The sequence below is a fragment of the Xiphophorus maculatus genome, chromosome 7 (assembly GCF_002775205.1).
Source record: "Xiphophorus maculatus strain JP 163 A chromosome 7, X_maculatus-5.0-male, whole genome shotgun sequence".
Taxonomy (NCBI): domain Eukaryota; kingdom Metazoa; phylum Chordata; class Actinopteri; order Cyprinodontiformes; family Poeciliidae; genus Xiphophorus; species Xiphophorus maculatus.
In genome coordinates, this window is record NC_036449.1 from 24,059,241 (window position 1) to 24,175,757 (window position 116,517).

The 116,517-nt window shown below is 37.4% G+C and overlaps 3 protein-coding genes, 1 long non-coding RNA gene and 1 pseudogene across 11 annotated transcripts; 4 read left to right on the plus strand and 1 right to left on the minus strand.

Moving 5' to 3' along the window:
• The first annotated feature begins 215 nt into the window (after positions 1-215).
• On the plus strand, positions 216-70,153 carry myo1b (myosin IB). 6 transcript variants are annotated; one of them, XM_023336390.1, is made up of 33 exons: positions 216-488; positions 11,662-11,808; positions 14,527-14,642; positions 28,739-28,833; positions 35,954-36,058; positions 37,686-37,732; positions 40,542-40,605; positions 43,786-43,884; positions 44,808-44,911; positions 47,381-47,528; positions 48,168-48,286; positions 49,027-49,113; positions 49,182-49,247; positions 49,738-49,743; positions 51,608-51,712; positions 53,255-53,317; positions 53,506-53,706; positions 53,836-54,062; positions 54,157-54,357; positions 56,219-56,312; positions 58,167-58,316; positions 58,401-58,469; positions 58,549-58,635; positions 59,002-59,088; positions 61,670-61,756; positions 62,408-62,494; positions 64,825-64,899; positions 64,996-65,130; positions 65,353-65,459; positions 65,590-65,722; positions 66,748-66,900; positions 67,025-67,155; positions 67,248-70,153. In XM_023336390.1, exons 2-33 carry the CDS (start codon positions 11,683-11,685, stop codon positions 67,378-67,380), a joined length of 3,507 nt encoding a protein of 1,168 aa, XP_023192158.1. In that variant the 5' UTR covers positions 216-488; positions 11,662-11,682; the 3' UTR covers positions 67,381-70,153. The 6 variants fall into 6 exon arrangements, with proteins under 6 accessions (XP_023192158.1, XP_023192159.1, XP_023192160.1 ...); XM_023336391.1 differs by lacking the exon at positions 49,738-49,743; XM_023336392.1 differs by lacking the exons at positions 59,002-59,088; positions 61,670-61,756.
• On the plus strand, positions 28,842-31,241 carry LOC111609219. Its single transcript, XR_002752989.1, has 3 exons — positions 28,842-29,773; positions 30,117-30,185; positions 31,223-31,241. It is a non-coding gene; the product is annotated as an uncharacterized LOC111609219 (long non-coding RNA).
• A 12,360-nt stretch (positions 70,154-82,513) lies between the features above and the next one.
• Positions 82,514-85,606, plus strand: LOC106700282 (motor neuron and pancreas homeobox protein 1-like). The gene is made up of 3 exons (XM_023337453.1): positions 82,514-83,121; positions 83,789-83,949; positions 84,784-85,606. The coding sequence occupies exons 1-3, from the start codon at positions 82,653-82,655 to the stop codon at positions 85,108-85,110; spliced, it is 957 nt and encodes a 318-aa protein (XP_023193221.1). The 5' UTR covers positions 82,514-82,652; the 3' UTR covers positions 85,111-85,606.
• Positions 85,607-86,366: 760 nt separating this feature from the next.
• cfap65 (cilia and flagella associated protein 65) lies at positions 86,367-99,956 on the plus strand. 3 transcript variants are annotated; one of them, XM_023336504.1, is made up of 35 exons: positions 86,367-86,458; positions 86,652-86,737; positions 87,145-87,323; positions 87,399-87,501; positions 87,644-87,810; positions 87,982-88,190; positions 88,749-88,885; positions 88,979-89,204; positions 89,335-89,600; positions 89,691-89,840; positions 89,971-90,188; positions 90,293-90,449; positions 90,585-90,722; positions 91,629-91,880; positions 91,956-92,095; positions 92,234-92,318; positions 93,436-93,573; positions 93,764-93,914; positions 94,039-94,167; positions 94,281-94,494; positions 94,651-94,776; positions 94,963-95,053; positions 95,296-95,381; positions 95,521-95,587; positions 96,484-96,594; positions 96,709-96,900; positions 97,052-97,210; positions 97,342-97,485; positions 97,596-97,709; positions 98,372-98,506; positions 98,579-98,629; positions 98,745-98,938; positions 99,105-99,236; positions 99,322-99,663; positions 99,748-99,956. In XM_023336504.1, exons 2-35 carry the CDS (start codon positions 86,654-86,656, stop codon positions 99,773-99,775), a joined length of 5,115 nt encoding a protein of 1,704 aa, XP_023192272.1. In that variant the 5' UTR covers positions 86,367-86,458; positions 86,652-86,653; the 3' UTR covers positions 99,776-99,956. The 3 variants fall into 3 exon arrangements, with proteins under 3 accessions (XP_023192272.1, XP_023192273.1, XP_023192274.1); XM_023336505.1 differs by having other exon boundaries at positions 99,751-99,956; XM_023336506.1 differs by lacking the exon at positions 86,367-86,458 and having other exon boundaries at positions 86,684-86,838.
• Positions 99,957-100,957: 1,001 nt separating this feature from the next.
• On the minus strand, positions 100,958-102,252 carry LOC106700423 (annotated as a pseudogene).
• Between the last annotated feature and the right edge of the window lie 14,265 nt (positions 102,253-116,517).

Below are 116,517 nucleotides of genomic sequence, written 5' to 3' on the forward strand. Positions count from 1 at the left end.
TGTTGTTTTAAATGTGTAATTTAACCAAATTTGCTAATTTAAATAAAAACTGATGAGGAAGTTGAATTAAGAAAACAACGCACCTTTCATATATATAAAAAAATATATATGAGCTATTTTGGCTAGTTGAAAACAGGTACACAGTGTTCCTACGGTACATGAATGCATCACAAATCCACCTCCTCCCTCCCGCACAGAAGGTGATTAAGGGACTCTGGACAAACCCAGAGACGCCGCTCCAGCCACTCCCTACGCCCGGCAGATTGTGAGCTCTCAAATCCATCCGGAGCTCCAGTCAAAGTGCTGAGATCCGGATGAGACAGCCGCTTTCAGCCTCATCTAGTACAGCAGACTCAAGTTCAACCGAAAACAGCCGGGATAGGCTTCGGGAGTCCACTCCAGAGTTGGAGAAGCACCCCGGGATCATAGTCTTGTCCGCGGACGGGATTCAGGACGAAGAGGAACAACTCCGTCAGAGCTAAAGAGAGGTGAGTTAGATAAACTCCGCTGCTTAGCTGAGTGAAATAGTTATGCTTTCAAATTGTAGTTTTGACGTGTACGCGCAACTCCTCAAAAGTTAACTTTGTACTGCCAATGGATTGCCTTCCTCCAGTCTCATTCATTTCTCCTCTTTTTGGAGTTGAGGAGGGGGGTTTGGGGGTTTCACTTATCTCTTTATTTACTTTTTCTTTGAGCTAAAACTACTTTAGCTAAAACAACGAGTATGAACGTTACGTTCAAACAGCTCGTTTGTACTTCAGAGTAAGAGTCTTGTAGCAGCAGTTTTGTTCACGGTCGCTAATTAGCAACATCTGTGAGCAGGAGCAATTTGAGGCGACGCCAACCGCTGCAGGACAGCGGCACAGTCAAGTCCTCTTTACAAGCGGTTGTCGCATAAGTTCACTTTGTAACTGCACAGAGCAACGCTAGCAGTCTGTTGAATATGCGGGGTTTGACAATACCAGAACAAATCTGAAAAGTTCAGTTATTTGCGTTATTTGTACAGCGGCGTGTGGGAGGGCGCTTTATCTGGAGCTAGTGGTGAAAATGATGAAACCATTAGTAGTGCGTTTGCAGATTTAAAAGTAGCTACTGGATGTTCTTTCTTTTTGTTCCCGAACACATCCAGACTGACACAAAAGCTGGGCAGGATACTGCAGTTAAAAAAAGGCACTAACGGGGAATCCTCCCCCAACTTTGTGCATTTAATCGATGACGTCACAACAGGCTCAGGAACTTAACTGATCACCTGGTATTGGTAAACAATATGGTAGCTGAGCAACTTTTAACACTCTTTGGCATATAAGTAAGCTTTTACTGGCCTTTTAATGTATGTTAACGCCTCAGTTTTTTCCTATTTCTGCATACCAGCATGTCCCTAATCATCACCCGTAACGCGGTATAATGCTTGGGTCATGCCTTTATTGAATGAAAATTGTAGTTTAGTGCTGATTGATCTGCCCATGCCCTTTTTTGAAGAGCTACTTCCAAGTGTTAATTTATTTTCTGAGATCCATCCAGTGTTGTTAAATACAGTCTTAGTTGTTGTGCTTAATAAAAGTAGGATTAGATGATGGAAGAATCTAATTTTAAAAGGATTAAAAAGGATATGCACAAAAAGCTGATTGGCTACCTTACATGTAATGTCACCAGAGCTGTGCGTGGAAGGCATAAAAATATGTGCTACATGAATTGTATGTGGTTTCCTTAAGCCCTTTTGTGATTTCCTCCAAAATCATAGGTTTGTGGAGATTGTTTTTGCAAGGTTTCATTTCAAATGAAGGTTTTACTAAGTTGCATAATTGACAAGTTAAATATGTAAAAATGAGTTTAATGTTGCATAATAGCCTGACAGGCAGCTTTAATAGCTCCTTTGGCTCTTTTTTGGAAGAAATTCCTGCTCAGAATGAATAAAAGTATTCTTCTGTTAGAGGGAAAACTTCCAAGGTTCACCCCTGCTGGCTGGACCTGGATTCTCCTGTGGGATCCAGACTTGTTAGTCACAGTAAAGGCTGATGCCCTATGAGAGTAAAAACTATTGCAGCTCTGGTGGGAAAATATAAAATGAATAATAATAATAAAAAAATTATTTGCATATTTGGCATTTCAATCATCCCCATTACACCCTGCTTAGGAAAACATCTGTACATTCAGCATTGGTTTTCCAAGCTTGGAGTTTCTCTTGTCTGGATTAGAGAAGACCTTTCTTTTTTTTTTTTTTTTTTTTTTTTTTACGAAATGAGTATGTCTTTCTCCCCTTTGTGGTTTTCCACAACCATGTCCCTCCTTTTCTGGCAAGCTTCCCTGTGGGGATCCAGATGGGAACTTTATTACGCTTGCTGATCAAACAAACATTGATGTAGTGTGACGGTGAAAGGTAGTGAGCTAACAGAGCTGTCGCGAGGAGAGGGGCAGGTAACAATCGTTTAGCTCAGCTGGAAGAAGGGCAGCGTGTGGGACTGGTAGCCAGTAGTTCCACTCTGTGGGAGCTTTTCAGGCAGCCTGCTGGGAGCTGCCACAGTATTTCTAAATGTGCCAAAAACCCCATCAGAAACACTGTGGGGTGATGTGGTCTGGAGCAGGGTGTATAGAGGATCAAAGTCCCTCCACCAATGCCATGGTGATGAATAGTGTTTGCACTTGTCAGTCTGTGTAGTGGGGCGTGTGGCTTGTAATAGGCCTGCGTCAACACGGTTGACGCAGAGAGAAAGCCACTCAGAAGCCAGGAAGAATCAGTAGTCCTCTCAGTGTTCCTAGTTCAGGAACTCATCCATATTATGGTACATTAGTATCCAACTTATTTTTCTTTTCTGATTGAAGTCAAACGATGTAAATTTTTTCTGAGTTAACAGTCTTGGAGAAATGTTCACTTTGCAGTGCAGCTCTGGATGTCTTCCACCAGTTCAGCTTAACTGCTTATATTTCACCTCCATTTATCTCCTGGGAACCACACTACGAATACTGTACATTCATTTTCCTCCTCTCTCTCTCTCCCTCTGCTTCGTCAGGTCCAGCACAGCTGCTTTTTCAATTCACTCCTATAAGGGTTAGCCAGACTAACTGTGCCTCTTATGCAGAGGGCACTTGACTGCACAAATGCACCCTTGTTCTTTTTTTCACATTTTGCTGCTTCAGAGTCAAAATTGTTTTTTAGTTTCACTCCAAAATAACAGCCAAATAAATGTCTTTAATGGAGTGAATTTTACTTCCTTGTATGTCACACCTGCCTATGAACAAACCTGAACCAGAGGAAATATTGTGAAACGACTTGCTATAATACGCATGTTGTGAACATTAAAGACTTGTGCTGTTTCTAACCTGACCAGATGTTGCATTTAATGGTCAACATGAAGAGTTTTCAACTGCTTTGACTGCCATAAAATAGACTCATACAAATTTGCCTGCACCCTTGGTAAAGATCGTAAAATTAAATTGGTTATTTAATTCCCTTTCAAAAAGGGATCCAGACATTGGCTTGTTTAAATTTAAATGGGGCACACGTTGTTTCTCCCACTCTCCTTTAGATCATTGTCATGTTAAAACTTTTATTCAGTTATCTGGCAGAGGCCACTAGATTGTTGTTCAAAATGTCAGTATTTGAGTTCATGAGGAGAAATGAGCCCACAGAATGATTGATCTTTTACTGTTTTTAATTGTGCAAATATGTGTCCTTGTCCAGTGTAATATTTAGTGGCTAAAAGAAATGCTTCACTGTCATGTTACATTTATACCCCAGAGAAACAGGAAGTAGTGGATTGCTAAGGAGAAGTTCCGAGAAACTCTGGTCAACTTAAAAATATATTAAAGACAGAAAAAATGTTTCATTTACATCAGTTGTATCTGTATTTTTGAAAGGCTGTGCTGCAAAGGGTTATTAAATCATTCATAGATTCATCCTGAGCTGATCTGCAGAACAAGTACTATGCGACTTGTTTTTGCTTATATTTTGCTAACATGTTTCCTTTTGCCACAATTACTGGAATGGTCATAATTAGATCTAAGAAGCTAAGTTTATGCTCATTTACCTTTATAAATTCTCATGGATTTGGTTATGGGAAATGACTTTGTATAATTTTGTGGAGTTTTTAGATTTATGTTCTTCACATTTTCCGAGTATGTTGTTGGACTCAAGGAAGCAGAGTTTACTGCACATAGAGTGATCTGTTCCATTCTGAGAGGCAGACTTGGGGCTAACTTTTAGCACCATATAAGACTATGACATCATCTTTCAGGCTGAAGTTATTTTCCATTCAGCTTTCACATGTGCCTGGTCCTAACCTTTTTGCAATAGAATGACTTCTTCAGATTTCCATGCTTAGCTGGTTCATTTCTCTTATCTTGATTGCCATCTGTGATCTGGTGTTTTGCAACTCTGTTGGTCTGTGCATGTTGAGCTGCTTTGCAAATAAAGAACTTTTTGTTTGGGTTACAGAGTCATGTTTAACCTGCCTGGATGGTTTTGTGGTATGAAAACATACTGACAAATGTGATGACCTATGTTTGCAATAATTTGGAATCAGTCCCAAGGTTAAAGTTTAGATATTTGGGAACAAAGATGTCTGAATTGATTTGTATGAACAACCAATGAAGTATACATATTTAGGTCTTTTCAAAATGAGCAGAAGGAAGTTTGGGCTTTTTTTAATATCCTCCTGCCCCACTATTTTTTTAGTCTTCTTTTGTCCTCCTCTTTACATTTTACATTTACCATACCTACACAAACAGATATTCAGAAAAAAATATATATCTGCACCTTTTAACATTCATCAAGGAAACACTTTTTAATGTGTGGATTTATACAGCGCTCTAACATTTTTGTATACAGATTTTTCTTTAGCATTGTAGATTTTTGATTACCAAACAAATTTTCATATGTGACCGTTTTAGTAAATACCAAATAACCCCCCCCCCCCCCCCCCCAATATTTACGAGGCATAAAATGATCCTAGTTCTATATGAAAAGGCCAACTGCCCACAAAATCTTATGGACACTCTTACTACCCTTGGTGATAACAGTTGCCATCAAGCTTTAGCAATAAATGACAATATGTTAATATATTTTACATTGCTATGGACTTATTGGTGGTCCACAGATCTTTGCAGTATTGTTTTCTATTTACATTGGAGGGTTGTCCAGCATGAATGGCCTGCTTAAGGTCACACTAAAGCCTGTTTGACACTTGTGTCAATTACAGCAAATTGTTCAAAAAGTTCCAAAAGTCTTGGGTTGTCAATACTTTTTTTCCTTATATTAAAAGGACCTTTATATTCTTTTAGACAGCAATGGCTTTGGCCTTAACACATTCTCATGGATGTCATATTTGTCTCGTTCCTTATAGTTGAATGATTAACACTGACTTTAACTGATGCAAGTTAGGCCTGCGTTGGTGACCTCCTGCTTGAGGACATTGAGATGGTGTTGGAACAATTTTGTCAGGGTGGACCCCCCATTGTAAATAATTGCTCTCTCTGTGGTTCACTGGAGTCCCAAAGTCTTAAATTGGCTTTGTAACCCTCTCCAGTCTCATAGATGTCTGACCTTGTGTTCTTTTGGTTTGGGCATGATGCTTTTTTGAGATCTTTAGACCTGCTTCATGTTGTGAGAACAATTCTATTTCAAGCGATTTCTCGATTTTTCTGGTCAGGCAGCAATGAGGACAGAATATGGTTGGTAAAATTGAATTCTGCTTGCCAAAAAGTGAGTCATTGTAGCCATTTCATGTGATGAGGGGACATTTATATCTTCTCAGTGGTTAGATTATTTTGGGTTGTCTTTTCCCAATTAAAGGAAATTATTACAGAAACTAGTCTGTAAGTTAGCGTTTGTGGCTATTTAAATTTCATAGATCTGAAACTTTACTCCTCTTTTTTGTACTTGAGTAATCACTTTTATGCTTGCCAAATAGTATGACTTTTTTATTTTACTTTCATTCAAGGACATTTTTAGAAGGTTGTTGAAAGCAAGTGGTAAAAAGTGCTTTCAGTTGCATCTGCGTGCACCTGAAAGTGGGTGTGCCTGTCATTTGGTGTCCCAACCTCGCCTCTCTGTTTCCTAAAACCTCTGCCCTGCCCTGCCCTTTGGCACAGCCACATGTGCTGTCGCTGCTTTGTTAGACGGGGCTTTAATCTCCAGCAAGGCAGCTGCTGGGATGTTATGACTGTTCTGCCATGTGACGAGGCCACACCGATCTGCCGTAAATGTCCAGAATAATACCCTCCCAATAATAGATTTTAATATCCCTCATTTCCTCACAGACTGCCAGATTCTCAAACGACCTCTGTCGAGGTAGTGTGACGGAAATCATCTCATTATGTCTCCCCTATGCTCCTTTAAACTGCTTTATTTCAGATTGCAGGTTTGATTTGTTGATCACACTGAATATACTAAGTCTTCACTTTTAGCTGCTTTTATTTTTGAGTACATGCATCTGATAAACCATAAGCTGCTCCACTGACTTTGTTTTTAGTTGTTTTTTGTTTTTTTAGTGGTGTTTTGCATGCCAGTAGTTGCATGGTTGTTGACCTTTTTGTTTTGAATTTTGTCGTTGCTAAAGGACAGAATTGACACGTGGCCAGATGCTAGACCCTGTTAATAATACATGTAGATTTAATGGTGTTTTTATTCATGTTTTCCCCTCGTAGCTTGAGCTGGCTTTGAAATCTAGGTCAGAAGCCTGTCTCTCAATATTACTGTGGCATGTATTGAAATCCCAGGTTTAGTCCAGCCATTATTATCAGCCTTCACATGATAAAATCCCACTTGTGCTTTTATTTTCATGCCCAGGAACTTAACTTCTCTAAAAATGGAGCTCTAATCTGTGGGAAGTATGGATTGGTTTATAAATTGGATCCTGTGCCATTGGCTCAGAAGCGACCTTCTCACGATATGTAGCATGACACTGTGGAGAAAAAATAGAGGAGCAGCAGGTATTGGCTGGATGAATAATATAGTTTCACCAGAAAAGTATAGGAGTTGTAATGATGAGCACAAAGAAGTAATGTATGTGTTTGAAATGTGTAATTTTTTTGGCAATTACATGTATCCATCACTTGTGTAATCCTTACAAAGTACAGCCCATTCTTTCATCAGCTAGTCGCCACAGTTCGACTATGTGAGAGAAGTTTCCTAACTAAACAGACTTTCTCTTTTTAAATGGATGAGGTCAGCGTTTAATGTGCCAAAATTAAATGATGTGTAAATTACAACCATCTGCTGCAACTGGGCATTGTGCCAAATGGGGGTTTGGAGAATGGAGTCAAATGTTGACATGAATGCTACAAGTCAAAAGGCCATTTGACCCCAAAGGCTTGCTGCACCAGTAGATCAGGAGACCTAAATTTGACATTGATGACAACTAAAGCCATGTGGATGCATGTGATTCTTCTGATTTTATTATGGAAAATGATGAAGAAATGGGAAGACTGGTCATAAGTTTACATATGCTGCTTATGAGCAAAAATGTTATCTTGGGCTTCCTTTTTCAGGGTGGAATAATTACATAAACAACTGCAATTTTCTTTTTTTACAAATGTGTGCACAATTTACAATTTATTGTAGTTTTTATTCCATAATGAGTCAATTCTACATAAAAATGACATTTGATTAAATGTCCTAAGCAGGTTTTGGGTGCATTGAACACTATGTTGGATTTCTGGCATGGTTCTGGCTCGATACTTGACAGTTTATGCAGTTTAGTAAAATTGTGTTTACTGGCACAGATTTGTCACTTGTGCATAGTCCACAAATATTTAGTATAGTTGAGGTCAATCATTGTTTACTATTCCAAAACAAATTGAGATTTTTTTTGGATCATTAACTTGTTTGAAAACCTAATTTCTAGCTGCTTTTGCGTGAAGTTGAAGAATTTAGTGATATCCCTTTATTTTTTATTTTCCAATTCACTCTACCTTAATAAACCAGTTCCACTGACAGCAAAACATGCCCGTAGCATGATTCTTCCACTACTGTACTAGAAGCTGGTCCAGTGTTCTTTTATTTCAATCTTATTTGATCTTTACTCCAGGGGATTTCTGCTCATCTATGTTGAGCACAAATTCACTGTTGTTGTAGTGACTTTTTGTTGAGCTCCTCTCAAGTCATGGCAGCATAAAACTTGTTTCACTGTGGACAGCTTCCAGTTCATGAGAGGCTTGAGTCTTGGCTGATCCTGGACTGCTCCTTATCATTCAGACCCGTTTAATTTTCTCTGAGGTTGGCTGTCGGCCTTAGATAGCTAATGCTTGGAAACAATTGGGTGTTCCAATGGGAGAATAATGCCAGGCACTGGTTGATTTCTCCCGTCTCCTCTCAGTCCCACAACAAAAAAACAAAACAAGAATGGATAAAGCATGTCACTGTTAAGTTTTTCAAAATCCCTGATCCCAACCTCATTGTAAATTTATTAGCAATGCCTGAAAGCTAGCCCTGACCCAAGAAAGTAGCCATATTAAATAAAATCTAAAATTTCTGCCAAAAAATTGCTTCAATATCTGTATGTCGGTAGCTTCGGAGGGTTACAAGAAGCATGGGATTAATGATTCAACTTGCTCAGGCACATTCAAACAGGTGTATTTATATTAATTAGACCCCATATGTATAATTATAGGCTGGTGTTAACTAGAAGTTGTTTGTATGATTATTACACCAGGGAAAGAATGGTGTTAAATAATTTAAGTCCAGAATTAAGAAGTGTTTAAAAAAAAAAAAAAAAAAAAATTCCTAGAAATATTACATTTAAAATAAAAACCTCAATCAAAAAATTGATGCCGCTGGTATTGACCTGTTGAGATTGTAGAAGTCGTTTTCCTCATCTGTCTGTATCTCAGCAATGGGATAATCCGGAGAATTAAATCATGGCTGCAAGGGTTTTCTCTCATTCTCACTCTTTGGATGCAGCCCAAGATTTAGCAGCAGGGAGTGACTTTTATTAATGGGATTGTGTCTATGGCTGCCCAGAGGCCTCTTCTGAATCTGGGCTAGTGGGTTATAGGCACAGGGGGATGAAAGGTTTCCAAGTTGCAGACAGATGTAGTGTGTTTTGGGTAAGAATGGACCAGGCACTTTGGAGACATTCACACATCTTGTTCTTCCCCCAGGTCAGTAAGTGACTTCAGCATCTGTTTTCACCAAGAGTGGGGAGTTGGCTGCGTCCCTTTTAACACCTGCAACTGGACACATTAATTGTCATGAACCTGTGCAGTACAGTGTCTGCAGTATTTGTACACTTTTTGAAACATTAAAAGCTTCAAAAATCACCTTGAGTTATTATAATTGGAAAATACAAAGTATTTGTCTATTTATTCTTCCAACCCATCGCTGCTGCAAACCCATCAAGTTGGCTTAGGTTGTTGAGGGGAAAAAAGCAACCAAAAAGCCCATAAAAACATCATGAGGGGATGCAGAGAGCCATAACTCAGCTGTTGACAGGATAATAAGTGGTCTGGTCACAAGGAATACAAATTTGACTTTTTATACAAGGGTGGCAAGAAGGTGCTCTTGTCAGATTGCACCAAATGGATGAGGTCAGCGTTTAATGTACTGACCTCATCCATTTCAGAGTCGAGTCAGATCTCGACTCTGAAGAATCCCACTCAGATTCTTCAGAGTCGAGATCAAGCGGTTGTTCTCTTGTCAGATTGCACCAATCTGACGAGAACATTTTGTTGTTGACTAGCAACCTTGACTCATCACCTCCCACCATGTAACATGGTGGTGGTAGGATAATGCTGTGGTGTTGATTTTCTTGACCAGCGATGTGTATAATGAAGCTAACAGCAGAGTAATTGCATGAAGGTGAACTACTTACTGGATTGCACGGGAATATATTTGCCATTTTCAGGGCAAAAGGGCATTGAATGCAAATGTATGTGTACCACTTTGAGCTAGACTTTGTTGGTCTAGCTCATAAAAATCTAATAAACATTGAAGTTTGATATTGCCACGTGACAAAATATGAAGCTTCAAGGAGTGTAAAAACTTGCTACTATTAAAAAAACATCAAGCCCTACTTGTTGATGCCAATGCATGTAAGAGCAGACATGGCCTGAAGTGCTGGAGACCATTAAACAAATAAGGATCAAGTAAATTTACATGTACTGCAACTGCACTGAAGATGCACTCCAAATGATTGAGAGATTTAAATACAACAGTCTCTTTATAGAAAACCTAAACAGATTTGTCTAGAACATTAGCAACATCATTATGAAGCTGCACGGAAAGACATGGTGACATCAGAGCAGCCGATTGCTGTTTTCACTCTCCTGAGACTCATTGACTTGAAAGAAGTTGGCTTGCCTTTAAAAGTGCAAAAGTGCAGAGCAGGCAACCAAAGCAGCTGGTGGACATGAGCATCTCTGGGAATGTTTTGGCACCATGCCATCATTCCGCTATATTGTTTGTGGGAACAAATGAGCCAATTTCTACAAACTGACAAGTAAGCAAATTTCAGCCCCTCCCACTCAGATTCTACAGTCGAGATCAAGCGGTTGGCATCAGTGAAGTCATTTAAAATGTCCTGCACGCAAATGAGTCCAAATAATTTGCACCATTCTTTCTCGACTTGCTCAGCCAGACTTTTTAAAGAGTGTTCCCTTCATGCTGAGTGAGCAAGCAGTTTTGGAAATTGACTGCTGAGAACTACTAAGAGCTGGACAACTTTTTTTTATGTGCTAATAACCCTGTACACAGCAGGAGGAGAGAAGACAGGGGGAGCAGTGAAGTAGAAATCTTCAGGGTATCTTTATTTTTTATTTTTGTCCCCCAGAGCATCAAGCTGTTTCTAAACTTCTACTGAAACTTGACAGGGGTGAAGTCGATCACAAGCTGAAAATATTAAACTGCAACAAAAAATGGCCTTACAGGCAAGCTAAATGCATGCAGTAGATTTTTCTTTCCATTTTCTGTTTAAAAAATTGAAACTCCAGGGCAAACATTTGAGTAATAAAACATCTCATTTTGTGTTATGATGAAATTAGGGTTATTCATAAGGAGGTTTTAATCAACCTCGAGTCAAAACTGAATTGTTTGCCATTACAGCTTTAGGGATTTATTGATTATGATTGGTGACAAAACGACTATGGAGTTAATATTTTAATTGCTCTTATTACCAGTTGGCACAGCTAGTGTTACTAAAATGACGATCTCCGTAATTACAAGGTTATGTAAAAACCTCTGAGGGTGATAACATTTCAATTTCCAATAGGTTCAATGACAGAGGTTATAGCGCTAAAGGAATAAAATGGAGCAACTGAGATATGCTTCACCTTCCTTTTATCTGCCAAAACCTTTGGTCTTTGTCAGCCTGAATGAACAGAAGACATGTAAATCATGGTTTTGGTTTAAATTACATGTAACGTCTGTGCATCTAGGTTTTATAAAGGACATTGTTGATATGAAAACCTTTTTGTTTTACTAACATTTTTCTCACCATAGACCTTGGACTCCTTAGAGTAGGCATGGTGTCTCTGTTCATCTGGAAAACATTATTTTTGACTTCCCAGGTTAAAAATTGTCATACGTTTGGGGGTGGGAGGCTGGGGGCATGGTGCAATATTGCAAGGATTGCCTTATTTCTCCTTGTAAGACAAAATTCTGCAGTATATAATTTATTTTTATAAATATTAGTGTAACATACTGTTTGCTTGCTTTGTGTTTTTCTTCAGGAGGGGACACCGGCAGCCAAGATGGAGGTGAAAACATCACTTCTAGACAACATGATTGGAGTTGGGGACATGGTCCTCCTGGAGCCCCTTACGGAAGACTCATTTCTGGAGAACTTGAAGAAGCGCTTTGACCACAATGAGATCTATGTAAGTAGGCGTCTTGGTGTTTAGTTTTTTTTGCTTTGTTTTTTGGAGGGTAATGTTAATTCTCTCTTGGTTCATTAACAGTGTGACTAAACTGGTCACACCCTGACTTCAGCCTTCCCTGTCAAAGAAGCAAAAAGACAACCTCAAAGAAAGATTACACACCCTTCTAATGTACTGTATGACGTTTCCCTTTTGTTGACCTTAAATAGACATGGCTAAATAAGTACTCCAGATACACAGACCACATTTGCTGGCTTAGCAATTAGCAAATCCATAGAATGGGAGGTATTGTGAGACATTCAGGCCTTGGTAGCGATATAATCTTATTTCAGCTCACTAGGAGGTGTTGGAGTGGTGTGAATCAGTCATTCTGACACTAAGGCATCGTATAAGGGTTGTGTTACCCTTGTGGCACCACAGCACCCTCGGAATCAGTCATTCGTAAACATTCTTTTTAATACAACCCTTTCTCAAGAGATTCTCTTTAAAAAATTCAAATATACCTCAGTTGGTTTGTATATCAGCATACATTAAGTTATTAAGTGAAAACCAAATAAAAGACATGGCAAAATTATAATGAAAGATGACTGCTGATCAGAAAAAGTTCAACAGCCTATATTTATCCAATAAATCTGCATTTTACAACTTTTTACTTTTTGAAAATTGATTTTCCCCCCTGCATCGTCATTCCTTACAAATGGCCCCCATCCTCCTCAAACTATCATGTGAAAACGTGGCTGCACAGGATAGGTTTACTTTAAACTAACTGTAATTGGTAATATAACAATCTTTGTAGTAACTCGAAAAGACAGTCAACTTGTTTCACCAGTAGATTGTATCTGGCCAAAAGTAACATCTCTCAAAGTGCCAAGTTTTGAGAGGTGTAACAGAGGTGCAAAAAGTCATCTTTGTTGCAAAGTTACTCTAGTTCCTTATTAAATTATCAGGAGATGAAGTGAACTCCATTAGAGATTCAATCAAAAAAGTCCTAGATCTTGACACTAATTGGTAAAAATCTGATTTATGGACCACCAACTGGTATCAGTTTCAGCCTAAAATGCCATGTGCTTGTTCAATTTTCTTTTTTTCATGCTATTCTAAGGTTGCTTAGAAACAAAATAACTCATTGATGCTAATAGCAAGTACGATAGCGTGGCAAAATAAATATAGAAATACTCTGCTCTTTGCATCCCCTTCCATTGCTCCTTTTTTTTTTTTTTTTTTAGAAAAAAAGGCAAAGCTTCAAATAGTTTTTGTTTTTAAGTGTTAAAAGACATAAAACGCCATCCTTGTTTCATGAATTGAACAGAAAAAAGTTTGATCTGCTGTGTGGGATGTAATCAAAGTTATCAGTGTCATTCAGTGGAATTTGTTGTTATAATGAGCCTCCCAAAGCTATAAGCAACTCAGATTTTCTGTTTTTCTATCCTGTCCCTTCTGTTTGTGGTCAAGAAAGCCTCTCATTAACATGTCATACTTTTATTGACATTGCACAGAGCCTTTTCCTCTTGTATGCATCCTCCGCACTTTTACAGACCTCACACTGCCTCTGGTGTGCTGTTCAACAAGAGGCTGTGGGAGGTTGTGGTGTTGCCACAGGGAAGGCCATGCTCCACTCATGTCAGAGTGGCTTATGCAACAGCCATTACCATGGAAAGCATAGAGAATGTTTCAGGTTGATGTTTGAAAGTGTCATCAGAGCACGGTTTTGTGTGTAGGAGGATGATGAAGATGATAGCTGGTTGCATTACCTTTCAGATGGAGCTGACAAGTGTTATTTGTTTTGTACCTGTTTGGATGTTACATAAAGATAGTCTGTTATATAAATTTAAACTAGAGAAAACATTTACTTAGGATTATAAAAAGCTGCCCACATGCTGGACATCATGAATTTAATTATGTTTTACTGCTTCTTAATGTTTGTGGGTGATAAGTGGGGCTTGAACATGAATAACCTGGAGGTTATTGGCCCTAGTTGGTGTGTAGGAGAACTTGCCCAAGATGCAGATTTCTGAATAAATATCTAGAGAGGCTTTAGTAACTCTAAAAATCACATTTTGTCTTTAATTCCATATAAAAAGCACAAGTAAAAATGTAAACATTTTTTATTTTTACAATGCAAATTCAGACACAACCTGAGATGCACTGATCAGAAAAAAAAAAAAAGGTTTTAGGCCAATATTTCCTCTTGGTTTTAGCTACATCCTTTTCCAGATTTTACACACAACATAACAGGGGTAAATAATTTCTCTACATTTCGGCATCCATGTTGAATACATGCAGAGGCGCCATGATTTATTGTTCAGTTGGGTTCTGTTGAGACCTTCCTCTAAAACATCTATTCCTACAATTTGAAACAAAGTGGTGAAAATGCATTAACTGGAATCAAACTGCACATAATTTGATGCCATGTATACTGTTTACATGCTGCTCCTCATATACTAGCCATTGCCTATAGCCAGCACCTCTTTCTGCCAAGTGGAGATTCCTCAAATTTTATGTTAAAGTGAAACAGATCTTCAGTTTTACTTTAGGCATTGGCTGCATGCCTCAACAATAGAATATGAACACTCAGCAGAGAAGGAGCAGACTCACTGCCTTCTCAATGCTTTTTTTTTTTCTCACATAGACCAGAAGCTCTTTGTTCAAAGTTGAAAATGTACCCTATACAGACAAAGTAACTACACTGTTTTTTTGTTTTGTTTTTCTCTCTTCTAGACATATATTGGCAGTGTGGTGATCTCCCTGAACCCTTACAGGTCCCTGCCCATCTACACGCCAGACAAAGTGGAGGAGTATCGCAACAGAAACTTCTATGAACTTAGTCCCCACATGTGAGTTGACTCTCTTATTTCTCTATAAAGTCACAAACTGTGGATAAGTTTGAAGTTGTACAACTGAGAGTTGAATTTGACAAGGATGTTTAAAGATTTGGAGCTCTGACAATGACTAGGAGCTGGACTAGGAGCTGTCATATTCACAAGAGATGAAATGTATTGTGGAGTTTTGTTGGGATCATCATTGTAACAAGCATGGTTGAGTTCTGGGGAATCTGGGATCAGAGGAACATAGCCTCCTATTTATGGAGTCACAAGGTGATTTTTTGCTGGCCATTCAGAGCTGTAGCATGCCATCTGTCCATTGGCAACATGAATTCAGAATTGTTGCTGGTCAGCCAAGACAAAACAAAGCCCAGCTTGTCAATTAGCCTGTCATAGCTCTAGGCAGCTGCAAAGACCCTCGGAGACATGGGCTGGAAGAGCAAATATACCTTTGTACCAACACAGAATCTGCCTCCAGACATAAACAAGCTGTTTGGCTTTACTTTAGTGATTCACTCTATATCAGTTCAGTTTAAAGCTTTCTTTTTGCTCATTTGTTTATACTGTTGGTGAGTTTTTCTCCCTTTGCAGAGGTGGATTTAAAAAAAAAATATAAAAAAATTCCAGCTTCAGTTTTCTTGAACCTTCCCCTTTACTTGAACCTTTGTGCGTAGAAGTTGCTGTTTGGTGGTTGATCATTTTTACCAGTGGTACATTCTGTTGTACATTTCCAGAAGATGACTTGGATGTCAAGCAAAGGTTAAATGGCAGAAAGCTTGAGATTCTGTTAAAGATCATGTTCATTCATAAAAGCTGAACATATCTTCATTTAAAAAGTAAGACATGAAAACCATCTTCAAGCTTGAATGAAACCAGGTTAGTGCAATGAAATGCTAGACTGACTAAAGGTCTATGGTGCATGTTGTTGTAGGGAAATGATCATTGCATGGTCATTTATTTGTGAAGTGTCACTGTGATGCTGTCTTAGCTGCTCTACCAGTGTTTTTTAAAACAAGAGCCCTGAAAAACTTTTTCAAAACTTCCATTTGTTTGCAGACTTGTGCCTCTTTAGAATACCACTCTTACATGGACAGGACTGAAGTAATTCAAGTATTCATATTCCAAGGTTAGACGTTTTTAGAGTATAGAAACTTCATTGTTGACTTGACATTTTGCTTTAGTTCAAAGCCTGAAATCAGACCAATATTTTTACTTAAAGGGCTCCAATTGATTGACAGGGCAAGAATGGCAAAATCAGAATTGTAAGTTTCCTATTGATTACGTGTGTTAAAACTAGGGACATACTGTACATCTGTACATAAATGAAGATGGTGTCGACAGCAGTAGGAGTTTGTCCTGCAATCGATGGGTTGCCGGTTCTATCCCTGTTCTGTCTGAAATGGGCTCAATTTCTGCATATTAATGGAATCAAAAATAATTTCAAACTTTTTTTTTTTTAGCCTTTTGATTAGTTTAGCATCAAAAGGCTAAACCACAATATTTATTGTGGTGTTAAAATTTGACTTCACCAGGTACAGTACAATCAGACTGTAATGTGTTGGCATTGTTGAAGTGTTTAAACATGCATGTAAACTCTCTGTACCCAATTTAGAACATTCATGCTGACCATTTGGTCTTGCTAAATCCATTAAGCAAATTGGCAGGAGGTAGTTGTGCAAGGGTTGGCTTTTCTTCAGTCAGCTGATTGAAAACGCATCAATCTAACTTTGAGCACATCATGTAATTGACTTTCTATAGGATTCAGGTTTGGCCATTTCAGTCATCCATAGATTAGCTAATGATCCATGTTGTTGTTTGACACAGTTTGATTTTGTTTTGTCACTCAATATTCAGATGGTTAAATGCAAGTGAATTGCTATGGTCTTGACAGAGACTAAATTTAATTTGAATATATTTTACTCGGTTGTATTCAAAGGAGATTGGGTAGTGTTTCATAAATGCAAATGTAAGTTTTAGTCACACAAGAATTCTGCAGGTCAGGGTAGAAATGGTTCTAACTTTAAAGGATTTGTTCAGAATTGGCCTGACCATACTGTTCTTGTTGCAGTTTTATATTTTTGTTTCTGCCAAGCATTGAATTTTTAGCTGGCTTCTATGATTGAAAAACCAACATGAGCATAAACATTAATGGACTTCTGCCACTGTCAGTTCAGTCCAGTATTCAGTCAGTCCTGAAATTGTGCATAATTCTTCCAAACCAAATAAGCTGCCGTTTTAAAAAAAATATATATATAATCCATTTTTTTGCATGGCTGAGCTTCAACTGACTCAGGGACATATTACCACAGAGACTGGCCAATGCTGAAGTGGATCAGTGTTGAGTTTTAATTAAAACAACTGCAGGGGCTGCTGGGTCTACTCCATATTTTTATGCCTTTGATTCTCATTAAAAAGTTGTTGCAGAATAAAATCAGAAGCTCCCAACATGTTGCTGCAGACAAAGTCAGTACTTCTAAGACAACCCCAAAGATTGTGGGCATGCACTGTATGTAAAGACCTGTTAACCTTCACAGAAGCAGGTGCGTGTTCAGATGGTGGGCACCAGCTTCCTCTAAACATAAGTTAGTCATTTCAAGAGATGGCTGGATTCTTGTCATTTCTGTTTTCTGCTTTTTGATGAAAAATTCAACACGGATGAGAAAAATGACTGGTTAAAATAAACCTGCAGGTTCTAACTTGAGGAAAACTAAGTCATTGGTTCAGGAAAGCTTAATTTGTGCATCTTTACGAAAACAAGTGTTTCTACATGTGCTTAATGGTCCAAGCCATCTGGGGTAAAAAATATACTGTATAAAATGCAGATGAGAAAGGCTTCTGATGAATTTAAAATTTGTCTCCGTTTGATGGCACTTTTCAGAGCGATAAGGAAAGATTTATTTTCTTACTGTTACTCCTAATAAAATCATACTGGATTCACAGCACTATTTGCAGCAGCTAGAACTGCAACAGAAATTCAGATCAGACTTTGTTTTTTTCTTTTATTTTTGTCTTTTTTTGGGGGTGGGGGGGGCTTCCTACTATATTAAATACTGATTAAAGTGTTTGTCAGTCTGATATGTGCCAAAGCTACAGTTGCATACTGTAATGCAAAAAAAGCAAAAGGAATATTTTACTTTAAAAACTAACTTGGGCCCATGTTTATCAGTTTGCTGGCCAGGGCTGTGCCTGCTAAGTCATCAGGTTGTGTAAACTGAAATATTGTTGCTTTATCTGGAGACTTGAAGGCTGGAATTGACAGGTGGGTCCTGCTGAGGGAGAGAATAACCTTTGAAACTCCATGCTGAGCAGCTCAGAGTAACTGCATATTTGCATTCCTTGACTATCTGAAACTTTTTGCTTTTGAAAATATTTGCCAATAAATCAGAAAGGTGAGCAGTTCATACTTAAAGGAATGTTAAATAATTAAAAATGTAGTCTATCAGCATTATTGGGTTTGATATTATCAGAAAAATGGGATGCAAATTAATCTCTTCAAAAACAATGATGCATTTCCATCCCTGAAAATAGAAGTGCATTAATGGTTTCATCCACTTCAGTGGTTATTTATCTACAAACAGCACTCTAATTTTCCTATTTTATACAGTGTTGATAAAAGCTGTAAAAAGGAGAGTTGCCTACCTGCTCACTTGAAGATTGCACTCAATTAGTTATTTTTGCATTATGTTATATTTATATTCAAAGACGAAACTTGGAGCTAAAAAATGTCAGTATTTATGTGAACAAATTGCCAAGTAATGCATAAAGTACAAGTTTGAATGTACAAGCTAGATCATCAGCCAATAACCTTGTAAAAGAAAGTTTGTTCTGAATTACGGACAAATTATTTTACCAAATGAAAAGGACCCTAAAGTTTAATGCCAGAGTAAAAGTAATCTTCAAAGTAATCGACCATCTGCTGTTTCATGCATCAGACTTTGATGTGAGTGTTGGAGCCAATTGAAATCTTGTGGATAATTGCACATAATGGTAGTGGTAGTTTGCAGACCTTTACAATTGTAGGTTCTCAAACTTAAAACATTAATAGAAACCAGGCTATTGTTTAAGATGAGAGCATTTAATGCTGCTTTACAATGTTTCAATATGTTAAATGACTTCAAGGTAAAGTGATTTTGTGTGCAGGCTCTCTGGTATTGTTTCTTTGGCACAGTTTTGCACCCAGCCATTAGTTTCTGTTTTGCACAAGTGTCTGTCTGCATAATCCAATTCAGCATGCAATTAATTGACAATCAGTACTTCAAAGAAAACACAAATTTTGAACTAGAATTTGTTTTAATGAAAAGGAATATATTGAAACTTCTGTGGTATTTCAATGTTTTCTACCAAATTACAACAGTATGCTAAACTTCACTAAGTGAAAGAAATTGAGCTGTCATTGTTGGCCTTTGTTTCCTTTTTTGACAAAAGAAATTAGATCTCAACTATTAAAGAAAACAGGCAAATATATTTCTGTATCCCTCACAATTTGTTCACCACTCTCTGTAATTTTAAGCATTTTACCCCCTGAAGTATTTCAGACTGCATCAAGAAGATACTGTCCATCCAACAATCACAAAAATAATTGCATGTAGACCATAAATCCGTGTCTCCTAAAATACAATCATCTTCTGAATATTGAGCATTAACATTCAATATTTAGTCACAAATTGATGCATTGTAAAACTTCTTAAAGTTGTGGCCTTTTGAAACTATTTCTTTGTCACTTCTATTGACAAAGAAATAGTCATTATTTTCTTCACCTTTTTATACAACAGTCACAGCTTCGACCAGTTCAGCAGCAGATCCTCTGGCCAGATGAGCCACCGCTATAATTAACTGGCAGGTGTTTTCCTCCTTTTCTAAATACATTGGGTTCATTACAGATGAACTAATCAGTGACCATCACAGATGGCTTTTAGTCATCTGTTGTATGTTGCTTGCCACCCAAAACAGGCACAGACTGAGAAGTGTGTGTCGGGGTGGACATGTGTGGAGTTTGTTCCTGCTCTCAGGGGGGAATCGTGTTATCCCGATGTTTAATGAGGTATTGAGACCCTGATGCTCTTCCCTGCTCAATACTTAGTGCCGCTAGAACATTGGCCGTAGAGAGGCATCAGGAGGAGCTAATGGAGCAAAGAGGCTCTTTTTGCAATGTATGTCAAGGCTTCCAGCTGTCAAGCAAGTGGATATGACAGATTATTGCAATAATTTCTCTGTGGGGGTTATGAGTGTTTGGAAGTCAATATTGTATTTCTCAAATATCTGAGCTAATTTCACTTTCGCCGTTGGACAGTTAAAATGGCCGTCCTCAAAATGTTTTCAATACAACTGTTTATTTTTGGATAAGTGACAAGTGCACGATAAACAAAGTCCCTCAATACAAGCATTTTCTTTAAGATTACGGACCACTAATCGTTTAAAATCAATCTTTGCGGCTTTTGCATATTTTAGAATGCAACCTATGGCCTCCATCTCTAAGGCAACATGGCTCAAAATTCAAATGGAGAAATCTTTTAGAGGAGCCTCATTTTGGATGGATTGTATAGTACCAGGGTAGAAGTAATGACCACTAGCTGGAGAAAGGTTTCTCTTTAAGAAAATTGTCTTTGCTAAATAGGTTTTTACCATTTTTAAAAAGGTGATTTTGTTTTTCTTCTTCTTCATGCAAGTCCTTTTTACCTGAAGAATATCCTGATTGCTATCAAAAGTGATACTGTACAGAGCCAATGGAAAAATATATTGTGCATACAGATGGATATATAAAAATATCTTTATTTCACTAACATTTGCACTGGAAAAAAAAACTTTACAGGCAGTTATATAGCACCATACTAACTGTCTAGTTATCTTTTGTCTCATCTCAGACATTGTATTTTGATGCGAGATGTTTAAGATGGTGCTGTATGCAATTGGAAGAATGAACTTTGGAATCATTTTCAGCATAACGACATTGATACTGTTCTGTTACTGTCAATTGTAAAACTCTGATCTATAAAGACAGATGTTTTGATAAGTGTTATGAATTCCTTTTGTATTGGACTGTATCCTGCTTTGGATGCAGATTATGGCTGTTTGACCAATAGAAACTGTTGCTGTTGATCTGTGTATAAAACTGACTGAAAATGGTTTAGAAAAGTTGCACAGAACCTGTATGTAGGTAGAATTGAGTAGGCACTTGTTGAAGTGGCCTTTTGACTGAAGTGGGCAGATTCAGCCCTCTGCAGCATGTGTGTTGGCGTTGGTAGCTTTAAACTAGAGGGAGAGAGAGATGATGGAAAAGCTTTTGCTCATTTTTCTACCCACCTTTGCAACCCAAGAAGAAAATGCAAAATGTACTTAATTAGCTTGTGCTATAATTTATAATCTAGTGATATTTGTTCATCTAGGCTGCACATGTTTATAGCTACGCCTTACCCACATGCATACAAACACATCCCTGGATTCCTCTAGTTACCAAGGTGTGGTTGGTGTTAAATCTGACAAAGTAGTTGACTGATATGTTCCTCTTCAAGGTTGTGTAGTTGATGTGGTTTTCTGCCTTTTGGCAAAATTGCATGCAACTTGTTCTGACTAGATTTGTTGGAACAGTTTTAGCAGAAATAACTTGTGGCCCAATTTTGTAGATTCCTTGATTGTCAGCTTGGATCAGGATCTTGCCAAACTGCATTTATGCGCGTGATGTGTTGGGATTGGTGGCTGTTGCAATAAGTGTCGTCGGTCTGCTTTGGGTCTGTGTGCTTTACTTTGGTTCATTGTGAAAAGACTCCAGTCTTTTATTTATATAAAAGATTAATTATGAGTCTTTTATATAAATACTTTGTAGGTAGAGCTGTTTATCTAAAGACAATGCACATGCTTCTCCATTATACACATTTTTAGATCTAATGATTTACTAATTTAATCACAATTAAATCACTCACTATTTGGTAGTTGTATCTTATACCCTCACAATGTTTGTAGTGTAAAATAGAAGGGTTATGCATTCCTCAAATATTTTCTAGGATGGTGCAGCTAACTCCTAACTTCTTTAACTTGACACTGATTAAACATTGTCGGCCTTATCATTTATTGCCGTTTGGGGCTTTCTTTATACGGTTTTCTCCAAGACCCATTGTAAACCCTCTCTATTCAGAATGAAAATAAGTACTGAGCTTTTATCTGAGTTCATAAATTGCACAATCTATGCCTCACATAAAATGTGAGGCATACTAAAAGGAACCATTGAGAAGAGGCGCTGTCTAGAATGTTGTTCCACTATGAAACCTCATCTATCCTATATTTGGTGTTTACTCCCATTAATTAAAGAGCACATAACATGAATCTTGCTTGTAGCTTGCTGTCATCTGTACCGCAAGTGTACTTTATTTACATTTCAAGCTGTGTACAAGTTTTGGTGTATCTGACCAGTATTAGAGCCTGAGGAAGGGCAACCAACAATTGGGTTAGCATAACACATAGCAAAATATGCATGAATAGTGTTGGTATCATTTATCGGTTTGCTTTTTTTTTTTTTTTTTTTTTAACAGTTTTGGGAACATGGTACCAGCCACCAAGCTACGTGACGGAACCAAAATGATCCTCTCTGTTTCAGAGGGTCACATGGACACCCTCTGGCTGCTTTGAGTTCATGCTTATTGATTCTGTGTTATAGTTGGCTTCAGTGCTTATTGCTATGCAGCACTTGTGTGTCTGTCCATGATGCTATGCAGTGTCCATGAAGAGAAGGATCACATTCAGCTATTCTCTTCTGTGGGCCATTTGCTACATCTCCACTGTAAACGTTTCCACTTCTTTTGTCCTTATTTAACTTTTATGCAACAGAATTTATCTCTTAAATGTTTCAGCCTAATGATTGTGTTCAGATTTTTAGCCAATGCCCCATATTGTCTAAATAATGCATGCCAGTTATTGATTGGAGCAATAAATGTAGTATTATATAAAGATCCATAAAGTCACTCTCGCTACAGACAGCAAGCTTCAATTTTTGTGAAGCCTTGACCTGCCTACACAGATTTCATTTTTTTGAAAGCAGATCATTTGTTTTTAAGAGCTACAGCTACCAGTATTAATAATGGTGAAATTTTCCCTCACCCAGCAATGTAGCACCAATACTTGATGCTACTTAAACTGACTCATCTGACTAAAAAAATTAAATAAAATTTGAGCTTTCTTTCTGCTGTTTTATCTTCCATGTGGAGGAGTGTTGTCTGTGTGTTCTAGTAGGAGTTCCAAATGGTGTGGTAACTTGACAGAAATATTACATTTTTGGTTTTCTGACTAGCCTTAGTAAACTGGCTGATTCTAGCCATCAACCAATTACTTGGTGCAAGTGTTGTTTGAGTAAAAATAGAATGGACTTATGGATCCATTGCAATTACAACTTCAGTATTCTTGTGGAGTTAAAAAGCTACAATTTTTAAATTCTGGAGCCCTAGGTCTCATGCCTATTATTTAATCAAGTAGGCCTTTCTTTTAAACGTTGGTTTTGACTATGAAATATAACCAATTAAATTGGCTTAAATTTATGCTGGAAAAGTATTTTATTTTTATTTTTTTCTTCCATGGGCTTTACTAGATCAACTAATTTGATCTAAAAGGCTCTGATTTAGATGAGATCTTTATAAAAGAGGCTAATACTGTCCAAGTAATGGCACAACTTGCTTGATGAGGCTCAGAGACCCTGTCAGGGAGCTGTTGGAGGATGTTTTGCTACCTTGCACTGCATGCTTATTTCCTGCTTTTGAGGATCACACAGTTGGTGGTGTCGGTGGATTCCCCCTCCTGTGGAACACTAAATTGGTGTGCACGAACATAAAATTAAAGCTCTGAACCCCTTCAGTTTGATGGGAGGTCTTTGAAAGCCTCTAGTGAATATTAGATTGATCAGACATCTCTAGCTGTGCAGCTTTTAATTTAGAGAGGATAAAGTCGTTTGGTGCACCTTGCACTCATCACTTTCTGATTCCTCTTGAATGTAAAGCTCATCTTTCAGCTCATTTGGGCCCCTATAAGGTGATCTTCTGCTTAACACCTTCTTTATAGCAAATCATTTTGCACAGACGGTCAACATCTGTCACAACCAAGATCCATTTCATGTGTGTGCACCCCATCCATTAGCTTGCTCCCTTCACCCACCCCACCCCACTACTCCATTAGGTTGGTCTTTAAGCTGTCTGGTGGCACCATATTTGTGTCTGTTTCTTGTAACAGCCACCCCCCTCTTCCACCTGGTCATCAGCATCAGGAAGTTGCTTCCTTGGCTGTTCCTTCAAAGCCAGGCGGATTTCCTGAGGGCTCTGGAGAAACTGGGTCATGCTGAGATCAGAGGCCACCGTTTAGCCCCCGAATGTGTATGGCCAAAAACAGACATATTTGCCAACAAATGATGTGCTTTGAAAATAATGGCTGTGCAACATTTAGAAGTGAGCGGACTGTGTCGGTATGATAAAGTGCCTCCGAGAAAGACATTAGGCTTTTTTTTTTCTTTTCTTTTTTTAAAGGGCTTTTCATCTTCAAGTAGTTGTGTAGGCATCAGACCAACCCATAGATTACCTCTTTAAAGCCATGATTTGTAAATGCTAATAAAGTGTGCTGATTCTGCCTTTCGGTCACTCCACCCTTCTTAAGATTCAGGTCACAATCGGCAGGCCCATCATCTTCTCCTGTTGCCCCACTTACCAGAGGCTGAAGGGGAAAAGAACTGACTAGACTATTTTCTGCTGCTTACCTCATGCCAGTGTGGCTTTGTGCTCACCCGCTGCCACGTGCAAGTCCAAATTACAGCCTGCAGGCAGATGTGAAGGGGAGGTGCCAAGCAGCATTTACAGTCCAAGGCCTTATCCCTGCCTAACCCCCACCTCCATGTATGCACACATGCACACCCTTAGCTACGCGCAGTGATCTGGGAGACCTCTGGGATTTTGGGCACCATACTCACCGCTTCCTCAGTCTTTGATGGGGACCTTGGTGCTTCATCATTTTTGTCTTCCATTTATATGCCAGTTGCTGCTCAGGCTGCCTTTAGGGCCCTAATGATAAAGTAATTCCATACTATAAATAATTTTTGCTACTCTAGTTGTCTACATGTGTCTATGCCTACAGACGTTTTTGTCGTAAACTTTTTCTCACTTTAAGACTTTAAATTAAATGCAGTTGTAGGTGTGGCTTGTTTCTTCTGACCCTTATTCATATTGTGATTAGTGATGGCTATTCATAAATCCTTCGATAGTGTGTGTTCTAGAGAAAGACCTCCCCCCTCTTTTGACACCACTGGGCCTCATGGGGCAGCCCACCCCCTCCAAACTCCTGCTGTCTGGGGGTGCAATAATTGCATGATGGCTTGCTCATTGTCAGGATCAGGTCAGGCACAAGGAGTGTTTTCACAAAGCAGACATCTGCTGTGCTGTCCTTTTTTTGGCAGTGACGTAATGTCCAATTGCAAGTCTCGACCACACAAACTGGTGTTCTGGCATAGAGGTGGAACAGGGGTTGGGTTGTGATCAGGAATTGTATGGGCGTGGAATAAATCAGGGTTTAGCTTGAATAAACAGAGAAAGCAATTCAGTTGTACAACTGGTAACAAATGTTGAAATAATGCTTAAAGATGGCCTATTTACACCGGTTAACGCCTAATTTTATGGTCCATTACTTAATACATGTTTGCATAATCCAGCCAATATGGCACTTAGTTTTTGTTGTATCCCTTTTTCTCTTTTTCCATAGTTTACCAATTGGCCTACTCATTGTGCTGTACAGTTGCTCAATTGCTCTGTTGAACTTTGTTGTAAATTGGCAATTGACAACATGATGTTCTTGCTGTATAACATCATGTTGGGAAGGTTAAAAGGTTTTATTTACACAAAATCAAAAATAAATGGAGAAATGTGATTGAATATTTGCAGCATTTGATCATATTAATAAAAACATGCATTATTGAAGCACATTTTATTTCTGTAGTGGAGAAATTCACGTGCAATAGAAGCAATGAAACATGGATTCACGGAAAAATAAAATGCATTTTATTATAAACTTGGTCAGAGTGATGTTGAGTCTTTATTTTTTTCATTTGCAGCAACAGAAATTTGAGGTTGGAATCTCAGACTTGTAAAGTTTTTTTTTTTAACTCAAATGTGGATGTGTTGGGAAGTAGTAATGGCTGCTTAGAGGTCATTTTCAAAAGCCACATATGAATAGATATTTAATTTATTTAATGTCTGTATTTTGGGAGATTTTAGTTCCATTTCTTTCTGCCCAAAACAGCAAAAAAAAATTGCTGTTTTGCTATATGAAGTTGCAGAACTTTGATAGCCAGACGTAAAAACCAGCATGTATTTGACTGTCTGCTTGCACCTTCACTGTTGAGCAACAAGTTTGGGAGAGGTTACTGCTTTTTTTTGTTTGTTTGTTCTAAGTCTTATGGAGCTGGAGCAAACAGTCTTTTTTTTTTTTTTATTCCTTTATTTAATCAGGTAAACCCCGTTGAGATCTAGATCTCATTTTCAAGAGGGACCTGAAACAAACTTCACTCCCCGTCGGGGAATCGAACCCTGGACATGACGGGTGGGGATACTCACCACTGTACTAACGAGGAGATATACTCTGGTTACTCTGATATTTTCTTGTGCCTTATGAAAAGTAATTTTTTTTCCCATAGAGACAGATTTAACTTTTGAAACTGTAACTTATGACAACAAAAGCTTGGTACAAAGTACGGTCCCGTGCTGTTTCAGGGACTCTTGTATACCTTAAGTACTACAAACAAGGCTTGTGCTCTTTAGATTCTCAAATAAATAAAATGGTTGAAAAATGGTTAGCTTCATTTTTAGAAATAAAGATCACACAGCCAAACAATTCAAAGCAGCTTCAGTGCCATTTCAAGCCTTTTGTCATAGTTAACCACTTTGTTGAGGAGGTGTAAATTTTGCTTTTTCACCGTTAAAGTGGATGCAAGGCCACATCATTGTCGCATTGACGGTTTTTGACTTCTGTTGTTGGAACAATCTTCTTGGATTTTTGACAATTTCTGCAAAGGTAACAGACATTTCCTAGTACAGAATGACAGCTATAGGCAGCCCTGCAAACATCCTCTATGCCTACTGTTTAATCAGAATATCTAGTCACCTGAATGTAAGCCTTTTAGTAGTAGAGCTGAGTTTTATCTGACTCAAAATAATATGTGACAGTGCAGAACCTTTAGTTTAATTAGCCAGCTTGTGCTCTAACTTGGTATTGAGGTCTGGATTGCATTCATCAGGCTGTTCATCTCTGGCACACTTTCTGGCAATGTTTCCAAGCAGCAATCAACCACTTTGCAAATCAAGGTTCATTGTTAGTTCAGCATGTAATTATACGCTAGAAGTTTTGGCCTCAGCAGCATAGACTGAACTAAACGTTTGCAAACGTATTCCAACCTTGCTAATTTGTCTACATTAATCTATTATATTTTGAGTGTCATGTATATTTGAAATTTGGATTGTTCATGACCCATTTGCCGTGTTTTTGAGGCTACTGAGTAGGATCAGGCTACAAAATCAGAAGCTTATATTTTTGATGCCTTTTACAACTGCATGGATCAAGACACGACATGCTTTATGACAGTTTATTTTGAGATTGATCAGTAGTGCTTAGTGTTTGTACATGTCATGAATTCCTTCCTGCAATCATGTCTTGCAGATTTTGTACTTTATAAATGTTTGATTAATGGCAATATTAAGACCTAGGAGATTAGAAGTTCTCCAACCCTCGAGACAAGCAAATGTAACTGGTTTCATGATGCAAGGCGTTTGAAACTGAAAGTGCCAAAGATTTGTTTTTCCTTTGAGCCAATGTTTAGTGTTGGGGACATGTATCTCAGATGCTGGTGCGGAGGATTTTAAAATTCAAATTAGAACCTACCGTGCAATACAATCTGAAATTCTAGGTCATATAACTAGGATTGGCCTTTCCAGAGCCAGGATCTGAAAAGTACTACAATGCCATTTTGTTAGAAAGTTGAGCTAAAGGTAGCCAACGGTAAAGAGATGCCTAGTACTGCCAATCAAGAAGTTTAAAGAAATGATCCTAAACAATGCAGTGAAGGAATTGCACAAACCAATGTTCAGTTTAATGTTCTGAACATGTTCAGTTTAAGTTGGCCATGTAAACTATTAAATATTGTCAAAATTGTACAAACTTTGTTTTTACCTTGTCTGAACAAGCTAGCAAATTATAAAGCCCACTACATTTAAGGCAGTTCTTCTGGTAATGTGTAAAATAATTGGTAGAATCTTGAGTTGCTGTATAATCTATAATCATTAGTGATGCATGTTAGTGGGTCTATTAAGTTTCAGATTTACAGACTTGATTTAAAAAAAACCCTGATGATTATGATGCGGTTCACATATTATTCACACCCACCTCTTCATTTCTCATAAGGTATTGTCCACATGAAGGGAACAAATGAAATGTTGTTGTATTCGGTGGGAGTGTTACTGTTTTAATGAGTCCCTCTTTCCCATTGTGTAAGTGTCCTGGAATGTGCAACAATAAGCTTTGTTGTATTAAAAGCCCTCCCCTTGCATCATTTTGCTTATCCATCAAGGTTTGTTTCCACTGTCATTTAATAATTACATTATGCAAACATCTGCTTCGGTATGAACAAAGAAAGAAGGGGGGGAGGAAAGAGGGGCATAAGTGTGGACAAAATCTAGTGAAAAGCGTACAGTTCTACTCTATGATAAATGAGGCCTTGTCCAAACTTCTTGCATTGCCCATCCCTAAATGATCCTTGTTCAAATAGCTGACTTGTTGTACTTTGGTAGTCATGTTTCAGAACAGCAGCAGGAAATGGACAACTGTGCTTCCAAATCCCAAATATGAACCAGGCAGTGTCGCTAAATAAAGCTGCAAACCGCTCCAGTATAGCGGATGCCCTGCAGATGCAACCTAATTTCCGATGAAGCCACATGCTTTTGATTAGAGCAGACGCCATGTGGCTTGGTGCAAAAGCCTTCCATTACTCTGAACTTATTTTTATAGTGCTGCTTCTAAATTTCTCCCTAAATTGGCAAATTTATTGTCTAGCTGAAAAGTTAAAATATGGAGATTTACAGATTTTTCTCTCTATCTTCCAGCTATGCTTTGGCAGATGAGGCCTACCGCTCACTGAGGGACCAGGACAAGGATCAGTGTATTCTCATCACTGGGGAGAGTGGAGCTGGGAAAACTGGTGAGAACAGTCATTTTCTGTATACCCCTATTTTGTATAGGTAAATGCTCTTAAAGTAGAACATTGGTGATTCTCATCAAGAAAAAATGGAAACATCTCACTTGGGCTAAGGAGAAAAATAGACTGTTGCTCTAAATGAATCATTTCAGTAGGACCTGAAGAAGAACAACATTCAGGTTTCTTGAGGTCTGAATTGATCTGACTTGATCCCTACAGAAAATCTATGGTGTTCTCAAGATGATGAGAAACACCAGAAACAAGTTGTAGGTCTCCAACAAAAGAAGTTGGGCTTCTTTAGCATATCACCTTAGTCACAGATGGATTGCCTATGTGACGTGTTGTATTGATGCAGTAACTGAAAGAGTATGGAGTAAAAATGGTCTCAAAATATTTGTGTGTGTGTGTGTAAAAGTATCTGTGCCTGTATAATACTGGATTTGTAACTTGTGTTAGCATCTTTGTGTGTAATTTTGGATAGTTGTCTGTGAAACATGAATTGTAAACCGTAAAAAGAAAATAAACTTTCTCCTACCCCTACAAATGTTGAAAAAGTACGCAAGGGTATACAGACACACAAAACTGTATTTACACACAGATCCGGTTACGAGTGCACAAGTATTTTTGAGACTCATTTCACGCTTCCGGAGCTCCCAGATTTGTGTGTAGATGGTGCGTTTACATGCTAGTAGAAAGCTGGGTCATCTCATTTTTGCTGCTTGTGTAGAAGTGGCAAATACGTTAGTTCGATGGAAAACGGTATATCTCAGTACTTCCTTATAATATTCCAAAATTATTTAGACATATTGTGCATTTTTGAGCGGTACAGGAGACTACGTGGTCTGAAAAACGACCACTGGGTGGCGGAATGGTTCGCTGGCCGGAAAAGTAGGCAGGCAAACCAAGAAGCAAGACGGAGCGTCCCGGTGGTCTGTCATCAGAAGTAAGTAGAAGTTAAACCTGCAGGCTTTGCTCTCCGATTATAATGAGACATTGAGTAATTATAAATAATTTCGGATTACGTTTTATATGTCTGGTACTCTGCCCTCATATGTTTCTGTTAGCGGGAGCTAATGTTTATGTGAGCTATTCTAATTTTGCTGCTCGAAGCTAAGTCCGTGTATTTTTAGTGTCACACTCAGCACAGTTTGAGAGTCCATCTTCAGTCTTAACTTTAACCCAGGTTGATCTAGTTTTATGATGCCGAAGTCAGCAAGCATCTTCAGGAGATTATGACAGTTATGGATGTTGGTCATTATCACTGAAACCGTATTTTGTTGCTCCAGCAGTATTGAAGGTGGACCTGTAGGAACATCATCTGCTGCTAGACTTTATTCACCAGAACGAACTGAAAGGTACTTCATTTATGTTGACTTATCAACATATTTAAGGATTTAGTCTAATGTTCACACATAGGCCTGTCACAATAATCAATAAATCAATTAATCGGATGAGTAATTAAACTCAATCATTTCCAATGGCCTGATTTTCTCTCTTTCTACCAAAACCTGGATGATAAAAGTCTTCAGTTTGGTACCTTGGTCTCAACTAGCCCTTATTTTGAAAGGCAATTTTGTTTACAAAGACTTTTGTAATTCATTTTATTCGTTTTAAATTTTTTGGGGGGGATATTAAAAATATCTTCCAGTTCCAGAGTTAAATATTCATTAGAATTTAAAGTTTAATGACATTTGGGATTGTGTTCTTGCATTATTATTTTGTCATTACCATTATATTACTTACAAAATGGTCTCAATAGAAGAATATTATCGTTTGTTGAGATAACTTCTGGAACAATTTATCATACAGTAAAATTTTTCATTGTGACAGACCTATTCACACATCCTCCAGAATATTCAGAGTAAACTGTGTTTGTGTCTGGATCTCTGAAATCCACAGAGACCCCATTTCATCGGCCCTTAAACAAATATATACCTCATCTGCAAACCAGGACAAACCTGCTGTTCCTGTTTGTCTTCATTTCAAGTTGATTAATGTAAATGGTAAAATGTATTCAGATGGTTTAGATTTTCACAAGAAGTAAATTTCTTTCTCAATTGATATTTTGACACAATTAACAGCTAATAAACACATACTTAAAAAAACTATATATATATATATATATATATATATATATATATATATATATATATAAAATGCATTTATTTAAAGCACTCCTGCAAAAATAGCCTTTGTAGCAAAACATTTAATGCATACATATTTGATTAACATAAAAAGAAAAATGTCCACATACATTGTGATGATTCAAGTAATTTTCAGGTTCAGCAATGTTCTGTCAAAGTCAGGTTTGTTGGTGCATCAGCTGTTCAGGAAAAAAAACATAATTTTTTCTAACACTAACTGTATATTTGTACTTTTTCTGCATCTTCAGACAATCTGCAGCAGCTGAGATTCTGGGAGGTTAAACACCAAAACCTCAAGCTTTAAATTGTGCTGTCGACTGGACCAAGATGCCTTCCAACCCACTGCAGTAGTTAATGTGCTCTGTTGGTAGACATTATGGTGTCTCCTTAATCTGTAGAGACTGTCCATGGTCGGCTTTGAATACACAGCTTTATGGCGTTTTCTTTTGTTAATTGATGATAGTAAATATTTATACATCCATGTAAGTTTTAAGACATTTAATTATTAACTTTAGGTAGCTGTGAAACCACCCATGTTAATCTGAACCTATTTTGTTGAAAATTCAACAGATTTGTTGCAATCTTAAGTATTTAATCTGTCTTTTGTGTGCAGTGAAATGAACATTAAAGTTAATTCAGAAAACACTTTTGTCATCTTCTTTCTACATTATAAATCGAATGATGCCTCTATTAAAATCATATTTGCGACATCAAACTTTTTTCTGTCATAAAGCAGTGGTCAAACTATGGTTAAATGTTTGTAATTTACTTTAAACGAATGGAAACCAAAACGGTTTTAAAGTAAAGACACTATGAATATTCCTCATCTAACTCACCACAGGTAAAGTTTCCACTGTATGCAAGTAATTCTGATTACAATGAAGTGAAAATTGTGCAGCAGGGCTTTAACTCCAGTTCAGGAGGGTCGGTGTCCTCCAACCTTTAGATGTCTCTTCTTTAACGCACCAGAATCAAATCATGAGGTCAGAGGTCATTAGCACGACTCTGGAGAACTTGACTGTCCTAAGCAGCCATTTAATTCAGGTGTGTTGGACCAGGACGTATCTAAATGTTGCAGGACACCAGACATCGATGCCTGGATCTGAGGATCAGTGTGTTCCTGCAGCAGTTCCATCGGCTCAGAGGGTAGATGAGATCTGAAAGGTTCTGATCGCCCAGAAAGTAAAATAACACCAGACCCAATCCATCAGTCAGCCGTTTTGTCCCTTGTAGAGATAAATATAAAATGTTATTTCTATAATTTATCAAATTATATAAATTTAATGAATTAAAATCGAAAGGCAATTTATTTCACTCAAATTATATTCACTTAGTGAATAAAGTAAAAGGCAAACTATAAATACAAATATCAGTCAGCAACATGACTTAGGAATTTGATTGGAACCTGTTGGGCAAAACGGATACTGTAATGACCACCCAGAGATAATTTTTATGGATTAAAGACTCAAACTGTGCTGAGTGTGACACTAAAAATACACGGACTTAGCTTCGAGCAGCTAAAGTAGAATAGCTCACATAAACATTAGCTCCCGCTAACAGAAACATATGAGGGCAGAGTACCAGACATATAAAACGTAATCTGAAATTATTTATAATTACTCAATGTCTCATTATAATCGGAGAGCAAAGCCTGCAGGTTTAACTTCTACTTACTTCTGATGACAGACCACCGGGACGCTCCGTCTTGCTTCTTGGTTTGCCTGCCTACTTTTCCGGCCAGCGAACCATTCCGCCACCCAGTGGTCGTTTTTCAGACCACGTAGTCTTGTACCGCTCAAAAATGCACAATGTCTATAAATAATTTTTGGAATATTATAAGGAAGTGCTGAGATATACCGTTTTCCACCGAAATAACGTATTTCCCACTTCGGCACTTAGTGAGAAACAGTTAGAGGATAAAAACACTAGACTCATAGCAACAATGAGATGACCCAGCTTTCTACTAGCATGTAAACGCACCATCTACACAAATCTGGGAGCTCCGGAAGCGTGAAATGAGTCTCAAAAATACTCGTAACCGTATCTGTGCATAAAAGCAGTTTTGTGTTTGTGTATCTGGCGACTTTTTCAATATTTGTAGGCGTAGGAGAAGGTTTATGTTTTTTACGGTTTACAAATCATGTTTAACAGACACAACTATCCAAAGATGCTTACACGAGTTACAAATCCAGTATTACATACGCACAGATATTTTTACACACGCACAGATATTTTGAGACTATTTTCACTCCATAAAAGAATCCCATCCAAATATTGTATTTAGGTCTTATAAGTTACAGGGGCATAGCTTTTAGTGATTTAACATTTTTTCATTAAAATAGTATTTTTTTGTTTTGTATTAATCTAGCGTTGGTCAGTCATATATTTTAACATACATGACTCACGTTTTTAACCTACAAAAATACATGTCTGATATTCTAATCTGCAGTGCAAGAAACCATCGGTGAGGAGTCAGTTTAACCGGATTTCTATAAAGTACATTACAGAGAGCAGACTGTAGACAAAAATTGTTAAATCTCTGTGGCTTTTACAGGCAAAGCTGGAAGGAACCGGTTATTGCTAGCTGTTTCACAAGTGTGCCCACCTACTTATTAACACCCACAGCATTTCCACAGCAACCTGTACGTCTGAACACAAATTTGATCCAACTGCTCTGAAATGACAATGCAGTCTGTGCTTAAGATTGAGCTGAAACAGAAATCAGATTTCTGCTACTGTCTGAGTGTAGCTTTAGGCTCCAGCATCCATCATCACTATGCTTTTTAGAGTCAGTAGGTATGCTCATACCAGGAAGCTGCCAGGAAAAATTGTTGCCTTATTGTTGCTGATAACGGTAACGCATCTGTTTTGAACGTTTGATAGACCGCTCTTCCCCTCTTATCTATGCTTGGGGTGTGGAAAGGGAAGGGCCTAATCATAAATTGTATCTTTACAAAAGTTTTTTGTGCTGTGGTTGCTTTCTAAAGAATATAATCTCTGTACTTCTTTGTTCAGAGTGTAGTCAAAATAATTTTCTGGAATACTGAAACATGTGGGTTGTTTTTATATAAAAAGTCCCATAGCAGATTTGAATGAGATAGTTTTGTTTTGATATCATGTTTGCACATGAAACATGATGATGATGATTCTGACTTTAAAGAGAGTGAATGTGGAATAATAAAGGTGGAGGAGTGAAAGAAGACCAGCATGCTCTGTACAAATGTTGTCATGCTACTTGGGTTTATACTAAGACCCAACATTAAGATTACACTAAAACCTATACGCTGACAGAAAACCTACACCTCAAATGGGCATTGAACCATAAATGGAGCCTCTTCAGATAAAAGCTTTTAACTCCAGATCATTTATGTTTTTTTTGTTTTTTTGTGCGCAAAACTTCTTTTTGTTGCACTTTCATAAAAGAATGGCATTTCCTGGTTGCTGAGTTTTTCTGCCTTGCAGGTAATTGCAATATCCAGTAGGCCGGGCACAGATGGTGGGAATGCAAATGGAATCCACTCAGTGCAGTTCCCAGTTATTTTGCCCTGCTGGTAATGTGGTGCAAAAAGCAAATAAATTCGTCTTTGCAGTTGGTTGCAGTCACCAACTTTCACTGAAAAAGCCAACCTTTACTTTTAGTACATATGAACATCACATTTTTGGGACATTAAAAAGAAAATCACTTCATCAGTAGTTCAAAGTTGGTTGAAACATTTTAAAATCCTTTTTTTTACAGTGTTTCTGAAATTTTCACTGAGATTATACTACTACACAAGATGCATTTAAGAGGCTTTTGCACATGTTTACATATTTACCATGTAAATATGGTGCTTGGATTTTTACAATAAAAACCTCCCTGCAGCTCAGGGAACATAGGGTACCTTTATTTGTTGCGACAAAAATATTTACACTACAAATAAATCATTACAATATGTTTGAAGTGCAATGATGCAACAATTGCCGAAGCCTAAATGAAGGCAGTATAAAGTCCAGTTTGATCGCTCATGTTTTTATTTATTTTTTCCCCAAAACCCTTCCTTTAAAGTCTCTTTCTCATGTTTATTAAACTCTGCTCCAAGGAGTCATCGCTGCAGTCAAGTCGGAGATAAATTTGGATTTCCGTCATCTCGGCTGCCCTGGAGCTTTAAAGTAATAAGGCCATTAAAAGCTACAGAATCGATATGGGCCATTTTCATTCACGTTTGTAAGGTTCCATTCCAGACCCCCCTTAACTTTCTTTTACATATTTTATGTAAAATCAAGCTGCTGTGACCAACATTATGAGATCTCTATTTTTCTATAGAAACACATTAAAGCCTTATTTTACGCAAGAAAAGCTCAGTTTATTTCGTAGCCATGAAAGTACAGACTATTTATAAGAAACTTCTCTTTGTTGCAAGGTCTCTCAACTCTTGCATTATATTTTTCTCTTTCTCAGTCTTAAATAAGCAAGCCTTTAGTTTTTGCCATCATCAGCTCAGAGCACAGAACTCTTTTTGGCAGGTCACACATCAATTTTGGGTCACTGTCAATCTCACTAGTAGCTCAGAAATGATCCTTATGCCAACTCTCCAATCATGAGGCATGTTTCCTACTGAGCCTCTGCTGCAGACAGAAAGTACATTTTTGGAGAGTACCTCCGTTGGAACGCCTATTCCCAAAACCAATTTCAATCACTGGGAACCGTGGGTGAACAATGATCATTGCACCCAGATTGGTTTTCTAGGGGTTTTCTTTGCTTCCCAATGAAGTATGTCCCATAATTTCATCACAAAATCATCAAACCACAGAGTCTAACTCAACAAAGGGAGCTTCTTAAATGGGGTCTCCGCCTTTAACTCTCATGGGTACTGAGGGGTGATGTAATGGGATTTTTTTTTATGGAGAACACCTCAATGAGCCGGCGTGGTGCACTTGCTCTTCTGTCATGTCTGAGAGGCTTTGACCTAATGCTTCTAATATCTGTGTGTATGTTTCAGAGGCCAGTAAGCTGGTGATGTCATATGTGGCAGCAGTGTGTGGGAAGGGCCAGGAGGTGAACAAGGTCAAGGAACAGCTGCTGCAGTCCAATCCTGTGCTGGAGGGTGAGTGACGGTGGCTCGAGCTGCGTCCCAGTTTGGAGGCTGGGCTCTCTGATGTTTGCATATTGATGAAATTGTTAACAATCTCCTCCAGTTCAAGAAATGTTTGACATAAAGCATCCAAAAATTGATGGAGAAATGTATATTTAATTCTGAAAAGTTGCTGTAGAATTTAAACTCCTTGATCTGAGATGAATATTTAGGCTAGGCTTAAACGTGTAAGAAAATTGTACATTACCATGACAAAACCATTTCTACTATTAAATATGTCAGTGTCAGCATCATGTTGGAGGGGATCAATATTTTTATGTATTGGAATTACACATTTTGAAGTCCATAAATGAACTGAATTAAAAGTCCCAACAGTTTTTGAAAAGCAAGGAACACACCTTTCTGGTCAGACGTTCAAAGATTGATGGACTGTTTTATGACCCAACTCTGCTTCAACTCTGAGTACTGTTCAATCCATTTTGGGGAAAAAAAATTAAAGTGTATGGCACAATGACAAACCTACAAGGAGATGCATCAATCATAAGCACTATATACATTAAGGTTTGTGGTAGAAACATGATGGAATATGAGTGAGCTCAATGTATGAAAACCTTTGCTGTTTTCATACGTTGACTTTTGTGTGCGGGTGGTTAAGAAAAAGTGATTCATAGCCTTTACACTGTCTTTTGTGAATCCCAGTGCTGGCAGAGAATTGCCTTTTTTTCTTTTTTTAATTGGGGGCAGTGGACAGGAAGTGCCCATGAAAAATGAAGCTGTAAGGTTGACTTGCAGTGGAAAACCCTGCACATCTGCAAGAGTTTAGCTCCTGCCGATCTAATTGCCCCAACACAGAGACGCACAAAAAGAGGAAAAAGGAGGGAACTGTTTATGCAGCCAAACAGAGGATTTATCATGCTTTCTCTCTGTGATGCTCTGCCTCACTTTCGTTATTGCTTTCATTCTTTGTTACCCTCCATTTTTCACTCCTTGCTCTGATTTCTCTTCAGCTCTTTATCTCAGCATCTCTTATTCTGTGTGTTCCTCGCCCTCTGGCTGTCGCTGTTCCAGACAAACAACCCACACATTCACACTATTCGAATACTTAAACACACATTATTCAGCTGCTATCAGCAATTAAGCTGTTATGCTAATAGCTCTCTGCTATGTGGTACATTTAATAGGATTTAAATGTGGATATGAAATAAAGGAAATGAAAACTGCAGAGAAACTTAGTCCTATTTGAAAATGTCCACTGGTGAACATTGTAGGTTGATATTGTGCTCCTTGGAGAGCATCTTGTTTTTGTTTGTTTGCAAGCAAGGCCACATATGGAACCACTTTGACTCGAATGTGGCGTGACATAAAGGTTTAGTCCCTCCTAAGCCTGGAAAGCGCTGGTGCTTTGCTTAATCCTCACAGAATTATGGGCCATCATCAGTACAAATGGCTTTGACATTCAGGTCTGTTATGATTGACAGGTGACTAGAGAAGGACAATGGCAAGGATCAATAATAAAGGCTTAAAAATATGAAACAGAACTTGGCTTAGCTCTTTACATTGCAGCTTTCAGACCAATTTTAGTCAAATGTTCTTGTTCATAATTTTAACTTTTTGACTGTTTGGGATTTTCTCTTTGCAGCATTTGGAAATGCAAAAACTGTTCGGAATGACAACTCTTCAAGATTTGTAAGTATCAACTTTTATTTTGTCTTGTCAAAGGAACAAATTCATTTGTCATTTTATGTATATACTGTATATACTGTATATATACACATTTTGAGCAATTTGTGTAAAATATGCTCACTTTGACTTCTAACTCTAAATGCACCTCAATAAGTTGGAACCTTAAATTTTAAAGTTAATTTTAGGAAGTAAAGTTAAAAGGGATGCAGAGTAATTCAACAGCTTAATATGACTTATTACATTCAAGTTATGTCTCTTGAATAAGATGGAAACTCGTTCCCAAATTCTTCAAAAGGCTTTGCTTCATGAGTCTCAAGGCTGTGATTACCTCTTTTTTAGCACCCCTTTTTCTTTTAATTTAACCACATTTTTTTCTTTTTTTCTTTTTTTCCATCCACCCAACTTTCCATTGATGTGCATTGGACAAAGCTACTGCCACCTTCTTTAGGAAAGACCTTTTGCGGTTTATGGCACGGTTTCATTATGGGTTCTTAATTTCTTGGAATATTTTATTTAGCTTGACTGTGTGCGTTCCCATGGTGTGTTCTGAAAGTCGTGCCATTTATATCAATCACATTCATGACTCAGAGTGGCTCCTCCTCTTACATGAGTCCTCAGACAATCTGGAAATGCAGATCTCCTTCAGATTGCAATTAAAAACTAAGATGAGACTAAACACAACTTTATTTTAAGATTGTTTTCTTGTAAATATGGTTTAAAAGCCACCCACAAAGTACTACTCCAAACTCTGAAAAGTGCAGGTTGACTGGATTCTAAATGAAGGGTGCAGATCCTGACTCCAGAAAACGGAAGAAATAAAAACTGTTAAGCTGAATTTCCTCTGGCTTCATAGTTAATCCATCCTTTATAGCCATTTACCTTTGTCCTTCTTTTGATTTGTCACTGTGTGTATACATATTCCCCTTAGAGATGCATGTTGGGGAGCAGTGGGGATTTAAACCACAAACTGGTAGTTTAGGCAAAGACTTTTCTATCATCACAGTGGCCTTGTACCTGTTTTTTCCCCTTTTTTTCTCTACCGTGTAATTGGGACACGTTTATTGCTTTGCACAGTAATACTGGCCCACACACAGCACTGTTTGTGCACTGAGTGTATTACATTTTTTACTTGAAATATTGTCCTGGTATTGGACTTCGGGGTGTAGAACAGTATTGTTGCAAAAATGCCATTTAACTGTGTGTGGGGTTCTTTTAGCCTTGTAAGGTGCAGGATTAAATCGAAAAGAGAAAAAAAATATTTTTAAAAGATGTTTATCATCCATCTCCCCATCTACTATGCATTCAGTCCAACCTTGTGTCCTTTAGTCCCTTTATTAATCAAGTTGTTCGTCCCTCCAATGTTTACATTCATGCATCAATTAATTCAACCAATTCATTTGTCCATCCAGCTCTGTCAATCTGTCTGTCCAAATGATGTCTAGTCAACCATTTCAACATTTGTCTAACAATCCATTTATTCTACTTATACATATTTTCCTCCATCAGCCATCAATTTCCTTTCTTCCAACTTTCTGTCACTCCATTTTAGCATCCCTCCAAGCACTCACTGTCCATTTATCAAATCATCTGTTTGTTGAGATCTTTGGTCTGTCCATCAAATCCTTTCATTTCTCCATCCCTCCAACAATAAATATTTGTTTCTGAAGGCTTGTCAGCTGGAGATAAATCTGCCATAAATTTATAATGAACTCTTTTTATATGCTATAAAAATTCTGGTCAAAAATCTGACATTTGCATATAATTCATCTCTATTTATTCAAATTTATTTCAGTTCTTTGTACTTATTGTACCAGTTGCTCAACATGAGTAAATAATGTGGTTATATTTTTTCACATAAATCACATCCTAGGGATAATGCAACAATGTTTCATTTGGTCCTTCTATAAATAGACCCAAATCCAGACTACACGTTTCCAGGTAATTGCATTATGACAGACATGGGTGTGTTGAGTATTTTTCCACACAAGACATTCCCGCACTATCTGCCTCAGATTTGTTACAGAGGTGAACAACAGTTTCACTTTCTTACAAAATATCCCATCAGTTTGGCTTCTGTTCATGTTAATATTTTTAACATAACTTATTTATATAAAATTGCAACCTCTTATCTTAACTTTTAGCACTTCCAGTAATTTTGCCTCCTCCCTTCCTGCCACACAGATGAAGTTAGAAACTGGTTATTCCAGCAAGCACCAGCTTGCTGCTCAACATGCCATTCACACGTTCTGCCCCACTTTTACTTTCCATACTGTTTGCAATTATTTACCATATGTTGTTGCCTCCAAACAAAAGTAAATTAGCATGCTGTTACGGTCACCTTAGTGGATTATACGTCTGATCCTGTTTAGCAGACCTTGGCTCGACAAAGACTTCAGGCCTCCTCACTAGTTACCGCTTCATCAGAAGTCCATCGTTTTATTATGAAATTATGAATGAATCCCTCACTTAATTTTGCTGAGTGCAGAGGGCTTATTGAGTTTGGTTGAGCCTGTTTTCCAGCCGTGCCTGGTTTGATCTGGCAACCGAGCTGCTATTAATACATCAGAAGAAGAGCAAAAACAAAATCCCATACAAGACTTTCTAGTCTAAACCCCAACATTAAGAGAGAATTACTTCAAAATGGCTTGAGTCACCTATTCACTTGAAAGGGAATATAGCTGAATAGTTGAACCAAAAAAAATTCTTAATGTGAACTTATCAGAACTCATTTTAAGCATTTTCAAAGAAAAGAGGAATATGAACATCTGAGTAAATAAGAGCTCGCAACTAACTGTTCCACTCTGACCCGCAGGGAAAATACATGGACATAGAGTTTGACTTCAAAGGAGATCCGCTGGGTGGAGTCATCAGCAACTGTGAGTACAAATGGAGAAAACGGATTTAAATCAAAGTAGAGGTTAATGGAAAATATTTTGAGAATTTACTCAATTTTTATTGCCTTCCAACAGTAACCATATTTCCATTTTTATTTATTTTACTAGATTTTGTGAAGGAGCAACATAAGTATAGAATTGTGAAATTGGAGGACAGAGATGTATTTTTTAATATTTTGAAAATCAGTTTAAGTTATACCCTTGAATGAATTTTATTTGTAAAGCCTTTAACAACTATTTCCTTTAGCTTCGCAATTTTGCACTTTGTATTAGTCTGACAATATATTTATTTTATATTTATATCTAATTTTATATTCGGTTGTGGATGTGATGTGTCTGAATGTTTAAGGGATGTGAATACTTCTTCAGAATTGTAATTGATGTGCTGGTATAGCCATGGAAACATTCATATTTTGATGGTCTGAAATAGCTTGTATAGCCTTCATTCTGTGTCTTGCAGTGACATCATATATAAACCATTTCCAAATGTTACCTTTTCGGATGGTGGAAGTCAGACCAAACAAAAGGGAGCATGGATCCCATTCCTGACATTCTCCCTGACAGCTTATCCTTGCCTGTTTTGATTTGATCTCGCTTCTGTTTCTGTGACCTCTGGCGGGGGAAGCCAGCACAGACAAAACATTGTGAACAAAGACGGAAACTAATGGCAGACACACAAGTGTGCTTCTGTCTCCCTGCTTGCCTGAGTCAGTTTAACGCTGGCAATAGTCTGTGGAGAAGAGCCTTAGTCATGTGACTTGTTTAGACTTGGCTGGATGGACGGCTTGACAGATGTGGTGTGAAAGCAGATGCAGGACTAGATGGATTGCTTTTATTAATTTATTTCTCTCTAAATCTTGGCCAATTTTCCCCTCAAACTACTTTCTTTTTTTTATGCTGTATTAATTTTGTTACATTTTGGTGCCCCTTTTATTGAAATACAGGGTTTTGTTCACACATCATGTTGACTTGTAAACATGTTAAATCACCAGTGGGAGCATGCTGTGAACTGGGCATGTAATAAATCTGGTTTATGGTGGTGTGCAACAGAAAATGTGGAACTCTGGCCTTAAAATGCAATTGCAAGATGACCAGATTTTTGCACTCTGCAGGTGTAACTCACTTTAGGACCCTGAGAATAACTAATAGTTTTTGTTCTTTCCTACCCTGTACTTTTCCGTAATGGTGTCAAAAGCCCTCAGCTGAATGTTAAGATAAAGAAAAATGAGCTAAAATATAAGAAGTGGCTTTTTGCTAGTCTTCTATCTCACTTTCTTCCTGCGTCTTTGATCACAGCTCCACATTGCTGCTGCAGACCTCTCAGTCATGGGTGTTCTATTATTGATGTGCCCACTCCTAAGTGCCACTTATGTGATTCATGACCTGTGGGTGTCGCAGTACATTTTACCCTGATCCTCAGCTGACCCTGACATCCCTAGCTCACTGTGGAAAGACCCGGTAATTCGTCCTTTGCAGAAAATCAGTGGATCAACTTCAAACTAGTACTTCTATCCTTTCTGCAACCATCCACCCACCAGTGTGTTGAGTTTATTCTAAACATTGAAAGTATGGAACTTTTTTTTTTCTTTTTTTCCCTCATGGATGGGAGTTTTTTGCCACCTGGTTATAATAGCAAAAAGTGTGAAATAAACTTCCAACTTTCCTACAATAAGGTGTTTCTTGAAAATAAATTCTGTCTAAAAAGTCTTCTGCACAGTTGGACGTGAAGTGAAGAGACTGTCAAGCAGTCTGCAGTATCTTTGAGCTCTGCAGGCGGTCCTTAGTTGAATCCCTGTTTGCCTGATGCAGTAAGCAGATGAAAGTGTTTGTTTAATCAGGTTCTGTTGCTCTTAGTCAACGGCTCAGCAGAAAGAGCTGATGTGTGAAATATTTCAGTGACTTCTTCCTACCCAGTGGATCCTAAATAACAAAAAATGACAACTGTCTCCTCTCAAAAATATTAACGTCTTAAGGTTTTTGCTAGTTTGGTAAATAAACACAAGCTACAATGCATCTTATTGAATTTGTGATGAAGCAACTCAAAGTGGTGTGTAGCTGACGTAAAAGGAAAACGATGCAGATTTTTTGCGAAACAGTGATATTGAAGGATCAATCATGAAAATTGAAGCAACAGTACAGTTTTGTCTTTCTAATTTGGCCATAAAATTAAAAACAAATGCTGCATTTTATATTACTTTTTTTTTTTTTTTTTTTACTAATTGGAATGTTGGAGCATGCATTTATATTAAACCTCACTTATTGTAAGTAGCCCAGAATAGAGAGGAAAGCCATCAGAAACCCAACTGGCTTCCAGTTTGCAACAAATCTGAAAGGTCCTGTAGCATGTAGCTCAAATTTTATAATTTAACCTACATGCAAAAGATTTGGGTATAGAAATAAGTCCACATCCCTTAGAACTCATCATTCCACTTGGGCCAGCTTTTCTATCCCTGCTGAAGAAGAGTTGAAAGGGAAGATGGAGTTAAATACAGATCCATCCTTAGGAGAAAAAAGCTAATGGACTGCAGACTTGAGACTAAGATGACAGTTCACCTCCAAACAGCATAGCAACCCTAGGAGGACAACCAGAGCAACAAGTGAATAATTTAAGACTGAATCATATTCATGTTCGAATGGTATAGTCAAAGTCCAGGCCTGAAACCAATTGGGAATCTGTGGATTTATTCCAATCTGATGGAGCTTGAGCCATTGTTAACAGAATGATCCCCCCCCCATTTCACTCTGAAAATCTTTTGGAGTCAAACATTATAACTTACAGATGTAATTGTAGTGGAAGAAGACTCTACAAAGCATTGCCTCAAGGGGCTGAAAACAAATGCATTCCAAACTTTCCAGATTTTTATGAGAGCAATATTTAAAGTCAGTGTATCATTTCCTACACCCGACTATTATAAAAAAATGCCAGTGAAATGCATTGAAGTTTGTGGTTGTAACATAACAAAGTCGAGGGGTATGAATACTTTTCTAAGGCATTACAAATGTATGATTTGACAAGGACCATCTTTTGAGTTTTGTATAAAATCCGGTATTACATTGGAACAGGTAGCCACATGGTCACTAATAGAGTTGAAGTAAAAAAAAAATACTTCCTGTAAAGGCGGCTTGTCCTGTGTGTCATAGTTTCCTTTTGTTTTCTTATAGATCTGCTGGAGAAGTCACGAGTGGTAAAACAGCCTAGAGGAGAGAGGAACTTCCACATCTTTTATCAGCTCCTGTCTGGAGCTTCAGACGACACACTGAGTAAGTTTTCTGAAAGGTTGTTGAAGCCAAATAAAAGCCATGCGAGTATTAATGTGAATGTTATGACTGGAAATTAAAATGAAATGGCACTGTAAAATACTGGGGGAAAAAAACCCAAACTACAATCAGTATTATGCCAAAGTAGCATATTACAGACTAATTAAATAATGTAGCAATTGTTTTATGAAAGAAGTTACAGATTCAAACGATGACACAAGAATTAATGAAGCAAACATCAGAACAGGATCTGCTGGAAAACCCAGACTGACAATTGCTTTGTCCTTTGCCTCACATTGATGTAATGTTGGATGGTGAACATAATTGGACATTTTGCTGTAACAATTGTCCAGTTGCTTCTGTGAAAATCTTGCGTTTAAAAACACCCTCCAGCAGGTCTGCAGCTGCAGGAACACATGGCTTACACATTAACGACCTGATCTTCCTGTCTAGCAAACACTGCGCTGAACAAAGCCAGGCAATGAAACCTGTTCCCTCTGTTTGCCTTTCTCTGCTCTGAAGGCATTGTTTTATGTCCTGAACAATATAATGGTCATCGACCCCTAGAGTACTCGCATCAGAGGGGCTGGGTTTCGCTGTAGTTAATGCAGCCACTAATGAAACCCGACACGTGCGCCCACAAGAGGAATAGATTTCTTTGTTTCTACATGGGGTGGGCTTTTATGTTTGCAATTCAAGCCCAGAGAACAGTGGTCACAGCAATAACTCATTTGTGGAAGCATTGTGCAAAAGTTCTTTTGAATGACTATTGTGTGTTTTTTGTTGTGGTGTTTGCCATGGCAATACCTCTTGGCTATGAATGCCCAGGTGTGCATTGTAAATCCAATGGAATTGAGGTTTTGATTGTTAATTAAACATACTGCAAGCAAATGCAGATTAAAGATCAACCGCATTGTTTGTCACAGAAAAGCTCAAGCTGGAGCGAGACTTCAGCAAGTACAACTACCTGAGCCTGGACTCTGCCACGGTCAGTGGGCTGGATGATGCAGCCAACTTCAGGACAGTAAGAGTAAGTTGCACAAATCTTTTACTACATTTTGTCCTTCTACTAAGCTTTCAGTTAATATGGTTGGATATAGTACTCTGAACACTCAGGGGTTTTTTTTATGCTTAGCAATGCCATGCTCCTCTTTATGGAGAGTAGTCTTCCCCCATGGTGTGAAAGTAATAAAACAGACTTTTTTGGTCCAATCTTTTTTTAAAAAAACTGGCACTTCAAGAAATATATTGATGTAAAAACCATTTGCATTTGAAAATGCAAATGTGTTTGAGTACACACAGAAAAGGATGCAAATTCACGCTGCAGTTTTCAGTCTCCGTCTTGTAAAAATGCTTGAATAATAGTTTGTTGGGCCATATGTATTGTCTTATTGAATGTTAAAGCCATATGTTTTATTTTTGTTGGACATTCTGTTACTCAATGAGTTGTTGAAATTCTTTAATTGCTCAGTACAATTTAAAATGACTACATATGTTTTGTAACTTGGAAAATGACCTCTGCTTTAAACATAGACAGCTTGAGTTAAAACAAATGCTAGCACACTCTAATCACAAGCAACTCCATGCTCTGCTGACTTTGAGTATCGACTTACCTTTTATCTGCGTCATGCTGTGTTAAATATGATTCATGTACAAAGGGCAGAGATTGGTCAGCTCTTATCTCCTGGACAGGACAAACAAAATCTATCAAACTCACTGTTCACTGGCAAAATGTTCACCTCTATCTCACTCCCATTTATTGCCATAACAGTTCCACTTGATTTCTACCTTGAATTTTTACTACAGCATAGAAAGTAAGTTATGATTTTGCATTTAACATTAAGGGGGGGAAAAAAACTATAACTATCCTGGGTGTTTTTGTTCTGTGATGTTTTTTCCTTTCCTCATCGACGGAAGGGGACATGGGGTTATTGTCTATCTACTGCAGTGCAGCATACAAGGTCCTGTTCCAGCAGGCTTCTTTTAAATCACTGCACAAGACTGGTCAGTCTGAATTGTAACGGTCAGCTGTCCTCGTTTTCCCACTTTTCACATCCTGCTTCCCATTAACTTAAAGCATTCCCGGCGCAGCTGCACCTCACCAGCCGGAAACACAAAAGGACATTCCCTCCAAACAATCGCCCCCGCCACTTTATATCCTCCTTTTGAGTTAGAGCAGACTTGGACAATTATTTGTGAAATATTTATTGTAATATTTGATGGTGTTTAGATTTCTGACTTGCTGGATTCTTTTATTAACTTTCAAACCGAAGTAGGTTTTTCGTCAGTTGTCAGCTTAAAACAATTTAGACATGATGAAAATAACATTTTGGAAGATCTAAAGCCTGTTGCAGTAAATGTTTAGTGTTATGATCACACCTCAAGAACAGGCTGCAGTTTTGTTTTTGGTCCTTCAGTAGTGGACTTCACAAGCTTTATCGCATGGTTCCAATTTGGTACCTTGCCTGTACTGCTGCACCAATCAGGCATCCACGGGCTGAGACGAGCTTCAGTTTTCTTTGAGGTGTGATCTTCCTTTTCTGATTTTGGCAGCTTCCAGTTATCTAATTCAGTGGCTGTAATGTCCATCAATCAATCAAGTTTATTTTTATAGAACATTTCAGCAGCAAGGCAGTTCAAAGTGCTTTATATCATAAAAATGCAAAGTCATCAATAATTGAAACATTACATTTTGCGAAGTGCTGTCATTAAGCATCAATGTTGGTTAGTGTTTCATTTATTATGGTTCAAAAGCAACTCTGAGCAGGGCGGTTTTAGTCTAGATTTAAAGGAACTACACTGCGTTCCATTTCACTGCTGAATTAAAAATTTAAGAAAAACCTAAAGACTGACCATAAAACTGGGGGAGAGAGAGTGTTCCATTCTGATGCATTTAATGAACAGGAAAAAGTTCATTGATGGATTGATTTATTTTGTCCTTTGGTTAATTTAACCAAGAGACAATTGACTACCGTATTTTGTATTACTGATTTAAAGCCTTTTCCAATGAACTATGCAGGACCAGTCATTTCCTGAATAGGAAAATACCGCAATATAATTTTCTATTAAAAATGAAAAACTATTTTTTTCTGCTAAAATGACATATTGAATATCAGCCTGTTAAATTTTGATATACAGTAATACACATTTAAACTTTTGTAGTTTTTATGCGTTTACTGGTCGGTGTTGTGCCTTTGTTTCACTCATCATAACAAAAGTATCAGCTGTTAAATTTGCCTAGCTATCTAACAGCATCACCACATTAAGTCACCTGTTTAGACAACATCCTGCTTTTAAAATGACATTGCAGTCAGAGTGGCTGGTAACAAAACGTGAAAAAAAAATCCAAACTTCTGAATTTATTTTGAAGGGCAAAGTAAAAGTGTAAGACCTTTAAGCCATTTTTATTGTAACATATAGGGGAGGCACAATATAGAGATGGACCAGATCATTGACTATCCCTGACTTAACCTTAATTTTCTTTTTTCTTCATCCTCAGAATGCCATGCAGATTGTTGGATTTATGGAAGATGAAATGCAGTCGGTGCTGGAGCTTGTAGCTGCTGTTCTAAAGCTTGGCAACATTGAATTCAAGCCAGAATCGCGTTGCAATGGGATGGATGAGAGTCGCATCAAAGACAAAAATGGTAGGTTCGATCCCGTCCTTTATTTGCTTCATTATTTTTTTTTTAAAAAAGAGACAAAACTCAAGTTGACCATGTTTCTACAATGTTGTATAGCAATTAGAGTTAGAATTATTTGCTTGTAGATTAGCTGAAAAATGTCCTCAATTTCTATGTTGAAAAGAATATTCCTAGTACGTGATATAGAGATAACCTTTTCTAAAGCTACTGTGCCCTTATTGGCTTCTTTAGTGTCCCCTGTTATTCTGCTAACCAAATATGTTTTTTGATTTCTGTCAGAAGACCTACCTGCATGTTATCATTCAAACAGTTGTTTCCGTAAGGCAAATATTTAATTTACATGTTTTCCACATGGCGTGATGATTCGTTGCTGCTGCTGCTCAGTTTGTCAAGTCTTGAGAGCACTCCAAACTAGACAGCACATCCTATAAACTGGCTTCCTGTAGTCCTTTGTTTCTGTCACTATTGTTCATATTAAGTATAATTACCCTTCTGATTTGTTGCACCATCTTTCTCTTCTAGTATTATTTTATATTTCAGGATGTCCGAAATCCTTTCTATAGGATATAAAGGATATAAAGAATATAAAGCTTCTCATCGTTGAAGTAATAAACTTGAAAAATTTATTTGTTTTCTTTGTAGATTTGAAGGAAATGTGTGAGCTGTTAGGAATCGAGCAGTCTGTACTGGAGAGGGCCTTCAGCTACCGAACAGTTGAGGCCAAGATGGAAAAAGTTTCCACCACTCTGAATGTTGCTCAGGTCTGAGTTTCTCTTAACTTAATTTTAAACCAGTTAAAAGCAATATTTTTTTTTTTTTGGTGTTCTCTCATTTCCTCACAGTCCGCAGAAAAATAAAGGGTAATTTCTTCCCCTTGACTTGCTTTCCCTTTGGCTGCCAACGCCAATCCATGTCAATGCCACATGAAAACGTTTACATAATAAATAAGCACTGTTCCTTCTGGGAATGAAAATCTAGGTCATGTTTCAGAGGTTAGGCTTTTGTCACATTACATGGGGACTGCTGGCATAGACATTTCAATTTAAGATGTGGAACAGATAAATAATTAACCAATAAGTCTGGGACATTAAAATTTAAAAATAATAAAAAATTGTATCCCTAGAAATTTGTTTAGTTTTTTTTGTTTGTATTAAAAAGCATAAAATTTGGTCAGGTGGCATTGAGCGAATTTTAATTTTAATTTCTTTTCTTTTCGATATGACTTTATAAACTAGGCAATCTGTATTTTATCCTTCCTACATGTTTTTGTTTTGCATTTTGCAAAAAGACTGTTTGCTGTACCTGGCACTTAAGGGGATAAGTATTGAAAAAAAAATCTAAGTCTGTATGGTAAGGACTCATTATGTGTCTTTCGAAAAAGAGTAATATAAACATAGGCATATAACATGCACAAATGTTGACGTTTAAAAGAACAAGAACAAGAAAACTGCAAATTATTTGAACAATATTCAATGTTACATCTATTACAATTTTGTCACAGGCCTACTATGCCAGAGATGCTCTGGCCAAAAATCTCTACAGCCGTCTGTTTAGCTGGCTGGTGACCAGAATTAATGAAAGCATAAAAGTAAGTAAAATATCTCTTTAACGAAGTTAAAGTTCCTTTGCTATACTGACGTTGTGGTGTCCTTTCAGGCACAAGCTAAAACTCGCCACAAGGTGATGGGTGTACTGGACATCTACGGCTTTGAAATATTTGAGGTAAGACATGTTCCAGATCAAACTGGTTGATTATTTCTTAAGCCCAGAATGACAGAATCAGACCACCTAAAAACAGAAAAGAATTTTCACTTCCAGCTATTTGCCTGCTTTGCTACCTGTGTGGAGCTTATCTGCAACAACTCGGTCCAGATATAAATGCACTTGGATTAGTTCAGCTTTGTTGCTCCCTTGGGTGAAATAATTTTTGTGGTAGATACACTGTTCTGTGCATTTGGAGGGGAAATTCTCATCGCTTAAATATATGTTACAGATGCATTTTTAAATGTATCATATGGCAAAGGGGTTCCACCTGTTCTGCATGTCAGTGCATGTAAAACATGAGGGGTTTTTTTGTGTGTGTGTTTTTTGCTAAATGTATTTTAGTCGCCTGTTCTTCATAAGTCATTTTGCTTTAATATCACTGCCTGTTCATTTCACTGACTCTCAAGTCCTCCCCCTCTTCTTAATGTTGTTTTGTCTGGGTCATCAGGATGGAGTAAGTAACACCCACACCAGCCTGCTTGATGTGCCAGAGTGCATGCTGTGATCCTTTAGACATAATTTAGCATCTTGTTTAATTCCTCATGGTGTGCAGTAGCCTGTAGTGTACCACACAGCTGAAACTATGCAAAAGAAATCTTTGCATCATTTGAAAATTTGTTCGCTAGTTTGTTAGCTTTAATTTGTCTCTCAAAAACTACATTAAAAGCTCCCTCTGGTATTTGTCATTTGTGTGCTTCAATGTCTGGTTTAGAATAAGATGTGCTAACATGTAGCTAATTGCTTAATTTGGCTAATACCTAATATTTAGCAGCTGTTCAACATAAAGAAAAAGTGTCATAAAATCTAGACTTGCATTTAGAAGCATTTGAATGGCTAGTTTTGTGTTAAAGAAAAGCTTTTTGTCACTTTTATAAGGGAGCCAAAATTTAACATTAGAGGCCAGTTAAATATTCTTAGCTGTATGTTAAATTATGCTAAGTGCTACCAAAATAACAAATATTTGTCACAAATTCAGTTGTTGTAGCAGACCAATATAGTATTTTGTTTTTCATATGTATCTAATACATTAAGCTGAGCTAAGCTACATTAAGCTAAGCTGAAAGAAAAGGCTTGTGTTTATTCTATAGCAATTCAACAAAAAAGTAGACTCTCAATCCTTCTTATAGCAATATAGAACTGATGTTCTCTGTTCTCTCTAGAATCTGATTGTTCAGAAAGGATAAAACTCACTTTGCCCAAAGCAAATGAGTAAATATTTTGCAATAATTAAATGAAATGCCTCCTTCTTCAAATGAGGCTACTTGTTCCAAAGTTACTTCCTCAAGACACTTGTCACAGCATTTTATAACACCTCAAAGTTGTCACTGCGCTTTTCTGAACAGGTTTCTTCTACATATTTCAGCCTGGGATCTGCTGCCACTACAGGAGACAATGTTTTCCTGTGTGCTTTTTTTTCAGGGGTGACAATGACCTTTGAGTTATTCAAGAGAATGTAATGAATCTTAAAAATTCAAAACTAACTACATGTTGCAATGTATCCCATTTCCTCTTCACTAATAAAACGTGTCCTTCACCTTGAGTTCTGTCTAAAACCTGCTCTAAAACTAACAGCATTTTAATGTTTAGAAAATATTAACCAGTGTTCAATAAGGTATCTTACAAGAAGCATGACTCATTTTTTTTAGTGGTCGCAATTGACCAGAGTTCTTTGGGTAATGGGGAACAGCTGTTCACTAATTACTGACAAGTCAATGTTTAAAAAAGTCTTCAAAGTCTGACTGGAATTTTCCATGATAAGGATTTATAATCATTGCTGAGATATTACTGGTAGATTAAATAGTTGCTTCGTCATAGGTTTTATGGTGATAAGATTGCAGTTATACATCCTGAAGCCTCAGGATTGTTGAAACCATTTTTTGAATTATGTACTGAGGTTTAAAGTCTGCAATAAGACATGTGCTACCTCACTGATCCAAACTAATTAGATGTGTAGTAGATGATATTACAATCTAAATTGTCAGCTTTAATTTTTCTGACCAGTGAGGTTTCCAAATTCCCCATACTTGCTGAATATTTTTTCAGGAGCTAGGAAAAGATGCTGAATTTGACACAACAAAAGGATGCTTCTAATGTAATATCTTACAAGGAAATAAAATGAGTAAAGCAGGGCAAATCACCCTATTTTATGGTTTCTGTTGTGCAATGCTCTGAACAGAGAGCTTAAAGAAGCTTCAGACAGTTCAAACTTCATTATAGAACATTCAAGCGCTTCAAATGGTGTTTAACCTACTTTTAGGTTCTAGTGTTAAAGTAACTTGAGGTTAAGTTTCTCATCCCTCATGTTTTCCTGCCTGCAGGACAACAGCTTTGAGCAGTTCATCATCAATTACTGCAACGAAAAGCTGCAGCAGATTTTCATAGAGCTGACTCTGCGTGAGGAGCAGGAGGAGTACATTAGAGAGGTAAGCTGTGAATTCTACTCGTTGAGAAGTTTTGCGTCAAGCTGTTGGATGCAAGGTTTAAAACCTCCAGGGAAATTTACCTCTCAACACCTGCCTTTATCAATTTTTTTTCTTTCACCTGCAGCTGTACATCTGCATCTCTTAACATGTCACCACTCAGTTTGTTGTGTTGACAGTCCATTATGGCGGGCCCCTGAAGTATTGCTTCTACCTGGTCATTTCACTCAACTGTTTAACCCCTCCTACTGCCCCACTTAAACTTGCATTCTTTTCCTTAAAGTGAACACATTTCTGCTGTTCTATCTTTTGTTTTCTGTCCCCATCTCTGACCCACCAACATTTTCATTCTGCACACTCACAGGGACGGAAATGATCCCTCACTCTGTTGAGAGTAAACACTCCCCGATGTGGACCTTTAGGCTTTGTTTGTTTTCAGAGCTCTGAGTTTGAGTGCAACAGCGGTGACCTCACAGCCCCCTTCCCTACTTGCACCACCACCAATGATATTCCACCACTGGCTTGTGTCCAGTGTATTGCATGGGAAAATACCACAGCACTAGGGAAAGATGGAAGAACTACCCATCATAAATGTAGCCATGCCTTCTTTGCATCCACCTTTTTAAAAATATCAATCATTCACATTGGTACAGTTCACTAATCCATAAATAAGTGTTAAGTTGAAAACAGAAAAATGTGTTTCATAGGTCAGCTGCCTTTTTTGGAAGGGGAAATTTGTAAAGTGCGCTTTTGTCTTTTTTTTCCTGAGTCTTTGACCTTTGTTTGTGTGGAAATAAGAGTTGTAGAGAAGACATTTAAGTACCAAGGACTGTTATAAATGAGACAGAGGATTTAAAAAACGTTCACTGTTTTTATTTTTTTTCCATAAATGCACTGAAGTTAATTAGGTATTTTGTTTTCATTTCATTTCATCAGGCCTTACAAATGCATACTGCTGCAGGCATATTGTGACCTTGCTATAAAGCGCATTAATGTGCAATTACAAAGTTTTGGATGAGGTTGTGGGAGATATAGAAGCATAAATACAAGGTCTGGTTGTTTTTGCAGTGTTTTAAAGACTAGAACATTTTGTCTTTTTATATCATTCCCCACTCACACTCAATTGTCATTCAGTCTAAACTAGTGCCCTGTGGTCTCGTAATTGCGCATCAGTTCTTTGTAATTTTGATGAATGAGGGTTGAAAAAAATATAAAATGTTCAAATGTCCCATTATTAAGTGCATTCACAGTGGTCTCATAGATGGTGGTTCTGATCGTTTTGAACCAGAATAAAAAACATTGTGATATTGTATATCAGCATTTGCTACAAGCACCATATTACTGGATACCTATGGATCAGATGTGAAAAGCATCGATGTAGGCAGCTACATTGATGATTGCAGTGCTCATAAGGTCCAAGTAAATGACAGCCTTTTCTCTTTTACGTACAAGTACCAAAGTCATAATCAGCTGAATATCTGTTTTATCAAGCTGATGATACAAAGAAATGAAAGACCTATTTTTGACTTGTGTGTTTTGTTACAGGGCATTGAATGGACAAACATCGAGTATTTCAACAATGCCGTTATCTGTGACCTCATTGAAAATGTAAGTTAACATCCTATTTGTTGATTTGAAATCTGGTACTAAAGAAAACGGCACTGAATAATTACAATCATAATAACTCCAACAGAACTCTGTTGCAGAGCTTGAGATTGTGGTTTCCAGTTCATAGACTTGAGTAAAATTCTGTAACAAATTCTAAGCTATGCTTTAATCTCTTCTTTTTGTGTCAGAACCAGAACGGCATTCTGGCCATGTTGGACGAGGAGTGTCTGAGGCCCGGGACTGTTACCGATGAGACCTTCTTGGACAAGCTGAACACAATCTGCGCTGATCACCAGCACTTTGAAAGCCGTCTGAGCAAGAATTCAAAATTTCTTAACGACCACAGCCTGCCACACAACTGCTTCCGCATCCAGCACTACGCCGGCAAGGTACTGATGACCCTTCCCCTCTTTTGGCCCAGTACACAAAGGAAGAAATGTTTTTAAAAATGTGTAACTCAGTCTTGCCACAATAATAAAAAGTAAATCTTCCCGTTTTCTTTTTTCTCTTAAATTAAGGTGTTGTATCGTGTTGAAGGTTTTGTTGACAAGAACAACGACTTGCTTTACCGGGACTTGTCTCAGGCCATGTACAAGGCCAATCACAGCCTCATCAAACAGCTCTTCCCTGAGGGAAATCCTGTAAAAGTCAACCTTAAACGACCACCAACTGCTGGATTCCAGTTCAAAGCATCTGTTGGCACACTAATGAGCAACCTGCAAACAAAGAACCCAAACTATATTCGGTACATTCAATCTTCTCAGTGACATAGGTGTATTCTGAAAAAAATAAAGTGACTTGTGAGAGGTTAAAGCTGAATATAAATGTCTAATTTACAGATGCATCAAGCCTAATGACAAAAAAGCATCCCACATCTTCAACGAATCCCTGGTCTGCCATCAGGCGCGCTATCTCGGCTTGATGGAGAATGTCCGTGTAAGGAGAGCGGGATATGCCTTCCGTCAGGCCTACGAGCCTTGCCTCGAGCGCTACAAGATGCTCTGCAAAAACACCTGGCCGCATTGGAAGGGGCCTGCCAGGTAATCTGGTGCAGATCATGAGGACAGAAAAGTGAAATGTTTTCAAAGCAAACCCTTCAGATGTGTTCTTGCAACTGGGAAATGTTCTCAGGTGTCTGAATGTGGGATGGCTCTCAGTGGGAATGTTTGTGGCCAACGCTGAGGTGTGTTTAGCTGCTCCCAGGTGGGAGGATTGCTGGGAAACGACTCGGATAAGGTTCAAAAGATGAAATGATTAGATGATCCTAACAGTTTGAAAAAACCTTTAGTTTGTTAAAGAAGGATTTTTGTTTAAAAATATTACCTATACACTAGTGTCATTTGATCGTTTGCGTTACTGAAATAAAATACTTGAAATTTTAATGATGGAATACATAAAAATGAACTTGGCATTACAGAAAGTAGCTGTAGTCACGTCACATACCAGATGTTCATTGTTCGGTATTCCCCCTCTGAGCCACAACGTGTCGAGACATTTCATCTTTATCCGTCTCCTCCATTCTACATCAGACTTCCCCATTTCATTCACTGTGCTGGCTAAATCACTGATTCATATCTGCAGTGCCATATACTCGAATCTTGTTTTTAAGTCACCTTTTGGCACTTACTATGGATTTAGTCATCATCTACAGGAGGGGTTGAGGGGACGGAGTTGGGGTGGGAGGAAGGTGTATGTCTTGCCATTTTTGGATGAATGTAGTCCAGCCAGATTTTTTTTTTTAAGTTTATATTTATTTACATCCTAACTGTAAATGTTTTATTCATTGCCTTTATTTTTTGAGAAAAGCAGTGGTGGCTATCATACTGTGTTTTCAATCTCCTGCGAAGCTCCAAATTCTGCTGCTGAAACTGGAATTTTGCAATTCATAAGCATCTCAATTTAAAATCAAAAAATCTAAAATCTTTTTACCAAGTCCTTTGCTTTGAGAAATTGTATATTTAAACATTTTAAGTCTGAAAACAGGTATATTAACATTTGATTAAAACCCATTGATCAATATTATATTGATTATACTTATTATATAAAATAGACCTTTATAAAGTTTAATTGTTCTAACAAACTTCAAAGGCATTTTGCATGGCACTCGTTACTCAGTAGCGTTCTGTTTTAAAGTAGTAACTTTTTTAATAGAAATACTTTTGGCTGAAATCCAGTAAACTTTGTTTTCAATATGCATTTAAATTGGGATGCTTGCGTTGTGCATTAATGCTGTAAATTGACTTGTTAGATATTTTGAGGTTGCCACAATGTGGGTTCCCCTTTTGTAAAGGTATCAAAGTTAAGACACCTTGAAATAGAAATGGAGCTTACAAGGTTGAGTTATGTGTTAATTACTAATTTGGTATGTTAAGTTAATGTCTCAAAGCCTAATATGGAGTCCACAAATTTACTGACAAATCCTGACTGTAAACAGAAAGGCAGAACATATTGCAGATAAAACCCACGTTAAATCTCCAAATTGAGAAGTGACCTGAGTAAAACATTGTGACACCTTTTTAAGTGTTCTATGAAACAACTAAGTGTAAAATGTTTATGTAATGACCAGCACCCATCAAAATCCTGGTCTTGATTAGAGACGCCTGAAGGAACAGCAGACGTGTCTGAAAAGTACAGTTTCTGCTGACATGACTTCCTTCAGCTTTAGTGCTTCCTTAGGCATCTAATAAACGCTGAGTCTTCTTCCAACAAAAACCACTTCTACGCAGAAGACATACAGTTGGTATAATGGCACCTATAATGTGTGCCCTGATCAGATTTTTTGAGGTTCTAGCCTGCTAATGACTGGTGAGGGAAGGTTCTAAGAATCCTTGTTGGTTGGCTTGACTGCCTGCTGTGCGCTTCTGGTGATATATTTTTTTATTTTTTTTCTGGTTTCTCTAGACAAGGAGTGGAGGTGCTGATGACTAACCTGCAGGTTCCAGCTGAAGAGTACTCTTACGGCCGTTCAAAGATCTTTATCAGAAACCCAAGAACGGTACAGAACATGCTTTTGCCTTACTGGTCGATTTTAATTCTTCTAGTGTTTTAGAGTCTTGATGTTGAATCCAGTATTCTCAACCTGTTTTCTCACAGTAACATGTTTGGAAAACAGGGTGGGCTGCACTCGGAGCACCCCACTTTAGCAATTAGCATGTAACCACCACTCTGAAAACATATGGTTTCACTTAACGATCTAACATGGGAAATAAGTTGCTCTGTGTTTCCAGGCCTCAATTGTTTAGGTCTGCGTCATGTGAATGGGTTTTCTCCACCGCTAGCAGAAAGCCCAGAGCTTGAAATAACATAATCTCTAATTGCTTGCTGCATTTGGTCTGATAAACTTATCCCCTCTAAACATCTGGAACTTTAAAGTCAAATATAAAATGAAGCAGATTTTGAACTCGGTTTCTGGATATTATTGGTATCGGACATGCTGAGAAATTTTAGAAGAAATTCACATTATGGAACAAAACAGGGCGCTTGCAGAATTGGAGGGTATACATAAAGATCTGCATTGCATTGACATTTTAATGCAATGGAGAGATGTACATCTTTACATTTTTAGCATAGATTCAGATGAGATAAATAATTCTTGCATTGAGAACTTACAAAATCTCTGGTCTTTCAGATAGTGGTACCACTGCTGTCACTACTTTTCAGGCCAGGTACTGAGATAGTTGCATTAGTGTCTATCACAGTCTTGTTGCATTTTGAATTATCTTTCTGAGAGACATAATGACCCATTTTCAGTCAAAATTGTCCAGAAATTCACAGGCCCTCCACCAAGCTTACAGTAATAGAGACGTTTTTCCACATATTCATTCTTCTTCCACTCAACACTTGGAGTGTTCTGTTTCCCAAAAGCTGTTTTGGGTTTACCGGACTAAAGCACATAGTTCCAAGCAACACTTTACATGTTGTCACTTGTTGCTTTTTTTTAAACCCTTCCTTACAATCCTGATTGATATTTGCCAACTCCATGGTTGGTTCCATAAGAAAAACAGTAAATGTGAATATTTAAAAGAGGTAAAAAAAGGTGTTGTAATTCATTCATAGTCTTATATTTATTATGATTATTACTGATACTTGTAACTGGTGAAGTGGAGTAGCCCATTTGGTAAAGTGTAGGTTTAATTTGAGGCTTGGACTGTTTTTTTTTTTTTTTAAGTCTTTATTGGCACTAGTGGCCTTTATTTATTAAAGGAAAGTGGGTAATGAGAGGAAGGGAAGACATGCGGCAAAGGTTGTCAGGCCAGGAATCGAACCTGCGGCAGCTGCGTCGACGACTAAGGCCTCCATATGTAGGTTGTGGGTAACCCTTGTGCCACCACAGCACACCTGGCTTTGACTGTTTAAAGTCACACCTATAGTACCAGAAACATTTTAAGTACTTATTTCCTGTTTTGTCAGTGCCTTTCATACAACGAAATATTTGAATATTTTAAATTCATATCACCATTCCCTTTTGTTGTGTTTGTAATTTAAGGAAGCAGAAAAGATGTCCCTGGAAAGTAAAAGATCAGGAATGTATAGACCTACAAACAAAAATTGTAAAAAAACAAACAAACTTTAAACCAATGTAATTTAAGCATTACCCAGATTTTGCTTCCACTAAATGCACCCAGCATCACATAGCTTTGTAAAAAGATTTTAAAGACACTTTAAATTCAAGTTCAGGTAGTCTTTTTTATCTGAACAAACTGGATTAGTTGAAACCCTGAAAAGAAAATTCATTTTGACACTTCATTTATGAAGAAAAAAAATTTCTTTGGGGGGAACGTTCTGCTTTTGTTGACAAACCTCATGGTGTGTGAAATTCAGCATGTTTTGTTTCCTTCTCTCCATGTAGCTCTTTTTCCTGGAGGAGAAGAGGAAGCAATGCCTGGAGGACCTTGCAACTCTCATTCAGAAGATCTACAGGGGCTGGAAATGTCGCAGCCACTTCCTGCTGCTGAAAAAGAGCCAGATCGTGGTGGCATCATGGTACCGCCGATACGCGGTGAGACTGCTTTCCAAACTGCTGCCATGGCTACCGATACCTGAAAGCTTTGTTACTCAAATTGTTGCCATTTCCATTCAACAGCAACAAAAGAAGTACCAGAAGATCAAGCATTCGACCACCGTGGTGCAGTCCTACACCAGAGGGTGGCAGGTATGAGGCTTCCTGTGAATTTTATTGTATCTGGAGTAATGAATAAATCATAAGGAAACATGAAATGTATTTCTTCCAGGCTCGGAAGCTCTTGAGAGAGCTGAAGTATCAGAAGAAATGTGAAGAAGCTGTGACCACCATTGCAGCCTTCTGGCATGGCACACAGGTATGGTAAAGGCTCTTAAGAACAGAGAAATAGAAAAGCGAATTTTAAAAACATATTTGCTCAAAAGATGTTTGCTCAGCACTTCAGGGTCTTTTTTTGTGTGTGTGTGTGTGTGTGTGTGTTTTTTTTCGTTTTTCTTTTTTTTTTTTTACATTTTCATTTCTCAATATTGACACCAGTCTTTCTAAGATTCCATTCTGTGAGCTTTCTTGGATTATGTTACTTCAGTTTTTCCTCTGCAATGCTATTTCTTTTGATCATTGCACATCTACTTTTTCCCCTCTGCTTCTTTCAACTTTCCCTTCTCGATTTATCCTTCTGCACAACTTCAACCATTCCTACCTAACGCCCACCGCATCCCACCAGGCTCGGATGGAGCTAAGGCGTCTAAAACAAGAAGTGCGGAATAAACACGCTGTGACAGTAATTTGGGCATACTGGCAGGGAACCAAGGTATTTCCACCTAGCTGTAGTGTTGCTGTCCCAGCTGTCTTGTCACTGTTTACAATGTTTCATCCCATTCTGACTATAAGAGCGCATAGTGGCATAGAACTATTGCTAAATGAATATAAAGTCGATTAGCTTTGCCTTTTATGTTGGTGCTTTTACAGGTGTCTTAGTTAAATTTATAGTAGAAAACTGAACTTTAAATCTTTAATTATTGCCTTCATGTTTTGCTTATGACTTTATTCTAATAAGCAATTCCACTCTATATCACTCAAATGCTATTCTGCTTTTTAAAGCTCAAAAAAAGAATGCATTTTATCCAGATAATCTATCTAAACATTTGGGTTTGAGGGATTTTTGGCACAGTGTCGCTTCATCACCTTACAAATCTCTGAGAATGTTGCCTTTTCTCAGCTACAGCAGTCGGTTTATTTAGTTCCTAGACACTCCCAATCATGTCTGATTAAGACACTCGGGAGTGTTGAGTCTTTGTTGTATTTTTCTTTTCATACAATGCTCAAATTCTTTAGAAGGTAAAAAATTGCAGGCCAATTCTGTAGAGAAACCACTGTGGTTCTGTGTGATATTAATTTACCTGCTTGTTCCCTTTTCTTAATATAGTAAAAGTTTCTAATGTTTTGGTAAAATAAAACACAAATTATTTTAGGCACTAGTTTCTAATATAAATAAACATTCAAGACTGAAAATGAATGCATATTCATTTATTTAGTGAGAATGGAGTGTAGAAACGGAACATATCCCATCAGACTATTATATTGGACAGCATCATTTGGGATCTACTTGCTGGTTGTTAGAGATGCATCAAGAAACTCAGTGATCACTGGAATTGCCAGATTCTTGGCGAGATTGGTCCAAATCAGTAATTGGTTGGTCAGAAGCATGAAAATTCAGTAATTTTTCTTAAAGTTCTCTTGCAACACCGGATTGCGTTAACGTTCTTTAGCGTTGATGCCGTTACTCAGGAAATGTCATTGTCACTTCCGCCATTGGAGGCACAGAAATATCTGAAGCCATTTGAATGAAAGCTTTATTTTCTGCAACATGTCAAGATGCATCTGCAGTTCATTCTGGCAGCTAGTGTGAAATACGTTTTTTCTGTTTTAGTCTTTTGGAGTTTCAACCTCCTGTTTATCTTGGAACATTCTGGATTTGAAAATATTGGAAGCCTTTTGGGAATCTGTGTCAAAGGAAAGATGTACTTTAAGGATATGGGTATGCTACCTGCACTAACTGGATATGTAAGATGTTAAGACAAATACTTATTGTTTTGAAATAGTTCATATAATCAGATGGCAGCTTTTGTGTCGAACTCTGAGAGAAACCGGAACAGGGTGAAATCTTATTGGCAAGTTGATGCCAGTATAAAAGCTTGAGATTGTAAATTGGTCACCGAATTCTGATTAAAGCATATCTAGTCATAACATTTTTTAAAATAACTTTCAAGCCATTTGAACAACATGGGTTCACATTTACCTTAGAAATATTCCGTCAGTCTAATTATGTGTACTTTTTTAAAATTTGCTAATAAAAACCCAAAACTCGTTCTGCAGTTCTTGTAACGCATTTAGAAAAAGAGAAAATTTCACCCGTATTGTAATGTCTCAGTTAAAAAAAATTGGATTACAAGCTTTACATACTGAAGCTTAACATTGAAGAGCTTCCGCATTTTTTCCCTTTAGTTGAGATTTATCCACACACATTTACCTTCTGTCCATTTCTGACTAAGCTTGGGTTGTTATGAGATAACATTGAGTAAAATACTACTATATCATTATATATATTAAGTGTAAAAAAAAAAATCATGATTTATTTTTATTTTGTCTGTTCGTACTGCTACCAAATACAGTATTTGAGCTTAAGTGTCTCACATTTTGATAGATGCACAGATGTAAGCAAAGAATTGAATAAAAGATCCACTAAATTAATTTTCAAGTCCTTATTGCAGAAAGTTTTCTCTGTTCTCCTTCTCAGAAGCAGTTTGAGAGAAAAACAAATTAAAATAGGCTATTAAATTGCATTTTATTACCCACTGTAAACTATCACTGACCTTTGCTTTTGAAGTTGCTTCAGATAAGTCTCGGTCTCTCAGTTTGTCAAGAATGAAGATTGAATGGTACAGACCAAAGCTGAGCACCATTTATTCACCTTCTACATTTATATTACATGCAACACAATAGATGAAACTTAAAATATTTAGGCAATATGAACCTAAATTTACCTAAGTTTAGGTAAAGTTAAAGGTTGGAATCACTGAACGAGATGTAAGCTCTGCTTTACAATGTGAACTTTGTTCATCAAGTACATGGGTAAATTACTGGAAAGAGTTTTGTCACAATATAGCTAATCTGTTATTCCACCTCAGCCCTTTCATTTATTTATTTTTTATTTCACTTTAACTCAATTGACCATAATCGCCACACATAAAGGTTTTCCTCTTGAGTGACTCATGTTGTCAGTGTTTTCTCATTGTTACCTGTCACAACCGCTCTCCTCGGACAGTTGCGGTTTTGCCTGTCACTGAATAAAGCAATAATGCTCATCTGCAACTGCCACCGCTTTTCATTAGGCCCGAAGAGAGCTACGTCAGCTGAAGGAGGAGGCGAGGAATAAACATGCCGTGTCGGTCATTTGGGCCGGCTGGCAGGGCACCAAGGTATTTGGGAATGTTGACTTGCCGTGACTTTTTGACTTATCGCCTCCATCAATCCCACTCCCATCTCTTTATTTAAAAAAAGAATCCTGAAGTAATTCTAAGCATTTTTCAGTGATGAAAAGCATTTTGTTATGCGTCTTATGGCTCAGTAGGTGCTGAGGTTGTAAATGACTCTTCCAAATATGACCAAGTCCTTTATGGGAGTCTGTTTAAAATATACGTCTACTTCATCCTTGATACATAGATTTAGTTCTGGTTTGTTGCATCGTCTTCATAGGTCCATCCTTGATAACTGCATGCTTCTTGCTCGTGCTGCATGACTTCCTCTTACTGTGTAGCTACTGCATGTTTAGTCTGTATCGAAATCTTTTGGATGGATTGCATCCCAGCCGAATTGACTCTCCTGCATCATCACCCTGCAGTGACTAAAAAACGCTTCTTTCACCTCACAGATGCTCTTCTAGATAACCACCCAAACACTTTATTATACATGTGTAGATGCTGGAGCATTATAGCAATAACGTTGCAGCCAGCGCTTGTGTGCAGTGTGTGTGCACGTCTTCAAAGCGGTCGACTCCAAGCAGAACGGTTTTGACCCCTCCATCCTCTCATCTTCCACTGCTCTTTCTTCCCCCGCCCACACCCAAACAGGCTCGCAGGGAGCTCAGGAGGCTGAAGGAGGAAGCCAGGCGCAAGCATGCCGTCGCTGTGATTTGGGCCTACTGGCAGGGACTGAAGGTACCCACCAGCCCCCACGGCGTAACAACCATCACCCTGTGTGCCATCTGCTCCCCATCACTGTCCCCCATCGCCCTTTTCATCACTTTTTGTCCTCAGAAAGACAGCCTCTGCTCTCTGTTGCAAATATCTTCTGTTTTCCTTTACGAAGTTCGGAAAGCGTATACGGCACCTTCCATTGTCATTGCCACCCCTGTTAAAGTTTAAAACTGCAGAAACATTACGTCACTATCCTACAATAATTGCCCAAGTAAATTTTTTCCAAGTGATTTTGGCAAAAATAAATTACTTCTGGCAAAAAAAATTACTTGGGAAAGTAACAATAATCTCATTCTAAAGAAAATTGAGAAATCCAACTGTTAATTTGAGTAAAGTTTTCATTTTTGTCGCTTGTAACCCTTTTTATGATCCCATTTTGCTAATAGGACAGCACTTTTTTTCTGAGTATAATATTAAGCAAGGTTAGAGCAGAAAGATGGAGATCTTTAACCAATCTTTAGTCCTTCTCGATTAGGGGTGTGCCACTTCAGCCTCCAAGAAATGGTGTATTGTATACTTTAACTGTATCCCTGTTCCACAGCTAAATTAATGGACATGTTGCCACGTCATTTAGTTGTCAGATTCTGCTTAGGCCTTGTAATAAACCACTGTCATCTAAAACATGCAGGACACTGGCGCTTTATGACTGCAGCTGGACATCCTTGCTGTAGATCACTTTGAATCTTCTATAATCATTGGCATGAGCCGATGAGATAACCAAAGTCCATGGATGAAGGTTTCTGCTAGAAGACTGAAATAAAGTGCCCATTTTCAGCTAACTAGCAGACTGTTGGATTTCAACTTAACATACCCAATTATTCTAAAGATTTCTTGTAATGCGCTCCAAAAGGTTTTCCAGGACCTATGGAAAAAAATGAGCCCTCAGCATCACAGATCATCGACTGTAAATAACTATCAATAAGGTGCTTTATTCTTCTTTTCCCATGTTTTCTTTTTCCTTTTATTCTGAAAACTCAGTCTTTTTCTCATCTGACCAAAGCATAAACAAAACTTATCAAATGTGACATGTTTACTTTTGTTATGAAAGGACAAACTATCTTTTCTTGGCACCCCAAAGTCCTCTTTGGCATTTAGGTGGTTTCTAATGAAAATGGAAACATGACTTCAGAAGGCTTCATTTTGCTGCAGTTCTCAGTGAGCTCTTGAGATCTGTTTTACTTTTTTTGCTTCAGTTACCATTCTGAATAATGTGGGTGGTGGCAAGATAAACTTGTTTTCCAGCCTAGTGGTCAGTGGCTAGAAGGCCTGAGTGCCATGTCAAAACTGCATGACACAGCAGGGGTCAGCACCTTCTTCAAATCATTAGTTTTTGCCTTCTGTCTAGCTGAAGACCCCCATCTTAGAAGTGGGAATTATGAATCAATTCTTTGTGATTTAGAAAGTTGTAGAAACTGATCAAACACATATTCCAAAATTGTTTTCAATCAGTTGCCGGTATTTGAGCCACCACTAAATGTTGAATTAAAGGTTGGATTTTTCCATATTTCTCAGTGTGAGATTATGTAATGGTTTAACTTCCAAGGTTGTGCAGATGCATAAAATCCGTAACTGAATTATCAGTTTGGTTTGAAACGACGGTTAGTTATGATCCCTCTTATCAACTTTAGGTGTTGTCCTTTAACGGAATGTAAGTAATTTACAACACCTGATGTAAAAGTTTAACCCCCACTTTAAATATTGGAGTCTCTGAATACCAAGTATAGAAAATTGTTCAGCCTCTTTTGTTTGTTTGTTTTTTTAAGCAACAATGTGCAAAAGTCTACCCATTTCATCTTAACTTTTCCCTGTCTTCCATTACTGACCCTTAAAGCAGCACTGTTTGTGACTCCCACACCGTTTGTTCTGCTTCTTTTTCACTGAAGGGGTGTCTGCTTTTGGGTTTTTGTCTGTGTGATGTTTACTTTTTGGAGTGAAACAATCCATGTTTACCATGTTCATGTTTTAAATGTTGTTTTTTTGTTTTTAATTGAGCACCAGGAGCCTGGATATGCACCTGTTATAATTCACTTTGTCCCATAAAGGAAAGCATGAAGTTTGTCATAACAATGATAGCCTTTTCACTCATTTGAAGAAATTGTATTTGGGATTATTTTCAACAGGCTGGGTTTTGTTTTGTTGTTGTTTGTAACTAACAAAATGTCCTTTTTTGTGTGCAGTTTTTGTTGTGCTGCTCCTCTTTCAGTGTGCTTCTTTCCTGTCCCACCATATAACGAGTCAACAGAGTAAGCTTGGAATTGATTCACACATTTTTTATGATTGTGCTCTCAAAGGTCCGCAGAGAATACAGAAAATTCTTCAGGGCAAACGCAGGCAAGAAGATCTATAACTTCACCATCCAGAGGATTGTAAGTCTGGCTTAAGACCTGTGATGTTTTGTGAATGGGTTCATGTTAACTTTAATGTTTAAACTGAAGACTTCTTGGATCTTTTTGGATTGCTAGATGCAAAAATACTTCCTCGGATTGAAGAGCAAACTGCCCTCCATGTCCCCGATAGACAAGACCTGGCCTGCCAGGCCTTACTCGTTCCTGGATGGAGTCCATGCTGAGCTTCGGAGGATTTTCCATCTCTGGAGGGTTTGTCTGTCACATTCAGTCAGGCTTGTTTTACACTGTCAGAGTGAATGCTGTCTACTGTAAAACTGCCAGACAAGTGTGTAGCAGAATAAATTCAGCATTTCTGAATTTTTTAGTTATGTTCTATAAGATGTAGGCAGCAGATCAAAGTACAATGATGATGCACACAAAAACTAGTGTTTCCTGGCAGTTATTCTTTATTTTGACTTGTGATGCAAACAGTGCAAGAAATACAGGAGCCAATTCACAGAGGAGAAAAAGGCAGTGTATGAGGAGAAGCTGGAGGCAAGCGAGCTTTTTAAAGATAAAAAGGCTCTCTACCCAAGCAGGTATCTTGCATTCACTACTCTCCAAAGCAATGCCCATGGTGTCAATCTTAATTTTATGCCAGATTGAGCCTTCATACATCTTATATTTCACATTATACAAATGTCTTTGACTCCATCTTTTTTTTCTCAGCGTGAGACAGCCTTTCAAAGGAGACTACCTGGAGATCAGCAAGAATCCAAAATATCAAAAACTCAGCAGCGCCGTAGACGAAAAGATTCTGCTGGCCGACGTGGTCAACAAGATAAACAGGGCCAATGGAAAGGTAGGAAAAAAGTGCTTTTGGAAAAGTATTTTTACAATATCCACAGTACAGCTGACATCATTATACTTGTTATATGTGACCAATCAACATAAAGTATTTTACAAATAAAAATCTGACATGTGGGGTGCATTTATATTCAGCATTAGATAACCAATACCAGAACCACATTTTGCTGAAACTACAGCTCTAGGTCTTCGGGACATTTCTACCAATTTTGAACATCTACCAACTCTTTTTTGCCCATTTTTCTTAGCAAAATAGTTTAGGTTCAGTCTGGAAAGTCTGAACAGCATTTTTCTTTTTTTGCTCACACCTCAGATTTTCAAATGGCTTTAGGTCTGAACCCTGACAAGAACATGAAAAATGTTTTTTTTTATCTTAAACATCACATTGTAGTATCTCTGACACTATGTTTAAGATCAATTCACTGTCTGCAAGAACAGATTCTGTGTCGTAGAGCTGCAAGAACAAAATAACATTTTGTTCTTTTGAGGTGTTTGAAAAATCTAGTGCAATTGGACAGAAATGTGAAGCGGGTAGGACTACTATACTGATAGAAGGTGCAGTGGGACAGACCTATGAGGACTTCCTCAGGGTTCAGCTCTTGTTTATCTGAAGGAACTTTTGTCTTCACATCAGATAAATGGGGACATTTCTGTTTCCTGGTAGAGTATGTACAGGTCACTTTTGTGGCGTTCAGAGTGAGGTGCGGTCTAAGTCGACATTTTGATCTCTGCAGAACACAGCACTTCCCAGTGTATGTTCTCTCTCCTGTAGCAATTTGCATTTCTTGATTTCCTAAATATTTCTTTTTAAACATCTTGCATAAAAAGCTAATGAAATGCATGTCGGGATGTGATTGTAGTGAGAGTTCAACAGGCATGAATACATTTGTAAAGCATTTCACCCAGTGTTTTCATTAAAACTTTTCTGCTTCCATTTAAAAATTTGCATCTTAAAGTCTGATATCTTGTATTTTATGTTGGACTGAATGCAGGATGACACCAGTGTTTCTGTGCTTGCAGGGGTCACCTCGACTCTTTCTGTTAACTAAGAAGAACGTTGTTCTGGCTGATCAGAAGACTGGGCAGCTGAAAGCCAACGTCCCTCTTACAGACCTTGCAAGTGTGTCAACGAGCTCACAAACTGATGGCTTCTTTGCTCTCAAACTCAAAGAGGTGAGGAGAACGTTGTTTTGATATGTAGCGATAGATGATAAACTTTTTCAGGTTGTGTGGCCACAAAATCTTTTTCAAAAAGATGAAGGAAAATTGTTTAAAAATTCAATGTTGCTCCCAACAGGGCTCAGCTTCTGCTATCAAAGGTGACTTCTTGCTCAGCAGTGATCACCTGATTGAAATGATAACCAAACTGCACCGCATCAGCTCCATGGCTGCAGACAGAGAAAAGCTCAACATTGACATCTTAGACGAGTATGCAGAGTCTTTGGCTTATATAGTGGCCAGGGGGTTGCCTCTTCCTTCTTGGTGATATAAGTTGTTGCTCTTCTTCTCTGGTGTTTCAGGTTTCTGGTGCAGTTCAAACAGGACAAAGTGTGCGTAAAATTCATCCAAGGTAGTCCCAAGAACGGCAACAGCGTATCATGCAAACGCAAAAACAACCGCCTGCTGGAGGTGTCCGTACCTGCGTCATCCTAAAGAGGAGAGGACCTGACGGCCAACTCAGACGTTCTGGACTTGACAATCACCACCCCTGTGCCAACCCTGAGCCCAAACACATGCTGTTATTTGGCTTCCTGTTGTGTTCTTTATCAGATTTTTTCCATGGCACCGCTATAGCTGAAATAATGGGCCACAATTTTTTTTTGGCAGAGAAAGCTCAAACTAAAGGGTTGCATGCCACAGAAATTTTGGTGTAAAGAGCTGATGCCAGAGCACAACCGACTTTTTGTATACCCATGGCAATGTCGTTGCCTCCATGGTAAATTAGTTTTCAGAGAAAATGTCAAAAGAACTTAAAGAAGAACTCCAGCCTCCAACAGTTCAGACTCATCTGCTTTTAAGCTGCTCTGACGCTGGCAAGAAAGATGGCTTAAAAATTTGAGATGAGCTATGACACAGGATTTGGGCATAAGTCTGTCGCATTTAGTTCTTTGACAAACCTGAATACTGCACTTGCTTTCCCCTTCGTAACAGAGGGTCTGACCTGAAAACTACATTGATTGTATGTTGTTTTCTTATTTTTCTTGGATTACAGCACAGTAGGCAGTTGTGTAAGACAGAATTTGCTAAATAATTGTAAAACACTTTGTATTCATTCTTACGTGCCATTAAACAGGTGTAAACACAGTACCATGCGAGTGATGATCCTATTTATATTGATGCCAAAAATGAAATTAAATAATTTCTTTTTGATTGCACTACACATGGTCACTTGGATTTCCTCGTTCTAGTACAGCTGATTAATCATTATTCCATCTACTCAGTAATTGTAAACTGCATTCTTGTTGAAGGTTGCTTGGAGTTGAGACATTAGATCAGTTTGAACCCAACTTTTTTCCCAAAACTACTTTTTCCACCTCAAATTCTGACCATTGAAACCAGTGCTAATGTTGTGTGCAATATTGTGTTTCTGGAAGCTGACTTTCCTGTGCCATAAGCTGTACATAGGCTTTATAGGCTGTAGCCATAACATGGACACACAGTTTAGATTCCTTATTTTCATATGTATTACTGGTGTGGATGTTTTAGCTTCTACAGCTTTATTGTAGTGTTTGAACCACTTTTCCCTTCACTTTACATTACAAGGGAACAGACCAAATGTTAATTTGAGAGGTTCTGTTAAGAGGCTATATGCAGTTAATGTTGTACCTATAGTAAATTCTTTGCATCTTTATTTAATAAAAGCCCAAATTTATTGGAACTGGAAGCTTAGTCGACTGGTTATCCTCGGAGGGACACAGACCAAAGCATACTTCTACAAATTAAAACCTTACAGTGGTCTATGCTAATGCCAACTTAGTTAAACCATTGTAACATTTCATTGCCTTATTTACCCAAAAACTGAGGATCACTTGCTCAGAACATGAGTCACGAAGGTGGTGAAGCAGCAATGAGATTCCTGTGTGAATGCATACTGAGAATGCAGCATGAAATGCTTCTGGTCTTGGTATGAACCTAAGTGTAAAAAGAAATGGATAGCATTTACCTATACCACTAATTTAGCTCTTCGCACTACTTTAATCTTGTAACTGACAAATACTGATCAGAACCTCTTTGTGCCATTCTCAGTCTGTTTCACATGTGAGGATAAATGGTGGCGTGCCACCTCCAACCTAGGTTTCCTGTGTGAATATACCAGCATGCTTCACAAAAACCGCTATGACCGCTTTTAGCTTTAACCACTGAGACAAGCTGTTGACTTCAGCCTCTGGGAGAGAGAAAATTTGATCCTGGATGCTGAAGCAAAGTCTGAAATGGGCCAAGACAGAAATAGACTTGTACCATCTTGGACTACAATCTTAAAAGAAAAAAAAAGTGCTAACCCCTCTTCCATGAACTTTAAAACTGTTAAATTTGCATTGAATGGCTTATCCAAAGCATAATGATTCTGTCACCAGTAATCTTCCTTTTTGAAACTCAGAACGAAACGCATGACGTTTCCTGGCAGATAAATTATGTAGTTAACAAGCAGAAAATTAAAGCAGTTTATGTGTAAGAAACTGCCTTTACTTTTCTATTACTCAACAGGAAGTGTTCAGGTTCTGTTTCTTGAACCCATTTGGCTGTCATACCTCATATCGCCATGTCTTGTTGAAACAATAATCAGCTTTACTGGCCATTGCAGACATAAGATTTTATAAAATTGTGTCTGCATTATTTTTGGGAGATGAAGGGTTAAGGAAGGCCTCTCCAAAGTCGAGCAGAAGTAATTCGTATTTAAAATGACTGCTCCAGGTCCAGGTTGGATAACTGCTCAGAAACCGTTAATGATTTTTTTTTTCCTTTTATTTGACTTGTATACAGATTACTGGTTTACTTGCATTAAGCAGACGCAAGTAAACAAAGTGGGGGGGGATGCAATCGGACTCCACTTTTCTGCATTTCAACTGAAATTTAGAAATGTTTATATTTGGGGCTCTTTCTTTTGAAAAAATATCCTTGTCATGTAAGTAAGTCACTTATGGTGATGGGAAATCAGATGTCACACATGAGGGATAAACTGATGGTTCTAATGGATTTACCTGGAGCCTTGTTTTGGTGTGGTTTCACTTGTAAAATCTTTCTTGCCCTCTTCTTCCCCTTGATTTGTATTTGAACAGTGGTTAGAGCTGCAAAATGATGTCTGCATTCTTGTGTGCCTGATGTTGAACTGTGTTCAGAGATGGAACAAGAAAAATATTTTAGTAGAACTCATTGTAACATTTGCAAGTATTCTTTTTAAATTAAATAAAGATCAAAGATAAATGTTCTTTGCTGCTGTTGTATTTTTTTTCCATTTAATTATTTGAAGTATAAATCCATAAATGTTGTCCACACAGATCATTATTCTTTGCATTTCAATTTTATAAGCCTTTTTGCTTTTTATGTACCTCACATCCCAGCACTAAATAACAGGCTTTGATTGCTGTTTATCTGCATCATCGGGGGACATGGTTTGGAGGCTTTTGGGGCTGTATGGCCAAGCCTAGCAGTCAAGCAACTTGCCAGATGTTTTCCATCACATCTGGGGGGGAGCTGTCCTGGGGTTAAATTCCGCAGCTTTGGGAGAGCTGCCGGCAACAGGTCTCAGGGGACCAGCCCTCTGATTGAACAGAGTGGTAAAAATAGCGGACCATTTTGGGCTGCCCAGTACCCGGTTCCCACCACTCCACAGGCTGGGAAAGGAAGGCGGAGTCCTAGCACTCCCTGTGGATATTATTCAACTCTCTGTGGGACTACAAAGGAACCAGACAATGCGCTCTCTGATCATGTGGAGCGTCTGCCGTTTGCACACTGCAGTGCAGATCTGCATCACACCGTTTTGATAAAATCAGTTTGGAGAGCAGATCATGAATATATCTTGTAAATCAGCACTCCAATCCAAATGTTGGGAGCTGTGCTTAAAATGGTTCTCAAACGGCAAGTAACACCTTTTAAACATTTAATGCTTTCTGTCTTTCAAAATGTCAACATAAAATGAAAGATTTCTGCGGTATACAAATTAACCAGCTAAAGATGAACACTTTCTTCCCCAGACTGGCATTAGAGTACTGTAGACCAGTTGAGGTTGCTTTCTTGAGTCTCTGGTGACATCTTCTGGACTCTTATCAGCCTTGCAATAGAAAACGGGAAGAGGAAGAATTGAAGAAAATTTGAATAAAACTGTTTGACAAGATGCAGCGTTTCAGGGGAGTTTTTTTTTTTTTTTTTTGCATTAGCCAAGTAATGTAATTTGTTTTGTTTTTTTCTGTTCCAAACAGATTTTCACAAAAATGAAGCTTAAAATGAAAATGTATTTCCATAAAGGGGTCCTTGTGAGTATGCTAAAATGTTAAACATACATTATGGTTTGTATGGGTGAAGTGCTGTGTGTGGAAGAAAACTTAACTGCACATCACCCTGAACACACTGTTCCTAGAGTGTTATTTGTGATGTGCAGTGGTGGAAGTATCATCCTGTAGGTTCCTTCAGTAGGGAAAGGGGAGTTGGTTGGATTTGATTGGAAGATGGATTAAGCTAAATTTAGTGCAATCCTGGATGAAAATATATTAGAGGCTTCAAACGAGTTAAAAACTTCTGTATCACTTGATATTTAAAACTTGTTGCTCTTGTAGAAGGTTTAGGGGGTGTTTTTGCAAGACTATATATGAAGTAAATCTGTCCTAAAACAAAAATCTATAGCAGCAAAACTAAAAAGTATCTAACATACAGCTGTCAAAGTTTCTAAAAGGACACAGATTCTTCTCAAAAGTCTTGCTCTGCAGTAATGACTTTCTTAGTGGAATATTTAATCCACAACTCACAAAAAGCTGTTAGGCTGCTGGCTGAAAAATGTTACTTTCATTTGCACTGACTCTGAAAGGAATACCAATTACATCAGTTTATTCTGCACAGTCACTAATTAGCCTAACATAACACTGAAGCATCTGCATTTCTCTGCATGTTTAGCCCTAATATACTGCTACTGGGAGTCAATAACATTTAGTTTGAAGTAATGAATTATCAGTCTCTCCATCTTTTCTTCTTTATCTTAGACTTCTTGTGTAATTAGCTTAACAATTTCCAGCAGAGATGAAACGTGGTGTTTGCCTTCAGTGTTGCAGTTTTTTCACTGTTTATTCTGAAGGGTAGTTAAAGTACCAAGTGCACTTAGAACAACCCTCAAAACTCCTTAAACATAATGCTTCCCCCATGTTTTAAACCATTTATATTTTCAGTTATCCCTGTTGGATATTGTTTAAGTATTTAATTACTTTGTAAGACCGCCTTTTACTCCAATTATAGTAAGAATGGCTTTCTACACTTTTTCTTTTTTTAACAGAAACTTAAATTCAGTCAGATTTGACGGAGAGTGTTAGTGAACAACACTAATTGCAACAGATTCCCAGGTGATTTAGGTCTGGACTTCAACTAGACAGTTCTAATGCATACGTGGGCCTATAAACTCCTTTATTTTAGCTCTAGTTATATGGTTAGGTATGCAACATCTATTCTCTGAAATTCTTTGCAGCTTTTCATATGTCTTCATCCAGAAATGCTCTGTATGTAGCTGGAAAACACTTGACCAACTTTCCATGCTAAACAAAAGTATTCCCACAGCATAATTTTGCCACCACCATGTATTGACTTGATTCCACATTCAGGTTGGTGTTCAGAATTTTCTTGTGCATTTTACATGTAGGCTAAAAAATAAAATTTTGGTCTCATCTGACCAAAACACCACCTTCCTTCTGCAACTTATAGCAAGTTAACTTTGACTTTTTACAACCCTCTTCAGACATTTTTTCATTTAGACATAATCTCTACACTATGTCTAAATGTGTATGTCTACAAAAATGACATAACATCCTCATAATTAATAATTTAACTTTATCATCAACTTAAGCAAGTTAAACACAAATAGGTGTCGCAAGATGAAAACGTTCCATCTTTGCAGCTTAACTCTGACCATTGAAATGTTTTTTCAAGCTGAGCCTCTTTGATCACCCTATCATATAACTAAAGAGCTGGTGGTAGATAATGTGGCATGAATATTTTTATGTTGGTTGCTCAGACATACGGTAGCCCAGTTTGAAGAGGAAATTTTCCTGGAAGGGAAAGCTGACTTATTGAAGATAAATTCCTTTTGACATTTCCAACATGGAACTTGTTTTGTCATAGCTTCATAAATTCCACAACCAGAGCAACAAATCATGGAATAAATAAATCCCACCATCTTCTGCTTCAAAGGGGAAAAAAAACATAGAAGAAGAGATAATGAGGGACCACTTCCCTAAACATTTATCATCTAGTACTGTACAGCTTGGCATATTTAAAGCCCAAATTAAGGCCTAAAATTAAAATGATTAGCCTGGGAAATAACGACTTGTTGTGAACAGGTTCTCTTGCCTCTGCTGTGAATGTCTGTAGTTCCTCGAGAGTTTCCAGGGGGCTCTTGGCTTCTTGATTGATTGTGACTCTCCTTATCAGTTCTGGCAGTTTAGATGTTGAGCCATGTTTTGGTAGGTTTGCTGTTGTGACACAGCTCTTTAATGTCTGTTATTTAACATTGCCCAGTCAGAGGCTTAATGCTTATCCTATTAATTTAACTCTACATTAAACCTCTACAACTTTATCCCTGACTTTAGAGTTTTGAAAAATAATGAAATGTAGCTTTCTCAATTATGACATATTTTGTGTTAGTATATTACATACAACCCCAATAAAAGAGACAAAGGTTTATGGTTGTAATGTGAAAAATTGTGAAAAATGCAAAGAAAAATAATATTTTTGCAAAGCACAGTAATACATATTTTCAGAAAAGCCTATAGCATTGATGTCAGATTCCTGCTTTTTAATTAAACCTTAAAGTATATGATTAAAAGCATATTTTCCATGTCTTTGATACTAAATACCGTATAAGTAAAGAATTTTACTGTCAATATTCTCTGCAAGCAACACATTGAATTAGACAAAAGTAAAGGCAAAAGGCATGAGCTATTCCCAGACTGAGAAAGATATAATGATAAATCTTTTGCTTGTGTCTGAGTCAGAAAAAAAACTAGCAAGAGGGATCAGAGGTAGGAAGAAATCTGAATAATGAGTTCTGCTGGGTGGTGGAGTGTTTGTGTTCCCCTCTTGCCCTCGTGTCACCAGCAAACTCAATGGCTTCATCAATTTGTAGCCATTATCACATCAATGGACAAGAATGGGGGGAGGAGGAGAGATACAGATCGAGAGTATAGAGCAAGCTTCTGCTACACCATCTGTGAATTCTTAACACAAATGAAGAAAGAACTAATCACTTTAAATAGCATCCCAATATGCAGATGCGTCTGACCACTAACTTACTCACAGTCTATGGAAATGCAAGAAACGTTGCTATATTTACTGGTAGCTAAAATGAAAACAATACAAAGGTCTACAAGATAAAGAGCTAATGCTAGTTTATATTTTTCTACAAGGTAGAGTATTTGAATTTCTTCAAAATCATTTCACTGTATTCCAAACTATGTATGTAAGCTATGTAAGCCTCAGGCTACTTCAGCAGCAACAATGTCTTCAAAGGTTTTCCTAAGAAGTCAGTCAGCTGCAGCTGATCCAGAACGCAGCTGTTCGCATTCTCACTAAAACTAGTAAAATAAAACACATTGCCCCAGATCCAAAGTCCTTACTTTGATCTCCTTGTAGCTCAAAGAACAGACTTTAAAATACTTTTTTGTTTAGTAAATCACTGAATCCCTTAGCACCAAAGTACATAAAATACCTGTTGTTGTTGTTGTTGTATCAATCTTCCAGACCACTGAGATCCTCTGGTTCAAGTTTACTCTGCATCCCCAGAATGGAGAAGCACCATTCACTTTTTTATTCCCCTCTATTGTGATACAAACTTTCAGAAAACTGCAGAACTGCTGAAACAGAGTTCCTTCAAATCAAGACTCTTTTTGAGGAAAGCCTGTAGAAAATCTTAAGTGCAAGGTCTAACAGAAAGAACATGAAGAAAAACAAGAAAGCATTTAAATGAATGAACACAAACATTTTAGATATCCACTCAGTAAATTTGAAGAGATTCATAACAATCTCTTGACCATAGATACTGGTGATAAAACAAGCTAACTCATTTTTGCTACACTATTATACTATTTTAACTACAGGCTATTTTCCCTGGTGTGGACACTAACACTTGCAACCCAAGTAAAATGATAAATAATCGCTATCTATGTCCTTATTGAACAAGCAAGTGCAAGTCAATGTGTAGTCCAATGAACGAAGGGGCTGTGTGAATAAAAGCAGCTGTGGAGCTGATACGGATAAGCAAATAGCTCCACACACATCATTAGGTGCTCATTTACAGACATTAAGCAAGAGGCCAGGTGCCTGTTGGGAACTGCCAGGCATGCGTGCCTCCATGCAGTATCACGTTTCACCTACACCTCTCTGTGTAACACCTGCAAATGAAGAGCTTGTTTTACCAGAAATGGGTTCATCCTGCCAATCGCTTCAGCAATAGTTTTCTCTCACTTCTATGTAAACATCATAATTTCATTATTGTATTTCACCAAGTTAGCACATGTCTGCTAGTCTGAATATTGTCTCATTCTGGAGTGAAAGTGGCGACATTTAAAGGCTTTGTTGTTCTGGTGTCTGTTATATAAAAGCAAAAATAAATCTAAAAAAACTAAAGAAATCAGCCCTTCTATGACTTAATTGCATTAGTGAGAGCTACGCACATAAACATTTGTCTATCATTGGTACACAGAAAGATGCTCTACAGAGGTTTAAATGCAAAAATAAGGAAAAAGGTATCACGGAAAGGGGAAATTAGGGACATAAATGGGATTATACAAATATGTGAACATGTGCATCACTTACAACAAGCAGTTGGAGTTTCCATTCTAACTGTTTTTTTCCCCCCAAGATTTCCCTCTGATCAGATCCATCCAACTTCCCCTTAACAAGCTTCACGATGCTGCCATCACCGTGTTTCACTGTGGAAATTATACATTTTGGGCGATGTCCAAATGTTAGTTTCTCAGCACACACAACACTTTGCACTGGCCAAAAACTTTTGTTTTTGCCTTTAGAGTACACTCTTTCACATATTTCCTGTGTATCCTTGGTGGTAGAAAGTCTTTTTTTAAAACCCCCCTTTCATCAAGATGATATTTGTGGAGTGCACAGCCAATAGTTGTCCTGGTGAAACATTCTCCTTTCTGAGGTGTAGATCTCTGCAGCTCTTTCAGACTTATAAATGATTTGGCTGTCTCTGAATAAAACTCTCTGTGTTTGGCCTGTCCATTTTAGTGGATGGTTTGGTCCTGGTAGGAATGCTTTTGTATTATACTCCTTTTACTTTCAGATGATGCCTTGAACAGTGCTCTGTCGGATGCTTACAGCTTAGCATATTGTTTTATAACATTACTCTGGTTTAAACTTCTCCACAACTTTATTCTTAATCTTTCTGCTGTCGTTCTTGGTCTTCATGATGCTATTTGATCAGTAATGGATTCTAACAAACCACTGAGATCTTCACACAGCTGAACACCTTGTTTAACATGTTCCCTTAAAGTAACAATACAGTTGCACTACATTTGTGTAACACCAACCCCAACGAAAAAGCAGAACTATAAAATGTATGTCTCCACCACAGAAAGAAAGGACGGGTGACCAGTATAAACTACTTTTATCCAAATTGCTTTTCAACATATATCGTGCATAGAATAGCAACACCCTAACGGACAGAAGACAGCTTAGCAATAATATCAAAACACTGCAATTCATTCTTAGAATTTACAAGCCTTTCCCTGCTGTTGTTTAATTTATTTTCTTCCCTGAACAGTCAGCGTACATTTCATCACTGAATCCGCTTCAGCTGAGCAATATTGAAAAAAAGCATAAAGGTGAGCTGATGGGATTGTGTCAGGCGAGGCAATGTTGAAGAATTATGTGGTTCTCTTTATCACCAAATCCTGCAGCTTTCACACACGCACGGGCACAAAGACACGAATGCGTGTGGACACACAGAGGTGGAGCCGAGCTGATTAAAGAACACAAACATGGATTGGTGGGAGGGTCCACACACCACAAGGCTAATTGAACTGTCTCCACACTGAAAAGATGGAACATTAGTCATAAACCTTGCATGTGATAAAAAGAAAGGAGGAGAAACAGACAAAATGAAAGAGGAGCAAAAGAAGCAAACCATAGAGAACTGGTTTCAGATATTTGTTGAAGATTTTCCTTAAACTATATAGCATTTTAATCTCACATTCTGTAGCCATTTTCAGTTCATCTAAAAGTTTGCAGTTTGAATAACTTAATGATGACTTTTGATCATACGTTGTGGTTGCCCTACATAGCTTTAGCTAAACTGCTTTGATTTTTCTCTTGTTTGTGTGATTTGCTATTGTGACTTTGAATTAAAGTCATGGTATTTAGTGTAGGCTTCTTAAAAATGAACAATAATTATCTCCTGTTACAAGCTGAGATTTTTTTTTAAATAACAGTGACACATGAATTCAGTGTGATGTTTGCCCATTATGCACTGCTACCCGACTCGGATGTTTTTCTTCAGAGAACAAGTCATCTAAATCTTGACAGAGAGAATAGTATAAAATATGCTAAACACCAAACTAGAATACAAATGTAAACTAAATGACAAATTAAATAAAATAAATAACTAAAATGGAACCAACTTCTGAACTGGAAACTTTATCATCTGAATTTTTAATTGTTTAGTAAAATTCTTAGGGAACCAGCTGTCAAACTTGAATTATGTCTCTACACCATCATATTACTCATGCTATGGAAATTCTGAGTATAATTTAAAACTCTACAGGGAGACTTAAATACCAAAATACATTCCCTTGTTTGGTGAATTGATATTTAATCTAAAAATCTCACAGTTATGTGACCTGATTTAGTACAACACTGATCTTTTACATTACTATTAATTGCAAATTATTATTTTTTTACCTCTGCTTTTTTTGGCTTTTCCCCTCAGGGTCACCACAGCAAATCATCTGTCTTCATTTAGTCCAATCCTCTGCATCCTCTACCCGCAAACCAGCTAACGTCATGTCCAGTCTCACCACATCCATAAATCAATTTTTGTGGTCTACAGAGATTGCCTAATATGAAGCTATTTGAGCACTCCATCCCACTGACCACTAGGCCATTTTATGGTTTTATGTTTACTATTGCTCTGCTATTATTTGCATAATTAATACATGACCGTGCCTCCACACAGAAGGAAAGCCTGAACCTTTAATGTGCAGTAGTGGGGCTCATTCATTAGGACGACAAGTCAATGTATAGGCAGGAAGTGAAAAAGCTAGATGACTGATCTAAAGACAAACTGTTACTCAATCCAAAAAAAAGCAGAAAATGATCACTATTTATAAGAAGCTTCAATAACCATTCATTAGAAACAGTGCAAAGCTTTAAAATAATTGGAGTACAGCTCTTTGAACATCTCACCCAGTCTTGGATCATAATTTCAGCCCAACAAAAACTGTAGCACTGCACAGATTTGTTCAAAAATGTTTTATATTAGACCATACATATGCCATTAATAGAGGTTTCATCTACAACATGCACATAAAAAGCAGCTCTGCTTTATTGTTTTATATTGTGACCAATGCAAGTATTTAAAGAATGGTTCCAAGTTTATAAATGCATCAGAATATCACTAAAAGTGTTTCACTCTATCCTACAACTAAAGGATACAGCATAATAACAGTCAATCTGTTGGCGATTCCAAACTGCAGGGAGGCATTATGTAAATTTAAGATAAAAGGAAGAGCCATGGTATGCTTAGATGTCTTTGGTCTGTATTGAATGGATCTTTTAGCTAATATTCTTTCTTCTGTTTCTATTCACCGTAAGCCACTGGTTTACCTTCTTTGTTTTTGACAAAAACACTTCTCTGTTCAGCAATAGATCAAATAAACGTTTAATTTTAAAATGACAGTTACGATTATTGATCATAACTTTTGAAAGATTTCTTCAATGTCTGACCCATCATAAGCAAAATTTAGAAAATACAGGTGGATTAAAGTTTTCCCTCTGTGTTTTTTATAAGATCATTTATAAAATCCAGACAAATTCTACTTTCTTGAAGGATCTCCTGCTGTTTGTTAAAGCCTTTATGTGTTTGTTTAAAGGAAGCCATTTGGGTAATGAGTGTTTTGGAAGCATAAGCCTTCAGAGGAGCCTTGGAGTTCCACAGAGCAACAGATGTTTAACTACTCCCTGCAGCCACTCCTCCGCTGCCCTGTCGCACCTCGTGTCTTTGTGTGTTAACCAGCTCTACGTGTGTCTGTCTCCTCCTCTCATTCACCAACTCCTGTTCAGAACTAATTAGTGCATCTTCTCTACTCCTGTCGCTTCTGCCCCGAATCCTTATCTAACTGTGCTGTCCTCCGAGCCTTTTACAGTGTTGAGTAATACTCCTCCAATCTCACCTCTCCTCCCACCCTCGGCCCTCCTCCTTTTCCCCATCTCCTCCTCTGTTCCTCCCTCTTGTCCTCCTCATTATCCCCCAGTCTCAGTTGTGATGGCTGCCATTAATCAACTCGTTTTAAACCAAAACAGAACCTTGAAACCTTAGACGACCACCCCGGCTCAAAAAGGAAGTTTTCTATTCCCCCGCGGTCCATTAGGCCAATCAGAACAAGACAGGGGTATGACAATAGAAACAATGGAAAACAAAAAGCAGATATTGGACAATATACCACAGGGGGGCACATGCAACAGGAGAACAACAGGCTTTATTGTGCTGGATATGTTGGGAATTTTAGAAGATTTTCCACTTGACCTAATATCTCCTGGGATACTTGGTTCTATTTTACTTTGTAAAACAGGGGTGTTTAAGGTGTTTTTTATATTGCCTATTTTTTTCTTAGCACAAATGAATATGTCCATAAAGTTTTTGTTTTGTATATCAAAGTTGTGTAAAAATAATGCAGAATTTGATTTTTTCTATACAGATTGCACTATTTTGCTTTTGAACATTTTAAAAATACTACATTTTGTTGTATTTTTTTTTCTTCACAATGTGTTTACCAATATCATTAATAGGATGATTTAAGTCAGTGATTTATTTCTATGGCTCTCCCTTCCACCAACAAGATGATCTTTTCCCGCTTAAGGTTCAAGAAAATGGCCCACTGTGTTAAGACTGCTTTCATTTGTGTTTGAAAAGAGGAAACATGAATGGAGAAGGGCCGAGTGACTTCCTAGCTTTGTGACTGTGACTTACTATGTTTTAAACTGATCAAATTGGTGGATGCTGAAGCCCACTTGAAGCACAGAAAAAGACAAAGGGTTTGTTGCCAAGAAAAGGACAGTTTAATTTTTATTTGAACTTTGTGTTGCAGTATGAGCTTTGAATTATATTTTCAGCTTTTGAATTTTTGTAGTAAAACTGTAATACAGCTTTAGAGTTTGTCACATAATCATATTATTAGATTTTACCCATTTATTTTAATACCCTAATTCTTTTTTAGGAAGTATAAGTAAATACTTATTTAGTTTCTATTTACCTTCATTCCTCAGCTGTATCCTTGAAAACCATTAATTGTTTTCCCATCTACTTGTTTTTCTTTTTAATAATTATACATTTATAAGACTAATAAATTTACAAAAAGTTGCATTTTGGTTCAACAGAAGGTACCACATTTGAAAAAAAAGTCCTTCAAGAGGCAGGGTCAGAGTATTTATGATTGCATTCTGTTTGTGAAAACATGCACATTTTATGTGTAGGAGTTGAATGAACAACCCCTTTTTTGTTAAAGATGAAAACATAAAAGTTTAATCATCATAAATCACACTGTCAGCTCACTATTTTAGTGAAAAAAGTTGACGTCCCTTTCAATCCACAGAATCTAAATTTATGTGATATCTGAGACTTTAGATTACAACGCATTGGGTTCACTATTTGGCATGTAGTTTTGTGTGTTCTCCCCTGGTCTCTCTCAGGGTACTCTGGCTTCCTCCCACAGCAGGTAATATAAGGGAGGTAAATAGGCACAGTCCCATAGTACCTCTTTCAAACACAATAGCTTTCCACATGCAAACACTGCTTTTAATTTTTTCAGCTTAGAGTTGTAGGTGCTACATGTAACAGTTAATTTAGATGAACTCCTACAATCTTGGCTTGTAAATAACACGTTTTCACCACAGATACGAAGAACTGCCATCTTAGATCTTGAAAAATTTCCAGACTCTCGTGTTCTACTTGATTTTTCCATTTTTGACTTCTCTGGCAGTCAGAATTTCCAAGTTCCAACTACAAACAGAATGCTGTATAAGTGGCAGATCTTTGAGGAGAGAAGAAAAACACATACACACATCAAGATGCACACAGCTCTTTGGATATGACACATGGATTCTTTTCAAGTCAGTGTATTCACTAAACAAGGTAAATTCCCACTTGTCATTAAACTGAACTAAGTTTTATGAATGTTAGTTAAAAAAAAGCGTATTGTCTGATTATAAAGTTGGCTGTAGCTGAATAATTTTTAGCATCTGCATGCCGGTACACGCACATACACACTTTTAAACTCACTGGCTGCTTTGTTCACTATTGAGTCCAGCAGGTGTTAGTGTGTTTGTCTTTGACATGAGAGAGTTTGTTTTCCCAGGTATATGACAGGCCTCTTATCAGCCCTGTAATACCCAGCAGGAAATCACCACTGATGACTGTGGCACAAGCGCACATCTAAACAGTTTGGACATTTTAATACAAATGTAATTACTCAGTCTGAAGCCCTTATTTAGGTATTTTTATGGAACAGATGTAGTTCGGGATGACGGGAAGCTGCACCTTGATTTATGTTTTTCTCCAAGTGTAGCATAGGCTGAGAGAATAAACACCAAACATCCGCTGCACGCCGGTTTTGCGTCACCTGTTCACACTTTATATTTGGCTCCCCTCTGCAAAGGGGAGAAAATAAGTTTGCTTTCTATCAGTTTACTGCCTTTTTATATGCTCTGTGGTGTGGTGATGACTGGTAATCATTGCTGTGGGTGTTGATAAGAGCGGCTCTGTTTCTGTCAACCTTAATAGGTAATAAAGTTTAATGAGGAATTAGCTGTAAAATTATTAATTTTGTCACAGAGATTGCAGCAATTACACCAATATAGTTTTCAAGACTGTTTGCAGGTGTCCAAAGATGCAGGCGCAATGCAATATGTGGCTGTAAAAGGTTTTGTGAGAAAACCACACATTAACGTCACATAAAGCTGGGCTCATATATGAGGTGATGGATAACACGGTGATAAGCTAAATGAGAATGTAAGAAAGTGACAGAATGAGAGCAGAACAGATGGGGACCATATAAACAAGTGGCAATCTTTTAATTTGGAAAAGAAATGTAAAAAAATTATTTTGAAAATCTATATTAAGGATAAGTGTGATGTGCTTTTTTTCTTTTAGTCAAACTGAACAGTTCAAGGGTGTGCTGAAAGAGGTGCTCAATAATCCAAGAGAGTCGAAGTGTCCTGACCATGTGCTGCAAGGCCCTGGCCAATCACAGGGGGAGGAGATTTTATGGCACTATTGTGTGCCAGTAATTTTTCCTTTCACTGCTGGGGTGGGCGAAGAAACGGGGGGGAGGATTACGCATATGATCAAAGTGGAATTGGTCAGAGAGAGGACAATTCTTCCACAAGAAGGAACGGCACCAACTGGCACCAACAAGTGACATTTAATTTTCTCAATTAGAAAAAAAGAATTCTACTTTTTTCCCCCTCAAACTTAAGTACCGCCTGCGTCTTGGGGGAGAATGACTATCGCCATGGAGAAGTCCAAAAACTTTCGCATTGACGCGCTGCTGGCGCATGATTCAGACAGGGGGACGGACAGGGACTGCGTGTCCCCGAGATTGTTTCACAACAGGAGCCCTGATATTAGTCCAGCGTCGACCCACGGCTCAGATTCGCCCTCTTCTCATCCAAAGTATCCAAGCACATCTCCAGCCCAGCTGTCTGCTGTGTCCAAGCCGCATCTCTTCAACCTGTCTCCGTCTGGATTCACCGCTCTGCAACAAGTAGGTCTTATTGGAATGCATCCGGGGTCCATGTATCCGCTGGCGGGCCTCGGAGGCCAGCACCCTGCCTTGATGTATCCAGCCTTTGCGCAGCTGGTTCAGCCTCATCCGGAGCACACGAAGGGAGGCAGCATGCCCACGATGCTGCCAGTGAATCCTTGGGTCAGAGGAGGAATGGTGATGCCAAGATTTGGAGAGTATGTAGGTGGGTTCATTGTGAAATATCATTCTGTTTTATAAAAGTTTTATAATTAACGGAACGCTTTAAGTAATAATAATAATAATAATAATAATAATAATAATAATAATAATAATAATAATAATAATAATAATAATAATAATAACAATAAATATTTTAAAATTAACACGTTAATAAATGTCTCCCAGACTTTTTCCTCTGAAGAGAAGCATTTGAAAATTTACTGCAAAAAAGCTTTTTTTTTTATTAGAGTGAAATTATGGGATGAGGAAAGTATAGCTACATTTAAAAACAAGTAATGTGCTTTTTTTTTCAAATAACTACTTAGTTGTTTTTTATGTATTGATTTCTTGATATTCTGAATGTGCAGCTGTGATTGACAGAAAAATAGGTTTGGCACAATAACGTTTTTTTTTTGTTTGTTTTTTTTTGCCAACAAGGTAAAACCTGCAAAGGATCTCCCATTAATCAGCTGTTTGTTCATGCAGGGTTTTCGTTAATGTGATGGACCTCTGTAGAGTTTATTACAACCTCCAAAATCAATCACTCATTGGAATAAATGTTAGGAAAAAGGGGACATTGTAACCTACAGGCAGACTGGCACCTTTAGTGCGAGACGTCAGTTTATTTTTTATCACTAATAATGAATACAATGTTTATGCTTCTGTCCTAGCACCAGGTCAGGCAGCCTTACTGGGGAAGTGTCGAAGGCCCAGGACGGCTTTCACCAGTCAGCAGCTGCTGGAACTAGAAAATCAGTTCAAGCTCAACAAGTATCTGTCCAGGCCCAAACGCTTCGAGGTGGCCACTTCGCTCATGCTGACGGAGACTCAGGTTAGATTGTGGGAAATGCCTTTCAATCAGAAACACAGGAAATATTTCTGCTTTGTAAAATGTTATTTAATGTCATTAGGGTACATGTCATAAGGTATTATACGATGAATGTCTTTAAACTGCTTGCAACATACAATAAAATCAGGCAGGTCTTGGTTGATATAATTATATTTTTCTATCTATATTTTAATGCATTTTTTAAAATATTGTATTTTTTATTTTGTCTTCAAATTGTGGCACGTCGTCTATAATGTACTACAGCTGGACAGTACCTACACAGTCAATAAATTAGAAGATTGTTGAAAAGAGCATATATTTTAGGAACTTTATCACACCCATTAAATTACTACACACTGAAGGATGTTTGAAACCTTTATTTCTGTTAATGATGATGATTTTTCACTTACAGCAAATTAAAACATGATATTTAAAAATTAGATTATTATATCAGACCAATAAAAAAAGTCTTTTTTTAAAAAGAAATGTGTTCTTAAAACCTGCTTAGTGGTCGTTATTTTAAAAGGTACCAATGATCTGACAAACGAGACTCATTTAGACGTGTATTCTAATTGACTGAATATGACTGCAATATATAGCATAGTGGATACAAGTATTGTGCATTATTGTAATTTCCTAAGTTATTTGTAAGCTATACTGTGATAATGTAGTATTATGTTTGGCATTATATACCACGCTACAGTATTTTTATAGTTTTTGTTCTGTTTCTATTAAGTGAAGTAAAACAGTGATATGTATTTCAGGACAAGATAAAAAATATATATTTCAAAGTGAAAAGAAGGTGATATCAAGCTTCAATCATCTTGTCTGTTTTAGGTGAAGATCTGGTTCCAGAACAGACGTATGAAGTGGAAGAGAAGTCGCAAAGCGAGGGATCAAGTCACTGCAACATCTGACAATACAATGGACATACAGAGTCTCAAACATCATCATATCTCCCTCAGCTCACGCCTGGAAGATGAAAGGGAGAGAGAGGTGGAGGATGAGTTTGGATTAGAAGAAATGAAACAGCTGAGCAAAGCATCTTTGAGCTCTGTCACCTTCACAAGATATAGAGGAGATGGGGCAGGGATCTACACTTCTTACTCTGAGGAAGAGATTGAGGAAGGTCTTCCAAGAGAAAGAAGTGGAACTTCTTCATAGGATGAATTTGTGGATCTGCACTTACTATATGTTTATTTTGTTTAATATTTATTATGATTTTTGTAACTACAGCAGAGTTCCTGGAAGAAAAGATTTTTTAGGCCAAACTACAGTTCCATGTTTCCAGCAGAAAAATGTTTCAGTAAATTGTTGTGCTCTTTAGCCTTTGCACAATGATTTTGAGTTGATCACTTTTCCCTTACAGTTTAAAGACATGCATGCAAGATTTTATGTTTATGTTTGTAAGAAGTGACCTGCACAGGCAATAAAGCAGATTACACTTGCAGATGCACTTAAACGAGATATACTTATTTTATTCTTGGTTACACTTTTGGGCAAAGAGTCAAAACAGATTTGTAGATGGAAACACGTGAACCATGTCCCTAAATATTCCCCTTTCTTTGTCTACTGCAAAGTATGTTGTATTTTAATGTTCTTAATATTTTATCTCTTGGAATAAAATATTCATGTGGTCAACACTTTTTAACTTCACACTTTTATGAGAAATGTTGATGTACAGGACTGTTTTTGTCATGTTAAATTGCTTGTTAATTTAATTAAAGTCACAGTCTCAAAATACTTTCCAGTGAACAATGTTTTAAAATGAGTTAACATAGAATTCTCCTGGTATTATTTTAAACAGATTTTTTTATTTTAACGTACAATCTAATATCATTTTTATCATATCATTTTATGATAACTCAGCTAGTCTGAGAAATAAAGGTGAATTCATGGCTGAACACTGAAGATTAAATAAATTGTTGGAAACTTATATTATTACGAGAGACAATATATAAAAGTACACTCTCCATAAAGTTTATATTTGTGTAATTATATCATAAATTTGTAGATTCAAATAATATCCGACATGTGTGCATATAATTTCTATATGAAAAACATGTTAGAGGAGATTCATGTCTGACGTTTTCTCGCTTCGGGTTCAATATCAAAAATTGTAGATATCTGAGAGGCTTAATACATGAATTTGATTCAAGCTGACCATAATTGTCATAATACCCACTAATACGTTTTATACGTTTTATAGATAGACTGCCAATATTTTGTCCACACATTTTTAAATATCACAATTAATTTTTTCCCTTTAATATAATGACAGTAAATTTATCCTTTAAGTTTCAGACGTAGACTATAATCTTCTATTTACTAGCGCTACACAAAGTTGAAATAAATTCAAGTTCAACGCAGCAACATGATCCTCACAGGATTCCGTAATTCTAATGTTTACTTGTTGTCATGGAAACGTCGCAACTAAGGAACTTCACCGTTTTCTCCGAGGTTTTTTATTATCTGAAATTCTACTCTTAGCTAGTTGTTAGAGCTATATAAGGTAAGACTGGCGTGTTATTGTCACAGTTTTCAAGTTGTCAAGGTTTTATAACAGCTGTGTGGAGTTCCCTCCATGTTCGAGTGTTTGTGAGTGTTTTTGTGGTTGTGTTTTACGTTACGGTACCGTTAAGTAAAACCCGCAAAAATGATATATCCATGCCTTCTTGTATGAATGCGCTGCTCTCTTTCCACAGCCATGTTAGCTGAATCCCGCTGTCCTGCCTGTTTGGCGTCTGCTTTTTGTCGATGGAAGCGCTCCAGCAGAGAGACTGACGTTAAAGTAAAGTTCAAAACACACGCTCAGACTCTCAGAGCTATTTCTCCACTGAAACTGAGAAAATGAATGCCGATTACAGAAGTTCAAAAGGTCACTGCTGTAATGTATGTAAACATTAGCATATACAGGTTGTAAACAGTTTGTTTGTAATATAAAAAAGATACACTTGTGGTGTGCATTTGTAATCATCCCCACGTAAGTATTTTGCAGAACCACCTTTTTTTCTTTAATCACATTCGGATGTGATTAACATATATCTCTTTTCCAAAATTCAGTTCAATTCAAAAATAATTTATTGATTCCGAAGTGCACTGTAAACTGTATTAAATGGAGCTGATTTTTCCTTTATTTTAGTCATTAATCCTTGAAGTTTTCCAAATTTCCATTCTATGCTTCATTCCTCTTCACAGGAACCCCAACTCCCTGATATAAAACAATGTCAAAGAAAATCCCATCCCCAAAGAAGCATCTTCTTAGGCCTAGAAACCACATTAGATCTGACATGGAAGGACTGGGTCATTGAACGAGAGTACACCAAGACACTTGTGATAAGCAACATCCGTAATAAGCTGCAGAAGCTGCACATTAGGTAATACAAACTCACAAACACAGCTCGAAGCCATAGATAAAGACGACAACAAAGCCTCCCCTTCTCTCAACACAGTGCTCCAGAGACCAAGTTTTTCTCAATTTTGAATCCTGAAGTAGTTATTCTCAGCCCAGGGACTTCATTCTCCATACCGGTCACTTTTAAACCTCTCCAAAAGGTAGGCTATTCTGCAATTAAAAACATCACCTGAACTTTATTAGAAACACAAAAGTAGTCAATGGCCAGCTGTATAGCTTTTGTTAACTATTTTGTTAATGTTGCTTATTTTGTTTTTGTTTCTGTCTGATTGCATGGGGCAGTGTGGGTATAAGGACTGCATTCAGTTTCAAGCTATTGAAGGAAGCTTTAAAGTATACCTGCATGCTGTGCTTTCAAGTCATACAATGAAGGTGCCTGAATCTGTGATGCTGCCCCTATGTGCTGTTGAGCACTACACACTAACCAGTTTCCCACTAAAAAATATCAGGTACCTTTGATTGTTCTTAGTATTTATTTTCATGCCCTTGCATACATAAAAAGTGTGATTTTCTTTAATAATCATCAAGGAACTCTTGTCAAGTATGTTCTATTTTCATCTGTCTCTCTTGAGTCATTGTTATCTCTTCAATTGTCTTGTGTTTTCTTTATGTCCCTCCAGTAAGGTTCAGATGTCATTTAAATGGAATAGTGCAGCTCCTTTCCAACTCAGTCCAGAACAAGGCCGGCTAAAGCCCGGTCAGCAGTGTGTCATCACGGTGGACTTTCAGCCACTAGAGGCTCAGGTGTACCAGAAGCAGGTGCACTGCACATATGGAGAAGATGGCAACAAAGCTAATAGCTGCTGCACTGTGCTTTTACAAGGGATAGGTACTGCTGAGACTAAACTTGCATTGGGATGTAGAAGGACAAATATGAATTGTTGTGTCTTTAGTGGATTTTTTTTCATCTTCGTCAATTACTTTTTGTGGTTTCACTGTGTTCTGGACATCTGTCCAGTCAGCTGTGTATCCTACTGACCCAGAGTGAGAGACCTTTTGGCGTCTCAGGAAACTTTTGCAGGTGTTTTTAGTAAATCAGCTGATTACGGTGCGACCCCATGAGTTCCAAATATTTTAACTTTTTCTAGATACTCATATTTTTTAATGCTCTGAATTGTAAGTTTTTATTATCTGTAAGCCATAATTATCAAAACTACAGCAAATAAAGACTTGAAATATTTCACTCTATCTATAATGAATTTAGATTACTTATGAGTATCAAGTCATAAAACAATGATATTCAATTTTTTTTGAGATGTACGTGTATGAGGCCGTATACAAAACTTCTGACCAGAACTGTACATTATATTAACTACAATTACATGTTTACCAAGCATTTCAACAATTAACATTATTTGTAAAATTAAATATAAATGTTTTTCTTCAGGAAAATATCCATTTCTTCAATTAAGAATTTCCAATGACAAAGAGGAAACCAGCCATGGTGATATTGAGTTGGACTTTGGGTCTGTGGCTGTTGGTCACAGTTTGAGTAAACAATTTGAAATCTTCAATCCTTCTCCTGTAAGTAGTAACTATGTGTTCATGCTAAACCTAAAAATCAGACTCTTGGTTTTGTCACATTTTCCTGTTGTTCCTTTCTGTTCTTTCTGTTAGGTTAGTGTGTGGTTTTCTCTCTCACAACTGCCTGGAGCGGTAGCCATCTTTGGACCACACTTCAGTTGGGATGTCACAAGTGAGAAAATAGTGCCTGGTGGTTCGGTCCAGGTTTTGGTTACTTATTCTCCAACTATGGTCGACATAGTCTCTGTGGAGTACTTGTCTTTGAATTATAGAGGGTCACTCAGTAAAAGTCAGGTCAAACTCATAGGAAAGTGTATGGGTAAGAGACATTCACTAAAATAAAAACAACTATACTTTATTTTTTCTTGAAAATAAAATGAACTGAGGATAGTATTTTTGGAACCAAAATTAAGGTATTCTAATTTCTGAAACAACATTCTTGCTTTCAGGTCCCGAACTCTGTTTGTCCTCCACTGTGGTCGACTTTGGGTGTGTTGAAGAAAAAGGATCAGCAGAACAAACAGTGGAACTGCTGAACTCTTCCCCTGTTCAGGCTACCTACCAATGGGACATAGACTGTGCAAACAGTGTTTTTAGAGTTTCACCAGCAAGTGGCACTGTGCTTCCATATGGTCAAATCAAAGTCAAGGTCTCCTACAAACCCACACACCCTATGCCACACCACAGAAGAGTGGCATGTCTTATACTCCTCGGGGTAAAATAGGAAAATGCAGACATACTGTACTTACAAAATTCGAACAGATGATTAAATCCTCCTGAATATTTTTTCTGATCATACTTTCAGGAGCCTCTGTTTCTGGACTTGATTGGTACATGCCACACAAATCTTCAGGAGCCAGTAGCATTAACATTTGAGCACTTGGTTGAGTACAAGTCTAAGTTGTGCTATATGTGTAACTCATCAGACACACTGCTGGGGGTGCCTTTAGAAGAGGTAAAAAATAAAAACAAACAAAGAAAAAAAACAACAGATTTTCCAGTTTAGCTTAGTCACATATAGAGGTAAGAATTCATAAAAATTACACAGTATTTGTTTTAACTCTTTAACATTTGTCATTAATCAGGAAGGAAATAGTGCTACTGCCATTCCTCCAGCACCTATGGAGAAATTGAATGAAATCAGGGAAGAACACGTGGATTCTCTCTTCTCACCATCATTTCCATTTGTATCTGTTGAACCAAGTGAACTGCTGTTTAATCACAAAACAAGATCCTTTATCGCTCCATCATTTGCTGTCTCACAGTGTGTTACCTTTAAAAATCACACCAAAGAGAAACTCAGGTATGTAAACATGTCAGGGAAGCTTTGTTGCCACAATGGAAGTCAATTATTATGTTTTTCCTGTGGAAATATACATATAAACACTTGCAATGATTCTGTTCAAGCCTCATGTGGACCGTTATCCAAGATTCCCCTTTCTGTGTTACTCCTTCGTCATTTGAGTTGGCCCCACTGAAATCTACCACTGCGCTTGTGACATATGAACCAAGACAGATCAATGCCCTGCATGGAGGAGAGCTTGAGTGCTTTGCATACTGTAAGGTAATATTGCATAACTCAAAGTCATATATTTTGCCATACAGTTTCAAATGTTTCAAATTGTGGTTTGTAGTTTTTTCTTGTTGTAAAAACTGAACAATGTCCTGATTTTCAGCTGTTTTAACTATGCTTCTCTAGATGCCACAGGAGGATCCTTCCTCAGAACAAGACCTTCCATGTCTGCCTTGTTGTGTGACTGTCAGAGTCATTAGCCACTCTTTTCAGCCAGGGAAAGATCACTTCACTCCTTCCTGTATTTTGAAGCCCCACCAAGTGGTAAGATGAAATAATTATCTATACACACAATTTACAGCTGTTGCTAGATCCCATGACAAAAACATAAAACTTAAAGGAGTGGTATTATGTATTTTCTAGACACCTTGAGCTATTTTGTAGCATGATAAAGTAACTATGCAACTTTCAGTCTTTCTAAAAGAACTTTAACTTTGCAATTAATGCCTTGAAATTGGCCTCTGTTTGTTTAAAAAGTTCCTGCTCTTTCCTACACCCCGGCTTTAGCATTCCATCTCCACATTTTTTGTCCATTTACCTCTTACTACGGGTCATAGTGGTGTTGGACTGAGAAGTAATGTAGTTTGGATGATAAGTTCAGTTCCACCAGGTGTTTGCTAAGTATTGCTGGCACTAGTCTGGAGCAATCTTGCGGAAGTCGGGAGGAGTGAAGCTATGTGAGGTGGAAGTTTAGTGAAAGAAAACGGTGCTTTGTGAGAGCAAGCGTTTATGCTCCCCTGAATGGCTGCCATGGGAGATTTGGGAGATTCAAAGATTCCTCAGAAATGCATGAAAGAATCAAGGCATCATCCAAGTTATGTTTTTGATGAGGGAATGACATTACAAAATGATATAAAGCTGAAAATTGTCAATGTTACATAACAACCCCCTTTAAAATGTATAAATCAGCAACAAAATGAGGATAATTTGCTGAACAAAATATATTGGTTTGGTAACATGGTATTTTTTTTATATGACATATACAGATTATCCACACATAATTTATATCCTTTATAGTATACGTCCTCAATTTTAATTGGAAGTGTTCAGAAAAACTGACTAAAAAGAGGAGTATCAGTTGAAATGTGTTTTATTGTGCCCGGGAAATTATTTCTAATACATCTCAGTAAAAGATTCATTTACTGATTATTATCACCTTGTGCATGTCAGGTTTTTCCACCTCTGAGTCTTATTTCCTATCGGACCGTGCTACTGCAGAACAATGGCGATCAGCCTCTCACCTTCTGCCTGAACTACAGAACAAACAGTGACTTGCCAAGGTCTGTGCATATGTCACCAGGCTGTGGTTTCATCCAGCCAGGACAACACCAAATCCTTACCATTGGAGCTGTCCCCACTCTGGATAGTCCCACAGAGGGGTTTAATTTACCATTGCAGCTTAATGCAGATGAATTCACGAAGGTACCACACTACACAGGAACATATGATGTGGTAAAACTTAATTACATTGTTCTGTTAAATCTTTGTCTTTCTTAGGAACTGACAGTTGTGAGCTCCTTAAAAAAGCCATGTGTGTCTTTTGAAAATAGCAACGAATTACATTTCACTGCTACAGCTGTCGGCTCAAAATCACAGCACAGCCATTCCATCAAGAATTTAAGCAGCGTGCCCATCACGTTAGTTGACTGATTTGTTATCTCCCTATTGTCATTCTGCCCCTGGTTCTCAAAAATTTTTCTGTGTTGTATTTTTACTTTGAAATTACCTCAACACCATTTTTACAGCTGGCCTTCTGTGATTGTTCTCTTTGACAGGTTTCAGTGGATCATTTCAGAGAGAGATCAGAATCTTATCTGCGTTGAACCAGATGCTGGTAAACTGCATCCCAATGAGAGCTTGGTGAGAGATTAACAAAGTTCCACATAATGTGTATTTAGATACAGTGTATTGTAAACATAATCATATTCCTTGAGCAGTTTTATATTTTGTAGAGGTAAAACTGTTCAGGTGGAGGTGAAATTTAAATGAAATTCTTTTTTATTTTTAATAAGACAACTGCAAGTTTTTTGAGGTGTGGCTCTAACAAGCAGCTGAATGTAGAGATTAAACTTTCACAAAAGTGCAGTGATTTCCAATTTATGCCACAGATCCCCAATTTGAATTAGGTCAGGACTTCTATTGCATCCTTTTAAAACCTGAAGAGATTTTGATCAACCATTCCATTGTAGCTCTAGCTGTTTGTTGCTCTGCCTCAAGTCTCGACAACAAACTGGTGTCTAAATTTTTGCCACATAGATCAAAATCATTAGGCAAGTGTATGCTGTTGACAAAATGTGATTTAAAAAAAATCGCACAATTTTGTGACTGATTTTGACTACTAAACAATAAACTAAACATTTAATGAAACTAACAAATCATTTTTGAGATATCTGCCTTTTTAGGTCCAAAACATAAAAAAGATGTTGTAACTTTACCTCAGGCGAACAGTTTCCAAATTTCTATATTTTGTCATTGTGGAGGAGGTGAGGTCGACTGATTTTTATTTCTTTTGTCTATTCTCAGCAACAACAGGATTTGAGTTGTTTTCTTTAAAACGTTAGCTATATTTTTACGAGTTAAATGTATTAGTTAAATGTGGATTCTTGTGAACCCAGATCTGTTTTGTGTAAATACTACTGGATACTTATGATCCTATTTATTATGAAATTAAAAAGAAAGCAAAAAGCATAATTCTTAAAAGATGACTACTTTGTGTTTGAACAACAAATGAAAAACTCCATCTGTAGCAACCACCTGTGCAGGGGGTGGTTGTATAAAGTAGTGCACAGCTATGCACTACTTGGTATTGGTCTAGCTTAAAATCCCAAACTGAAGTTATTAGTTGTTAAAATATAAAATGTGGACAAGTTCAAGGGGTATGAATACTTTAGCATATCACTGTAGATGAGTTTGGGACTTAAGACTTTGGTTGAGATATTTAAAGCAATCTTTAATGTGAAGTTTGCCCTTTTCACAGGTCCAGACATGGACATTTTCTCCTCTGACAGAGAAAGCATACACATTCAAACCCACTCTCAGCTTCCAGAGCGATGACTTTAACAAGTCGCAACTCATTTTCAGAGTGAATGGAACTGGTGCAGCTGGCACCATTGAGGTTTGTCTGTCATTGTGCTTTGTACATTAGATTAGATTAGATTTATTAGATACATTGTTGGATATGTCTTTATTCTATTGCAAACCAAATCTGATAAAAACCATATGTTGTAGTGCTAGATTAAAAATAAACATACAAAAATGAATTTGATCAAACACTTCCTGCATGTTTTTTTTTTTTTACTTCCCAGGCAGGGAAAGAACTCCTAGATATGGGAGAGAGCTTAGTTGGAAGCTGCCGGTCGTTTAATATTCCTATAGTGAACAACTGTAGCTGCCCCATCTCTTTTCATCTGTCTGTACAGCTAGAAGAAAATCCCCCTGATTCTGAAGATAACAGTGGTAATTTGTGGCCTCCTTTATTAGAGTTTTTCTTTGCATGTTTGAAGTTGTTTCTATTTTGCTATTTGGGTTGAAAGTAGTTTGCCTAATTTCAAAGTAATCACGTTTTTCCTGCTTCTTTAAGCTCTGCATCTGGACGTTGAAACGGGAACAATTGCTTCACATTCCACTGTGCTAATCGGTTCCACTCTTAGATTGGATGCACAAGGCTGGTACCGCTGGGCCATCAGCTACCAGATTACAGATGGCAATGGTAAACAGTTAATATCATCAGACAGTAGCGCATCATATTCTTAATAATTCACTCTACATATTTTTTAACTTGTGTGTGTCTGCCATCTGCCTGTTTTTTCTTTCTTTTTCCAGGCTTTGGTGTATGTCCTCCTGAGAAACTGTGTGAAGTGCGAGCTAAGGGGGTGTTCCCCACCTTACAGGTGGTTGATGCATGTAGCAGTGGCAGCGTGGACAGGCTCTGCAAGCAGTATTTGTGGAAACTCTTCTCATTAGACAGTTTTAATGAGCACCTGCTTTCCACCCCATGTCCTGCAGAAATTACTTTCAAAGCGCCCACCAAGCACAGGTTAGTTGGTGTTATTTTAGTCTCTGAAAAATACAACTTGAAGTTCATATTGACGAGTTAGTACCAAAGTTTACTGTCTTATTTAAGAAGAACTCTTCTCTTTGTAATGTCAGATTATGGTGTTTGCTTCATCTTGTGCTTTGCTTCCTTTGATAGACAGAACAGTGTCTCCAGCTTCCCTCAAGTCATATTGGATTTCAATTTTGGTGCTGGTCCTCTGCATTCAGATCCCTCAGATTTTATGTTGATGTTTTGGAACCCCGGTTCTATCTCTGTAAACTGGTATGTAAACAACAAACTGTAGAAAATACAGTTAAATAATGCAGCGAGAAAAAAGAGTTTCATTAATTTAGTGAAATTAGTGAAACATTCTAGTATTTTCTAGTAAAAGTAGCCAGTTAGGCTGTTTTTTTCCATGTATGGATCATTTTATTTACTATTATTTTTATGCTTCATTTTCAATATTAGGACATTCTTATTTCCAGAGGACCAAGAAATGAAGCTGGAGGACTGGGCTATGACAGGACAGTTTAGCAACAAAGAACTTCAGGAAATGAAGGTCATACTACATAGTTGTGCATATTAGTTATTATTCTTACCCTTGTTAGACTTAGAGTTAATGTTATGTCTTTTCAACCAAGAAGTTTATTTCTGTCAGGAGTCAACACATGCATTGCCAAAAAGGAGTATCATTACATTTCAACAATAAATTAAATACTTTAAAGATACTGATCATATAAAAAATTACAATTATATCATTATATCTTCACATTGATTTATATTCGTTTTGTTTATTTACAGGTACAAGACAATCAACTCTTCAGAGTTACCCCTCGTTCTGGTACTTTGCTTCCAGGCCAGAAATGTCCAGTACACTTCTGCTACAGGTCAGGGGTCATTTCACTATACAACTGGTTCTCATTCTTGTAAATAGAGCTTAGCTGTAAGCTTTTAAAACCCATTCTCTCAAATGTTTTTGCAATGTTAAAGTATCAGATTACACCTTTTAAATCTTTTCATTCACAGTCATGACTTTATTGGAATTGACCGACTTCCTGTTTTGTTCAAACTCAGTCTTGGCAGAGTTTTTTTGGTAAGGATTCCTACAGTTAGCTTTATTTTATTGAACTGTAAAGATCTGAACAATTTACCTCAAACGTAAAAGTTTGCATCTAGGCATGAAGTCACATTTGAGTTCAGTGTGTGCTTGTTGCAAAAGAGTTAGAATAGGGGGGAAGAAAGTAATAGCTTTTGCTACTTGTGTTTAGGGATTATAATATATTTCTCTTATTTTTTGTTTTCAAACCCTGATGGAATATTGCTGAAACCAGAAGATTACACATTTTTTCACACTATTTTTCAAATTTTTTCTCACTGTTTTAAGTTAAACTAGACCAAATTAATCATCCTGTATGTAAACATATGACTTTGGAGACATTTAAGAAACAGATTTTCTACAATCTCCTAGACACTCAGAGTGAGAGAACATAATCTATGTATATGGCTTGGGTTTTGGAGCTCCACTTTTTGTAGTTAAAAAAGATTATGTTCCAAAGAAAATAATGTTCAGGAACCCAAAAGGGAAATGTGCCTCAAAACACAGTTACATATCCTGTATAGTCCATCGCTCAATCCATAGTCTTGCAACATACATTCAGTTTTATTTTGGGTAGCTGAAGCTGAACTATGGGTTGGTCCTTGTTGATTTATCTTAACTGAAATTCTAACTTTTGTCTATAATAAATACATTGTTACTAGTATGTTTTGGTAAGAATTATGGGCATGATGACTGGCCACAAGAAGGAAGCCTCACTGCCTCTCCAACTTGCAACTAGAAAGGCTAGACATCTCTGTGACATTGTTCTTAAATCTGAGGCAAATCAAATGCAGTAAAAACAAACAGATCATAAATAATCACAACTGAAAAAAAGCCATAATCAAAGCTTTCTTTCAGGGATGTGTTGATTTTTGTGCCATTTCTGTATGCAGCTCAACTTTCAAGGAGTGACATTGAACCGAAATGAACCATATCTACACTTTGCTTCCAATCACCATGTATTCAAGCCTGTAGCTATTCGGGACTCCAGTCCTCCACGACAGGCATGTAATTTTTTAAATCAAAAATAAAAAAAGCTATTTTTTTTTACATTATAGCTTCACTCTGCATAAAGTTTCTGAGAAAAATCTTAACTTTTTCATTTAATAATTGTTTAGATATATGAGTTGTACAACGGTGGTGCGGTGACAGTACATTATGAAGTGGACCAAGTTGTATTGTCACAGCTTCAGATGGAGAACTATGATCACCCAGTCTTGAGCTGTCTCAGTCCACAAGGAGAAGTTCTCCCTGGGAATAAAGCCATGCTCGAATGGATCTTCTCTCCATTGGAGGCTAAGATGTACCATGTATAACTCAAACCATGTGTTGTTTACCTTGTTTTAAATTCATATTCCATGTCAATTTACCATTAGTCTTGTGGTTAATAGGTGGTCAGAGCTTATTACTGCAATTTTTTGTAAAATTTGTATTAAATTGTTTTATTTTTATTATGGACAGGTGGATGTTCCCATCCACATCCGGGAAAAGGATTCGGTAATTATAAACTTTGAGGGACGTGGGATGAATGCATTATCAACAAGCGCCAATATCTCCATTGAATACAGCGATGCTAAGACTCAAGAACACCGTGCCCAGAAGGGGCCATTCCCAGGACAGGCAAGTGCATTTATACACACACTTTGTGTTCAGTTATTTTTTTATTTTTTGTAAATAAAAGATCCAATCAGTGCTTATTAAAATATGTTAATTTCATTGAACATGTAATTACTGGAGTTTTCCAAATACAGGTGGCTTGGTTGTCCAAGGATAGTGTCTTTATTGGCGACATCCCTGTTTGCACAAAGTCTTCGAGAATCATGTTCATCACCAGTTTGTCTTGCACAGATACTGTGTACTTTGTCTGGGAGATTCCTACACAGAGCAACCAACAAGTTTGTCCAACCAGTGAAATCTTTTTAAACAAACAAAAAATAAATAAATAAATTGCGTTATAATTTTACCCCATCTAAACAACTTTTCTCTCACTCGTGTGTTATTGCAGGTGGTACAGATCCATCCAGAACGAGGCTGTCTTGGTCCAGGAGAGTGTGCTATGTGCATCCTGACCTTCGTTTCTGATTTCCCCACTGTTTATCAGCTAGATCTCATATGTCAGGTACCAAAGTGTAGCTCTCAATTTAAGGGTGATGTGCACCGCCCTGTCAAACTTTTGCACATTTGTCATGCTGCAGCCATAAACTTCAATATACTTTTGGGATTTTATGTACCAGTAATATATCATCATCAAAGTAATGAATAATTATGTAGTGGAAGTGACATTGCTTAAAAGGGACAAAGAACAACTTAAATGTCAATATCACTTTTTAGTGCACTTTACCAGATCAAGATATTAGCCATAATTCAGTAACATCATCAGGCTATAGCAAAACTCTTTGTTCAATCTGATGAATTATGGTTTTGTAAATTTGGTCAAACATTTTAGTCTCCTGATGTGAAAATCTGGTGGGACAAACCACAAAAGGCAAAAATTATTCTACAAAGTATTGATTAAAGGAGCTTTAATACAAAGTCATGCCACACTTTCCAGGTTTTTATTTAACAGGAAGCCAATTTCCCCCACTGCCTCTTCATCAGTGCCACAGCCTCCTCTTCTGTGGAGGCTGTGGCATTTGTATACAGTGGAAACCTGGAAAGAAAACATATTTTCCCTTCGCTACATAATTACACAAATTGTTTGTGATTTTAACTGGACAAAATGTGAAAGGGTTCAAGAAGTATGAATGCTTTTTGCATCATTTGTGTCACTTTCTTCTCCAGGTCACTCAGAACGCTGCACTCATCCATTATCACAAAGCCTTGCAATGCTGGGAGGAAGAAAAGAAACGACAGCAAAACGAATTCACAATCACAGACAAGATCCCTTCCCGCACTCAAAGAGTTCTAGTAGATGAAGTGTGTCTCAAAAGACTGTTAAACCATGACAACCATTTTCATTGTCTTGACAATATTTCCTTTTTGATACAGATACTTCTCGCACCTCCTGCAAGAAAAGGGGCGCCCCTCCCAAAATACAAGGTGATTAGGGTCTATCTTAGTAATGTAGCTGCTTTTTGAATATAATGTGAAAACATACTGCAGGTCTTTGGAAGAAAAACAGCAGTATAGTGTAATTTATCTGCTTCCGCTTCAGACTCTTCCTCCAATCTGTGGCAGCAAAGCCGTCATCAATTTATACGACAAAAATAAGAGAGCTCAAATACGACTACAGCGAGAATCAGCTAACATATGGAGAAGACCCCAAATGCCCCAACCTGCTCTGCTGCACCTGAGTGTCACTGCCCACACCTATGACGTTCCGGACTTCTACACACACTTTCCTGATCGGTAAAATAAGCATTATGGCTAATCTTTTTTTACACACTGAATACAGCTGAATCACTGCATTTTGATGAGAAATGTCTGTTACTACATAAAGTCTTATTTTAATTGTGAAGCTTTGACAATTGTGAAATAGTCTGTTATTACTTATTGATGCTGTTGTTTTGTGTAGATACCTTCAGTTGACCAGGATCAAACAAAGATTAATCAATTCTTCAAGCACACGCCGCCTTGCGAAGCTGTGTCCATCTACATGTGGCGCTGAGAGAGACATCGTTGTGGACATACTCACTCCTCTTTACAAGTAACATACAAGGAAAAGCAACTCTGCGTATGTTAGCTTCCTCTTTTAATTTTTTTTTTATTATTATTTTTCTTTGGCATTCCAGAGATCTCCTTGAAGATTCGGCTTTTGTAGAGTCTTTGATGGTTTTAGCCTCCAAGCCTCCAATCTACGAGGGTCAGACCTCTACATCTCCCTCCGTCACGTTTCCATCTTCACCTCAACATTCTGTTCAGTCGAACTGGACAGTGGATGGAGAAGAAACTGCAGTATGTTTAGGGAAAATTCCTCAAATCCAGGCCACAGCGGAGTCCAAGCATGTTCCTTCTGACTTGGCTGAGGCTGTTTTGTTAAAGACACTCCAGAATTTAATGATGGAAGCTGTGACTGGAGAACTGACCTTTTCAGCATATTCCCGGAGCAAAGTACTGACTTCGTTTTCAGTGAGGTAATTACAATGTGTTACTTGTTGCATTAGTGCTCAGTTAATAGTTGAAAAAATTACTTTATATGTTCTGTGTTCTGTTATTAGCAGGACGTCGTTTGCTGAAGGGAGCTAGCCGGGCCTCAACTATCATAATCTACACATCCTTCAACAAGCCAAAATCCCTCTACTGCTTTCTTTTAGATCCACCCCACGTAAAAATCTGGATTTCTTCTCTCCTTATATAGCCTCAAAATATCATTAAAATAATTTTTAAATTAATAAGTTGTTGGAGACAATCTCATTTTAAACTTTTTAATTTATATGGCAATTGAAAATATTTACAGTCGAGTCGAGCAAATCTCAATCTCGTAATATTGTTGATGACAATGACAAATAAATCTTATCTTATCTTTATCATTTATGCTTGAATTTATCAATAAACACACTGAAAAACAACAAAAAAGGACAATGTTTGTAACAATCCATGACGTTCAAGTGTCACTTGTACAGTAATAGAAGAAGATTGGAAATACTCCAACTGCAAGTCTTCCTTGAAAAAAAAATAGATATGAGATTAATAATATTTCAATACATTATTGGTGCTGAATGTAAGGCCAGTTGGTAGATACAGTTTAGGTTAAAAGCAAACCAACAAATAGCCTCTAAAAAAGTGCAAAACCTGTTTCTTTTTCTCTTCTTCGTTTGTTATTTACCACTATGAATGCCTCTTGTTTTCAATTGTCAGTCGTAATGCTCTCCGGTAAGTGTAGTTTAGTATGGTTTATGTAACAGGCACAGTATGCATACATTTGTTTTTAACTTGTAAGATGACTTAATCTGAATTTGGAGACAGCAGGAAAGATCTAATCATGAAGATATTGGACCTGTCCCTCCTCTGTTCTCTGATTCTCAAATTCAAAGTAAGGGATCTAGAAGAAAGAGGTGTACGGAGCCAGAAGTCCATTCAAATGCTGTCTACATCGTTTTAAACTGTGATTGTGAGCGTGAGTGGGAATAAAAATAGCAATAGGTATTTTGTTCCATATAACACAGTAGGAGTGTAACAGGTAAACCTTTTATGGATGCAAACTCGACTAAAAACCCACCTGTTTAGGATTGTATTTGAAATGTAATCAATTACAAATTTATTGATGGAACTTGACTTAATGTCATGTTTTGATTGTTGATTCTATGTTGCATTGTGTTTCTGTGTTTGATATGATGTAAAGCACATTGAAATGCCTTGCTGCTGAAATGTGCTATACAAATAAAATTTGATTGATTGATTGATTTGATTGATTGATTAATTGATTGATTGACAACACTGATTTTTCATTTTAAATCAAGGATCACAAGTTGTGTTTAGGACAATAGTTAATGATGCATCAAATTTACATGCGTAAATCTGACTTCTGTGAGAGTTCTAGTGGTTTCCTTCTGTATTTGTCCCTACCTGTTTCTGATTTAACTTCAGCAGACACTGCAGAATGTCACTGACTTGGCTGGATTTCAGCCTATGGATCTGCCTTTGAGTTTGTCTGTGCAGAACAGACAGCATCAGTGCTTGCTGCTGGCAGCTGGGCTCATATAACACTGTCAGCAGGGAGTAAACTGCTGCTGCCTCACTGGGAGAGACCATATCCTCTACAGCATAGCTGATGAAGTTCATGACCTCTGTCACCAGGCCTTTCCTAGTTGGCAGAGCTGTGCCACCCCGACATCCCTGCTGGGAAGCAGCTCCAGGCACTCTTTCACCAGGATCAGGACTGGAGGGCTCTGGGTCTCCAAGCCAAACTCAACACATGCTTGCAGTAAAGTGGCCAGTCCCTCTGCTCTGTCATTGATTGGAAAGTCTGCCAGTTTGGAGCACAACTCAGTGATGACATCCTCCTCAAACAGAGACTGGATGTTTACATGAGCAGCTGCGCCTCTCTGTGCTTTGGCATAGGGTGTGTATAAAGAGAGGTGTTGGGCTGCTCTCTCTGTAGGTCTGTGTGCCAAGTGCGCATCAGTGTGGCAGGGGGTCGCTTCATTGCGTCGGGTTGCAGTTGCTGGAACCTTGTAGAGCAGGGCAACGCCAGCTGCGGCGGTCCGCGTCCTTTCTCTTTGGAAACAGCGCGGATCAGTTATGTGTGGCTGTTCCGCAATAACAGTTTTACTGACAAATTCAGCGTCTGTGACTCTTTCTGAAGAGTTGCAGAGACTGAGGCCACGGTACAGAGGAAAACACACACGGCTTGCTGGCATGCCGTCCTGACTGACGCTGACATAAAGATGATGGACTTCATAGTGCTTAAAAATGCTCCTTCCTGTAGGTGAACAGCACAAGAGTCACTGTCAATCATGTACTATTTTGCTAAACATTGTAAAAACATTCAGAAAAGTCAAAGATTACGTTGGAAACATAGGCTTCCTCAGAAAAGTGCGGTTAAACTCAAGAACAGACAATTTAAATACACTGATCATACAGTTTAGGCTTAACCACTGAAACTGCACTAATGCCGACAATAATTAACAGCATCTTTCTCACAGATTGCATACGACTTACCTTCTGTGAGACACTGTGATCATGTAAGCTGAGACACAGAGCATGTTACATAGAGGTCGCATGCAGTGTTTTATAATGAAGTTGTGTAAAGAGGACGTTCACGTGTTTGCATGTGCTGCCACCCAGTGGCCAAAGTATTTATTGCACACGGGCTCCACGTTACATACCGATTTGGCATTACATTATAACCACCACTGTTAGAGTCAGTGAATATTTACTGTAGAATCGTCAGAGCCCCTGTTAGTGGGTGGGATATATTTGGCAAGGCTGCCTGAAACGTGCCTGTATAAAAATAAAAATCAATCAGTCGGTTGTCATGCTAAATGCAAAAAATGAAAGTGAGAATGTACTTATTTTATTATGATAGTAATAATGGTTTGAATTAATTTAAATGCAATTTCTTAAATAAAAAAAAGTGTAGTATTTTCTTTTGATCTTGCATTGCCATTTCTATTTTGGGATTTATAAAAATATTGTTAATTGAACTAAATTCAAATACATCAAGTTGTTTGTTTTGATGTAGCTTTATCAGATTTTTAAAAGATTCAACCATCTCTGATTATAATCCGTGTTTATTGGCTCCCTGCTTACGGAGGAATAATGTGAAATATGAAACAGATTAAACTTTCTGCACAGACATGTGTTCTGTCGTATGATTTATAGTTGTTAACTTGTGAGAAAATCTCAATAATGGAGGATGGAGTTATTTGGTGTCCTCTTATATAGGGTTTTAGATATGATATTGTACAGTGCTGCTGGAGGAACTGTAGCTGTACACTGATCCCTTCTTACTCTGCTGTGCTCACTTTCACTCATTAAAAAAAATGCTGTCATTAATGTTGCATTTTTTTTCTCAAAACAGATGCCTGAGCTGGCGATTCTGTCACATGCTTCATGTTTTAAAGAAGGGTTCCTTCTGACTATCACCTATATAAGTCCTGAAAGGTAAGTGAATTTTTAATGGATTTTTATTCTGTAATTTTTCTGTGAGATCCATTTTCGTTAGTTTTTTTTTATTATTTTGTTATTATTAATTTTAATGACATTCCAAAGTGTGATATTTTTTTTCTTTTGTTATGGTTTCAGTTTTAAAGGTATATTCCCACTATGGATTCCTGATGTTTTTTTCTCCTGAACTAAACAACCCAGAATTTGCTGCAGCCTGATTTTTGTATGTGTGACTACTCACTTCAAAACCTGTTTTCTATTTTTATTTTTATTTATTTATATATTTTGACTTACTCTAAGTGTCAAAATGCTCCTCCGTCAGTACTTCTGCTTCTCACTGAGGTTAAAGATCACAAAAATCTAAACACAACAGCTATTTATGACTTTATTGCTGCGATTGTTGAAGGTGTTATATCATAAATCTCCACAAGATGGAAGTAGAGACATAGAAACTGTGTTACCTTAAAGGTAATGTCGTTTCAACAGAGTTTAGCTTAATTCCATCCACATTTAGGAAAAGCAGAAGGTTGTAACCTGTTTAGTTATAATAAAAATGTTGGTCTTTATCTGCAACAGAATAGCAATACATTGCAAGTCACAAAAGAGCAATGCTTGTTTTACTTTTATATAAAGCAAAATGCAGACTAAATTCTGTCTTTGTCTTTTTATATCAACCTTTTCTGACACTTATGATTCAGTAAATGTGTTTCTTACTTTAAAGAACCTGTGTGTCCCCAGGCTGTTGTTTTAATGGTTGCCTGTTTGTGGCTGCCAGTGTTTAAAGGCTGATCCAAAAGTCATCTTAACCCACCATCTCCGAGAGAATCTGTGTAAGTATGTGTTAGTGTGTGTGTATATCACCCATCTGGCCGCTCCATCTCTTTCCAAACAAGCAGCAACACGGCAAGCCCTCTGGACACAAGTTGGACGAAGACGAAAGAGCAACAAGACCCGAAGTCTTTGGATGGGGAGCAGGGCAGACGAGATAAGATCTGTTATAATAAAGTTACTCTGCTCTGCCAGTAATGCTGATGAATCAAGCTGCCTCGTCATTCTGCCTCAGTGTGGCTTCTCTAAATAGGCAGAAGAATCAGTAAATGCCAAAAGCTGTTTCTGATGAAAATGTTTATCTTCTTTCTGTTTGAATTACCAGAAGGAGAAATTCTGGTAAATAAAACTCAGATTCTGAGTTATACAGAAGAATTTCTTTAGCAATTTTTAAATTGCAAACATAGTTGAGTGACATTTTAACTTATTTCAGTCATTTAAAAATATATTTTTATCCATATGAAATCAACAAAAATATGCATAATAATACAATGAACCTGACATTAAGGGTCATTATGTTATGACTCTTAATAATAAATGTAAGTGTCAGAATTAATTATGTCCTTTTAGTTTAACAGGACATTTTAGATGTGCAATTTTAGGTGGAGGCATGTTTCTGAATTCCCCCACATTCTCTGTTGTGGACAGCTCAGGACTACAGACAGCCCATTTCAGCAGCCATACCCTCTTCTACCTCAGGCATGGCTTTGTAATGTGAGCAGAATCTGCTTTTTCATTGTCCTGTTGAAAAATACAGACATGCTTGACAAGATTTTATCCTTGTGTCGGCGTATGTTATTCGGAAGTTGCAGTGTAACTTTGTGTGTTAAAACTGTCAAAATGTTCACAATTAGTTTTTATTTGTAATGCTTTTGTCTTCAGCTTGTTTCACAAGTTTTGATTAGAATTACAGTCTGTATATCAAGATTGCCATTAAAGAAGTTTTATTTGTGTCTGGTGAAGCATCTCTGATTTGATTTAGCTGTGTTGAATCATTATCCTACAGAAAGACACAATGGTAACCCATTTTCAGATTGCTTTGATTGAAGATTTCCTGGTGTTTTAAAAGAATTTGAATACTGACTAACAGGTTTCACAGACACTTTGGAGGAGAGACAAGTTAGCTTAATCACAGATCGACCATCATTCTTACCAGTGGACATGGGATTTTTGCACGTTTATCCCTTTTTTTTTTCCAGACCCCCTGGAGCGTTTTTTTACAGAGAAGCTCAAGTTTAATTTCAACTGGTCTTTGCATAAAGTTCCATGTAATCCCCAGTAAAGTCTAAATGTTTACATTTTTGATGCAAAAGAAGAATGCAAAAGGCTTTTTTTCTTATCATCCTATCACACAAACATAGGATGCAAACAATGATAGTAGATAGATACCATAAAGACTTGGTAACTTTCTGTTAGTCTGTTCTCTACCAGTTTGCTTCTTTTAGGCTCCCTTACTGTTCTGCTAACTGTGTTAGACAAGCATGGGCCATGCTTCATCCTGCTCACACCTTAATTGTACAACAAATAAGGATTTTGCTGTTTTTTGTCAGGTAAAGTTCTGAGACATATTTAACTTTCTGTACCATGCAGCTTGATTTTTTTTTCTTCTCCAAAATCAACTTTCCTGACTAGATTTAATATAATTTTATCAAAGCCATGTCTAAAGAGGCATGTTCCCTTTAACTTTATCTATTTAGTCATTTCAGTCTGATAAATCCAAGCATGGGTATTGGCTTAACTTTTATAAATTGACATTTGTTTATATATGTTTTGGAAGAATTATGCAAATCATTTGCATCTCTTTGATGAATGCTATTTTCTTTTTTTGCAGTACTGGCAAACATTCTGCGATAGGTTTTTATTTATTTTGTAAATGTCTGTTCCTGTTGTCTGTTGTAAATCCCTTTAGTTCATTTAAACAATGTGCTCCTGATGTTGTAACTTCAAAGACCTGATGACGAAAGCACAGATGACACAAAGCCTTGGTATATGTGTTGGCTTGTTTGTTTGCTCCTGGAAATTAAAGGATATCCAAGACGCCTACACACTTTGTACTAGTTACTGTTCTGTGCAAGACATGAACACAGTTTTCATTGTTGTCCTATCCTCTGTTTTAAAATGTAAATTTTCCTTGTTACCTGTCATCAGGTATCCTTTTATTCTCCGGTCTATACTGTCTTCTTTGTATTCATTATACAGGGCCATATCTGAAACTACTACCCAGTTATGACTAAAATTGACAGTAAAAATGCTTATGAAAACTGCAAGGCTTCAACTTTTTGATACCAATTAACATTTTATGTTATATTTTTATCCACAGTTTACTTATCTTGGTAGGTAAACATCAAAACGTCATTTTTACTTCATTTTGACCTGTCACAGAATTTAATTGTCTGCTTACAGAATATCTATAATATAGGAATACTAGTGACTGTGAAGGTGTAGAGTTCAAATTAATCTAAAAAAGTGTCCTGCCATCAAAATGATCTCACAAGAGAGTTACTTCTGACAATATCACACCTGAAATAACAAGTTTCTGAATCAAAAACTCCCAGATGAGAGGTTCAGTATCAGCAAGGAAAGCTTCACGACACATTGAAGCTTTTGTGAAGCTTCAATGTGTCCAGAGAGAAAAAGGATGACCTCTGACGACAATAAAATTGCATTGCCACCAGGGCAGAGCTTGTTTTCAGAATACGGAAAACAATGAGTACGTCTCAATGCGCAGTATGCTTTTTCACAACAGCTTTGTGACGCAAGGTGGAGCAAAAAGCATCTTCCATCCAAAAATATAATCAACAACAGACTAAAATTCTACCCTCAAGTGCAAGAAAAGCTAGCAGAAAACTAGTGCAAAAGTTATTTTCTCTGATGAAACCTCCATCTTAAAGAAGGGCAACAGTGAAGCATCCTGATAAAGTCCATGTGTGGGGTTGCTTCACATCCAAGGGTGTGGGTCTACACAGTTTCTCCTCAATTCTACTGCCATGGATAAAGAGCTGGATCAAAGCGTCCTCCAAGAGCAACTTCTTGGCCCAGTTTGGAGGTGATCCATGTATCTCCCAGCATGATGGAGCACAATGTCTTAGGGAAAATGTGGTGTTAAAGTGAACAGTGAAATTCTGAAACTGTGGCCAAGAAAACCCCTCAGATCTTAGCCCTCTTCAGAACCTGTTTAATTTTTAGAAAAGCAGGTGGGTAAACAGAAGCCAACAAACTGTGATAACCTCAGAGAACTAATAAGGCATGAATAAAACACCAGCAGTCATGATTTGGCTCAGAAATTGATTGATGACATCTAAAAGATCTACAAAAGTTCAGAAAAGAGAGGATAAACTCTGGAATTACTGACTCTTCACATACATTTGATGTTATATGTCAAATGAAAATCCTAAATTGATGTTATTGTTCTCTCATATGCCATAGAAACATATGAATAAATCTAAAAAATCTTAAAGCCAACATTTGTTTCATTGCCAACACTTCTGGGCATGACTGTACTGTTGTTCACTCTCTTCCTGACTGGCATCTTTCCAGAGTTTGGCTTAATAGGCTTCTGTATCTGCAGTAATGTGCTGAGGCCCTTACCAGTCAAAGGCCAGACGATGCTGCCAGCTGGCACTTTGTCTTTGCATGGTATTATTTGTGTGTGTTCTGATGTGTGTGGTTTTCCTGTTTGCTGGCACCAGCTCCTAAAAACTCTGGCAATTGAAATTATCATTAAACAATAGTAACTCAAATTAAATGAATAATCAATGGGCTGCTTGTCTATAATGAAATAATAGACAGTGCTGTCATGGAGATTTTATTTTGTGATTTCTGATTAAACATAATGTGTTAGCGTAGTTTTACTGGGAGTGTTAAAAGACAAGCTGTTAACATTTATGTGAAAATAGGATGCTTCATTAAATATTCAATTTCTTAGAAAGAGATATTGACATAATGATGCCAAATCATGTTTTTGTTTCTCTTTGGTATAAAAGGTAATTTAGTTACTTGTAAACGCCAAAAATTAACAAATCAAGTTTATTTAACACATTTCACCGACAAGGCAGTTCAAAGTGCTTGACATCATGAAAACATAAAAACGTCAAGGTAAGCATCATAAATACACAAAGAATCTTATTTATGTTGAATGTTTCCTGCAAATGTCTAAATGTGGTATAAACAGTTTTGGTGCCTCAGTCGTACATGTTTTCTTCTCAAAGTGCATTAAATTTGTGATAGATTGGAAGTTGGGTGTGCATTTCCAAAAATGTTTAATCTGCCTAAGAATAACTTTGCAGTCCCCATACAAAGCCATTATGGGTGATGGGAGTGTAGTGCATTCACACTTCAGTTTTATACACAATAATCCAACACAGTAAAACCATTCACATTGACATGGGTTAAGGTTTTTTTTATTCCTTTGGTACTTTGTAAGATGCAGTATTTGCAAAATATAGGATATCCTCAAAAAAACGGCGCTAAGTAAGTCCTCGCTAAAGCTAGACTGTGATCACACTCAAGGAACAAGTTGATGGTTTGATTACTACTTCATTGGCAGCAGTGAGAAATTAGAGAAACAAACTACCTGTTTAAATGACAGATTATGTCATTGATCTTGTTTTGGATCTGATAATATAGGCCAACAATGACAGGATCACACACTATGAGGCAGAGCAGAACTCACATATATACAACCAAATGACAGAGCTTTTGCTGACAGCCTGGATTTAAATTAGTTACTTGCTGAAACAAGACCACAATTTAGCTTCAGTTCTGTCCTTTCTGTAAAGAACCCTTCTGCTTCTAGACATGTAACATCATGTGGCAGCGGGAGGTATTAATAATTTAAATCTACAAACTCTCTCACACTCTCAGCGTGTGTGTGTGCCAGTTGTGCAGGAATTTCATGAACAAGCCTTTCTCCTGGGGATTCCAGGGATGGCTGTGGTTTATTTTAAAAAGGTTAGGGCCATCATGTGTTTCTTGTTTAGATCTAATTCAAGATGTCAAATAAAATATTAGTCCCTGTGGGATTTCTAATCATTTCTGATCATAATCGCCTGGGAATGTGTTTTGAGGACTCGGAGTATGGGCAAAGCATTTTCTATGGAAGCAAAACAGCACATCTGTGGCACAGAGAAAGACAGAAAATGGGAAGGAAAAATGGGGTGAAAGAGAATCACATCGAGAGATAGGTGGTGCATTCTGGCAAGCAGTAGGAATCTGTTTCACGCCCAGATGAAACCGATGTCAGAGGGGGAATGTGTGCGTAGCGTTAACATGATAGGTGTGGCAGGACAGGGGTTAGGTCTGTTAGCTTTTTCTAGGTGGAGAAGAGAGGGAGGGAACGCTTCATAATCCAAACCAATGCTCTGAAGATAAATTAACGACAAACCAAAGAGGACACCGCAAGTTCTTGCAAGTGAATGTTAAGTTTTTTTGTTTTTCTCCACAGGTAAGCCTGCTCAAGACTTTTTTTAGACGAAGGCAAAGTGATACAGTCTGCAGTACACTACAGGCTAATTGATTCCATGATTTCAGTGCGAATAGAAAAAAGTTACATTGAAGAACCATAAATTCAAAACAAAGATATTAAAATAGCTATGCCACACATTTAGATGCCGTTTTGACATTAAAGACACTGAATGTACATTTGTTATACCATTGACCTCTGCAATGCTAAGAAATTATTTAAAAAATGAGTCATAACTGACAGCCAGTTATGGCTCATTTTTCTTCCTATTTATTTGTTTTTTGTAATTGTTTTAGACAGACTAAGGTATGAGAAGAGGAAACAGTTGTTAATGCAACCACACTAGCGGGGGCCTCTGAAAGCACTAAAGACATTAAAGAAGTTAGCTTTACAAAAGTGTGAGTCAAACATAAACAGCAAAAGAAGCAATCTGTTTCATACCTTTCATTTATATTTGTGCAAATTTTGTTTTACAGCAAATTATTATGTTTGTAATATTAGATTAGATATGCTCAAATTAATTATTTGGTGAGAGATGGTAACAATAAAATCTTCTGAAAATGTAGTCAAAATCATCCATCCATCCATCCATCCATCCATCCATCCATCCATCCATCCATCCATCCATCAATCAATCAACACTCTCCAGTTCATTTTAGGGTATCACAAGGTTTTTCCAGACTGGATCTATATTTGGTCTTGGGATCTTTCTTTTTATACATAGAACAATAAGAAACCTTGCACTACCACCACTCCTTTGCACATGGTTTGCAAATCCATTACTAAAACAAAAAGCTAAGAAAGTCACAATGTTCAGCAACTGGTCGGAGCGCCCTCACCTCATGACCCCAGAGTAACTTTAACAGAGAGGCTAAGAAGTGTGATGCCTTAGTAGTCGGAAGACACTCTCTGGTCCCTTTCCTTAAAACTGGGACCAATTCCCCTGTCTGTCACTTTACAGGTGTTGTTCCAGTCTTCCATGCAACAGTGAAGAGACCTCTCAATCACAGCAGGCCAACATATCAAATTGTTTTCCTTGAGCACTTCTTGAATAGTTTGTCAAGTCTTTGCATTGCTACTAAACTAAGCATTGCTGCAAATGATTAGCATTGAGCATAGAGGTAAGGTAAGGTTAAGGAGCAGTTTTGAGCCAAATATGTCTCCACCTTGTGGCTTGGTCTGAGTTGTGAAGTACAGCTCAGTGCATGCCACTGGTAAATCTTTATTCCACTCCTCCTGTTCTTTTTCTTTGTCAACAACATATTTTGTCTAGCAAAAGCCCAAGTTATAAGTTTAATGTAATGACTAAAAAATGCACTGTTGGCAGGTCTTAGTAAAGCTCCATATCCATCAGGGCGGTTTCCTCTGCAGTGTTGACCTAAGTCTCCACAGATATATTATACATGCTGGAGGAACATGTCACATATCTCCCCTCCAAGCTGCGTGATCAAAATGAAACAGAGGGGGAGTAAACAAGTCAGGGGACTCTAGCTAAGAAAAAGAGGGAAAGTCAGAGAAAATACACTATCTTAGATGTAGTCTCTTTTGCATTGCTAAGCATCAACCTTGCATAGAGTGGAACTGATGTGGCTGTGCCTATAGTTTTATGATAGCATTTAAGTTAGCATTAGCTTTTTGGCTAATTTTGCCTCCAAAGCTATCCACTCTTCAGATGATGATGATGACAATGACGATGACGGGGACTTTGAGGAATATGATGAATGAGACGACGAGTGAATCTTTTTTGTTGTTGTTATTTCAGAGTGACAAACATTTATAGATTAGATTATGCATAGCACAGATTAATAAAACAAAGAAATAGGTGCAACACAAAATTTACAGCAGACTAATAAAACATTTCTGATTACTATTTTGCAAATTTCTCATTAGCAAAAAGGTTTTGCTGAGTGTACAGTCAACATTTGGAAATACCAATGCTGAGTCATTTTTAGGGGCTCAATGCAACTTGATGACCATGATGTTGACGAATGTATCTGCTTACGCACAAGCATTTCAGCAACACACACAGGGAACAATACATATCTACTGTACGTGGGCTAATGGCCATCTGGTTGGGAGCTGCACAGTGTCTCCTCCCAGCAGGCAACTAACGCTGAGCCAAGACCCCAGGCCTAACACCCTGCTGGACTTTGAAATCAGATCTTTATTGTCCATAAAGCCTCAGCCAAGTATGAGGAATCAGCCCTCCCTAACTAAACACACTCACCCAAAGCAGAAAACGGGACAAGATGGGAGAGAAACCACAGAGGAAGGAGAGGGGCAAGGTGGTCGACAGAGATCATTTAGTAAATGCGGTACAACTTTTAACAACCTTAAAGATATTTCAGGATCACTGAGAGAAGGTCAAGAATCAATGTGGCAGAAATTTATTTTTGCTTTTGATTTACATGTGATGCACTTTAAAGAAAAAAGGATGCAAGTAGCTGAATATATTCACAAAAAAACTGAATGTGAAATAAAATGTATAAGAGCTATATTAGTCTACGTACATCACAAAGTGCATTTTTATTATAAACTCTCAAAGATCTTGCAACAGCTATGATGTTGTCTAATAGGAATCTGCTTGCATCCCTCCAGGTGATACATTCATGTGTATTCTATGATAAGCAAAATAATACTGCAACCATTGAATGTATTTAAGTAGCCTTCTCAGAGTCCATAGCTTTGTAAATGACTCGAAACAGTTTTCACAAATCATCAGTAGCAGTCAGGAGTGGCAAAATCAGTTTTTAGGTTTGGGACCATTTAGGTTTCACATTATTATTTATTTATTTATCACTTTATTTTGGTAGATTGTCCACATTATACACAGGAAACAACAAATGAAAAAAAAGAAAAACAATAAACAAACCCACAGTTTACCAAAAAAGGAATAGGCCAAAGCAAAGCTTATTCTTGCCTTCCCTGTTTTGTTACCTTACAACCTACCAGGATATCTTCACAATATATATATAAATCTACATAAGAGCGTAAGACTGTATCATTTTACATTTTAAACTCTTTTAAAGTTCACCAAGAAAGAAAATCATCATTCAATTCATTCCACAGTTTCACACCAATAACTGAAACACATCTAGACTTTATCTGGCTCTTCTCTTTTGCACATTCAAATATAAACAAACCTTGCAAATTATATTTATTCTCTCTTAGCTTAAATAATTTATGAATACCAGAAGGAAGACTTTTATTCAATGCTTTATACATTATTTCCAGTGTTTTAAACAATATCTTTAAATTTAAATATATTACTTTGAATAAAGAGTTTATCAGTTGGTTCACGGTATCCCACCTTATTAATAAGCCTTATAGCTTTTCTTGCAACTTAACTAACATATTAATGGTTGTTTTACTTGCATTTCCCCAGATTTCTGAGCAATAAGACAAATAAGGCATAACCAAATAGGAATATATAATATGCAAGCCTTTAACATTTATTAAATCTTTTATTTTAAACAATACTCCAATAGTTTTTGCAACTTTATTGCTAATATATTCTATGTGAGGCTTCCAACTAAGTTTATTGTCTCTAATAATTCCTAAAAATGTTGTCTCATAAACCCTTTTGATTTCAACTCCATTTATACATAACTTTACATTATTATAGATCCGATTACCAGAGAACACCATGAATTTAGTTTTTCCTTCATTTAACGACAACTTATTGTAATCAAACCATGTTTTCAACTCAGCTAACTCTTTTTCTACTGTTTTTATTATTTAATACATATTTCTTCCAGAAAAAAAGACATTTGTATTGTCAGCAAACATTATAAACTTTAAAATACTTGATAGTGCAAAAATATCATTTAAATAAAGTATAAATAATTTAGGTCCTAGGACTGAGCCTTAAGGAAGACCACATTTGACTATGTTTGTTTGTGATTTTGTGTTGTTAATTTGTACATATTGTAATTTATTACTCAAATAACTCTTTAACCACTGACATGTAACCCCCCGTATGCCATACAGTTCGCATTTACCTAATAGTCGTGGTAGGTCAATAGTATCAAATGCCTTGCATAGGTCAATAAACACACCTACGGTATTAAGCTTCTGGTCAACTGCTGCAGCAATGTGTTCCACAAACTCCATCACAGCTAAAGATATGGGCCCAGGTTGGTTTGAACAGATTTTAAATGGAATTTAAATTATTTGCATATCATCTAAAATGATTTCATTAATTAAAACAATGGTTCTTGGTAATAAGATGAGCCTGATTCTGAGTGATTGAAATCGTTTGGTATGTGGAAAAAATAAGTCTTACTGACATTTTTATTTGCTGTTCATACTTTGATATGCATGCAGTGAATATTTTCTTCTCAGCATGGGATATTCCAGCGAATTTCTTAGGAGACAGTACGTTATCTAATACACAGACGACACTGAAAATACCAAAGTGAGGATAGAAAATCATTAAATTTTCCTTTTTCAGGAATATTAAACCAAAAACAGATTTTCATTGTTGAAAGGTTTGAAGAATATATGCAGTTTTCCTCTCCAGTCATCCCTCTTTAATTTCAGATGAGAAATTAAAGAGGGATGAACTTGTCTCAGATTCAATTTGGTTCAGGAGGATCTGATGCTAAAAAAAAAGTATGTGGACCAAGGCAGGTGAATGGAACGTAAGAGGTTTTGAGACTCCTGGCTGTTTAATTAAATATGCTGACAAAAATGCCAAACATTTTTGGAAGATTTTCTTGCAATAACATTTGAAATTACACTTTTGGAAATGTAGTTGGATTATTAATCCAAAACCTGAAAAACCTTAGGTGGTTTGTTTGGATGTAGCTGTGCAGTGGGATTTCGGTAAAGAAACCTCAGTTTCTATGCCTCTGCTACAAACTAAGTTTTTAACACAGAAAAGTTCAAATATTTCAAAAACTTAAAAAATTTAAAATTCAACAGCATAGAAGTTTGGGAATGGGCCTGTGTCAGTGGCAGTGTTAGAGGCGGTGGGTGAGATCAGCAGAAAAGACCCAAGAGTGAGAAATAAGGCTTGTCTCTCCCTTTAATAAGCCATTACTGCAAACTCCTGTCAGACAAACCAAGACAGATTTGGATGATGCAGAGCCAACATTTTTGCCAACAAGGATAAATCCTGCATTGACTCTGTTCTCCAAGCACGTCTCTTGGAATACCTAGGCGTCTGTTTGTCTATCTGTCAATCTAAAAGGATATATCTAAGAAGTGTCTCTTTTCAAAGCCATAATTAAACCTTCAATAGATCAAGCATAAAACAAAGCTTTATTCTAAAGAATCAAAATGGTCTAACAAGTATCGTCGTATGAATCCATCAGTCAAGTTAGCCTCGCCCTGCTTGGATTGATTATATGTTCGAGGAAAAAAACTGCTACTGATTTAGTGACTAATGTGAAGTCATAAGAATGAAATCCTTCATGAAACGAACTTGATACGATGTACAACAGGATAAATTATGTGTTGGGCACATGCTCCGTAGTGAAACGTACCAGAGGTGAAGCTGAATAAAACCAGTGGCAAAATTGAACTGATCAGGATCTTCTGAAATTGAAGCTTTCTTAAATAAAAGAAGAACATCACTTCATGTATCTCATCGTAGTTTGCATCTCAACAAATGGTCCAAATGTCGGTAAAATCAGTTGCAGCTGTGTTTATTTGATCACGTTGCGATAGCTGAATGTAACACTGAGTACTGGCTAGAACAAACTGTGAAATATACAGAAAAGCCATCCAGTGAGATTTTACTGGAACTGGTTTAAGTTACTAGAACTTTTATATGACACCTACTTTAAAGGGGGTCAATATTTAAGAAATACTTTTTAATATTAAACATCTTTATTTAATTGTCATTATTTTCTAGAACTCAGTTTCCACTTTGACATTAGTGAGGTTTTTTCCTTTGTATTTTTTTGTCGAATGCGATAAAAAGGGCAAAAAAATATAGCAGGTTTTAGTGGGCACTGTAACTTCCTATTCGAACATAAATAGCAGGGCCACCTGCAAAAATACCACCATGATGAATTGTTGGGTGATAAATGCCAAAACTTCTGCTCTGGCAGATAAAAAGTTTTGGTAAAAACATAGTATCAAAAATTTTCCTTCATCTTGTAAAAAAACATTAGAAAATGTTGCGTAGATTGTGTTTGTTTCTAGTCCTCATAAGTGATATTTACTTGTGATAATGCAAATATACAAAACCTAATATTCACACCTTGTGGACCTTTTTGTATTTTAGCTGTTAAACCACGAGCATAAATGTATTTTAAGGTTTTTATGTAATAGACTGAAAGTATAGTGCAAAAGTAAGAAAATGGAAGGGAAATTATGCATGGTTGGAAATTTACAGATTAAATCTGAAATGTGGTGTGTATTTGTATTCACCCCTCTCTACTCTGACAACCCTTCTGGCAACAAAACATCTGGTGCAATCTCTTCAATAAGTAAAAATAAATAAAGTCTTCATTTCTTGGGCAATAGTGTTTAGGGACACCCCTGCAGTTTGCAGCCATTTTTGGTTTTCATTTCAAGTAACAAGCAATAGACTGCAACAAGAAATGGGACACTTGTGGTTATTAAATGTATTTTTCAAATTTGACCTCTTCTTGGGTTAATGTGATTCATTAATCACTAATCTGTACATGTTTCCATTTTTTGAATTCCGTCATAATATAAACTGAAATGGTCCTGATGTCCACTACAATGGGCATGCTGTGAAATTTAAATAAAAAAATATAAAAAAAAAATAAAATGGTAAGGTGTTCTTTTTGGCCTAAATCGCCTGATCTTCTGCAAGGTAGCTGGAAGGTGAACCTACACATTCCAGCAGGATCCTATTTCTTCATTTGAGCAACTTCCCACAGCAAAATCCTGCTGCTACCATGGTAGGGTTCCCATGTTCATTGTGTGCAGTATTTTGTATTTATTATTATTATTTTTTATTTTTATTTTTTTTGTGTGTGTGTGTGTGCCATATTTAGAATTTTGCATGTTGTCTCTAAAGATCAGGGGGTTTGTGGAAAACTGCAAGCTTCTTTTGGCTTTCTTTCTGCAGTTGCCTTCTGAGGCTTTTACTTACAGCTATGTTGAGATT

Excerpts from the sequence above, each read along its gene's own strand:
- myo1b (XM_023336390.1), top strand. The coding sequence starts at position 11,683 with ATGGAGGTGAAAACATCACTTCTAGACAACATGATTGGAGTTGGGGAC. Across the intron at positions 58,636-59,001 it reads CCTTCTGGCATGGCACACAG|GCTCGGATGGAGCTAAGGCG; the intron begins GTATGGTAAAGG and ends GCATCCCACCAG. Across the intron at positions 65,460-65,589 it reads AAGGCTCTCTACCCAAGCAG|CGTGAGACAGCCTTTCAAAG; the intron begins GTATCTTGCATT and ends TTTTTTTCTCAG.
- cfap65 (XM_023336504.1), top strand. The coding sequence starts at position 86,654 with ATGTTAGCTGAATCCCGCTGTCCTGCCTGTTTGGCGTCTGCTTTTTGT. Across the intron at positions 86,738-87,144 it reads GCAGAGAGACTGACGTTAAA|GAACCCCAACTCCCTGATAT; the intron begins GTAAAGTTCAAA and ends TCCTCTTCACAG. Across the intron at positions 88,191-88,748 it reads TGTGCTTTTACAAGGGATAG|GAAAATATCCATTTCTTCAA; the intron begins GTACTGCTGAGA and ends GTTTTTCTTCAG.
- LOC106700282 (XM_023337453.1), top strand. The coding sequence starts at position 82,653 with ATGACTATCGCCATGGAGAAGTCCAAAAACTTTCGCATTGACGCGCTG. Across the intron at positions 83,122-83,788 it reads AAGATTTGGAGAGTATGTAG|CACCAGGTCAGGCAGCCTTA; the intron begins GTGGGTTCATTG and ends CTTCTGTCCTAG. Across the intron at positions 83,950-84,783 it reads TCATGCTGACGGAGACTCAG|GTGAAGATCTGGTTCCAGAA; the intron begins GTTAGATTGTGG and ends TGTCTGTTTTAG.